At 38.5% G+C, this 123,322-nt stretch overlaps 4 protein-coding genes and 1 long non-coding RNA gene across 7 annotated transcripts; 4 read left to right on the plus strand and 1 right to left on the minus strand.

Annotated features, from left to right (window-relative positions):
- The first annotated feature begins 8,653 nt into the window (after positions 1 to 8,653).
- LOC307165372 (protein-glutamine gamma-glutamyltransferase 5-like) lies at positions 8,654 to 25,311 on the plus strand. Of its 2 annotated transcripts, XM_079882952.1 has the most exons (16): positions 8,654 to 8,879; positions 9,168 to 9,347; positions 10,804 to 11,034; positions 14,805 to 14,923; positions 15,006 to 15,134; positions 15,216 to 15,393; positions 16,192 to 16,327; positions 16,973 to 17,076; positions 17,200 to 17,442; positions 17,535 to 17,564; positions 18,066 to 18,098; positions 20,208 to 20,240; positions 20,335 to 20,541; positions 22,770 to 22,933; positions 24,013 to 24,149; positions 25,080 to 25,311. In XM_079882952.1, exons 1-16 carry the CDS (start codon positions 8,873 to 8,875, stop codon positions 25,228 to 25,230), a joined length of 2,082 nt encoding a protein of 693 aa, XP_079739078.1. In that variant the 5' UTR covers positions 8,654 to 8,872; the 3' UTR covers positions 25,231 to 25,311. The 2 variants fall into 2 exon arrangements, with proteins under 2 accessions (XP_079739078.1, XP_079739079.1); XM_079882953.1 differs by lacking the exons at positions 17,535 to 17,564; positions 18,066 to 18,098; positions 20,208 to 20,240 and having other exon boundaries at positions 25,080 to 25,290.
- Positions 25,312 to 37,093: 11,782 nt separating this feature from the next.
- LOC307166217 (uncharacterized protein) lies at positions 37,094 to 57,752 on the minus strand. Its single transcript, XM_079884432.1, has 15 exons — positions 57,709 to 57,752; positions 57,451 to 57,630; positions 56,711 to 56,986; positions 55,454 to 55,572; positions 53,050 to 53,178; positions 52,791 to 52,968; positions 51,827 to 51,962; positions 50,818 to 50,921; positions 50,459 to 50,675; positions 48,825 to 49,747; positions 44,545 to 44,577; positions 44,241 to 44,450; positions 42,944 to 43,107; positions 41,141 to 41,277; positions 37,094 to 37,250 (listed from the first exon to the last, which is right to left on the minus strand). Exons 1-15 carry the CDS (start codon positions 57,713 to 57,715, stop codon positions 37,100 to 37,102), a joined length of 2,964 nt encoding a protein of 987 aa, XP_079740558.1. The 5' UTR covers positions 57,716 to 57,752; the 3' UTR covers positions 37,094 to 37,099.
- Positions 57,753 to 59,174: 1,422 nt separating this feature from the next.
- On the plus strand, positions 59,175 to 59,565 carry LOC307165385. The gene is made up of 2 exons (XR_013822465.1): positions 59,175 to 59,231; positions 59,522 to 59,565. It is a non-coding gene; the product is annotated as an uncharacterized lncRNA (long non-coding RNA).
- Positions 59,566 to 72,016: 12,451 nt separating this feature from the next.
- On the plus strand, positions 72,017 to 74,862 carry pxmp4 (peroxisomal membrane protein 4). Its single transcript, XM_079882967.1, has 4 exons — positions 72,017 to 72,194; positions 72,477 to 72,539; positions 73,069 to 73,267; positions 74,250 to 74,862. Exons 1-4 carry the CDS (start codon positions 72,082 to 72,084, stop codon positions 74,508 to 74,510), a joined length of 636 nt encoding a protein of 211 aa, XP_079739093.1. The 5' UTR covers positions 72,017 to 72,081; the 3' UTR covers positions 74,511 to 74,862.
- A 7,454-nt stretch (positions 74,863 to 82,316) lies between these two features.
- Positions 82,317 to 98,877, plus strand: LOC307165371 (protein-glutamine gamma-glutamyltransferase 5-like). 2 transcript variants are annotated; one of them, XM_079882950.1, is made up of 16 exons: positions 82,317 to 82,411; positions 82,704 to 82,883; positions 84,804 to 85,046; positions 85,462 to 85,580; positions 85,671 to 85,799; positions 85,881 to 86,058; positions 90,679 to 90,814; positions 91,503 to 91,606; positions 91,730 to 91,972; positions 92,067 to 92,096; positions 92,531 to 92,563; positions 93,395 to 93,427; positions 93,522 to 93,728; positions 96,483 to 96,646; positions 97,381 to 97,517; positions 98,489 to 98,877. In XM_079882950.1, the coding sequence occupies exons 1-16, from the start codon at positions 82,405 to 82,407 to the stop codon at positions 98,637 to 98,639; spliced, it is 2,094 nt and encodes a 697-aa protein (XP_079739076.1). In that variant the 5' UTR covers positions 82,317 to 82,404; the 3' UTR covers positions 98,640 to 98,877. The 2 variants fall into 2 exon arrangements, with proteins under 2 accessions (XP_079739076.1, XP_079739077.1); XM_079882951.1 differs by lacking the exon at positions 92,531 to 92,563.
- The last annotated feature ends 24,445 nt before the right edge of the window (positions 98,878 to 123,322 follow it).

The following is a 123,322-nucleotide window of genomic DNA, read 5'->3' on the forward strand; positions in this document are numbered from 1 at the left end:
CTATAGAAACTTGGTTTCACTGAATAATTCATTGTTCACTTTATAATTTTAAGCCGTAGGCTGGAAAGGAGCATCCGTGGGATAAAGACTCAGTTGTTTCCTTTCAAAAGCATCAGACACTTTTGGTGTGATTTTAGTTGGACGGTCACATGTGTAAAGAGGAACAGTGCTGCTGTTCACTATAGGACTGGTGTTATACGTGCCAATGTGTTTAGCAAGGCCAATATAAACTGCTGGAGCTTCAATAACCTTGTTTGAAGTTTTTGTGAGTCATTTCAGAAACCTGCATTATGAGACAGAAAAACTGAAGTTGTATATAGGAACGGGCCTCAAACTTGCAACGGTGCCCGCATTAATAAACCTGGATTATTTCCATTTACAGCCTATAAACTGCTTGACACTTGACACTCGCATAAACTGCGAACACTGCTGTTGTTAAATCATAAAAACGTCAGGGGAATTTCGTTTTCATTTAGTTAAAGTTTTAGTAATTTTGTTTTGTTTTAGTTTTACAAATGTCTAAATAGCTTTTATAAAAAAAAAACCAGGCTTTGTTATTTTAGAACATCCAGTTAAACTAAATGAAAATGAAATATAATTTTATTTGTTAACATTTTCTTTTGTATGTTATAAAATATAATTGTGCTTTTTATCAGCACATTCTGCACTCTTCAGTTCTTCTTGCTATAAGTTAACTATAATAACCATGCGTTCAGACCACATTTAATTATAAGCGGATGCATTTATAATGAATTCTTGCAGACATCTACATACTAACTTCAAAAAACGTTTTCTCAAGTTGGCTTTTTATAGTTCAGTCTTTTTTTATTCATGTGAAATCCTCTTCACTGTAAATGTTTAATATGTCACATAGAGTATTTCCTAATCCAGATCTGGTATATGATAGATGCTTTTATTCACAGTGTGGGTGTCTGATCTCAAGCCCTTTCTGTGACTGTAGATCAGTGTCAGGCTTTGTAAATGCAGACCTTTCAGTCTTTATAGAATGCAGATTTATAATGCACTTATACAACAATGAAAATATCACACACAAAAAAAATCTATTATACCACTTAATGGCTCATTATTAGTCGTCAATGAGGTTACCACATGAAACCTGTTAAGAACAAAACATTTCACCTCATAATCAAAAGCAAATTGCATTAATTTTGCTTAAAGGGGTTGTATAATGCCCTTTTCACAAGATGTAAAATAAGTCTCTGATGTCCCCAGTGTCTACACTGTAAAAAATTATTCTGAGTTTTAGTCAGGTGGACAAGTAAAATCATGTCCTGTCAACTTGTAGTGTCTCACTATACAATAGGGCGAGTTAAAACAACCTCAACTTGAAGGGAAATGGAAAACTTTAAATAACGTGTTCATATAACAACAAAACATAGGTTCTATCAATTTTCTGTGCAATGCGCATGTGCCAGAAACTCAATGTCATGGTGACGTACTATTTTAACGAATTTGAGCCAGACCATCCACCATTTTCTGCACGAGAAGATGAAGGAGCCCGCGTTTGAACGATTACAGATGGACTTTATGGACTGCAAATAATTAAATGAGTAAGTATAACCTGATTTGTGCTTTGTTTAATGTTAATTTAGGCTTGTTTCGTTAGCGCTCACCATCCGCGTTTTGATTTCAGGTGTAAGCCCGTCTAAATCGGTCCAATGATGGTATCCGATAGAACGGGTGAAGGTCTCTGCATGTTACTGTCTTTTCCGCGTGGCGAAGTAATTTAATTACTTCCGCGAAGTAATTTAGTTTCAATTAAACTTATGACTCCATTTTATCACGACCTCGAATTTAGGTTAGAATGCCAATTGGTTAATGGTCATTTACAGTGCTATGCATAAGTTTAGACACCCATACTAAAGTTGACTAAAAAGAGGAATAAAAAATCATCTTTTGGAAACTGAACTTAATGCCTTAATTTAAAAAATTAGGAAAAATCCAACCTTTAACGACACCAATTTTCTTTGTGAATGAATAATGTATCGTAAATAAATAAATGTTCTTCCTTAAAATACAGGGTGCATAAGTTTGGACACCCCTATGTTAAATTCCCATAGAGGCAGGCAGATTTTTATTTTTAAGTATTAAAAAAAAAAAAAACAATTTAGGATACTATGCATCCTGATAAAGTTCCCTTGGCCTTTGGAATTAAAATAGCCCCACATCATCACATAGCCTTCACCATACCTAGAGATTGGCATGGTTTTATTTCAGTTAGCCTAATAGCTGGTTTGATTTGTATTGAGAGATGATCTTATGGAAAGTACCCCATGCCAATCTCTAGGCCAAAGGCCAAGGGAACTTTATCAGGATGCATAGTATCCTAAAAAAATAAATAAAAAAATACTTAAAAATAAAAATCTGCCTGCCTCTATGGGAATTTAACATAGGGGTGTCCAAACTTATGCACCCTGTATTTTAAGGAAGAACATTTATTTATTTACGATACATTATTCATTCACAAAGAAAATTGATGTCCTTAAAGGTTGGATTTTTCCTAATTTTTTAAATTAAGGCATTAAGTTCAATTTCCAAAAGATGATTTTTTATTCCTCTTTTTAGTCAACTTTAGCATGGGTGTCTAAACTTATGCATAGCACTGTATATAATAGTTTAGCAGCACATTTGATTATTCTTTTCAACTCTTTACTTAAATTTTACACATTCATATTAGGAAGCTATGTCGCTTTGAGGTCCTCACGCCTTCTGTTTAACACGGGTCTCACAATGTTTAACGTCAGCTTTTGTCACTAAACAGGTAATTGGCTATATACCTGAGATGGTCGCATTCACGCTTACACAATAAAAAAAACTGGCATACCCCCATAGTTTTGCATACACTTGAATTTAAAGTAAAGTTTACTTCAGGCAGAGGTACATAACAAAGTTGTTACATTTGATTTTATTCTGACTGACTCTGGAATTGTTTTCCCAAGTAGATTAAACAGATTCGTATGTTATCGCAAGTCTGCATCAGATTAGTGATGACTAATATTTGGCACTAATTCAAGTGTAAGTTACTTGGTTTGCAAAGACAAGAAGTGATTTTCCGTTTAGGACAGTAAAAATGCTGCTTGACCAACCTAAATTTTGGTGTGTCTTACCTCCGTTTTAATTTAATGTTACTTTAGTTAAGTTTACGTGGGAAACCACGGCATGGCCAATCCAAAGCTATTATAAGAGAAGTAATATTGGTCGACTTATATCTGTAGTAGTGGCCCTGAGCCTCTTGTTGCATTTCTTTACTGGAACTTCTTTCACAATTGCTAACAACAGGAATTTGCATTACCTTTACACCTTTTGGGCAGGATGCCTTTTGCCTGGAAGACACACCTGAGTGCAAGTTATCTCTAGCCTAAACTCTTAAGAACTCTCACTTAAGAACTTTTTTACCTTTCGGTTTACATCTTTGTGAATGAGACATTTGTACCAGTCACACTGAGACATTACAAATCATACCAAACATATATAATACTGTATGATAATTATTCACATTTAACCATATAGATTTTTGGGTGAATTTCAGGTGATCAGGTGGATCACCTGAGAGAAGGAACGGTGGAATGGGGGGGGAATTAATCTCTCTAATTTCACGAGAGAGTTCAAATGTTAATTTCCTTTATTTTCTCAGAGAGTTCCCTCTCTTCCAATTCTTCCAGATGACATGGTTAAATTGTAATTTTTGTAACTGATTGAAGCGCTTGCACTTCAGATCTATCCGTTTTTGATACATTTATGTTAGGATTGAAAATAATCCAAGATATTTGAAAATGAACAGACATTTGCTTTTACTGAAATGAACAAAGACATTTGCTTTTACTATTTCAACCCCCCTCTTTCTTATCCCAAGGACCATTTGGAATTCCTGAAGGCTGAGTTGCTGATAGTGCTCAAGGCCTGTAGTCCGAGATGTGTGTACATCAGGGGTCTATGAATTGTCACACCTTTAGTACGATGGGGGAAGTTGTAATTATCTGATTGGTCAGTTTGAACGTCTCACATTTGGGTTTTAGTCACATGGTCAGGGAAAGGATAGAAGAAGACTGTAACTGTTGCTCTGTCTCTTTTATGCTCTTGCTCTTTCTGATTCGCGGGGTCCCTTTGTTCGTTGGGGGCTCTCTCTCTCTTTGCCTCCTCTTTTCTTTCTCTCTTACTCTCTACTCTATCTCTCAGGTAACATTTTACATATATGCTGGGTACAATTAATGGTATAAGTTTTTATCATCTCATACATCTATTTTGTAACTATTTTAAGTGTTAACCATTACCATATTGTCATTAAACCTTTTCAGTTACAAATGATGTGCTAACTAGTTTTGATTTGGTATTGACTTTGAAGTGCTACCTATTGCAATACTATATTGTCACTCTATATAGCAACGTTCAACCCCTGCAGGAAATCCACCCTTACACAGGCAATCACATTTTGCAAACTAAAACAACTTTATTAATAATCAGGAGCCACATGCACTGCCAGGCAATTTTTTGCTCGCTAGACACCGAGCTGCTGTCGAGACGTGGGCAGAAAGAGAAGTCATCTTTGACTATAGTAAGTTAATATTGATAAATAGATGAAACAGTTTACATATAAGACTTTTTAGCATGTTTTTAATCGGATCTCATTATCGTTAGTTTTTATCATAGAAACACCAAATGACCAGTAATATCTGAAGCAGACAAATATGCATTTTTATGTATACATGGTTGCAACAACATTTAGTTCTAATTTGTTGTTATATTATAAAAATGCAGATTGACTTAAGTTTCTTATACGCTCAGTTGTTGTTCTTTCAAATTACATGTTTTGAGAATGTGCAAACGTAGTGAAATAGGTTGGAGCAAAAATAATGAGACAGGCATCATCTCAGCCTACGGGACACTTTACTGAACAAGATTATATGATAAACAAACGTTGCAAAGCATAACAAAACAGCATCTGTGCAGCGTGCTTAGTGGACTGACGCTCCCAGCTCCACTTACTTCCTCGTCACCAGCGCCCCTGCTCATGGGTAATGTAGTTCGTATTAATATATTGTAAAGGTTTAGAACAAAACGGTCAAACATTAAAGTAAACATAATTTATTATTTACCATTACTTAGTATAAATCAATATCAATTAAGACAAATAAATTGTAACACCCCCCAACCGTGATGCGTGTGGCCGTCTGCCCTAAGCTAGTTATTTTAGTCTATAAAGTTTTAAATATGGCTATTTTTCTTACACGAAAGCATCGCTTCACTTCAGAAGGCCTTTATTATCCCCCCCAGAACCGTGTCGAGTACTTTATATTATGAATAAAAGCACTTTAATGGACTTCCAAAGACAAACAGCCATTCACTCTCATTATCAAGCTTGGACAAGCCAGGCCATTTTTTAATATAACTCCGATTGTATTCGTCTGAAAGAAGAATGTCATATACACCTAGGATGGCTTCAGGGTGAGTAAATTATGGGCTAATTTTAAGCCCATGATTTTAAGCCCATGATTTATCCTCTCTTATGAGGACGACATCTCCCACCTTCAGTGCCTCTGCCGCGGTGTTTACACAATGGTGAGCGGATCTTAGATTCATCAAGTAGTCCCTGCGCCAACGGGTCTAAAATCCATTCAACAACCTCTGACTATATTTCCATCTTTTTGTCAGACTCTCGACTCTTAGCAGTTGGCTGTATGCTCGATGCAACGATCTTGGATGGCAGGGAAGTAAGTCGATTACTGACCAGAAAATGAGCAGGAGTTAATGGCCGAGGTTCATCCAACTCATGGTGAAAATAAGTAAAGGGTCTTGAATTTCTACTTCAGTCAAGATGGTGGTTAGCTCTTCAAAACCTAATGAGGCTTTACCCGAGATTCTTTTAAGGCATGACATTGTTGATCTCACAAGACGTTCCCAGAACCCACCCCACCAGGCTGCTCGCTCGACTATGTACTTCCAAGTCATTCCCTTTTCAGCGAAGAAAATTCTGAAATCAGGCTCTTTGATTGACTTCCATAGCTCCTTCAGATCTTGATCTGCTCGTTTGAAGGTCTTCGCATTATCTGAGTATATGACTTTATAAAGTCCCCTCCTGGCTATGAAAAGGAAGTTCTCCGTACTTTGACTTGAGACTAGTTCCAAATGTATGGCCCTAGTGACAGTACAAGTGAAAAGTGCTATGTACTCTTTACTCGTACCATTACTGGTCTTCACCATAAGTGGCCCAGCAAAATCCACCCCAGCGGTTTCAAATGGTGGAGATTCAATGACTCTATCCCTCGGTAAGGGGGCAGTGGCCTGCTGCGCTGGCTTAGCCTTAAACCTCTTGCAGACGGGACAACTATCTGCTTAACAAGCTGTCCACCCTTCAAAATCCATGTGGCGAGCAGGACGAGGCTGAGGGCCGTGAGAGAGCAGCACGAGGCCGGTGGCGTGATTAATCTGATGAGCGACACCTGCGAGACGCACCGGTCTCGTATCTCTCACGGAGGAGCGGAAGCATAAAGGAGGACAGGCCTGGACTTAAGTTGTGTTTTGTCTCTGTTTTATTGTGACAGCAGTCGTCCGTGAGGGGCTGCTGTCTTTTACTTTCATTTTGTATTTGTTTTATTTTTATCATTAAATGTTTGAATGTTAGCCGGTTCCCGCCTCCTTCTTCCCATAACATCTGAACCCCGTTACAATCCAAAATATGTCTCTGGCTTGCATAAGTGCATCTCTTTCACCTGCGTGCAAAGCCTTCTTGTGACAGTTTTGAAACAACAGTTCACGATACCTGTGTTTTGTGGGTAGTATCCATAAGTGCTGCTCTCTAAAGGTGAGATCTGATTGCTCCAACCTTCCTCCCACACTAATCAGGCCTTGATCATCAATGAACGGTTTAAGTTCTTTGATCTTTGATTCTTTGTGTACACACATTAACTCTTCAGTGGCAAGTTCTCCAAGCTTCTTAACACTTGAACGTGTGTTGGTAAGAAATCTCTGTACCCAAGCTGTTATTCTGAGAACAGTAGCTACAGAGTTTACTGTATTTGCATAGATCAAGCAGCGGCTCCCTTGGACATGAAGTACATCTGGGTTTAAGTTAGGCACAATAAGCAAACAGTCTTTGAGGGAGGAGGAACCCTCTTCATGTGAAGATGCATCAAACACGATTCTCAATTTGGTTGTTGCTTTATCTCAAATTACTGGATGGTGTTGCATGTAATACTTCACCGTGTTAGACCAATCAGCTGTGAGTAAAGTGACACATGTCTACAAATTAAAGGTCACTACACGGCAAATGATTTTTCAAACGAGTCATAAGCCGCTTCGTTGTGACGTCGAGACGAAACATAGCATATTGTCCGCCCACAAATTGCGCGCGCAGATACCAGGGAAAACTTGAGCCTCAAACACTCAAATCCACTGATTCCTGTGGATACTGGATAGCATCATGTCAAGAAGACTGGTTAAATTGAATTTTTACCACGATACCACAGCAGTATAATCCTAAACTTCTGCTGTTCCCTTTATTTTACTGACAACTGCTTCTCAAATCTCAGAGTTCAATGTAGGATTCGCAAACCGCTTGTTCTTGAAAGATGCTGTTCAAAATGCTTAGTTTTGAGTTTTATATTGTGTAGGTCTCCTGCTAACTGGTTTACTCACATTATCTTACTGAAATACTTACGCTAATCAGTTGTGGGCCACTATTACCTAAAACTGTGTCTATTAATGCAGATTGTGAGTTGTTCTCACTACTTTGAGAAAAGATTAAGCATGGAGCAAGATTTGTTTTAGTAACGTTTATGTTAGTCATTCACGCTGGAGCTCGGTTAATACATGCACTGTTATTGATACAGTTTCCACGTGTTCACCGCAATATATTAGAAAAATACCCGGTAAATAAATTAGTACAAGTAAAATAATCGGTTTATTGATGGACATGTACTTGTTAATGTTGATGGTGAGGAATTACAGTTGCAACATCTCATAATGTACATCAAACGGAGTAGCGTATCACTGAGAAACATCCTGCTCGAATCGCGATGGAGGTTCGGGTTGAAGAACTAGTTCTTGTGCTCGGATTGATATGGTAAAATCAACATCATTGTTCATTACTGTGTTTAGTTTACGGTTTAGGAAGCCTCAGGACAAGCAGAACTGGCGTTGTTATGGCAATGGGCGATTTTGTTTTCGATGCGCGCTGTACGCGGTAGACCAATCGCCAACAGACTGAGCTGTCTGGCCAATCAGAGCAGAGTAGCTCGTGGAAAGGAGGGATTTAGAGAGACTGATTCATCTGATGAGTTGTTTGAGAATCATTGAAAATGTGATGATGTGCAAATGTATATTATGAAACAGTTTTTTTACCTTTGATGCATGTCAACCTGTTGTAGGAGACTCCAAAACAACATTAGGAAACTTTAAAATAGCATAATAGGGGCACTTTAAAACCACTTCAGCTCTGTATTACTAATACCTATTCATTTGAGCCTTTGCAAAAGAAGACCATGATGCAAAGAATCAAATGCTTTGGATAAATCAATATAAAGTGCAACGCATGATTTTATTTTTATTTTTTATCATCCATAAGATGAAACAACTCACCTTTGTCTCAATAAATGCAGATGTCTGATGACATGCATGTGCATTACTCATTGTGTGACCTCACTTACAGTACTGCATCCACCCGCTGAAACGCACAGCGCTCTGGTATGAGTGATTGCGTTACTGTTTTAGGTGTTGTTCCGATTGCAACATTTTTCATGTTAACTTCACTTGAATTTGGTCTGACGTCTCAAGGAGGGGCTGAAGAACGTCATATATAAAGCACAATAAAGGTAGAATCTGAATCTAACAGCAAACAACAACACCGCAGTATATCATGCACGGTAAGCTTCAGTTATTTTACTATTCATGGTTGTGTTTTTAAAGAATATACTGCTTTAATATTTTCTATGCATGTCATTTAATTTTAGCAGATTATTGCTGCTATCATTTTTAGATATTTTTTTTATAATAGTTGTTTATAAATGATTAATTGCTATTAATTTGAAATTTCTATTATCTACATAAACATTTTATGGGCAGTAATTAGTGATTTTAAATTATTTCTATTTTTATATCAAAATTTTTCAGCGTCCTCACAAATAATTTGACATTTGCTCATTTTTCTACAGAGTTGAAGCTTCGAAATGTCCACCTGCAGCAGGTCCAGAACCAGATCCGGCACAAGACTGATGGTCTGAGCTCCAGCACTCTGGTGCTGCGCAGAGGACAGCCCTTCACCATCCTCATCAACTATGATGGACGGCCATTCGATCCACTGAAGGATAAACTGTTCTTCCGGATTGTTCTTGGTATGTTTGTGTGTTTGTGTTAAATAAACGTGCAGCCTCATCTCACTCTCTCTCCATTATGATTATCAGTAAATAATCATATTTTCCAAATTCAGTTATCCAAATCGCTTAGAATCAGCATAAATCTGTGCATTGTGAAAGGAATTCAATTCATTCATTTATAAATTTTTAATATCTATATCTAAATATCTAATATATTTATCTATATCTAATATCTAAATCTTTAATATATACATATAAACCTGGATGAACGCGTCCTCTGTTTGTAAGATGTACTCTCTCTCTCTCTCTCTCTCTCTCTCTCTCTCTCTCTCTCTCTCTCTCTCTCTCTCCTCTCTCTTCTCTCTCTCTCTCTCTCTCTCTCCTCTCTCTTCTCTCTCTCTCTCTCTCTCTCTCTCTCTCTCTCTCTCTCTATATATATATAGTACATCTTACGAACACTTTTATATATATATATATACAGGTGCTGGTCATAAAATTAGAATATCATCAAAAAGTTGATTTATTTCAGTAATTCCGTTAAAAAAGTGAAACTTGTATAACATGAGATATTTCAAGCCTTTATTTGTTATAATTTTGATGATTATGGCTTACAGCTTATGAAAACCACAAAATCAAAATCTCAGAAAATTAGAATATTACATGAAATCACACAGTAATTACACAGTGATACCATGGTCATTGAACCAGGTTTTGGTTCTTTTGGCAGTGTGGGCCGGTGCAAATCCTGCTGGAAAATGAAGTCTATATAATATACAAGTTTCACTTTTTTAAAGGAATTACTGAAATAAATCAACTTTTTGATGATATTCTAATTATATGACCAGCACCTGTATATATATATATATATATATATATATATATATATATATATATATATATAATATATTTTATGAGGTAATTTATTCATCCCATAATAAAGCATTGCAATTGATGAAATGTTTTTTTTTTAAATATATATTGTATATAAATATAAATATATATGTATAATTTTGGTTTATTCCAATACATGCAAATAAAAAAAGTATTGGTAGAACTTTATTTTACAGTCCTGTTCCCCATGTACATACTATGTACTTATTATAGTAAAACTGCAAAATGGGTAATAGGCTACTAATGTCACATTATATGTTTTGTCATCACCTGCCTACGTCACTCATTTGTTTTCACGGACACTAATCACGTTCAGCTGTGCACTCATCAGTCACCATCATTAACACCTGTATATATGTTCAGTTCTGTTTCAGTTCAGTGTCCGGTATTGTTTGTTAAGTGTGTGTTGCTATCCGTTTGCCTTTCTGTTGTATCTGTTGAATAAACCTTTTGAATTGAATCGTATATACATCTTCCTCATCTGTCTGCCAGCAACCACCCGTGACAGCAAACACTGAACCTACATATAAACCTAACCTGAACACATGTAGTTACCTTATATATCCATGTACTTTCACCGCAGGGCCGCTGTCTGTGGAGGTGCCGGTCTCTGTGTCTGGACAACCTTCTCCGTCTCAGTGGAGTGCCATTCTGGAGGGGAGCGTACCAGGCCGTACGCTGACCGTATCACTGTCCAGTCCTGCGTCTTCCTCAGTAGGAGTCTATACACTCCACCTGAGGGTCGAGACCCACGGGAGCATTAAATCCCATGTGCTCGGAGAGTTCACGCTCCTCTGCAACCCCTGGTGCCAAGGTGAGCAGGAGGAAGAACTGTAAATGAACAGTAATATGTACCTGTATGAGTTTCTGTGTTCTGTTAAACACAAAAGAAGATATTTTGCTGAACAGTTTCTGGTCCCCATTGACTTCTATAGAATTATTATTATTTTTTGTCATACTATGGAGGTCAATGGGGACCAGAAACTGTTTGGTTACTAACTTTCTTCAAATTATCTTCTTTTGTGTTCAACATAACTAAAAAACATACACATTCAAGTCACTATGATATTCTGGTCTCTAGATAGGCTAACATAAGTCTTAAGGCTTAGAAATGTATCTCCTCAACAACACACATAATTTGAGAAATCATTCATGTTTGTAAGATTTACATTGGACTTATTGTATATTTGAATATAAATTAATAATTTCTGCTTTAAAATCTGATTGGTTGAGCCTTGGTCAAAGTTAGTATACACACTGTCAGCTAATAAACTATATTACATGGTGGAAATATTATTTTTAAGAATATTACTTGATATACACTACAGTCTATAAGTTTGGTGTCTGTAAGATTTTATGTTTTTGTCTCTTATGTTAACTCTTATACATTATGCATTTATTTTATCAAAAGTACCGTAAAAACAGTAAAATATTATTACAATCTAAAATAGCTGTTTTTTATGTAAATGTAATTTATTCCTGTGATCAAAGCTGAATTTTCAGCTTCATTACTCCAGTCTTTAGTGTCACATGATCCTTCAGAAATCATTGAAATATGATGATTATCTGCTCAAGAAACTGTCAGTGACTGTAATGAAAAAGGCAAAAAGATCCAATTGCGAGTGAACAATAATGTTTATTGACAAAGCAGAAACAGATAGAGAAGCTGGTCAGAGTTGTCGTGGGCAGAGATGGAGATGAACTCTGTAACGCAGGGACGCAATGGGCAGATAGAAGTCCCGGCAGAAACAGCAGATCCTCCAGGAAGCACAGGAGACGAGAACACAGAAAGTCTCAGGAAAAAGCACTGAAGGCACGGAAAGCTTCCCAGGAGAGCCTCAACGATCTGACAAAAGACAGGACGAAACCACAGACAATAAATAGGACGCCGACATGAACCCATGAGTCAGTGAACCCATGAACCATGACAGTACCAGTCGTTTAGCAGACCTGATGTATTCGAGGTTCTTATGATCGGTACAGACGATAAAGGGTTCCCCCACTCGCTCTAACCAGTGGCTCCTCTCCTCCAATGCTAACTTGACTGCCAACAACTCTCGGTTACCAATATCGTAATTACGTTCGACAGTCGATAAGCGATGAGAAAAAGATCGTCCGCAAAAGATCGCTGTGAAAGTACTGCGCCTACCCCCACCTCTGACGCGTCGACCTCCACCACAAACTGACGTGAGGGAGAAGGGGCTACAGGAATGGGGGCTGAAATGAAGTGGCTCTTGAGGTTGGTAAATGCCGCTTCTGCAGCATTAGACCACCTGAACGCCGTTCCGGTGGAGGTCAAGGCGGTCAGAGGAGCGGCTAGTTGGCTGAAATTACGCATAAAACGTCAGTAAAAATTGGCGAATCCCAGGAACCTCTGCAGGGCCTTACGGAAATCTGGAATTGGCCAGTCTACCACAGCCTTAACCTTGTCAGGATCCATGCGTACTCCCTCGGACGAGACAATGTACCCCAAAAACGGGACTGACTGTGCATGAAGTGCGCACTTCTCCGCCTTGACAAAAAGCCCATTCTCGAGCAACCTCTGGAGCATTCGCCTGATGTGTTGAAAGTGTTCTTGGAGAGAAGAAGAAAATATTAATGTCATCCAGGTAGACATATATGAACTGGTCGACCATATCTCTCAACACATCATTGACGAGTGCTTGGAAAACGGCGGGGGATTTGGACAGGCCAAAAGGCATAACCAAATATTCAAAGTGTCCCCTGGGGGTATTAAACGCCGTTTTCCACTCATCCCCCCTTCTTATGCAGACCAAATGATAAACATTGCGTAAGTCCAGTTTCGTGAAAAGAGACGCTCCCTGCAACCGCTCGAAGGCTGAAGACATCAACGGCAAGGGATAAGTATTCTTTACTGTGATGTTGTTCAGCCCTCGGTAATCAATGCATGGTCGCAGAGAGCCATCCTTCTTCCCTACGAAAAAGAACTCTGCGCCCGCGGGAGACGAAGAAGGACGAATGATCCCGGCTGACAGAGAATCAGAAATATATTTCTCCATGACCTCTCTTTCTGGGACAGAAAGCAAATATAATTTGCCCTTAGGCGGAGACGTACCTGGCAGTAAATCTATGGCACAGTCATAGGGACGGTGTGGAGGGAGAGAAGCAGCCCGGGACTTACTGAACACTTCCATCAGGTCGAGATACTCCTGTGGCACGTTTGACAGGTTCACTGGTTCCTCCTGCTACACAGAACGAGAGACAGAGGAACAAGCAGACACAAGACACGAAGCATAACAATGATCACTCCATGCCCAGACAGAATTCTGATCCCATCCTATCTTGGGCTCTGGAATTCTATGGAATAGTTGGAGACGGTTATGTTGTCCTGGCGAAGGTCGGCGAGTTTGCGGGCCGCCTTGCGACCCACTACCGTGCGGTCAAACACTTGTCTCATCTCCTCCCTGAGTGCATGGAACGAGGAACAGCAGGGATGTTGGTTCTCCCACACCACAGTTCCCCACAGAGCCGCGCATCCAGAAAGCAGTGTCATCACCAACGCCACTTTAGACTGCTCAGAAGCGAAGGTCACAGGCTGGAAAGAAAAGAAAATGGAACACTTGGTCAAAAAGGTTCTGCAGAGGTTCGGCTCGCCGGAATACCTCTCTGGTGTCGGAATGCGTGGCTCCTGCTGGTTGAGGTTGGGTGGATCGTGGGGAACAGGTGGCTGGGGTAGCGCAGTGGGCAATCTCAATTGTTGTAGTTGAGAGGTGAGCTCGGACACCTGCGTTACCAGAGCCTATATAGCCCGACCAGAAGCGACTATCTGTTCATCCTGCCGGTCCATTCGAACACCGTTGTTATCGAGAAATTCCTGTAGATCAGGAGAACTCGCTGAATCCATCCTTGGTCAGATCGTTCTGTCAGTGACTGTAATGAAAAGGCAAAAAGATCCAATTGCGAGTGAACAATAATGTTTATTGACAAAGCAGAAACAGATAGAGAAGCTGGTCAGAGTCGTCGTGGGCAGAGATGGAGATTAACTCGTTAACGCAGGGACACAATGGGCAGATAGAAGTCCCGGCAGAAAACAGCAGATCCTCCAGGAAGCACAAGAGACGAGAACACACGAACCAGGAATGAAGTCTCAGGAAAAAGCACTGAAGGCACGGAAAGCTTCCCAGGAGAGCCTCAACGATCTGACAAAGAGCGAGGACTAGTCAGTGAACCCATGAACCGTGACAGAACCATTTCTGATCATTATCAATGTTGAAAACAGTTGAGCTGCTTCAGAGTTTTGTGGAAACTTGCATTTTCAGAATTCTTTGATGAATAGAAAGTTCAATGTAACAGCATTTATTTGAAATAGAAATCTTTTGCAACATTATTAATGTTTAATGTCACTTCTTATCAATTGAATGTGTCCTCGCTGAATAAAAGTATTCATTTATTGAACAGTAGTGTAATAATATGTTGAATAGTGAAGTCTTTCATTGCCAATTTATAGAACTTCACCTTAATACGTACAAAACCCGTAGCTGTGGTAAAATCACTGTAATGCACGGCTTATTGCTTTCATTTATTATCATTATACCAAGCTCACCCTCTTCTGTTATTCTGCAGCTGATTCTGTGTTCCTGCAGTCGGAGGATCTGAGGAATGAATACATCAGGAATGACATTGGCCTCCTGTTTAAAGGCAGCCCCGGGAACGTCGTCTCCAGACCCTGGTCTTTCGATCAGGTGAGACGTTTGATTGTTGAATCTGAAGGCACAACACTGAAAAACTGCTTCTCATTAACACCTGACACACATGTATTTTCAGTATGAAAAAGGAATACTGGACATCTGTATGAAGTTGCTGCAGTTGAGTCCTCAATCTCAAGCAGATACGAGGAAAGATCTTCTGAACCGCAACAATCCGGTGTACATCGGGCGTGTGATCTCAGCTATGGTGAGGAGGATCTCCTCTCATTCTCTGCTCTCCACTCACTCTCTCCATGTGCTCATGTAGTCTCTCTGTCTTTCTCATCAGGTGAACTGTCAGGATGATAAAGGGGTGTTAATGGGGAACTGGTCAGGAAAGTACAGCGATGGTGTAAACCCCTCCACGTGGTCCAGCAGCGCAGATATTCTCTGGAAGTGGTCAGAAACACAATTCAGCCCTGTGAGATACGGACAGTGCTGGGTGTTCGCTGCTGTCATGTGTACAGGTGCGACCAGTATGAGTTCTTACACTACCGTTAGAACGTTTGGGGTCAGATTATTATAATAAAATAAAAAAATATATATGCATTAAATTGATCAAAAGTGGCAGTATATTTATACTGTTTCAAATAAATGCTGTTCTATTCATATTCTATTCTATTCTATTAATATTCTATTCTATTCTATGTGAAGCAGCACGACTGTTTTCAACATTGATAATGATCAGAAATGTTTCTTGAGCAGCAAATCAGCATATAAGAATGATTTCTGAAGGATCATGTGACACTGAAGACTGGAGTAATGATGCTGAAAATTCAACTTTGATCACAGGAATAAATTACATTTTAACATATATTCACATATAAAACAGCTATTTTAAATTGCAATAATATATCACTGTTTTTACTGTATTTTTGATCAAATAAATGCTGCCTTGATGAACATTAGAGGCTTCTTACCGACCCCAAACTTTCGAATGGTGTATCTGTATGTCCTTTAAAGTTTTAATTTACCCAAAAATCTTGCAAACCGGTATGCTGTTATTTTCTGTGAAACACAAAAGGAGATGCTAGTAAGAAAGTTCAAGCTGCTCTTTTTCATACAGTGAAAATGGACGGTGGTTTATACAGCCAAGCTCCAAAAGAGCCAATGGCTTTGTGTTTCTCAGATTGTGTTGAGTAAAATAATCTGTGTTTGGGGTGTGTAATTATGTTTTTGGGTGAAGTATTCCTTTAATGGGTCATTGGTAATTGAATTAGTGCTGTTGATGATCGATATATAAAATGCATTTGTTTGTGTCACAGTAATGAGAGCCCTCGGCATTCCAACTCGAGTGGTCACCAACTTTAACTCCGCTCACGACACAAACGCGAACATGGTGATTGAGGAATATTTCTCGGAGAAGGGGGAAAAGCTGTCCATCGGCCAGGATAGCATCTGGTGAGTTACGCCTTGAAGCTAAAAAGTCTTCTTATTATACTGTAGTTATGTTGCTAAAACATTCACTACTTTTCAAAAGTTTGAGGTCGGAAAGATTTTTAAATGTTTTTGAAAGAAGTTTCTTCTGCTCACCAATGCTGCATTTATCTGATCAAAAATACAGTAAAAACAGTGAAATATTATTACAATTTAAAATTGCTGTTTTCTATTTGATTATGTTTTAAACTGTAATTTATTCCTGTGATCAAAGCTGAATTTTAAGCATCATTACTCCAGTCTTCAGTGTCACATGATCCTTCAGAAATCACTCTCATTTAATGATTTGCTGCTTCATATTTTTGTGAAAACCGTGATATTTTTTTTTATCGGCTGGAATAGAAATCTTTGAAACATGTCTTTACTGTCACTTTTGATCAATTTAATGCATCCTTGCTGATTAAAAGTATTAAGTTCCTCCTCCAAAAAAATCTAAACTATGTACTTATTTTTTTATGTGTGAAGTCTTTTATTGTGTTTCTTTAGGCTCTGCTCCTTATTAGGATGCAGTACCTTTACAAATAAACCTGAATTGATTGCAGTTGAAATGAATTGTTCAGTGTTTTTAATCTGACAAAATGTGAGTTAAAAGTGTTTGGGCTTTTTCAGGAACTTCCATGTGTGGGTGGAGAGTTGGATGAAGAGGCCTGATCTGGATGGAGATTATGACGGCTGGCAGGTTCTTGACCCCACGCCGCAAGAGACAAGCGCCGGTCAGTCAATGCTAATGCATTTAGAAAACTCAAATGCTGTTTATCCCTGCATGCGGATAAGACCAATCGCTACCAATTGATATGGTGCTGTTGATCCTAAAACATAAACTGAATCTGTCTCAGGAATGTACCGCTGTGGTCCTGCTGCTGTGAAAGCCGTTCATGAGCAGAAGGTGAACGCGCCATACGATGTGCCGTTCGTTTACGCAGAAGTCAATGCAGATGTGCGTAGAATAATCATCAGAGATGGGAAGATATTAGCAACCAGCGTTGACAAAGACTCAGTCGGAGCCCTGATCTGCACCAAACGTCCCGGTCCAGCCATGCTCATGCAGGACATCACGTCAGAATACAAAACTGAGATGGGTAAGAGGAACACTGAGAAAGAATAAGAAAAATACTGTTCAATAGATTTTTATATATATATATATAAAAAAACGGATTTCTTTCTCATTTAGAAGGAATGCCATTTCCTATATGCAGAAGTGGTAAGTCATTTTATCTTTCTATTTTTTAAGATGAAGTGTGTAATAAATCTACTATCAGCATCAGCAAAATATAACAAATAATGGTTGATGTTAAACAAGAATTTGAGGAAATATTTTTAAATAAACTCAACATCAACTAAAATCTAGTTTAATAATAGTTGTAGTGTTTTTTATGCTTTTTGACAAGAGAGATAAAAAAAAAGAAAATTACAATAAATAAATATTTTTTAACATATTACCAGATATCATGATGAGATCAAAAGTATTTCTTACTCTCTGAATACAATTGTGTATGCTCACACCATATATGTATATATATATATATATGTGTATATATATATATATATATATATATATATATATATATATATATATATATATATATATATATATATACGCATATTTTAATGTTTTATCTACGTATACAATTCTGATGATATTTTTATTTAGATATTTATTATTTATTATATTAAAATATTGTTTTGTAATATTCCTTTCCAGCTCGAGGTGGTGGAGGTACTGCTGAAAAATTCGGTAGGTTTTAGCATTTGGCTTTTCTTCCCACATTAATACTTGCTCTTTGATTGTTTAATATAACAAGTGATTTTTCATGTCTTTTCATGCAGTTCCTCAGGGCATTAATAGATATCAAGATGAGAAAAGTATTTCTTACTCTCTGAAAACAACTGTATATGCTCTCACCAAGATAAACAGAAATAATAATAAAAAAAGAAATAAACGCAAAAATATAAATTAAAATATATAAATAAAAATATGTACAAATGTAATCACAGTTATAATAATAATAATAAAAATGAAGAAAGATGTTGAGTCTATAGGAAAATTATCAGCCCTTTATTTAAATTGGAATACAAATTTGTTAAAGATTTTGTTAGCATATATTGCGTTGTTGTGCTTGGAGTTCATAGTTTTATTTGGGATAGTAACGCAATGAAACATGCCAAATTCTGCAGCAATAAGTTTTGGCCAGGATGTCAAAGAAAACAATTATAAACACATGCACAAAACAAGAGAGAACCGACAAAATATTAATAACTGGTTATGTTGTAGTCGATGCATGCTTTTTCCAGTCTCAGCCTTTTGTGTTCTATGCATTTTTCTGAATAGAAATCTAAAACCTAAAACTGTAGCTGTAATTCACAAATAATTTGGTAACACTTTATATTACGACCCGCAAACAACTGCGTAAGTAAACCGAAATTACGGTGTACGTTTCTGTAATTATAGTGTACTTCCGTGTAGGTATAAGGGAACAATAATTAAGTTTTGGGTAATAAAGGGGTACAACCAGATATACAAGCAAATAATTTATAATGTAATTATTTTTAAACTAACAGGTACCTATTCTGTTAATATATTCCAGGCAAAAATTGTACGTCTGTTGTATATAAAAGTTTTTATCACATTTCTGGCAAAATATGTTCTTGTGCAATGTAGTTACAGGGTAATTTTGACATCTGTGGGTTGTAAATTAAACTTATTAAAATTAAACTATATATATATATATATGGCTGTATGTAAGCACAGTATGATACAAATTTAATCTGAAACAATTTTATAAACAGCTGATTTCGAAAAACATTGGCAATGCTATTTATTGGCTTTTCTTACTAAACTACTTAACGTTAAGCCAAAAAAAATGAGTTTCTGCTATGATTTTAATTTAGAACATGCCATGTAGTACTTAGTACTTACATTATCACATTGCATTGCAATGACACTTAAATGTCAGGGCAAATATACTGTGTAATTAAAAGTTTTTTTTTGTTTTGTTTTTTTAATAAGAGTACCTTTCTCTGTAATTACTGTGCAAATAGTGTTGTTTCGTATTGTTACATAGTAAGTAGTGTTTGTTACCCGTTTCAACTGTGTAGTTACAGGGTAAGTGTAACTCCTGTGGGCTGTAAATTAAAGTGGCACTTGTTACCCCCTTGTTCTGTGTAGTTACAGGGTAAGTGCAGTAAATATACAATAAAGGATCCCATTTAATTTCTGACTTTTATTTTACAAAAAAATTTCAAAACACTTTTTCATCTTAAAGCATTGTCTTTTCTACAGTAGGCTATACTCAAACAACAAACTTTAATTTACAACCCACAGATGTCAAAATTACCCTGTAACTACATTGCACAAGAACATATTTAGCCAGAAATGTGATAAAAAACTTTTATATACAACAGACGTACAATTTTTGCCTGGAATATATTAACAGAATAGGTACCTGTACCTGTTATTTTTAAAATAATTACATTATAAATAATTTGCTTGTATATCTGGTTGTACCCCTTTATTACCCAAAACTTAATTATTTTTCCCTTATACCTACACGGAAGTACACTATAATTACAGAAACGTACACCGTAATTTCGGTTTACTTACGCAGTTGTTTGCGGGTCGTAATATAAAGTGTTACCAATAATTTTGTCAGATAAATACCATAACCAAGTTTTGTTCTTCCCTCATATTTAAAATGTATGAAATATTTTCCTCATATTTTGATGTTTTAATCAAGCTTGTAGGGTCGTTTTCGAAGTATGCAATTTTATCCCGATATATATATTATTTTTTTTATATTGAATTTTTTTTGTAATTCATCTTCATTTTGAAAATACTCTCTTCCAGCTCGAAGTGGTGAAGGTGCTAATGGAAGAGGCGGTACGTTTTAGCATTTGTTTTTTCTTCCCACATTAATAATGCTCTTTGATTGTTTGAGTGATATAACAGTGATTTTTCATGTCTTTGCATGCAGTTCTTCAGGGCATTGGAGTTTCTCTCCAGCTTGTGAAAGCACCTGTAGTCGGAGAAAACCTTTATTTCAACGTCATAATCACTAACAACATGGCAATTCCGAAACTGCTGAGAAAATACGTGAACGCTCAGAACAAAGAGTACAACCGTAATCCCACTGGAACCTTCTGGGAGGCTCATGATGATCTGACGATCGGCCCGAATGAAAGTAAGAATTCTGCAACCGATATTAAAATGCTTAAAATGAGTTCAAATGTACTTAGGACTAATTGTTTTCCACATTTACTCTGCTGTAGGGGTGGGCGATTTGGCAGAAATATAAAACCACGATTAAAGTAATCGCAATATTTTACAAAATTACATTTAAAATGGAAAAACCCAACCTTTCTTTTTTTTAAGTTATTAACTGGACAGCACTCATGGCATCATGTGACTAAAATGTAACATACTACTGTGTGACATGTTTTTCATGGAATGCACACTACATACTGTTAACTACATTTTTTTTTTTTAAAAGAGGATCTATGATGGTTTTTTACATGTTCATCTTTCTTTAGTGTGTAATGTTGCAAAGCACAAAGTCCCTCCAGCGTGAGTTCTTCTCTATATCAGTGTCAGTGTTTCTGAACTCCCTGAAACGACTCCATTGTAGTCTTGAGTTTCTTCCGGGAACTGATCCAGCCGACCAATCAGAGCACAGTGTGCTTTTCAGAAGGAGGGGCTTCATAGAGACAGGAACTAAACAGAGCGTTACTGACAGACTAGGAAGAGTTAAGTCAAGTCATGTGACCTTTATTTATATAGCGCTTTACATGATAAAGATTGCAAAAAAACTGAAACTACTTAATGATGTGAACAGAGTTAATTTCGGCTGTAAAGTGGCCTTAAAAAGAAAATAGTGTCATTGTTCAGCAGAAGTCGGTTAAGTGTTGATTCAGTTCCATTGTAAAGATCATCAATTATTAATTTAGTTCATTTAATCTATAAAGCAGTTCTGCAGAAAACAGCTGCTACAATGTCAAATATGTGAAAAATATTTATTTTTAACATTCAGGCATGAAAACCTATTCTAGTAGAGCCTTTGTAAAAGGGCATAATATGGCCTTTAAAAAACAAGCTTTCGCTGCTATTTTGAACCAATAATCGGAACAAAAGGCAGTTGAAGGATGACGTGTATAATTCAAATATTTATCTGACTCCAATATAATAAATCTGACTCCATTAAAGTTGTTGTTATTCTTTAACCTCTTATTCTTTAAAGGTAAAAGTCTTTCTTAGAACTAAATGTTTAGATAACAAAAGTTATAATCACTTTAGCTTTCAACATAATCAGTGATAAAAGGAAAGATTCTCAAAGCATTTAAAGCAGGCAAAGTTATTTATTAAGTTACATGTTTAAATATACAGACAGTAGAATGGAACAACATACTGTATAGAGAGCTTAGTTGTTACAAATAATGCACTGTTGTGCTAGGCTGGAAATCCAGACCTAAATCTGAAAGATTGGTCTGGCATCGACTAATGAAAATCGGCCAGCTCGAGGGGCGGCACCAAGCATGCATTTGAAAATCTCACTGCACGCAACTGGATAACACTACGACCAATCACAAAAAGTTATCGATTAGCTACCAGCGGAGCTAACTGGTAGATTAGACTCTTACCGTATCCAGCAAAAACGCCCTTCTTGCAAAGGGACGATTCGAGCGCTGTCTTCTGTTCCTCTTTTAGATAAAAAGCCAAGTCTAACTCGTTCATTGTAGCGGCCAAAGCCGTTTCAAACAACTGGTGTTCATCCATAGCCATCTTGCAATGTTTACTAATGACTTCGACGTCACAGCGCTGTCGTCACCTCGCCTCTGGCCCGCCTATATCAGATAACCAGATGTGATTGGTGCAGCTCGGATACAAGGGCATATTTAATGAGCATCATTACTCGACACCAGAGTAACTCGCTGAGCAAATTCAACTTGTGCTCTCGCGAGAACTCTGGATTACCAGGGTAACTTTAAACATCAGATTGAACAAAAACATCACTATAAGCACACTAACAATATTGAAATGGAGATATGAAATATATATTCAAATTTCGGCAAATCTAAATCTGAAAGATTGGTCTGGCATCGACTAATGAAAATCGGCCAGCTCGAGGGGCGGCACCAAGCATGCATTTGAAAATCTCACTGCACGCAACTGGATAACACTACGACCAATCACAAAAAGTTATCGATTAGCTACCAGCGGAGGATTCGAGCGCCATCTTCTGTTCCTCTTTTAGATAAAAAGACAAGTCTAACTCGTTCATTGTAGCGGCCAAAGCCGTTTCAAACAACTGGTGTTCATCCATAGCCATCTTGCAATGTTTGTAATGAGTTTTGCCCATATTTGCTCAGCCCTACACAATCAACTCCATGATTCATATCTGTTGTACTCCACCAGCTGTGACTGTAGAACACGAGATCTCCTTCAACAAGTACATGCTGAATGAGGCTATGGAGGATTGCCTGGTTAACCTGGCTGTGGTTATAGAGGATGTGAAGTCTCAGGAGAGAGTGCTGGCTTCAGAAGAGGTTAACATCAGCAGCCCTGCCCTCAATATACAGGTATTGGTGGCCCATCATAGACATTCCTTTATTTCAATATGAAGGAATTATTGGTATCGGCGAAAATGTTCATATCAGTGATTCCATATATATATATTATTATATTATATTATAGCTTATATATATATATATATATATATGTTCATATCAGTGATTCCATATATATATATATATATATATATATATATATATATATATATATATATATATATATATATATATATATATTATTATATTATTATATTATATTATAGCTTATATATATATATATATATATATATATATATATATATATATATATATATATATATATATATATATATATATATATTATGAATCACCGATATGAACATTTTGGCCGATACCGATAATTCTTTTAAGTTTCTAAGCCGATAACCGGTATATTGGCCAATAAATAAAACATTTTATATAATTTTTGAGAGCCTGATTACAAAAACAAAAAACAAGTCTCACCATTAAAAGCAACGTCCCAAGCACACAATTATAATTTTCTCATTATAATTTTATGTAGCCGATATGCCAGACTTGCGCTGCACATGTTGCACTTTACTTATTTTCCTTATTTGTAATGATTCTGTATTTTCCTTATTCTAGTCAATTCTAAACCATCATGTTGAACAGTGCGCATCTGAAGTGTCTCAGCTGTAGGAAATAATACATTATTTATCGGCTTTAATATATCGGCCATCTTTTCTTATCGGGACGAAAATAATAACCGAAATAAAATAATAAATAATAAAATAATAACCCTAAAAATTGACATATATCAGCCGATACCAGTATGGTGTATATCATGCATATATATAATTAGAGCTCCTTTCATGGGCAAAAAAGAGCCTCATTAAACAATGGGTTGCAAATGCAGTTTCATGTTGACTTTAAGAAACAACACAATATTTGGTTTGTGACTAAATTAAAGTGTTTTCAGATTTTTTTTGTAAACACGTGCATCACTCCAAGATCATAGGATATTATAAAAATAGATTTTTGGCATAATTGAATTCACAAGTAATAAAAGAAATAAAGCAATTTAATAAGAACCCTGTGTTTTCTTCCAGATTCAGAACGAGTCCTCGGTCATCATTAACACACAGCAAGTTGCCACGGTAACCTTTACCAACCCGTTCAACGTTGCAGTGAGCGGTGACCTCATCGTAATGGGTTCAGGACTCTTGGAGGAGAAGGTTCACATGAGGTACGTGAAGTGTTTCATTTCAGTTTTCAGAGCGATCGATCACCAAATAAATGCACAAAAATAACCAAGTAATTCAGTTAAATGACTGTTTTAATTTACAAACCCCTGTCTTCCATTGTTCAGACAAACAGATAGCTCCGTCCCAAACACACACCATTGGTTGATACAGTGTGTTGGGCTGATGCTCAAACATGTAAAACATGTAATTGTAAAAATTTACCTTGGTGACCATAATACCATAGTGACTTTACTTAGATAAATAATACAATAGTAATTATTTAAAAATAATTTTAATTTTATTTTGATTTAACAGTCACTGTGTATAGTAACTTTGGTATTTTAGCACACACAAGATTCCTATGGTAAATGTAGTTCACATACCTGACTCTGAAGGGCGTCCAACAGTCTAGATACAGTAATATCTGTAAAGTGGGTGGGGTTGTTCCTGACATTTGTGACATCTTTATCTTGTTTATCTGTGACATCAGTTTCACTGCAGCTGTGTCTATTAAAAGTGTCAGTACACACTTGTCGGCCTGCATTTCAGAAACACTAAAATCACTGGTTATTTCAGTTTCTCTGTGTGTATTGTGCAATCATATGCATAACACAGAAACTTTAGTGTACATTAATCTGTGTGTTAAACCTGCAGATTTGCCCGATTATATAATATAAACTCTCAGACTTAAAGTAGTGGACCAACAGAATTAAAGTTAATCTATCTTAAATGTAAATTAAAGCCAGGATCAAAATTATGCTTTAAATGCTAGTTTAAGTTTGCTGCAACAGAATTATTATATAAGCCTTGATTTAATCTAGATTTAAGATGAATCGTTATTGGTTTTTTTTTGTGTAAATCACTAACCCTAAACATGAGCAGTAGTAATAGTGATTTCCCTGTCTTGAAATGTCCTGTTCTTTATATCTCAGGCTTACGATCCAGCCTCGAGAAACCATGAGGAGGACCATCCATTTCATTCCCAGGATGACGGGAGCCAAGATGCTTCACGCTAGTTTAGTGTTGACCGCTCAGTCCACCATCCTCCGTGGATTCAAGACCGTCACTGTTCAAGCAGCTTAGAGGGAAACACCTTTACAATGATTGTGAACACTCAACATGAAATACTTAGCTAGTGGCTTGAAGCACCTTTACAATGATTGTGAACACTGGGAGATGATTGCCCAGGTGAAAAGGAAATATAATTAAATTGTGCTTTTTTTGGACATACTTATTCTGGGGTTCTTCATTTGGGAGCCACACTCAGGACCTTCGCGGTCAAAAGTGAAATTGATTTTCCCCAGTAAAATCAATGTAAAAGTTTTGTTCAATAATATTTTTTCTTTTTTGTATTTTGAGAGAATTTTATTGTAATAATTAATATTTATGCAATAATTATGATAAATTCTCAAAGATTCTCAAAGACTACTTTTGTCAAGTTTTTTGTTTGTTTGTTTGGTTTAAATAGTAATTTGAAGTGGCAGTTTTACTTCATAATACAGTCAAACCTGAACATTGCTTTGGAAAGAGAACAAATGAAAAGCATTTTGAAACCCATTGTTTTAATTAAAATTTAATAAAAATGCAATTCATTCAGTCATAAATTTTTTTTATAAACCTTTTCTAATAAACTTTTTCATTAAATCTATTTTTTGTACCATTCAATGAACAGTAACTCATCTTCAAAAGGCAACAGCAATTATGAACAAAAAACTAAAAAAACAGCAAAAGTATAATTATCAAACAGTCAATGGAAAATAAAGAAATAAAATAATTAAATAAGTGTTTTAAATATCATCCTAACTATATTTACATATTATGTGCATATTATTTACATACTAACTGTAATTAGTGTTTGTTGCACATGTCACAGATCACAACTGAGTGTCTCTTGCAAATTGGATAATTGCACTTTGTGCAAATGATGCTTGTTTTTACATCCCTTGGCAAGGGGGACATGAGCGCTCTTCCTAGCTCCTCCAGAAAATGCCTCCTCCTGTAGCTATCCCCCAGTCTCCAAGTGGGACTGATTTCCCTCCAGATCACAAAAGCATTGTAGGCCGAGACATCAATCATGTTGAAGAATACTGCCATGGGCCAGCCAGCGGTTTTTCTCCCACAGGTGTATGATGCAACAATCTGGAATATCACACACAAGCATACACACAGATTTAGTATTACTGCTGTCATCTAGTGACAGTTCAATTCACTTTACGTGCCATTTAGATTAGAAAAGCAGTTATTAACAATGTGTTTATTAAAGTAATTATTAAATATTATAATATACTATTTTATACACACACACACACATATACAATATATGGGTGTGTGTGTGTGTGTATAAAATAGTATATCATAATATTAAATAATATTAAATTCATAATAAATTATCCTTTGGCCCACCATCTAGTGGTAAAATGTTTTTGTGGCCCGATGCCAAACTTACTTGCTGACCCCTGACCTAGGGTATTTCCTATGAAGGTGTCTATTGTGGTCATGCTAATTAGAAGTTGTGCAAAATATTGTATGCCAGGACAACTAGGACAAGTGACTTGCAGCTTTACCAAAAAACAATGAAATAAACAGATTTTTACATGAATGACTCAAAGGAAGCACAATTATACACCTGAAATGGACGCATTGCTAAAATTTCCTACCAAGACTGACCGAATCACCTTTCAATAGGCCTGATTCAAAAATCTTATTACTCTCCTCTTATATATATGTAAGGCATACAAGGCTAATATATTATACATACTATATTATACAATCTTTTTAAGAATGACACTACGCTGAGTACAATGTACCTTGTGGGTAATATAATCAAAACCCTTCACAGCCTCAGCTGTTTCAGATGTATGCTCTCTTATAAGCATCCCTTTTAACAATTTAATCTTTGTATTTATCTGTAATTAGAAATGTATATTAGAAAGTAATCAAAAAGGCAATATGGTTGACAAACTTCAACAAATTTAAACACCAATCAACAAACATAATTGGCTGGTCAGCTCAAGACAAAGTAACTATGTTCAAAACATGTTTTTTTTTCAAACTTTTCAAAGATAATTTACATTATAACAATGAAGCCAAATTGTTCAGGAAATCATAAATAAATACACAGCTTCATTTAGCAAATAAAAAGTAATGTTGTACATGTTATAATGACTAAAAGTTGCTAGAAATCAGTGTCAGCATCATGTTACAGCGGTTAACATCAGTATTCCACGTGTAAGTCATATTAGTAAATGCATAGCAGAATTATCCACCTAAGGAAACAGTAAACAGTGAGCAATTTATTTAGGCAAACAGCAATTAAAACTTACCAGTAACTTCTGAGGGCAGTATCTTCAACTCTGCTTCGATTTAGACTTGAAAAGCTTGGCTCTGTTTGGTCAAATTGAATGTAGCCGACTGCACAGACAAGTAACGTTAATGTAATACAAATCTTACCTAGAATCACAAAATAACGAGGTTCCAAATGTCACACGCCATGCAAACTTGAAGAAGCTGTCTAAAAATCAAAAAAACAAATAATAAATAGTTCCCCCCTTAAAAAAAATCTAAATTCTGTCATGATCACTCACCCTTAAATAGTTCCAAACCATTTAAGACTTTCGTTCATCTTCGAAAGAAAAACTGAGATATTTTAATGAAACCTGAGAGATTTATATCCCTCTGATGAAGGATTCACCAAATCTCTTCACGTTTCAAAAAGTTAATCGCAATAAACATCACCTAATATATATGAATCTTGTGGTTTCCTCTATAGAGAGACAATCGCTCTGACAGTTTAAACAGTTTAAATTTATACTTCTAAATCAAATCACTTTCAAGTAACATACGCACGCACGATTACCAGTTCATATCTAATAAACAGAAGTTCTGAGGCGCGAGCTCATTATCATAAGAACCAATCAGAGAGCCGTTCAAGAGTACTTATTGCAATGCTTAAATGTTGTATCAGTGATTTCAGGCTCAAAAAAAAAAAAGATCACATTCATCTAATCTTTCCTAACGATCCGCTAGCTGCCTGCCCCATAAGCAAGCCATCAAAAAAACGCGTCTCTGTTGGCAGCCTAGGCTCTGAGAACTGCACACAAAAACAATTGGTTTCACCAACCACTCAAAACCAAAACAAATAGTGTTCCAACCAATCACGGACAGGGGGAGGGTGTTGTGAGGTTTTGTGCTCGTGCACAGCTGCACGCGAAGTCGGAGCTGAAGAAGAAGCTGGCTCAAAACCTCACAACACCCTCCCCCTGTCTGTGATTTTGCATATATTAAATTTTTCCCACCATTGTCCTAGACCTAGAAAGTGTTACAAATATCCAACAGAACTAAAAGCCATAAAACTCACACCCCCAGTTTCACAGACAAGGCTTAAGCTAGCCCCAGTTTAAAATCTGATTTGAGCTATTTTAATTAAAAACAACTTGCACTGAAAACATATCTTAAAATATGTCAGTGCCACTGTTTTGTCTGAAAATGCACACCAGTACTGTTTTTTTCTTCTTCAAAAGACAGATCAGATCTTCCCATCATTTTATTTTTATTGTTTAATAAAAACACATATAACTCATATAGAGATTGCACTGAGAGTTTGGGAATATTCACACATAATTTATACACATAAAACATAATATCAGAGTTTTATAATCAAACATTTTAAAAGAGAACAATACATCACAGTTGTTTAAACCAATGAACATTAAGCTGTGTTGTCAGTAAGTCGTTTCCCATCATGCTTTTGATCAGCGCAGTTGGTGGAAAGCAACTGCGCGCGACTGCAGAATCCGACAAGTGCGCCTGCGGTCGCGAGAGTTTTTTGACATGTCAGCATGACATCAGAGCAAGGCAGACCCAAGGGGGTAATCTTTCAGGAAAAACTGAAGCTTCCCCGGGGGCCGCCATTGATTAGCAGACCATCACCTGCTGTTAGCATTCTATTGACTCCCATTCATTTTGGCGTTACTTGGACAGCGAATAACTTTACATCTGAGGCGCTTAAAGACTCCATTTGTCCATTATTTATTTCTAAAGAAACACGAAAATGTATAAAAGGCTCCATTACCTTGTATCTTACGTTATGGCCCCGTAGAAGCAGTTTTTGTAAAAATAGGCTAACGATTGCGTCATAACCACGTGACTCTCTGTCGCACAGTAGAGAAATTACCGTATGGACAGGAGGAGAAGCTTGCGGGCAATCGGGGGGACGTGGAGGCAAAATGACAAAATAATTAATCAGAATACTTAGCAAATGTTTCTCCTGCACCTAGCTCATGGACAGCTCCTACTCACGCTCTCCGTCTCTGCAAGATTCGGAAGGGAATGATTCAGATTTCTCTTGGCACAGCTACTAGAAGACAGACGGGTTGCTCACGTCACATCTACGTCGTCAAGCTCAGTTTGAGTCTGCGCAGTACGCTCGACCATCAGGAAGTGAGAGCTTCTAATTGACTTCACTTTTCTCCGTTGAATCCAATGGGGTCGCTGTGTCCATTTCTTTTACTGTCTATGACTCGGTCACATTTCTAACGGCATGCATCTCGCGGTGATCACCGGTGATCGGTTCTGCGCAGAATTTCCTCATCTCAAACAAGCCTATTGAAAAAGCCACAGCGAATGACGTCAACTCAGGTGGACACCAACCGCAATCACATGACAAGGGATCGGATCTGCTTTTTTTCTGCGCCTTAAGAGACCATCGTTTTCCTAGGCTGCGTTCCAGTCCACTTTTAGACACACACTTGCAAGCTTCCCTAAGGACTTCCCCTCGAGGGAATCCCTGCCGCCATTTTGAAGAGCGTTCCACTTCGTGAAGTGGACGAGGGAAGTTTATATGGACAGACCCTCGCTCCCTCGATTTTGACCGAGGGAGCGAGTCTACTTCATATGTACACCTCAGGCAGCTCCATATACCACAATGCAACACGATTGTGACGTCAACGCATATTGCGTTTAATTTACCCCACCACAAACAACTCTATGATATATTAATTATAGTCGCATCCTCAGATAATTTGCTAAAAACTTACAATTCTGTCATCATCTTCACACCCTCAAAACTCCTGTGGCTGTGTGTGTGATACATTACCAATGCTGGCGTGATTTCATCATGACATAAAAAGTTATATGCAAATATATGAGTACACACTCACACACGCACAAACAATGCATATGCTGTGTAATGGTACTGTCATGATTTTGTGCTATATTTACCATCCTGTAACACAGAGGACGTATTGACAGAACACACTCCAGGTTCGGACTGCCACTGAGAGTCAACTCAGACAGAGGCACTCACTTTACAGCTGATATCATGCAGCAGACCTCGAAACTCCTGGGGGTATAAGTTCAACTGCACATCAGCCACCATCCCATCTTGTCTGGACAAGTGGAATGATCAAATCGAACTGTGGTCAGCATGCTGAGAAAGTATGTGTCTCCCAACCAGAAAGACTGGGATGTGAAACTCCCGCTGGTGCTAATGGCAATCAGAGCCACCCCGCAGGAATCAACACGCATGTCTCCCTTTGAACTAATGACTGGGCGGCAGATGACATTGACACTGCATCTGCTGTATCAACCAGGAGACTCCAGCCTCGTCACAGCCTACACCACTCACCAGTACCTCGACGAGCTCCACTGGCACATGAAAACAACGTTTGCTTTTGCCCAGCAACAGCTTCAAAAGAGTGCTGAAGGCCAGAAAGCATACTATGACCGGAAAGCGTCACACCAGGAACTGGATGTGGGTGACAAGGTCTGGTATTATAGCTTCGCCAAGTCATCCCAGACAGCCTCCCATTGACTGTCAAATAAATTTCTGCCCCACTGGACGGGACCTCATGAGATTGTGGACAAACTCTCCCCAGTTGCGTACCGAATCCAACTAACAGAACAGAAAGAACAGGGGACAGAAAGAACATTTTCAAATGGGTCCACCGTAATCAAATTAAAAGACATGTAGCTGCTGGCAGGGAAGGGCCAATGCAAACTAAACTCAGTTGCAGTCCTCAAGGCGAAAAGACTGTACTGTCCAACCAAGGACACCCCTCGCTGACCTACTACCTCTCTCTCTCTCTTTTCTGTACCAGGATGCTGCTGTGGCTCACCATTCTGTGCCTCCAGTCAGGAATACATACACAATCAGACATCACATCACAAGGTCCAGCATCAGCCATTGTACTGAGGGAACATCCGGAACTCCTGATCACCAACTGCAGGATCCACACCCAGAAAGTGTATGTACGAGTCGACCCTCGCAACGTCTACCAAGCACACTACCCCAGCGCAGTAGCACAATACAGCTGGGCAGGTGCCCGATGGACAGAGGACTCCCTCAGTCACGCTAAGGCCGATGTCAAGCACATGCTCACCCAACTGGAGAAGATGACCATCACACAAGCGGAGTAAGGCGGGCACAACCGCTGCACCAAACGGTTCCTGGGAGCTTTGCTTGGAGCCGCCACTAGCGTCGGACATGGCATTGGCATGTTTAGTGTCAATGCAGTGAACCTAGCCACAGTGAGGCGGCATGTGGCTAAAAATTCAGACCGAAATTCCACAGCTGAAAAAGCAACTCACAACACAGAGTGCGTCCCTGCAAACCATCGGCAAATCATTGAAGGGGACTGTGGTGGTTCTCAATACTCACAGTGTCCTGCTGAACCAAACAGTGAACTTCATGAAGCAGCTGTTATCAGTCTTCCAAAATGATTTTGCCCAAACTCAGCTGGTCACAGCCCTGATGACAGACATGCTGCGGGAGGTGAGCTCCTCCATTGACAGCTTGGCCATGGGTAGGATTCCACCGTACCTGGTACCCTTGAGCCTCATGCAAACTGTGCTGGCCTCCGCCACTACCACACCAACTGACCCTCTTCAAACCCACCTCGTCTACTCTCTGGGTAGCGCCATCCCACTACACTTCGACCCAGAGCAGAGTGTGGTGGCCTTCCTCCTGAACCTACCCATCATCGAATCAAACAACATCTACAGACTCAAGGACATTGTCAATGTCGGGTTTTGGAAAGGTAACAACCACTTCAAGATACGCACTCCAGACGTGGTGGCCTACCATGACAGCAACACACAGCTTTACCTGGCCCCAAACCTGCACATGTGTACTTTGACCAAAGACATTCACTATCTCTGCCCTAGCAAACCCTTCCTCAGAGACAACACTGAAGGAATCTGCGGGTTGCAGCCCATGATCAGTGACACACACTGCCCTGCAGAGGCCAAGCCTTGCATGCAAATCATCGAAACGCAAGCAGAGATTGTGTGTGATCGGTGGTTCATCAACACTCCTGTTCGTTCGGCCACCCTGACTTACAACCAGCATGACACTGCCACCCGTGTCAAGCTGCTCAACCAGAGTATGTAGATTCAATTATCAAAAGGTGCCATCCTCCACCTCGATTATCTGGCATTGTACCATCTTCCGAGTGAAGAGTATCGATCTGAGCTGGAAATTCTTCAAAAATCACAACTTCACCCTAGATCAGGGGTGCCCAATCCTGCTCCTGGCGATCGACTGTCCTGCACAGTTCATCTCCAACCCTAATCAAACACACCTGCCTTTAATTTTCAAGTGATCCTGACGTGCTCTGAAGACCTTAATTGGTTGCTTCAGGTGTGTTTGATTAGGGTTGGAGATGAACTGTGCAGGACAGTCGATCGCCAGGAGCAGGATTGGGCACCCCTGCCCTAGATCATACCTGTCAACACTCCCATTTTCCCCGGGAGTCTCCCGTATTTCACACCCATCTCCCGCCCCCCTCCTGTTTTGTTATTTCTCCCCTGAAACTCCCGTTATTTGTATGGCCCAAACGTCGTTATATGAATAATCACATCAATGTATTATTTCAAGGTTGTCCAGTTGCCAGATCTTGTATGAAACCCTTCCTACTAGCGCAATCAACACATCATACAAATTTCAACCCATTTGTGAGCTCAACCTGGCAACCTACAACCCAGTTGTGCCGTCGATATCTGCGCAGGTAGTAGACGCGGGAAGTTGAATAAGCGTTACTGGTAGAAATGGGAAAAGACAGTGGTAAGTAAATATTTAACGCAATTAACGCAGCATCCATTTTTCTGTCATCCTTTGGCTGCACGGCGTTACATTATATGATGCGCTTTTATTCTTGCTAATGCTTTTAAACCATTCAAGCCATATCTTAGGCTACTTATTTTATAAAACTGTAAAAGCGGAAAGCGCATCACTCATTCCTGGGAATACATTTGACATCGCAGCCTGACCTTGACGGAAATAAATATCCTATGCCAAAAGTAGGCTACCAGAGAAAAAGTCTCAGCTGTGCTCAGATTTGTAAACCATAGCCTACAGTTGCTTTGGTTTTTCAATCTATACCCGTTTCGCCCCGTGGCTCAAAAGGGACACAACAAAAATAAGTTTTTATTTTTACTCCTGTCGGAAGGAGACAAAGAAACTCTCTCCCGCTAAAAGTTCCCGCAAAATAGGTGTGGACTAAATCTCCCTTAAAGGACAAGGTTGATGGCTCATTGCTATCTCTTTTCATTTACATCTTAGTTCTTACTTCTTACATTTTACTTCTTGGTCTCGTCTTAGTTTTGTATTGTCTTACGTTTTAGTCTTTCTTCCGTGGTCATTCATTTCTATCTCCAGGTGAAATGGACTTGGCCTGAATTTCCGGCAACTTTACTTTCAAGTAAACCTTTTGAACTTTATGCTCTCCGGAAGAACAGAACGCTTCAAATTCAGGACCCATGCAGCGAGGATCATCTCACACACACACACAAACACACGCACGCACACACGCACGCACGCACGCACGCACGCACGCACGCACGCACGCACGCACGCATTCAGCACCAAAGATCCATGCAAGTATTATTTCTATTGAGATTTAGATGCGTTTAAAATTGTTTGCCCCTGCTTAAGGTGATTTGATTCTTTGCTGGCTCTCAAAGGTTAATTGTTTGTGATATTTGTCATTCTGTGATCTACTCTCTCTTTCTTTCTTTCTTTTTTGTTATTCTGTTTATATGTATTCTTTAAGTATAGTCGTAGGTATTTGTAGTTTCATTTATTAAAACCCATTATACGCTTGATTGCTTCTGTCTCCTGCTCACCTAACAAAGTCTCTTATATGTGAGATCTTAGCTACAAGCTTTTATATTGTTAAGTACTTTACAGTATAGTAATCTAATAGAAGTTATTCTTCATGACCAGAAAAATAACCCTTCTTGAGGGTTGATAAGAAGATCGCACTGTCGGTTCGGTGGATATAGATTATTCGATGTTAAATTAATTCTGTTAAAGGTTATTCTAAACATTGATCTAGCCTATCTATATATTCTTAATAGATTATAATTAATTGTAATTATACATACATATATATATATATATATATATATATATATATATATATATATATATATATATATATATATATATATATATATATATATATATATATATATTTATATATTTATATATATATATATGAAGAGTTCAGATGCAAAAGCCTCTAAGTGCCATCTGAAATTTTCTTCTAGAATGATCATTTTTATCAAGCTCGTATATTTAAGTTCCATAATTTCACTTAAATGACCATTAATAGGTAATCTTCATTGCCATTTAAGTGAAATTACTGAACTTAAATATACGAGCTTGATAAAAATGATCATTCTAGAAGAAAATTTCAAATGGCACTTAGAGGATTTTGCATCTGAACTCTTCATATATATATATATATATTATATATATATATATATATATATATATATATATATATATATATATATATATATATATATATACCCATGTTTTATGGCTTTTAGTTCTGTTATATTTTAACATCGTCCAGGACAATGCTGGGGAAAATTGAATATAAAAATAGAAGAAAAAAAAAAAAAAAAAAAGGATGAATGCACTGTCGAACGTTTCCAGGACATGCAACAAAAATAAGTCAAAATATGTTACTAAAAATCCAACCATGAAGGGACACAAAACTACCTCAAGTTAAAGAAGGACTTGTGTAGTCTGTTGTCTTTTTTTTTAAATGCTCATATTCTTCAATGATACATTGTCAGCCTTTTTCTAAAATAACTGTAATGTGTGCCAGTGTTTGAAATGTTTTCACTGCAGTAAGTGTGCACTCACTGAACCTGAGGGTCTCCGGTGTGAATGGCTTCACTATTCTGCCCTCTGGTGGCAAATACATGTGGACAGATTGCAAACAAGCATAATGCATGGACATATAATGAAAAAAACTTTATTTTCAGGCTTTTTCCAATATAAACTCGGCACACACAATTCAGAGTGATTCAATTACATTGAAAGAAATAGAAAGCAATCATTTCTTCTAGGTGCTTCAAGCCACTAGCTAAGTATTTCATGTTGAGTGTTCACTAGGGCTGAACTATTAATTGCATTTAGATATAAGATACGCACAAGATATGAGATACACAAGATATGAGATACACAAGATATGAGATGTGAGATAGGCCTACGCGCGGTTTGCTTGATGTTACTTTTGTAGTGCGCGCCTGCGTGGCTCGCCCGCCGGTAAATGCTCTACGAAGACATCATATGTCTTTTGGAATGCAGTTGGCTTATATATTAAAAATATGAAAATCACAGACAGAAGCTAGCCTGGTTAAAACCAGACCATTCTCAGTAGTAACTGAGTTATGGTCTGGCAAAGCTTCTTTAATAACTCATTTCCAAAGGGGCGTCACCAACGGACATCGCTCAAATGCCTCTGGGCGCAATTGGATAGACCTAAAACTCCTAAAACCAATCAGAGCGATGGTCATCGTGTAAAGCCATATGCTGTGTCCCAATTCGCCTAAGTTACTCTACGCCATAAAAGTATGTACTCTTTTTGTGAAGAAAATGTATTTACTTTTGAATGTGTAGCAAAAAAGTAGGCAAGCTTTGGGACATACTACTTCGTCATCTTTATCAGACGGATCTGCCGCGTGCATCCTGTCATGTAAACTGCCCTGTCAATCATCTTGTCACAGTTAAAATCCTCTATTAAATCTAATTTAATTTCCTACCGTTTCGGAGAGAAATGTAGTAGCACGTTCATCTGTCAGTGGGTCTTTCATGGAGACTGTCCTCATGTGTTTGCAATTTGAATATAATAATGCATTTAAAAGTTGGTGCGCTTCACCAACGGAACGGACGTCGCTCAAATGCCTCTGGGCGCAATTGGATAGACCAGAGATAGATCAGAGCGATCGTCATCGTGTAAAGCCCGCCTCAACGTTTCTGATTGGTGCAGATTTCGACGGCATGGAAATGGGCTTGAATGAGCTCTTTGCCAGACTACTAGGCTAGACAGAAGCTGCTTTCAATTTCAAATACTCAGGCGCGCTTTGCGAAGAGCGTTTGAGCATGCGGCTGTGAGCGACTCCGTCTACGCGGTTAAATGTACTTGCATCTCATAATGCTTTTATGACGCTAAATAAATGTAACACAGTCAGTTATATCATAATCTTATAATTTCAAAAGAGATTAAAACGTTCAGACAGCCTACTCTTAAATACTGAAAGCACTCTTTGTTTATTGCTTGTAATGTTTTTTCCCCTCTTTGTTATTTGTTTTGAAGCTATATTAGTTAAAATTATTAGGCTAACATGTAATTGTATTAATTTAGTTTTTTAATGTGTAATTATTTTTTAAAAGTAGGCCTACTTATAATTACATATGTAATTCAATATTTTAAGTTTTATTAATAAGATTAATTAATTAAGAAAAAAAAAAAAATGAGGTGCCATGAAGATTCCCATCCCTATTTTACAATGATTTATTGCTTGTTTTTGTTGAATAATAGAAAAGATAAAGAGCTTAAAAAATAATCGTATATTAAATCGCAATCGCAATATTGGTAAAACGAAACCGCAATTAGATTATTTTCCAAAATCGTTCAGCCCTAAAAGGTGTTTCCCTCTAAGCTGCTTGAACAGTGACGGTCTTGAATCCACGGAGGATGGTGGACTGAGCGGTCAACACTAAACTAGCGTGAAGCATCTTGGCTCCCGTCATCCTGGGAATGAAATGGATGGGCCTCCTCATGGTTTCTCGAGGCTGGATCGTAAGCCTGAGATATAAAGAACAGGACATTTCAAAACAGGGAAATCACTATTACTACTGCTCATGTTTAGGGTTAGTGATTTACACAAAAAAACAATAACGATTCATCTTAAATCTAGATTAAATCAAGGCTTATATAATAATTCTGTTGCAGCAAACTTAAACTAGCATTTAAAGCATAATTTTGATTTAACTTCCATTTAAGATAGATTAACTTTAATTCTGTTGGTCCACTACTTTAAGTCTGAGAGTTTATATTATATAATCGGGCAAATCTGCAGGTTTAACACACAGATTAAAGTTTCTGTGTTATGCATATGATTACACAATACACACAGAGAAAGTGAAAAATGCAGACCGACAAGTGTGTACTGACACTTTTAATAGACACAGCTGCAGTGAAACTGATGTCAAAGATAAACAAGATAAAGATGTCACAAATGTCAGGAACAACCCCACCCACTTTACAGATATTACTGTATCTAGACTGTTGGACGCCCTTCAGAGTCAGGTATTTCATCCTTATCTGAACCCATTGCATTCCCTGCCTCAACTCTGGTGTTGTGCCTGCGTCCCTCAAGACTGCTGCAGTCACACCCATTCTCAAAAAAACGGACTGCGACCCAACATCACTATTAAACTACCGCCCTATCTCCAACCTCCCCTTCCTGGCCAAGGTACTGGAAAGAGTGGTGGCCTCACAACTACACACCTTTCTTAATCACCATGACCTGTATGAGCCTTTTCAATCTGGCTTCCGTTCATGTCACAGTACAGAGACTGCCCTTCTACGCATAGTTAACAATCTCCTCCTGTCTGCTGACTCTGGTTCACTTAATTCTCATCTGCCTTGACCTTAGTGCTGCTTTCGATACCATCAAACACAATGTTCTAATTGCCCGTCTGTCAGCTATTGGTGTTTCTGGCACAGCCCTCAATTGGTTCCAGTCATACCTCTCCAACAGAAAGCAGTTTGTAACACTTGGTCCACATCAGTCTTCCAAGTCCCCTGTCACTCATGGTGTCCCCCAGGGTTCTGTACTTGGGCCCCTCCTCTTTCTCATATACTGTACATCCTCCCTATTGGCCAGATTATACGCAGCCACGGTCTTAACTTCCACTGCTATGCAGATGACATCCAACTCTATCTTACCACTCCCTCTCCTTCTGACCAGTGTTGTTACAGTAACGTAACTACTTTTTCGGGTAAAAAGTAGTGTAACGCGTTACTACTAAAAATTTGGTAACGAAACGTAGTTCCTTTTTCAATTCGGCGCAACGTTACTTTTCCCGTGGATATATTTGACAGCGACACTGCCTCAGTTGCGCGCTTGAGAGAAGAGAACTGTTGAGAACTGAAGAAAACGATTTAGTTTCATATTTATGTTTAAATTAAATAAAATAAAAATTTTGTGTGGAGACATGATTTTGACCACTTTATTAAGTTTGTTTTTGTAGAAAACCTGTATTTAAAGTGAATTTCGTTTTGTATTAATTGTATCTTAATTTTAATCAATGTTTCATATTTATGTTTAAATAAAATAAATAAATAAATAATTTAATCTATGTTGATTATATGAAAAGTGAAAAGCATGAGTAAGATCATAATTTTGTGCAATATATCGGGAGATAAATGGAGTGGGCAGACATGATTTAGACCACTTTATTAAGTTTGTTTTTGTAGAAAGACTTTCTTTAAAACGAATTTCGTTTTGTATTAATTTTATCTTAATTTTAATCAATGTTTTACCAACCAATTAATTGCCTGAATTTAATAAATAAGTAAATATAGCATGCAAAATAATCATGACGGCACCAGCGCGTGAACTGAGCTCGTCTCCATACTGTAAATGAACCGAAACTCAGATAAGCTATACTTGTCTCACAGACCTGAGAAATATATAGAAAGCTTGAATATGTGTACTTTTAAACAAAATATTTTTTTTTTCTCTCAAAATCTCTTTTTTTTTTTCTCCTACTCCCTTGATAGAGTGAGTCGTATGTCTGAAAACTAAGCTTATGTATTCTATATCATTTTGTCCTATGCTACCAAGACGCGATTCGCACCGGTGTTAGAGAGCAGGAGCGCTTTATTGGCTGTTGCCGAAATTTAAAGTTCGGTGGATAGGGGGAGCGGAGCGGAGAGAAGTGACGCGGGCGAGCTGCTCATCGCGGAGTGTCGCACTCTACCCCATGATGCAGAGCCGGCTGAGAATAAAAGTTGCCGCACACAGCAGCGCCAATGAGAAGGACTTTTTTTCTTTCGAAATTGGTACTATTTTTTATAATAAAGAGCACAAAATAATTACCTGTTATGTCCTCCATTGTATAACTTTATGTCTACATATTTAGGAACAGATATTGGGTTCTGCCCAAAGTCAAGCAACATAAAAGTAACGTAAAAGTAACGAGTAACGTAAAAAGTTACTTTCCAAACGGGGTAACTAACTAAAGTAACGGATTACTTTTTTAAAAAGTAACGAGTAACGAGCAAACACTACTTTTTAAAAGTAACTTCCCCAACACTGCTTCTGACCCACCACCATGCTCCCTCACTGACTGCCTCTCTGACTTAAAATTATGGATGCAAAACAATTTTCTCAAACTCAACACAGATAAAACCGAAATTCTGCCCTAAAAGGCCCTAAAAGCATCCTCTCCAAATCTCCCAGTCTCACTCTCAACATTGATGGTTCACCTGTCCACCCTACCCCTGTTGTTAAAAACCTTGGCATTCTGCTTGACTCCACCCTTAGCTTTGATCCTCATATCAAATCACTCACTAAGACTGCCTTCTTTCACCTCCATAACATTGCCCGCCTCCAACCCTTCCTCTCTGTTAGTGATGCACAGACTTTGGTTAACTCCTTCATTATGTCCCGTCTAGACTACTGCAACTCACTTTTCCTTGCTAAATCACTTCAAAGGCTACAATATATTCAAAACTCGCTCCTCACCCATACCAGACAATCAGCATACATCACCCCCATTCTCCACCAACTCCACTGGCTACCAGTTCCGTCCCGGATCAAATACAAAGTACACTACTCACCTTCAAAGCCCTCCACAACCTTGCTCCCCCCTACATCCGCGACCTCCTGACCCCTTACACTCCTTCCCGCTCACTCAGATCCTCTGACCAAAATCTCTTGGCTATCCCCCGCTCCAGACTCTCCACCCTGGGTGGCAGGTCCTTCAGTGCCTTGGCCCCCAAACTCTGGAACCACCTCCCACAACCTCTTCGTGACTGTCCTTCTCTTCCCTTTTTTAAAGCACATCTCAAGACCTTTTTGTTTAATGATCACTTCTCCACACCCAACTCATAGCTTCTTACAGATAACTTGTCTTTGTTGTATTGTTTTAGTTGTTTGTTGTTGTGTTTCCTTGCCTTCCTACTATGTAAAGCGACCTTGGGTTTGAGAAAGGCGCTATATAAAATAAACGTATTATTATTATTATTATTATTATTATTATTATTATTATAATATGAGCTACATTTACCATGGGAATCATGTGTGTGCTAAAATACCAAAGTTACTATACACAGTGACTGTTAAATCAAAATAGATGAATATGGGATCTTTTTTTAAACAGTGTAAGAATGTTTCTGTAATTTTAATTACTTTTTAAATGATTACTATTGTGTTATTTATCTAAGTAAAGTCACTATGGTATTATGGTCACCATGGTAAATTTTTACAATTTAGTTTGAGCATCAGCCCAACACACTGTATCAACCAATGGTGCGTGTTTGGGGCGGAGCAATCTGTCTGTCTGACCAATGGCAGACAGGGGTTTGTAAATTAAAACAGTAATTTAACTGAATTACTTGGTTATTTTTGTGCATTTATTTGGTGATCGATCGCTCTGAAAACTGAAATGAAACACTTCACGTACCTCATCTGAACCTTCTCCTCCAAGAGTCCTGAACCCATTACGATGAGGTCACCGCTCACTGCAACGTTGAACGGGTTGGTAAAGGTTACCGTGGCAACTTGCTGTGTGTTAATGATGACCGAGGACTCGTTCTGAATCTGGAAGAAAACACAGGGTTCTTATTAAATTGCTTTATTTCTTTTATTACTTGTGAATTCAATTATGCCAAAAATCTATTTTTATAATATCCTATGATCTTGGAGTGATGCACGTGTTTACAAAAAATAATCTGAAAACACTTTAATTTAGTCACAAACCAAATATTGTGCTGTCAACATGAAACTGCATTTGCAACCCATTGTTTAATGAGGCCATGAAAGAAGCTCAATATATACATATATATTAGGGGTGTAACGGGTGTAACAAAATTCACGGTTCGGTTCGATACGATACACTGGTGTCACGGTTCGGTACGTTTTCGATACAGCAAAAAGAAAGAAATGGCAGAGAAATTTCCTTGATTTTTAAATTTTTTTTATTAAAACTAACATCATAAAGTATGATCATTTTTACTTTGAGCAATGATGGAGCTATACTTGACTCTTCTTAGGAGCATATAAAACAAAAACAGCTCCTTATATATATATATATATATAAATGAATGTAGCCTAACATTGTAGTAGTTATAAACAAAGGTTTATTTTATTTCAGATTAACATTTGAGGGAAGCAATTTTATTCATAATGTCGAAATAAAACCGACGTACTTGAAAGCATTCAACTTAATTACTTGTGGACTTAATTAAAGCCTATAACTAGTTCATTCATGGCACAATGTTTCTCCTGGTTTCCACGTCAGCGCCGTTTGATCCGTTAATAACGGAGCGATGTTATTACTTCAGTGGCGAATTCAAATGCTTTCTTTACTGGATCTCTTAGCGCTGTGTATTACCAGAGAATGTCTAATAGGGGAGAACTTCCACTCTCAGTGAACTTCCGGCTTCTGAACTGGTTGCAGTTCCTCTCTGGTTCCATATGAGGGCGCTCACAGGACGAGTGCAGAATGAATGGAGGTCTATGGCGCTATACCCCTCAAAACCCACTTTTCTCAGGATATAATTTTTGGTCTAGTAATTTGAATGTTGTATTCAAAAGGAGATGCATAGAAATGACACATTGCTGGGTGTTAGATTTTTTAGAGTCACTTATTTGCTTTAAAAAGTCTTTTAAAATGTCAATGACGTCATACACATCGTACGACCAGAGATACTGCTTTACGGCAATCCTTCAGTCGCTTTGGTGCTTTCAGCTCTGCACTTTCTTTTCTCTCGAGGCATCGACAACACATCTGACACAGGGAAACACGTGCTAGAAGAGTTTTTTAGTTTTTGTTGTTTTAAAAGACCACGCCGAAAATACACACACGATGCCATCAAGCGGTATCTCTGGTCGTAATCAGTCCTTCACTGACCAATCAGCGTTCATTAGCAGAATGCTAGCGTGTTATGGGCAACAACAACTCAACCTGTAAGAAATCGAAAGGACATAAGTACTCGTTCATTCAACTTTCGACCTATAACCCATGTTGAACTTGCAAAACCTACAATCAAATCAAAGATTTCTCAACGGCAATTGGGTGAAAGAGACTAATTTAGCCGTCTAGCACCATAGACTCCCATTCATTTTGGGAGTACCAATATACCGGTTATCGGCTTAGAAATATAAAAAAAAAATAGCGGTTATCGGTCACGGATAAAAATGTTCATATCAGTGCATCCCGGTGCGCATATATATATATATAATGTCTATGATGGGCCACCAATACCTGTATATTGAGGGCAGGGCTGCTGATGTTAACCTCTTCTGAAACCAGCACTCTCTCCTGAGACTTCACATCCTCTATAACCACAGCCAGGTTAACCAGGCAATCCTCCATAGCCTCATTCAGCATGTACTTGTTGAAGGAGATCTCGTGTTTTACAGTCACAGCTGGTGGAGTACAACAGACAGGAATCATGGAGTTGATTGCGCAATTCCTAATGAATCATTTCAACACATACTTTACAGCCGAAATTACCTCTGTTCACATCATTAAATTATTTTCCTTTTATCACTGTAAAGCTGCTTTGAAAATATCTGTATCATATAAAGTGCTATATAAATAAAGGTGACTTTATGTCATTCTTTCCAGTCTGTCAGTAATGCTGTTAGCCCAGTCTGTTAGTTCCGGTCTCTATAAAGCCCCTCCTTCTGAAAAGCACACTGTGCTCTGATTGGTCTGCTGGATCAGTGTGTTGTGATTGGTCGAGCGCTTTAAGCGTGTTTGGAAAATGTCCCGCTCTTACCATAACCACCAGTTTCAACACACTACTAACTAACTCAGCCAGGCCCTGCCCCTTTATTCTGCGAATTAATTATTTAAATGAAGGAATATTGTGACGTGTTTGTTCCCAGAAGAAACTCAAGACTACAATGGAGGCGTTTCAGGGAGTTCAGAAACACTGACACTGATATAGAGAAGAACTCACGCTGGAGGGACTTTGTGCTTTGCAACATTACACACTAAAGAAAGATGAACATGTAAAAAAGCATCAAAGGTCCTCTTTTTGGGGATACTTAATTTAATTAATCAATCAACAATACTATTGATCAGCATTACCAAACGTGGACGTTTTACACTAGAAACAAACACTGATGTACTATTTCATTTAATACTGTGAAGCTGCTTTGATACAATCTGTATTGTGAAAAGCGCTATATAAATAAAGTTGACTTGACTTGACTTTTTTTTTTTTTTTTTTTTAAGTATGTAAACAGTATGTAGTGTGCATTCCATGAAAAACCGTGTCAGACAGAAGTACGTTACATTTTAGTCACATGATGCATGCGAGTGCTGTCCAGTTAACTTAAAAAAAGGAAGGTGTTTTTTTTTTCAATTTCAAATGTAATTTAATAATTGAATGTAATGTAATATAATGTTAATTATTACGATTATTTCAATCGGGATATTACATTTCTGCCAAATCGCCCACCCCTACAGCAAAGTAAATGTGGAAGACAACTAGTCCTAAGTGCATTTTAACTAATTTTAAGCACTTTAATATCGGTTGCAGAATTCTTACTTTCATTCGGGCCGATCGTCAGATCATCATAAGTCTCCCAGAAGGTTCCAGTGGGATCGCGGTTGTACTCTTTGTTCTGAGCGTTCACATATTTTCTCAGCAGTTTTGGAATTGCCATGTTGTTAGTGATTATGACGTTGAAATAAAGGTTTTCTCCGACTACTGCAGGTGTTTCCGGAAGCTGGAGACAAACTCCAATGCCCTGAAGAACTGCATAAAAAGACATGAAAAATCACTGTTATATCACACACACAATCAAATAGCATTATTAATGTGAGAAGAAAAAACAAATGCTAAAACGTACCGCCACTTCCATTAGCACCTTCACCACTTCGAGCTGGAAGAGAGTATTGTTAAAATGAAGATGAATTACAAAAAATATATAAATATAAAAAATAAAAAAAAATCTTAAAGGAGTCATGACCTGTAATTTTCACTTTTCCACGAGAATCAATGTATGTTATGATTGCCTAACGATTATACACTGGCCGGGAAGCCGATATTTAAAAGTGAAGCGTTTGTTTACCCCTGGGTTCGTAAACCAGCCCACGTGCACGCGCACTCAAATACGAGATTTTAATTTCTGCCCCGACTTGACGTCAAGACGGGGCAGGATATACCATATATGGACACAGCAGACCTATGCTGCAGGAAGCCCGCCCTGCCCCTCTCCCCCTCATATTCAGTCGCGAAAGATGCAGAAACGTAGTGCACACGTGAGTTGCTCTGTTGTTGACTGCCAGAATCAACATGTAAATGTGTTTTCTCTCCCAAGAAAGGACCAAACTATCAGGGACCAGTCGGTTCCTGCAACCCTTCCCACTGGCTTAACGTTAGGTGTCTGTGCTAATCATTTTACGCCGGAATCGTTCACAAATTTGGGGCAAATTTAAAAATGATAAACAGACAAGAAAATGATACAGCTATATTTTTGTAGAATTGTATATTATATAACTATGACAACATATAATTGTATTGATTTTTTTATAGAATAGATAAGGATAGATAAATAAAACAAACAGTCAAGTAATAATAAACATAAAGAAAAAGATCACGTTACATGTCTGTAGAAGAAAAATATTGAATGTCTAAAAAACCACAACGTGAAACAAGGCAAAAACACCACATGATAGCAAACGTTGATCTCAATAACCACTGTAAGCTGATAAAAAAAGTAGACTACATCTCCGTTAATGTAATCTACATTAAATAAAAGGTATAATGTATGTCTCAGTCAAAATGATTGTCTTTACCATTCAGAGACATCTTGATGTAGACGTCCTTCCATCGACTCTACATCTTCCCTTTCCAGCTCAGGTTCAGAGTCTGGCTCATACATATACGGTTGAATTCCGTAGGTCGCGGCCAGGTCGGGTTCATTCACAACTTGCGCCATGATATCATTTTGGAATGATATGCTGAAGTTACCTGCGATGTCAACCCCCCTCCTTCCTGCCACCAATCAACGCGCCCCTCATTTGCATTATTAAAATGACCGTCCACGACAGCCAAAATATCGCATCAGATCTCGCGAGACAATAATACCTTCAAAAATAAGGGTCAGAGGAGCTCTGTGTTTATTTTTTCCCACTTTTCTTTTTTAGAAGGGCCTGAAAGACTATAATAGAGCGTGGGTATCCAAGGTAATACTAGGTTATGACTCCTTTAAAAAAATAAAATTGCATACTTAGATAACGACCCTACAAGCTTGATTAAAACATCAAAATAGAAAAAAGTCAAACTACAGCTACAGTTTTAGTTTTCTATTCAGAAAAATGCATAGAAAACAAAAGGCTGAGACGGGATAAAGCATGCATCGACTACAACATAACCAGTTATTAATATTTTGTTGGTTCTCTCTTGTTTTGTGCATGTGTTTATAATTGTTTTCTTTGACAGCCTGGCCAAAACTTATGGCTGCAGAATTTGGCATGTTTCATTGCGTTACTGTCCCAAACTATAGACTCCAAGCACAACAATGCAATATATGCTAACAAAATCTTTAACAAATTTGTATTCCAATTTAAATAAAGGGCTGACAATTTTCCTATAGACTCAACATCACTTTTGGTTTATTATTATTATTATAATTGTGATTACTTTTGTATATATATTTTATTTATATGTATATGTTTTGCATTTATTTCTTTTTGTTATTATTTCTGTTTATCTTGGTGTGAGCATATACAATTGTGTTCAGAGAGTAAGAAATACTTTTCTCATCTTGATATCTACTAATGCCCTGAGGAACTGCATGAAAAGACATGAATAATCACTTGTTATATTAAACAATCAAAGAGCAGTATTAATGTGGGAAGAAAAGCCAAATGCTAAAACCTACCGGATCTTTCAATACCACATCCAAAACCTTCAGCTGGAAGAGAATATTACAAAAAAATTTTAATATAATAAATATGAAAATAAAAATATCACAATTGTATACGTAGATAAAACATCAAAATATGAGGATAAATATATATATATATATATATATTTTAATCTTGGTGTGAGCAGACACAATTGTATTCAGAGAGTAAAAAAAACGTAGACGACGTTGACTGAATGGGATCACGCTATCTTCTTCGAGCATGCTTGAATGAGCCAATGCGCGCAATGGCGACGTGAATTGCATCAGACGCTCCGCCCCGCGAGACGGGTATAAATACGGAAGCGGATGCAAGCACCATCTGTTTTTCGCTGAGGAGCCGAGCGTAACTCGGAGTCAGCGGTGGTCCAGCTATAGTGGCAAAGGGACTACGGTGGGTTGCATACGCAACCAGGACATTCCCTTTCAGTCGAGAACGTCAGATGTAGTCGACGTCGACTGAATGGGATCTTAACCCTGGAAAACGCCACTAGAGCTGCCACCTTCCAGTGCCTAGACAAGAGCCTGCTGAACCTCCCACATCTTGAGGCGGTGATAGGACAGGGCTTAGGCCAGGGAAGTCACGGCTGTTCCGCAAGACCTGCTCAGTAGACTTGGATAACACTGGGAAAGCGTGCCCTGTCGATGGAAGGAAGGGACGCTACGGAAGTCACATCCAGCCCGAAGGGGGGAATCGTGAGTGATACACATATGGACTGGGCGAAATGTCGGGCAGCACAACATATGGAAAAGACACGGGCTCACCGCAGGGAGCCGTACCGTGGAAAAATACACATATGGGATCGCCGTAAGGATCACAAAATATGGACCCAGCCTAACACAAGTTCCACCAACGCATACGAGGTGTAGGCCTAGCATCGGACGCTCCGCCACGTCCGAGCCACAGGGGGTATGGAGGAGCTCAACAGGGTTCTGCCAAAGGGGAACTCAACTAGAGCAAGATGGCGCACGTATCCAGTCCATAGGAGGGGAATGGCGCAGCAAGCCGACACATCGAGCAGGGCTTACGGTGTTAACTGGCTTCTATGTGAAGAGAGCATACGGGAAGCAACCAGCTCAACACGTAAGCTATAGAATCTAGCAAACGTGTTAGGTGTCGCCCAGCCCGCAGATCTACAAACATCTGTAAGCGAGGCACCTTGCGCCAACGCCCAGGAGGCGGCTACACTCCGAGTGGAGTGAGCTCGCAATCCCGGGGGATAAGGTACACCTTGGGTCTCATATGCCAAATTGATGGCATCCACTATCCAGTGGGCCAAACTCTGCTTTGAGACAGCCTTTCCCTTCTGCTGGCCTCCATAACAGATGAAGAGCTGATCTGAGGTCCTGAGGCTTTGTGTTCTGTCAACATATATCCGTAGGGAACGGACTGGACAGAGAAAAGCCAGGGCTTGGTCTGCCTCCTCCGGGGGCAGCGCTTGCAGGTTCACCACTTGGTCCCGAAAGGGAGTGTTAGGAACCTTGGGCATGTATCCAGGCCGGGGTCTCAGTGCAACATGAGAGTTAGCCTGCCCGAACTCCAGGCACGATTCGTCGACGGAAAATGCATGCAGGTCCCCTACCCTCTTGATGGAGGTCAAAGCGAGCAGGAGAACTGTTTTCAAAGACAGGACTTTTAACTCAGCTGCCTGCAGTGGCTCAAAGGGACGTCTCTGCAGTGCAGTTAACACCAGAGACAAGTCCCAAGAGGATATAGAGGGGGAATCTCCTTGCACCCCTCAGGAACCTGACGATCAGATCATGCTTTCCAACGGATCTCCCATCCACTGCATCGTGATGTGCGGCAATAGAGGCAACATACACTTTGAGGGTGGAGGGAGACAGCCCTCGCTCCAACCCCTCTTGCAGGAAAGAAAGCATGGCGTGGATCAAGCAACTTCGGGGGTCTTCTCGGTGAGAAGAACACAGTTAACGAATAGGTTCCACTTCAAGGCATAAGCGTGCCTCGTAGAGGGCGCTCTCACAGAAGTGATGGTGTCTACGACTGACTGTGGTAGATCACCTAGAACCTCCGCGTCCCGTTCAGGGAGCAGACATGGAGTTTCCAGAGGTCTGGACGCGGGTGCCATATGGTGCCCCGTCCCTGAGAGAGGAGGTCCTCCCTCAGAGGTATGGGCCAGGGAGGGGCTGTCGAGAGGAGTATTAGTTCGGGGAACCAGGACCGGTCGGGCCAATAAGGGGCGACTAGCAAGACTTACTCCTCTTCCTCCCTGACTTTGCACAACTATGGCGCTCCTGGACCACCAGGGTGGACATCGCTAGGCCCATCGCGCAAGCCGCAACGCTTGTGCTCTGGAGAGCCAAGTCAGTTGTGGTGCAGAGCTCATTGGTGAGCGCACGGCCTAGACTACCCTTGTGCATGTCCATGCGTGCTTTGGCCTGGTAGACCTGAAGCAACGCCAGGGCATGCAAAGAGGAAGTGGTTTGCCCACAGGCTCTGTAGGCTCTGTCCGTAAGAACAGACGAGCGACCACAGGCCTGAGGGGGGAAACGAAGATCTCCCGCCCAGGCCGCAGCGGCCGCCGGGTGCAGGTGCGCCGTGACAGACCACTCGACTGGGGGAATAGCCTTGTAACCCTTCACTGCTCCTCCGTCAAGGGTAGTGAGGGGGGTAAAACTCTCTAGGTCGCTTCCGGCAGTAAAAAGTGCCATCCACGATCTAGTAAGCTCTTCAGGCACTTCGGGAAAGAAGGGCACTGGGGCGGTGGGCTGAGAACCAGCACGGCCCGCCCTGAGATACCAATCATCCAACCGAGACTGAGCGGGACACGGTGGAGGGTTCCACTCGAGCCCGACCGCCTCAGCGGCCCGTTTCAGCATAGCTGACAACTGAGGATCTGGTTCAGGCAACGTTACACTGCCCGAAGGGCATAACGCAGCCAAGTCATCATCTCCAAAGATCAGCTCACCCTCCAATGCTGCGATCGGCATCCTGTCCTCTGGGGGAGCCACGAGTGAGAAATCTGGTCGGTTCATTACAGAGGGACCAGTTCTCTCAACAGGGGGCTCCACCGGTATCGGTGTGAAAGAGGAGTTAGGAGCCCACAGGGAATGGTTACCGGGCGGAAACTCCATCACTGATCGCGGATCACCCATCCCACACGGCACCCTGGGCCGACATCTTGAAAAAGACACAAACGCATCCGTGTTGCTCTTTCAGGAAGTGAGAAACCTCTCACCAGTGCCGGAGCACCCAGGGGAATGATCGCTGCAACTCTGACAGGGATGGTGCAGCCTGTACCAGTGAAGCAATCACTCTTCTCGCCCTCAACCGGCCGTCAGAAAAACAAACACAAATAGAAATGTGATGCTGTTAGAACAGCAGTTTAGTGCTCAAAGAGCTCGCGACCACCGCTGCTCGCGCTGTAGAAACACCAGCCAGGGAGAGACTTCCTGAAGAAGCACTGACACACTCGCTCGTTGTAGAAAACAACACTCTTCAGAGATTTTGTCATAGAGAACGATCGGCTCCGAAGCGAAAGACAGATGGTGTATGCATCCGCTTTCGTATTTATACCCGTCTCGCGGGGCAGAGCACGTGATGCAATTCACGTCGCCATTGCGCGCATTGGCTCGTTCAAGCATGCTCGAAGAAGATAGGCTCCCTAGCGTGATCCCTAGGGAGCCTATCAGTCGATGTCGACTACTTCTGACGTTCTCGACTGAAAGGGAACTCTCAAATAATCTCATCATGATATCTGGTGATATGTTTATTTTTTTATCTCTCGTTAAAAGCATAGAAAAAACTAAAAATATTACTAAACTAGATTATTAAACTTTTTCTTATTCTTTCTCAGTGTTTCTCTTACCCATCTCAGTTTTGTATTCTGACGTGATGTTTTGCATTTTCATGGCTCCGGGACGTTTGGTGCAGATCATGGTTCCGACTGTGTCTTTGTCAACGCTGGTTGATAATATCTTCCCATCTCTGATGATTATTCTACGCACATCTGCATTGACTTCTGCGTAAACGAACGGCACATCGTATGGCGCGTTCACCTTCTGCTCATGAACGGCTTTCACAGCAGCAGGACCACAGCGGTACATTCCTGAGACAGATTCAGTTTATGTTTTAGCATCAACAGCATCATATCCCTGCTGTAATAACAGCATGCTTTGAAGCGATTGGTCTTATTCACATGCAGGGATAAACAGCATTTGAGTTTTCTAAATGCATTAGCATTGACTGACCGGTGCTTTTCTCTTGTGGCGTGGGGTCAAGAACCTGCCAGCCGTCATAATCTCCATCCAGATCAGGCCTCTTCATCCAACTCTCCACCCACACATGGAAGTTCCTGAAAAAGTCCAAACACTTTTAACTCACATTTTGTCAGATTAAAAACACTGAACAATTCATTTCAACCGCAATCAATTCAGGTTTATTTGTAAAGGTACTGCATCCTAATAAGGAGCAGAGCCTAAAGAAACACAATAAAAAACTTCACACATAAAAATAAGTACATTTCAAAAGTTTAGGGTCAGAAAGTTTTGGTTTTTGGAGGGGAAGAAATTAATACTTTTATTCAGCAAGGATGCATTAAATTGATCAAAAGCGACAGTAAAGACATGTATAATCAGGGGTGCACATAACTGGTGCTCACGTGTGGTAAAAATAAACGACGCGCAGCAGAAAACATGGAAGGAAGCGCTTTTGAGTACCAACATTTTGGCCCAAAATGTTGGTACTCAAAAGCACTTCCTTCCATGTTTTCTGCTGCGCGTCGTTTATTTTTACCACACGTGAGCACCAGTTATGTGCACCCCTGTGTATAATGTTACAAAAGATTTCTATTCCAAATAAATGCTTTACTTTTGAACTTTCTATTCATCAAAGAATCCTGCAAAAAAATGATCACAGTTTTCACAAAAATATGAAGCAGCAAATCATTATATTAGAATGATTTCTGAAGGATCATGTGACACTGAAGACTGGAGTAATGATGCTGAAAATTCAGCTTTGATCACAGGAATAAATTACATTTAAAAACATAATCAAAAAGAAAACCGCTATTTTAAATTGTAATAATATTTCACTGTTTTTACTGTATTTTTGATCAGATAAATGCAGCATTGGTGAGCAGAAGAGACTTCTTTCAAAAACATTTAAAATATTTCCGACCCCAGACTTTTGAAAAGTAGTGTATGTTTTAGCAACATAACTATAATGAGAAGACTTTTTAGCTTTCAAGGCGTAACTCACCAGATGCTATCCCGACCGATAGACAGCTTTTCCCCCTTCTCCGAGAAATATTCCTCAATCACCATGTTCGCGTTTGTGTCGTGAGCGGAGTTAAAGTTGGTGATCACTCGAGTTGGAATGCCGAGGGCTCTCATTACTGTGACACAAACAAATGCATTTTATATATTGATCATCAACAGCACTAATTCAATTACCAGTGACCCATTAAAGGAATACTTCACCCAAAAACATAACAATTACACACCCCAAACACAGATTATTTTACTCAACACAATCTGAGAAACACAAAGCCATTGGCTCTTTTGGAGCTTGGCTGTATAAACCACCGTCCATTTTCACTGTATGAAAAAGAGCAGCTTGAACTTTCTTCCTAACATCTCCTTTTGTGTTTCACAGAAAATTACAGCATACCGGTTTGTGAGATTTTTGGGTAAATTTAAATTCGAAAGTTTGGGGTCGGTAAGATTTTTTAATGTTTTTAAAAGAAGCCTCTAATGTTCATAAAGGCTGCATTTATTTGATCAAAAATACAGTAAAAACAGTGATATATTATTGCAATTTAAAATACCTGTTCTATGTGAATATAGGTTAAAATGTAATTTATTCCTGTGATCAAAGCTGAATTTTCAGCATCATTACTCCAGTCTTCAGTGTAACATGACCCTTCAGAAATCATTATAATATGAGGATTTGCTGCTCAAGAAACATTTCTGATTATTATCAATGTTGAAAACAGTCGTGTTGCTTCAGATTTTTGTGGAAACTAATGCATTTAGTTCAAAAGAACTATTTATTTGAAACAAAAATATTTTATAACATTATAAATGTATTTACTGCCACTTTTAATTAATTTAATGCATCCTTGCTACATAAAAATATTCTCTTTTTTTTTAAATTTTTTTTTTTTATAATAATCTGACCCCAAACGTTCTAACGGTAGTGTAAGAACTCATATTGGTCGCACCTGTACACATGACAGCAGCGAACACCCAGCACTGTCCGTATCTCACAGGGCTGAATTGTGTTTCTGACCACTTCCAGAGAATATCTGCGCTGCCGGACCACGTGGAGGGGTGTACACCATCGCTGTAGTTTCCTGTCCAGTTCCCCATTAACACCCCTTTATCATCCTGACAGTTCACCTGATGAGAACGACAGAGAGACTACATGAGCACATGGAGAGAGTGAGTGGAGAGCAGAGAATGAGAGGAGATCCTCCTCACCATAGCTGAGATCACACGACTGATGTACACCGGACTGCTGCGGTTCAGAAGATCATTCCTCGCGTCCGCTTGAGATTGAGGACTCAACTGCAGCAACTTCATACAGATGTCCAGTATTCCTTTTTCATACTGAAAATACATGTGTGTCAGGTGTTAAAGGTGCACTGTGTAATCTTTAGCGGCATCTAGTGGTAAGGTTACGAATAGCAACCAACAGAAGTTACGGTGGCCGACAGGAAAATAGGTCGTTGTCTGAGACAGCAAAGAGTAGCCAGTTCAGCAATGAGGTTTCTTTACAAAGATAAATTAAGAAATTAGCTTTACTTAATTATTCAGTAAAATGACAGATATGTTATTGTGAATATTATTGTTACTTGTTCATCATTGTTTCAGTGTTTTATTCGCTGACTTTAGCAAGCTTCTTTGCACGATGAACAACATAGTGACGAAACGCGTTTGTCCGTTTAGGGCCACTGTAGAAACATGTCGGCGCATTTCAATGTAAGGGGACCCGCGGTGTATGTAGATAGAAATGGCTCATTCCAAGGTAATAAAAACATAACGGTTCATTAAAGGGATAATTCACCGCTGGAAAGATGAATGTGTATTTAAATTGGGTCATGTAGGAGAAATGTGAAATTATTTTAGAAGTTGGTGCCTTCTAGACTGAGAAAAGCCAGAAAATTTATTTTTGGCTCATGTGGATGAAAGACAACAACTCCCAGAATGCACTTGCTCCACTGCCACTACCAAGCCACGCCTACTGGTTACAGAGGGCATATCGGAAGAAATGATACAACTGGGCTACTAGCTGACCCGAAACTGAAAAGATGCCGTTTTATCGTGAGATCCCCCTATGGGCGGGTTGAAAACGTGGAACGAGCTCCTCCTACTGGCTGTAGTCTCTCGCCTCTGGACAAAAAAGCCTCCGATGACGCAAAATGACGATTACATATATATTATTGTAATCTAACAATACAGAATTCTCTCGTCTCAGGGGGACACGAGGGAGGGAAGCACGGTCATTCGAAAATACTACCGGGTTTCTACTGATACAAAGCTAAGTACCCCTTTAAGTAAGGTCTTTATACACCACTAGCCGCGTTTCCATTAGCCTACCCTTCAAATTGCGCAAATTGAAATTGCGAATTAAAAATACGCCCAATGGAAACACGTCAATTTGCAAAAACTCCCATTTATCGCAAAAAAGTTTTTACGCTCGCATGAGGTGGCTTTTCAGGCAATTCAAAAAGGAATATTTCGCAAAACTGTAATGGAAACAGTTTTTGCGCATTTGCAGGTCACCTGACCTAGAAGGCGCGGTGTGTTTGGACAGAATGCGAGACAGAGTTCTTTGTTGAATTCATAAAAGACAAAAGAATTACAGGAATACTGGATTCTAAACCTCAGAGAAATGCCACAATCAAGACCTCGAAGCAGATCTGAGGGAGAAACACCCAGAAACACCTCATATGTGCCGCTCACAGTATAAGGGTCTTTCCTTGCCATTAATGCTTGGATAACACACCTACGTTTCCTTCCATTAATAATAATAATAATGTCTAGAGCGGTACTGTAACGATAACCAGCTGGAGTGCCCTCGAGAGCCACCAGAGGGCACTCCACAATAGACTAGGATCACTTCCTCATAAACTACATTTCCCATAACTCACTGCCCGGACTCATCATCACTTATCACTGATCACATTCACCTGTACCTCATTTACTGATTTCATTCACCTGTGTCTCATCATCCTGTTAGTCTCAGTCTATTTATACCATGTTCATTCATTCACTCACCGCGAAGTCTTGTTGTACTGTTAGTCTGCATTTCCGAGCGGTTTCCCTGGTTTCTTGTCTTTAGGTTTATTTGGATTTCTTGCCCCGTTGCCTGGATTACTCTTTTGCCTCTGGTCCCTGCCTGTTTTGTTTGTTTGTTTGTTTGTTTTGTTTGTTTGGACTGCCTACCTGTGTTTTGACCTTTTGCCTGTACATTGGATTACGCCTCTGGATTGCCCCAGCCAATAAAGCTGCATTTGGATCCTCTACCTTTGAGTCTCGGAGCAGTTCGTAACAGGTACGTGGCTGTGATATATATAAACTTACCAACGTCCTTTGCCATGATTTTTGGAATAACTTATCGTGAGAGGAAAAAAATACGTTTTAGTCGCATAACATCGGTTAATGGAAACGCCGTCATTTCGGAATAGTTTTTTTATTGATATTTAGAAAAAATCGCTAAAGTTTTGCGCGAATCTTTAATGGAAACGCGCCTACAGAAAACATAGTTATGTATATGATATTGCATTTCTGTCAACAGATCCTCCTAAATATTACACAATGCACCTTTAATGAGAAGCAGTTTTTCAGTGTTGTGCCATCAGTCAACAGTCAAACGTCTCACCTGATCGAAAGACCAGGGTCTGGGTTCAATGTTACTCGGGCTGCCTTTAAACAGGAGGCCGATGTCATTCCTGATGTATTCATTCCTCAGATCCTCCGACTGCAGGAATACGGAATCAGCTGCAGAATAACAGAAGAGGGTGAGCTTGGTATAATGACAATAAATGAAAGCAATAAGCCGTGCATTACAGTGATTTTACCACAGCTACGGGTTTTGTACGTATGTAGGTGAAGTTCTGTAAAATGAAAGACTTCACTATTCAACATATTATTATACTATACCGTTCAAAAGTTTGGTGTCAGATTTAATTTTTTTAAATAAATGAATACTTTTATTCAACGAGGACACATTAAATTGATCAGAAGTGACATTAAACATTAATAATGTTGCAAAAAAATTCTATTTCAAATAAATGCTGTTACATTTCATTAAATGCTGTCTTTCTATTCATCAAAGAATTCTGAAAATGCAAGTTTCCACAAAAATCTGAAGCAGCTCAACTGTTTTCAACACTGATAATAATCAGAAATGGTTCTTGAGCAGCAAATCATCATATTATTCTGATTTCTGAAGGATCATGTGACACTGAAGACTGGAGTAATGGTGCTGAAAATTCAGCTTTGATCACAGGAATAAATTACGTTTGACAATATATTCATATAAAAAACAGCTATTCTAGATTGTAATAATATTTGACTGTTTTTACCGTATATTTATCAAATAAATACATAAGAGTTAGCATAAGATATAAACATTAATTAACTATTTTCACCATGTAATAATAGCTGACAGTGTGTTTATTAACTTTGACCAAGGCTCATGGTTAAGTTAATATTCAATTTATATTCATTTATATTCGAATATACAATAATTCCAATGTAAACCTTAGCGTAAGATTATGCCGAGTCCTACAAACATGAATGATTTCTCAAATGATGTGTGTTGTTGAGGAGATACATATCTAGGCTTTAAACTTATGATAGCCTATCTAGAGACCAGAATATCATAGTGACTTGAATATGTATGTTTTTTCGTTATGTTGAACACAAAAGACATTTTGAAGAATGTTAGTAACCAAACAGTTTCTGGTCCCCATTGACCTCCATAGTATGACAAAAAATTATAATAATTCTATAGAAGTCAATGGGGACCAGCAACTGTTCAGCAAAATATCTTCTTTTGTGTTTAACAGAACACAGAAACTCATACAGGTAGCCTACATATTACTGTTCATTTACAGTTCTTCCTCCTGCTCACCTTGGCACCAGGGGTTGCAGAGGAGCGTGAACTCTCCGAGCACATGTGTTTTAACGCTCCCGCGGGTCTCGACTCTCAGGTGGAGTGTATAGACTCCTACTGAGGAAGACGCAGGACTGGACAGTGATACGGTCTGCGTATGGCTTGGTACGCTTCCCTCCAGAATGGCACTCCACTGAGACGGAGAAGGTTGTCCAGACACAGAGACCGGCACCTCCTCAGACATCGGCCCTGCGGTGAACACAGTGGGGTTCAGACTTAAGCACAAAAATAGGGCTCTGGAAGTCAAATACTACTCATGTTCTCCATAAAGGAATTAGTTTTTATCAATAACCTTTCAAGACTGATTTACTATAAGCTCTGATCTGTTAAGCAATAGTGTATACGTGTGTAGAACCCATACGACAATCTGATCTAAACTCAAAATATTTTGGTTGCACTTTATTTTATAGTACGTTCACTTTTGTGTACTTATCTAAAGAAAAAAGTACAGGGTAATATAAGGTAACTACATTGTACTAATAACTGAATGTGTTTTAAATACACAAAATCCAGGTTTATATGTATATACATTAAATATTTATAAATTAATAAATTAAATTTCTTTCCTAATGCGCTGATTCTAAGCGATTTGAATAACTGCATTTGGAAAATATGATTATTTACTGATAATCGTAATGAAGAGAGAGTGAGATGAGGCTGCATGTTTATTTAGCACTCGCACAAACACTCAAACATACCTAGAACAATCCGGAAGAACAGTTTATCCTTCAGTGGATCGAATGGCCGTCCATCATAGTTGATGAGGATGGTGAAGGGCTGTCCTCTGCGCAGCACCAGAGTGCTGGAGCTCAGACCATCAGTATTGTGCCGGATCTGGTTCTGGACCTGCTGCAGGTGGACATTTCGAAGCTTCAACTCTGTAGAAAAATAGGCACATGTTAAAATTAAGAAAATGCCTTGCTAGTAAAACAGTATAAATTAAAATTGAAGCTTACCATCCATGATATACTGCGGTGTTGTCGTTTGCTGTTAGATTCAGGTTCTACGTTTGAGCTTTATATATGACTTTCTTCAGCCCCTCCCTGAGTCATCAGACCACATTCAAGTGAAGTCAGAATGCAAAATGTTACAATCAGAACCATCAAAAAAAACATTTATGCAAATCACTCATACCAGAGATTAGCGTTTCAGCGGGTGGATGCACATGCATGTAATCAGACATCTGCATTTATTGGGACAAAGGTGAGATCACAATCTAAAAAATGCTGAGTTGTTTCATCCTATGGATGATAAAAAATAAAATCATGTGTTGCACTTAATATTGATTTATCCAAAGCATTTGATTCTGTGGATCATAGTCTTCTTTTGCAAAGGCTAAAATGTATAGGTTTTAGTAATACAGAACTGAAGTGGTTTTAAAACTATTTGACTGGAAAAACACAGTATGTGTCAATAATTAAAATTCTACTCCTCTAATAATAAAGGCAGGTGTTCCTCAAGGATTTATTTTGGGACCAATTTTATTTTCTATTTATATAAATGGACTTAGTGTAGGATTAGGGCCAGCAAATGTGTACTTTTATGCATGTGTATACTATGGCTCCATGCAAGGTGTCTGTGCATATCATTTTTGCATTACATTATGATAAATAGATGAGGGGAGGCTCATTTAGAAAAATCGAAATACAAATTTGACAAAAAAATTAATAATTTAAGCAAAATGAATGCATTTAACGAAATGCAACCTTTCTTTTGATTATGGGGTGAAATGTTTTGTTCTTAACTGGTTTTGTGTGATTTAAATTCATATATGACGAATAATGTGGTATAATAGATTTTTTTGTGATATTTTCTTTGTTGTATAATTGCGTAATAAATCTGCATTTAATAAAGACTGAATGGTCTGCATTTACAAAGCCTGAGACTGCGATCTACAGTCATGGAAAGGGCTTGAGATCACACACCCACACTGTGAATATGGTGAATGTAAGTATCTAACATATAATTTATCATAAAAAGGCAAACGTTTCGGTCACATGTGAGTTTGACATTTAGAAAGGTCGCATGTGACCGAAATGTTTGCATTTTTTCTCAGTAAAAGCACTTGATTTTATCTCGCTTTTTGGCGTCCTTCGTCCTTTTGTGGAGTGTGCGGGCTCTCATTGGAATTTTTTTGTCTATGCACCTCATATGGACTAATTTTAAAGCTGGGGTAGGTAAGAATGGTCTAAAAAAACTTATTTTTCAAATTTGTTTAAACTTTATGTATATATCAATACATAATTAAAATGTAAGTATTCTGAAAAAGAAAGTATAAAAATCGAGTGTATGTAGACCTCTAAGGACTGTTTTAAAGACAGCTCATTATTTCCATTCAGTCCACCCTCTCCCTTCAAAGCCACGCCCCCAAAACACATGAACGCGCGACTCCGACAGCTGAGCTGGAAGACGCATTATTTACCTGAGACAAGCGGAGAGGAAGGAGCGCAGTGCATGTAGCATCATGTCAGAATCACATGTAATAAAAAAATCTAACTTTATCATTATGAATATAAACAAATAAGATGTATTTTAGTAGCCTACTCACTATCAAGCTATCATATCGATATTGGTAAAGTTTAAAATATATATTTTTTGATTCGCTAACGAGCTAGTTATAACTATAAGGCAGAGCTAAAAACAGGTTGCATTGATACACGTTTTTCCATTTCCATTAGTTGCACTGTGATGAAGATGAATTTCGTGTAAGATTCATAACATATAACGTTAGGCCTACTAGCTGTTAAACATGTATTTTGTTATGTAAAGTTCCCCCCACAGCGGAGCCTGCCGTGAACGCGCAGGCTAGTAAACATGCAGGGTCACCGATGACGACGGATAAACAGTTATGGCACATTCACTGGTAGGGACGAAATGCTTTACATTGACTGGCCTGCCCATACTTTGACTACAAACTTGGTCCTCAAATCATTACGTATTATGCAATACATGTAATGTAACTTTATAACGTTGCACTCTTTCTATGAGTTATAAATAGCTAGTAAGATAATATAACCAGTGGCGGTTCTAGGATTTTTCTATAACAGGGGCCATTAAGGGGCCACATGTTACATTCAGGGGCCAAATACAGGGTACATTCAAGCACACAAAATAATTTATTCAGTACGGTGCAAATACATTTCGGCAGTCATTCCTTTTTCAAACGCTCTAATAAAAAATGATGAGCCAGTAAAGTTCTTAATGATTTTTATTTTTTTTTTAATTTATACTGTGCATAAAGGACACAATGCACTTCTTTCTGAATTCCACCTTTTAAGTTTCATAATCATGTCGTCGCTTATAAACAGTAAATTATTGTTAATTGTGTGGGGGTGGAATTGCAGCTGTAATTGTTGTGAATAATTCTCCGGTTGCTCTTCTTGTCAACGATTGATGGGTGGGAATCTCTAGGCACCTCACGATTCGATTCGATTACGATTCAGAGGGTAACGATTATCGATTATTAACGTTTTTTTTTTTTTGTTGTTGTTGTTGTTGTTTTTTACTACTTGGTACTTTTAAAGCAAAGTATTTATGATGACCCATAACGAACTTACTTCCAATACTTCCTATATTAATTTTATTAATAAAACAAATGGAAGTGATTTGGCAGGTCAACTGTAAGGTTACATTTGCCAGCATATGTCCCAACATTGCCAAGAACCAACAGGAAAATAAATGTGTGCCTGTACTAGCAGCGTACTTGTTGTAAATTAATACAAACTTCAGCATATTCTGAATCTCTAGCATTTAATAATAAACTTCTAACCAACATCCTCCTGTTATTTCCAATGAGCAATATAATCCTTCAGACAAAAAACATTTTGCTGTAGCAAATTCACAAACAGTTTTCGTTCAAAAATATAGAATTATGTACCAGCAGCTCTCATACAAATATAATGCTTGTGGACTTACGCATATTCTGAATAATTAGTAACATACAAAGCCGCTCTTATTCACAACTAAATAATAAAGAGTTATGACTTGAAATGTTTGCTGTATACCACAATCAAAAACAGCTTATACAAAAAAGTGAATGAACATCTGCAGAGATCAGTCAAAATGTAACTTTTTGTGACTGGCATTGCACATATTGCAGGGCAGTATAACGTACGTATAACAGACCGGTTTACAGCATATTGATGTGAAAACTAAACAATACAGAAAGCAGCTCTCATACAAAAAATACTAAATAGGTCGCAATGAAATTGCCAATTTTCCATACGTTAGCTTTTAACGAAGAGGGTGCTGTTCGAATTTGGCGCTCAGCCATCATGCGTCTGTTATGTGCGCCGCGCGACTCTGTTATGTGCACGCCACAGACTGTCCGCGCACTGCACGTCCGCTTTAGAGTTCCGCCTTTTGCTTTCCGTCAATATTACGTTATTAGGGAAAAATATATATATATATATATATATTTTAGAAAATCGATTTTTGACATTTGTGAATCGATTCAGAATCGTCCTCGTCCGCATCGCAATGCATCTAAGAATCGATTTTCCCCCTACCCCTAGGAACGGGGGCCAATCAGGGGCCAATCAGATTTCAGCAGGGGCCAGGGCCCCTGTGGCCCCGCCTCTAGAACCGCCCCTGAATATAACGGTAACTAACGTTGCAGTAGGCTATGTAAATAATTATTCTAGCGATATGTAATGCTAAATAAGGTTTGCTAGTACATTATTTTAGCAACATGACAAGCCAGTGAATTAGCAGGTTTCAATTGTTGCTTTGCACAGTGCGTGACATTTTATCTGTATGTTATGCGGCTAGAGTTTTAACACTGAGTCAATGGGCTCTGACGGGCTTGTTTATCGTCATCGGTCTTTTCCCGTTTACCTGTGTTTGTTGTATGAGCAGGTTCCACACGAGAAATTGGTAGTTTTGGTTGTTTGTCCGCCATTAGCACAGCTGCTCGGCACACCGGCAATCTTGATTTTGAATGACGGTACGCGCTGTGCAAGAGAGGGGCGATCAGCGCGTACGCGAACTTGATTGACACTGCTAAGACACTCCTCCTGGCTCTGAAGGCATCTGATTGGTTCTTTACACTCGGACCGAGTGGCAGTGATTGGTCAGAGTTTTTACTGTCCTGCAGCTGCTACAGAGGTCTGATTGTTTTCATTCCTTTTTCTGAACACATAATGTATTGACTACTCTCAGGATGGAAGGACCATTTCACCCAGTATAAAAAAAAGTGTTTCTGAACAGGATTACCTACCCTAGCTTTAAGGCACGGTGAGTTCCTAGCTAGCCTACTCTTCATAACACATGCACAAGCATAATAAGCATAAGCATCTAATAAGCATAGGTGACAGTGAGAAAATAAACATTATTATTAGCCCAAAACATTTTTTGTTGCTTTAAATAAAAAAAAGTTAACAAATAAAATTATATTTATAAATCTAAGAAATATATGTAAACTCGCGCTCGAAGGTCTTAGCGTGTTACTGTCTTTTCTCGTAGCAAAGTATTTTTGATTAAATACAATACATTTTCTCATATGTATTTTCTCGTTATTTCATCTGACTCCATAAATGAAAAGGTTTTAATGATATCTGCATCATTAAATGTGAGCGAATGTTTGACTATTCCTTTTAACTCTTTAATGAAAATAATGTCAAAGTCAGTTAGAATAATCAAATGTAACAATTTATTATGTCAGGTAAATGTATCATGCCAATTTCAAAATCAATTCAAAGATAATCGATACAATTTTTGGAAATGAGACATTTGTACCAGTCGCACTGTGACATTTTAAATTATACCAAACATGTATAATACTCTGTGATAATTATTCACATTTAACCATTTCGATTCTTGGGTGAGTTTTTGGTGATCCTAAGGGATCACCAAAAACTCACCCTACTGATAGCAGGATAGCAAATATTTGCACATGATAGCAAATATAGCATGAGTGTGGGATGAGGGGAAGAAATTTTGAGTCTTGTTTTGAGTCTTTCGTCTTGAGTGCACAAGGGTGAGATCAAATGTTAATTTCCTTTGTTATCTCAGAGAGTAGCTCTCCCTTCCAGTTCTTCCAGTTTTTCCAGTCTTACATATACAGTACTGTGCAAAAGTCTTAAGCATGTTAAAAAGATACAGATTTTCCGCGGAAGGAATGTCTTATCTTTGCGAACTTCTTGAGCCGCACATAAAGAATTTAACACGTCGAATTCATGCCCTTACTGTAGCCTAACGCAAATGATCACAATTTTTTTTTGTTTTTTTCAAAAAGCAAATTTCACAAATGTACTATACAATATAATACATGTTAAGAATTATTTTAAATCTTTTTTATTATTATTCTGTTAATTTTATGATAGGATTCCCTAGAGTCATTGCAACATGTATGCAGTCTATTGCTCCAATCTCCACTGCTCTAGGGGAACATGAGGCAGATTATGTTAATAGGAAGTCCTATCACAGCCTTAATGTTCAGGTAGAGATGATGTGAATATGTGAGATGATTATTTTCTGTGAGATGAATCTTTAAATTAATAGTAACATTAACAGATATAACAATGATCTACTAAACATTTCATCTGCAGACGACTTGTGGTCATGAACATATGATCAAGTTTGTATGCCAAATGGCCTGGCTCCAGTGCTTGTCTCACAAGTTTTCCGTGAGTCTGTGTTGTGTCAGCGCTTTGAGGAAAGCAAGTTAAATTTGGTACAGTACAAAACACTGTTAATTTGAACTGAGATAGAAAAACCTACAATAACCCCCTATCATGACCCTCAGACAGGGCCACAGCACCGCTTCAGTGTGGCCCTCAGTAAAACCAGAGTGAAGATAGAGATGACCTTTGGCATCCTAAAGGCACGTTTCAACTGTGTTCGGCCCTTAAGAGTCACCAGAGCGGGCATCACAGATAGTGACTGCATGTGCCATTCTGCACAATATAGCCACCAGTAGAAAGGAGCGAGAAACACCACAAAACCAGCTTCTCCCCGATGAAACTGACCCGATCACACTTGACCACCCAGCTGGTGCAGACGTAGATGCAATCACCATACAATATTACACTTAATAAAAGCACATTGAAACTGCAGACAGGTCTCAAACTGTTTTATTGGTTTTGTGTGATGGGAGGGAGAAAGAGAGCAAGAGAAAGTTGCATTAATAAATATTCATACTAAAGTGTTACTTGGTTAAATAAGTTCACATACTGAGATCAGTTTTATCCAGCTGTTTGATCTCCAATTTTTGGAGCCTCCTCAGCTCACAGTCCTGCTCCTTTAGTGTGCAGTCTAGTTCAAGTCTCCTTTAGTGTGCAGTCTAGTTCAAGTCTCCTTTAGTGTGCAGTCTAGTTCAAGTCTCCTTTAGTGTGCAGTCTAGTTCAAGTCTCCTTTAGTGTGCAGTCTAGTTCGAGACTCCTTTAGTGTGCAGTCTAGTTCAAGTCTCCTTTAGTGTGCAGTCTAGTTCAAGACTCCTTTAGTGTGCAGTCTAGTTCAAGTCTCCTTTAGTGTGCAGTCTAGTTCAAGACTCCTTTAGTGTGCAGTCTAGTTCGAGTCTCCTTTAGTGTGCAGTCTAGTTCAAGACTCCTTTAGTGTGCAGTCTAGTTCAAGTCTCCTTTAGTGTGCAGTCTAGTTCGAGTCTCCTTTAGTGTGCAGTCTAGTTCGAGGCTCCTTTAGTGTGCAGTCTAGTTCGAGGCTCCTTTAGTGTGCAGTCTAGTTCGAGGCTCCTTTAGTGTGCAGTCTAGTTCGAGACTCCTTTAGTGTGCAGTCTAGTTCGAGGCTCCTTTAGTGTGCAGTCTAGTTCAAGTCTCCTTTAGTGTGCAGTCTAGTTCGAGACTCCTTTAGTGTGCAGTCTAGTTCAAGTCTCCTTTAGTGTGCAGTCTAGTTCAAGACTCCTTTAGTGTGCAGTCTAGTTCGAGGCTCCTTTAGTGTGCAGTCTAGTTCGAGGCTCCTTTAGTGTGCAGTCTAGTTCGAGACTCCTTTAGTGTGCAGTCTAGTTCGAGGCTCCTTTAGTGTGCAGTCTAGTTCAAGACTCCTTTAGTGTGCAGTCTAGTTCGAGACTCCTTTAGTGTGCAGTCTAGTTCGAGGCTCCTTTAGTGTGCAGTCTAGTTCGAGTCTCCTTTAGTGTGCAGTCTAGTTCGAGACTCCTTTAGTGTGCAGTCTAGTTCGAGTCTCCTTTAGTGTGCAGTCTAGTTCGAGTCTCCTTTAGTGTGCAGTCTAGTTCGAGTCTCCTTTAGTGTGCAGTCTAGTTCGAGGCTCCTTTAGTGTGCAGTCTAGTTCGAGGCTCCTTTAGTGTGCAGTCTAGTTCGAGGCTCCTTTAGTGTGCAGTCTAGTTCGAGACTCCTTTAGTGTGCAGTCTAGTTCGAGGCTCCTTTAGTGTGCAGTCTAGTTCGAGGCTCCTTTAGTGTGCAGTCTAGTTCAAGACTCCATTAGTGTGCAGTCTAGTTCGAGACTCCTTTAGTGTGCAGTCTAGTTCGAGGCTCCTTTAGTGTGCAGTCTAGTTCGAGGCTCCTTTAGTGTGCAGTCTAGTTCGAGGCTCCTTTAGTGTGCAGTCTAGTTCGAGACTCCTTTAGTGTGCAGTCTAGTTCGAGGCTCCTTTAGTGTGCAGTCTAGTTCGAGGCTCCTTTAGTGTGCAGTCTAGTTCGAGACTCCTTTAGTGTGCAGTCTAGTTCGAGGCTCCTTTAGTGTGCAGTCTAGTTCGAGTCTCCTTTAGTGTGCAGTCTAGTTCGAGGCTCCTTTAGTGTGCAGTCTAGTTCGAGTCTCCTTTAGTGTGCAGTCTAGTTCGAGTCTCCTTTAGTGTGCAGTCTAGTTCGAGGCTCCTTTAGTGTGCAGTCTAGTTCGAGGCTCCTTTAGTGTGCAGTCTAGTTCGAGTCTCCTTTAGTGTGCAGTCTAGTTCAAGACTCCTTTAGTATGCAGTCTAGTTCGAGGCTCCTTTTGTAAGGGCCCTGACTGAGTCTGTTTCCACCTGAAACATAATTCCACCACAAACATGATCATTACAAGTTTTCTGGAGGCTCATCAAATCACAAAAAGTTCATTGACTTCCTACAAACACAGGACTGACTGTAATTTATGTCAAGGGTTTTAAATCCTTACACATTTCTTCTGAAGCCCATTGAGGTAGAGGCCTCAGTTTCTGGGGCAGGTTGTAAAAAAAAAATCCTACAATAAAAGAGATGTGTAAGGGCCAGTCCCTTTTTTATGCCACACATTCAAATGTTTGCCATAATAAAAAGCCCAGTGCATTCACATCAGCAACTGTCTCAGAACACACAGACGGAGTGTCTCCATGTTGAAGCTGCCATCGTAACATAAAGGGTAGAAAGCCGGCTAAAACATGACGGAGGAATAAACTCACATAGCCATCGGGTTTCGTTTGACTGGCGTGCACACACACACAGGGGCATGCAGTCATTTATTAAGTTGCAACACCTGAACAGCCACAATGAATGAACCACACCCCTTAGGTTCACACCCCTTAGACAACAGTCATAATAAGAGCACACTCAAGGTAACCAATGTTCAACACCCCCACTTGCTCTTAGGCTGAATAACATACAGTTATCATGTACATTTACATCACACCAAAAATAAAACACACAAACTTATCAAGCATGACTTTGGTTACAGGTTTGGTCAAAATATCTGCAACCATGGATGCTGTAGGACAATACTCAATAGTTATCTTTCCATCTTCAAGTGCAGATCGAACAAAATGATACTTAATATCAACATGTTTACACCTTTGTCGGCATATAGGGTTTTTAGACAAAGCAATTGCCCCTTGATTGTCCTCATAAATTGTCACTGGTGTGTACATACATTCATTGTCCATTCTATTTAGTAACTGGACAAGATATAGGCTTTCCTGTACAGTAGCTGCCAAGGCCATATACAGTACTCAGCTTCACATGTAGAAAGAGCAACTGTGGATTGTTTCTTAGACCTCCAAGAAATAACAGGACCAGTGGTAGACAAACTAAAACAGTAACCAGTGGTACTTCTTCTGTCATTTTGGTCTGCTGCCCAATCAGCATCACTAAATGCAAAGAGATTAAGATTTACATCATTTCTCCTATAACACAATTCCTTATTCACAGTTCCCTTTAAATATCGCAATACATGCTTAGCAGCTACCCAGTGTTGGTTCTTTGGTTCAGAAAAGTGTTGTGACAGCTTACTGACAATGAAACCTAGATCCGGTCTAGTACAGGTCATTAAATAGATCAAGCTACCAACCACTTCTCGATACAACTTTGGATCAACACATTCTCCTTCATTATCAAATTGCATTTTGTTTTCACATGGAGTTGACCTTGGTTTACAATTAATCATATCAAACTTCTCCAAGATCTTAATAATGAACCTTTTCTGGTTCATTTTTATTTCACCATCTCCTTGTGCAAAATCAATACCCAGAAAATGTGTAAGTTTACCAAGATCTTTCATTTTAAATCTTTCCTCCAACATTCTTTTCACATTTTTGAGTATCTGACTATCGCTTGCTGCAATAAGAAGATCATCAACCCAAACTATCAATATGATTTTCTCACTTCCAGTTTGTTTACTGTAAACACAATGGTCAGCAGGATTTTGAACAAAATCATTTTGAATCAGAAAATCATCTAGCATTTTATTCCAATTCCGCCCTGATTGTTTCAAACCATATAACGATTTGTTAAGTCTACAGACAAGCCTCTCACTTGTTTCTGACTTAACCTCAAATCCTTCCGGCTGTTCCATATATAATTCAGTATCAATAGGGGCATGCAAATATGCGGTCTTTACATCCATTTGATGCAGTTCTAAACCATATTGAGCTGCAATTTGCATTAAACTACGTATTGATGTCATGTCAGCAGTTGGAGAAAAAGTTTCTTTATAATCAATGCCTGCAACTTGACTATACCCTTTCGCCACATACCGAGCTTTGTATGTTGTTCCAACTGGGTTTTCCTTCACTGTGTAGACCCACCTGCCTCCCACTATATTTTTACCTTCAGGTAGTGTTGTAAGGGTAAACGTATCATTCTCTTTAAGAGAGTTCATCTCCTCCTGCATAGCTTTACTCCACAATTCTGACTCTGGTGAACTTATAGCCTCCTTTAGAGTATGGGGTACACCACATGCAACTCTATAACAATAATCAATACTGGTTAGTGCATGGTCATCATCACATTTCACTCTACACTCATAATCTCTCAAATATTGTGGGGGTCTCTTCTCTCTCTGTGGATAACGTCTGCTCTCAACACTTTCTCTTTCACCTGTATTGGGGCTTGGGTCACACGTTCCAGACTTTATGTCCTGGGAATTTATTATTTCTATTATCTCAGGTTTTGATAGGTGAGTTTCAGCACTCTCCCTACGCACTTCATCTTCACACATTGACTGATCTGTCTGAGTGTGGCATTCTGTCCCACTCTTTGTGATAAACTCCACCAACCTACTTTTATTCACTTTTCCTGAGTCTGGATAAAAAACTAGATATGCAGGGCTATTCTTGTCATAACCGACGAAAATCCCTTTTTCACATCGAGAGTCTAACTTTTTCTTGTTCTGTTTGTATGCATAACACTTTGACCCAAATATTTTCATTCTTGAAAGATCAGGCTTCTTTCCAGTCAACATATAGTATGGGGTCTGTCCTATACGTCTGTTAAAACATCTGTTGCGAATAACAGCTGCAGTCTGGATTGCATACGTCCATAACATTTTTGGTAAGTTACTCTCGATTAACATACACCACGCCATATCAAGTAAAGTTCTCCAGCTCCTCTCAGCTGTCCCATTCTGATGGGGTGAATAGGGAGCTGAGGTTTCGTGTCTAATTGCATTTTTACTGAGCAGGGACTGAAATTCCCTGGATGTAAACTCGGTGCCATTATCAGATCTCATACATTTAATTTTACCATAAGGTGAAACATCAGCAATGAACTTCTCTGTTCCTTTGACTGTATCACTCTTTGCTCTCAAAAAATATGTAAATATTGCACCTGAATAGTCATCAGTAAATGCCAAGATATATCTGAAACCATCTTTTGCTATTGGCTCCATAGGTCCAGCTAAATCTGTGTGCACAAGTCCAAGAGGAACTTTTGCTTTTTCATCTGCCTCCCTGTTCCTGCTCTGAACAAATTTACCCTGTGTACACACTTCACATTTCAAATTAGACAGTTCAGTTCTACCTTTGATTTTCATCCCCTTTGTAACATTTTCCAGCTTCAACACATCCTCATAATTACAGTGACCAAGAATTTCATGCCATGTGTGTATATCATAACATCCATGACATTGATCAACATCGTCTGTAACAGTGCTTAAATAGAACAGTCTATCATACACCTGGATGTCAAATGTTACACCGTTCTTATGAACAAGTCTGTTCTGACCTTCTTTGAAAATGACCGTCGCTCCCTGTGACGTCACTGCCTTGACTGAGAAGATGTCCTGTGGAAAAGATGGGACGTACCAATACGTACGTTCCTCAAGGCGATACCGCTGGTCCTCTCTCCATCAGCCAGCTCTAGGATGAGCTTGTGTGGCTCAAAACTTTCGTCAAAGTCTTTGAACTGTGTGATGTCCCGAATGATATGCGACGTGGCTCCTGTATCAATCATGAGGCCTTTTTCCTTCACTCCGCTGACCAGGACGGCATCCACTTGGCCCACCTTAAAAGCAAAGGTGTGGTCCTCCTCGTCCATCACCCGCTTCGCGTTGTCCCGCTTTCTCCGTCTGCAATTCACATCCTTGTGCGTGGAACTCTTGCAAAGATGACACCACTGTCGCTGTTCTCTATGCTCGCTCGTAGCAGAAGTGCACTCCACAGCCTTATGTCCCTTCTGTCCGCAGTTAAAACAGGTCAGTTTCATGTTCCACCCGTCTCTTGCTTTCATCACGCTGTCGTCCTCTGAGCAAACAGCACTAAACTTTTCTGTGCTCTCATAGCTTCTCAGCTTTGTTTTAAACTCCGTGAAAGTTATCGTTTCATCACTTTGAGTTATATGAATGGAAAATGGCTTAAAAGAATCTGGTAGGCCCTTCAGAACCATTGCGATCAACAAGCCATCACTTAAAGTCTCTTCCGCATTTCTCAACGCTGTAATAGCGGTCTCTGCGCGAATGACATAATCTGTGACGCTCTCATTGACAGCTTTCTGGAGAGACGTAAGCTCTGTGTATAAGCTGATCACTCGTGGTTTCCCCTTACCAGCATAGTGTTCTCTCAGAATCTTCAGCGCCTTTCTTCCATCATCCGCTGCATCTCTCATCACGAGGGAAAGACTTTTATCATCCAACAGCTGAATCAGTTCTGCATACGCATCCTCATTTTTCTCTGCGTCTTCTTCTACACCGTCATCATCAGGTGGTTCGCTCAGTATGGTGCTCTTCAAACTGAGCAGACGCAGGTGCGCTAGAAACTTAGTTTCCCACAGTTCATAATTTTTCTCATCCCCGTCAAAGCATGAACGGTTCCACCGGCTTCCAAACTCCTTTCTGGGCCCATAACCTGTTGAAGCTGCCATCGTAACATAAAGGGTAGAAAGCCGGCTAAAACATGACGGAGGAATAAACTCACATAGCCATCGGGTTTCGTTTGACTGGCGTGCACACACACACAGGGGCATGCAGTCATTTATTAAGTTGCAACACCTGAACAGCCACAATGAATGAACCACACCCCTTAGGTTCACACCCCTTAGACAACAGTCATAATAAGAGCACACTCAAGGTAACCAATGTTCAACAATTTCCTCCACCCTAATAAATGAAGTTCCTAAACGCAAGTTAGGGAGGAGTGAGCCCATCTAATCTTTCAATCAACAGCCTGAGTATATAAGCAGCCGCTTACCTCTCTCTAGCATCAAGCTGTTCCAGTATCCCTCCACCTCCCCAAACTCCACCTTCATCTCCGGTACCTTGCCCTTCAATTATCATATCCTACATTTAGCCACTGGGGGTATATCAGAGCTCGAGTTGAAGCTGCTTCATCGAGCCCCTCTTCAGTGGACAGCAAGCCAAATAAGTTTAACCTAATATCTGAAAGATTTTATGGGCAAACAAACTCGTTAAATAAAAATAGGCCAATATAAAGCATAACTGTTGTAAAGCAGGTTATGTTACTGGTGTTCTGTCTGCTGCATACTGACCTCTGTGTGGGAGACTGTGTGTGTGTGTGCTGGCTTCAACAGGGACACTGTATTTCCCTGCAGAACATACAGTCAGCCATATTTAAAACTTAAAAAAAGTTGAAAACCACTTGGCTTAATAAAATGCATATTACAAATGGATATTATAATATTTACATTATTATATTTGCCTGCCATTGGCAGATGTGACAAAAGCTTATTCTGTAGCTTAACGTACATTTTGGAAATGTGCTCATTATTATTGATTTGTATTTTAAGCAGAGTAATCCCTCGCACGCTTCAGTTGTGTGTTCATAAGCGTTTCACTTCTCTCATTAAATATGATACACAATCTCTGTTTGCTCTGTTATGAGTTAAGATTAAAAAGCATTAGCTGCTGTCTGGGGATTACTAATGTTATCCATGTTTCTGCAAAACTGGGTGAGTAACAACATGCTTTTCATAAAGTCAGAGGGAAACATTGCAGTAGCCTCTCAACACACACACACTCACACACACACACACACACACACACACACACACACACACACACACACGCTCTCTACTGACTCTCAACACACACACACACACACACACACACACACACACACACACACACACACACACACACACACACTCTCTCTCTCTCTCTCTCTCTCTCTCTCTCTCTCTCTCTACAACGAGAACATTAACTGTACAGTAGCGCCTAGATAGATAGATAGATAGATAGATAGATAGATAGATAGATAGATAGATAGATAGATAGATAGATAGATAGATAGATAGATAGATAGATAGATAGAGGCCTAAAGTTGACTTTGATTTGATTGTTGACAAAAAGTTGATTTTACAGGTAAAAGTGAATTAATTATTATTATTATTACAAGTGAATTACATCTGAATGACAGGTGTGACTGACTTCTAGACCATAGACTAAAAAATATCTAGACAAACATAAACCGTACAGTAGCGCCCTCTCATGCTGACCGTAAGTAATGACATTTGCAGATCCTACTCGAATATAAAATCCTCATTAAACACTTCTAAATTAAGGTAGAACTTATTAAGACCGTAAAATTCTACCTGGATGATTTTTTTTTTTTAATGAAAATGTAGTATATTTGACATATCGCTGTTGTTCCGGGCACTGTAAGCGGAACCGTTAACAGCAGGACTGTTTCCGTGTGAAACGCTGCACGCGTGTGTTACAGCGCGAGGTGTCCGTGTTAAAGAAGAGTCATGGCAGCCTCAGATCTCTTTAAAACTTTATTATACACTGTCAACAATCTCCTGCAGCAGCACAAATATAAATCTGCTCTGGCTGTCCTCAAAGGCTTCAGGAATGGAGCTGTGTGAGTGTTTTCAACGGCATTTTTATGCATGTTTGTGAATAAAATGCATGCATATGTACATATTTGTGATTCTAACCTTGTTTACATTTTGGACATGCAGCACTTTTGATTATATTTCATCTTGCGTATGGAAAAAGATATAGATATGTTTCTTTTTCGCCTTATATTACATTTTATACTTAAAATTGCACTAATAGGTATTCATATTGCTGGGTTTAGACATAAGACAATGTAAACATGTATTTAAATACATGTTATTAATTATTTTCATTGTTTTTCCAGATATGGGGCTAAAATTCGTGCTCCTCATGCCCTAGTGATGACGTTTCTCTTCAGAAGTGGCAGGTGAGGTGAACTTTGACCTTTCAGATTACCAACTCCATGGTTGCTTCTCGATATCCCTCCTCGTCTCCTCGCTCCTCCGTCCTCCATCCTATGACCCGGAAACCGATCGAGCTCAGCCATCTTGAAGGACATCTCAATTTTCTAATTGCACCGTGAGAAGATGTGGATTGAGGAGTGAGGAGCTTCATGAGGAGTCATGAGCGAGGAAAACAGTGTTTTATCGACTAAACATGACGCATGTAAATTCTCCTCCCCCTTCACATCAGTCATAATTATTTTAATTTATACTTTACCTTTGCAGTTTATATAAACCACACATCTCACATATTTCAACAGGGTATCTGTCTTTATTATTATTCATAATGAATTTCTTAAATAACCAAAACTTCAACAACATGAGGCAGATCCTTTGAGCGCCCTAAAATCCTTTGATGACGCTGTGAAGTGACGAATAAACTGACAAGCATCCTGACTTACTACAAACAACATATAATAAATATGAAAGTATGATATCTCTGCTCATCAACAGTCTGAGAGAGAAGTTTCGGGCGATCGCTCAGGCCACGTTCACTCACTCCAGGAATCTAGCCTGCTTTGTGTTCACATATAAAGGCCTTCAGGCTCTTCAGCAGCACTTCCAGGGCAAACACCTGCAGTCTCACTCCTTTCTCGCCGCGTGTCTCGGAGGCTGGCTGGTGTTTGGAGAAAACAACAACATCAACAGCCAGGTCAGTGGAGCTCAGTTCATTATCTGAGCTATCATTGATACCTAACGACCTTATTTCAGTTGAAAAGTCAAATCATAAATGTTTCTTGAGCATCAAATCATCATATTAGAGTGATTTCTGAAGGATCATGTGACACTGAAGACTGGAGTAATGATGCTGAAAATTCAGATTTGATCACAGGAATAAATTACATTTTACAACATATTCACATAGAATACAGATATTTAAATTTTTTATAATATTTCACAATATTCCTGTATTTCTGATCTAATAAATGCAGTCTTGGTGAGCAGAAGAGACTTCTCATTCAAAAACATAAAAAAAAATAATGTTTCCAAACATTTGACAGGTACTGAATATCACAGTATATATATTCAAATGCTTGGTTTTATGATCAAAGCTCTGCCGTTTTAAAACATATAATGCAATGCAATACAATGATTGAGATTGATGATTGAGAGATGAACAAATAAACCTTCCTCAAAAGCCTGATGGATCACATTTGAGACTCACATTTGAACATGAATTTTCTAAATAAAATTGTTTGGATAATCAAGTAAACCTGAGTCCCTTCAGTCCAGTAAGTATTACTAACAATATCAAAGTTATTCTTGCATTTACTTTATAGAAATCACTAAAGCTTTCATAGCAAAAAGACACGAGAAACATAAGCTGGAAGTGAACGTTTGTACAATTACACTAAAAGGCTTTAAACTTGCTAAAAAAAGTCGAAACTATCAATCAGACGACAGAAGGATTGTACTTGATTGTGTATTTGATTGAAGTTTTGATCATGTTAATCATTTGGAGGCCTTAAATATATAGTGACAAATATGATACAGTAGGCTTTATAGGATTAGAAAATGACACTTGCTTTGATATTCTGTGTCTAAGACGTTCACACATTTTGGGTGTGACTTCACAAGCTGTGGGCACTCTATCTATATAACATCTCTTATTTGGTTTCTGTTGTTTTGCTCAGATAAACATGTACCTGCTGTCCCGGATTCTCTTCGCCTTGTCTCGTCTAGCAGTGGAAAAGGGCTTCATCCCGCAGCCGAAGAAAGACCCGTTCCCCCTGTTTGCCACGCTGGTGTGGGGCGTCGTGCTCTGGTTGTTTGAGTATCACCCACACACACTTCAGCCTTCCCTGCAGTCCTCCATGAACTACCTCTACCACGACAGCAACACATGGCACGACATCTCAGACTTTCTCATCTATAACAAACCCAAAACCAACTGAGGTACTGCAGGGACAGACCTAGGCTCCAGCGTTAGAACCTAGACAAAATAACAGACCACTTTAGAGTTTGTGTTTCGTTTGATTGAAGGGTTTAATTACTATACATTATTTGTGGCACATATTGCAGATGCTTGACTGTTCTACCTTACATGGTTAGATGTTGAACTAAATGACTACTTTGCACATCGTCTAGACTCTTAAGATTATATTCGCTCCACTTTTTACACTCAGATGTACTTGCACTTCATGATAACTGTGATAAACCCTCATGTAAAGACAGAAAAAGAACATGTTTATGAATTTCTCAAAAAAAAAAATGTTCAGGCCACATTTCACTCGAAAGAAGTTTTGTGTAAGAAAAATTAAATTTGTTTTTAGGACCATCCCCATTATGACAGTTTCCCCCCATATTCTCATTACTGTTATACGTTCACAGACTCCTCACATTTTACTTTTGAGCTTTTCCTATTATTCCCTTTATTCTCAATGCTAGATAGTTTCTCTGGTAACACTTTGCAATAAGGTTTCATCGGTTAACATTAGTTCACTGTATTAGTTGGCATGAACTTAACAGCGAACAATACATTTATTAAGCATTTATTAATCTTAATATTAACCTTAACATTTACTTTTAAGATTAAAAGTAGCATCTGTTAACATTAGTTAATGCACTGTGAGCTAACATGAGCATTTTTATTAACTAACATTAAGAAAGGTTCATAAATGCTGTAAAATATATTTCTCATTGTTAGTTTAATGTATTAATTATTGTAAATAAATGAGACCTTATTGTAAAGTGATACTGTTTCTGATAGTATAAATACTGCCATGATGAGTACATTTAACAACACAAAAGCCTTATAAATAAATCCTATTTTTGCATCATGGTTGAGGAGTGAGAATCATGAAACCTGTCAAAACTTAATTTTCTTTGTGCAATTTATATAGTTTGTTTTTTCACTTGTTATTGGGGGAAAATATGACCTGGGCATGTTTTGGTGCTGCACTTTTTGGTGTCATATTACATAAAACTTAACATCGCAGTCATTAAAACAAAATAATGACTATGTTCATAATTTTTAATTGTAAATAATTAGTCATGTGGGTCCATAGTTTATTCCTGATTCTCACCACAGCATTGATAAATTGGTTAAGCGCTTTATATATTTTATTCTTCTGCTGATTGCAAAACTTTTAATTATTGAAATGCAAGGACCAGTATAAGCAACAATTTACTAAGTTGAAATTCAAGAGTAATTTTCTTTTGCCATTATAGTCAAGAGTAATTTTCTTTTGCCATTATAGTCAAGAGTAATTTTTTCCATGCATTACGTTGGTGCAGATTTGATGGAAGAATTAATGTATTAATTGATTAAATACAGTACCAGAATATATATGCGTGAGTCATTAATAATGTTTGAAATATATTTATTATCCATAGTTTCCCATATGTATTAAAACTGTATAAATGAACATTACTGTGGGTGAAAACAGCATTTTTATTTTCAACAATCGCTGGGATCAGATCATATACACACTATGCTGAATATTATGTTCCAGAATCAAACACAAGTTCAAATGAAGATCTATGATCCACATGCTAGATATATCGCTTAAACATATCTTATTACATTTATTCTGGTTTAAGTCCTCTTAGGAAATGATATTACCCAGCAAACTTTTTTGTCAACCCTGAATCCATTTTAGTGTATTTATCTAAAGCAAACTTCAATAACCTTATATAGTTTTTTAAATGGCCATTTTATGGTATTTTAACATGTTACTCGCCATAAAGTCAAGGAAGCTGTAATGGTGTTTAAACACCAACCGTCCAATTGCATTTGTATTATCTTATCAACATATTATCCTGCTTCAGGTAACTGGGTTATGAAATTTAGTTATGTATATATATATATAGTGAAGTCAAGTCACCTTCATTTATATAGCGCTTTTAACAATATGAATTGTTTCAAAGCAGCTTAACAGTGATAATAGGAAATTAAAGCTGCAAGCAGCGATGAAAAGGGTCCTCGCACCCGTGCCACCGCCACTCGGCGGCTTTATGAAAACAGAGCACGGTGGGCAGTATGTAAATATAGGATTATGTCAAAGTCATTTGTATTTGCCACAATTCCTGCTACCAGCAGGTGGCGCTATTACTATAACTGAATATTGTCATGTAGATGTATTCAGGGTGGGACTTATCAAACATGTGAAGTTTGGGGCAGATTGGTCATCGCATGCCTGAATTAAAACCTTCCTGTAGATTAAACTCCTGAATTAAAACCTTCCAAGCCTTCCTGTAGCTCAAACAGTAGAGCATCGGCGCTTACAACGCCAAGGTCATGGGTTCGATTCCCAGGGAAAGCAAGAACTGATAAGAATGTAAAACGTATACCTTGAAATGCAGTGTGCTTTGGATAAAAGCATCTGCCAAATGCATAAAATGTAAAACAACTTCCTTTTTTGTGGTGTTAATCACATACATTAGCACTTAGCCAAGTCAAATGATCCATATCTCACTTCAGATTGGCCCTCTGAGACTTTTTTGTAGATATTGTCCTATTACATGTCTACCGAATTTCATACCTGTACGTGAAACATAGCGCCAGGGGATCTTCGTTGGCTCTATCAAGCCATTTTGCCACACCTACTTCTGAAACCCATATCACACGTACATTTTCCACAGATCAGCAACATTCACCATGGATTTACTATAGTAACACTAACTGAAACCATGGAAGTTTGGCAGGAATAGTACAATGCTTTCAAGTATGTCGGTTTTATTTCGACATTATGAATAAAAATTGCTGGCCTCAAATGTAAATCTGAAATAAAATAACCTTTGTTTATAACTACTACAATATTACATTTCATTTTATTCAAGGAGCAAGGAGCTGTTTTTGTTTTATATGCTCCTAAGAAGAGTCAAGTATAGCTCCATCATTGCTCAAAGTAAAAAATGATAATACTTTATGATGTTAGTTTTTATAAATAAAAAATTAAAATCAAGGAAATTTCTCTGGCATTTCTTTCTTTTTGCTGTATCAAAAACGTACCGAACCGTGACACCAGTGTATCGTGTCGAACCGAACCATGAATTTTGTGAACCGTTACACCCCTAGCAAACACAGACGTGTTGGAATATATATTTGCGCAGGTGTGGAGTCCTTCTTTACAAATCAACCCTCAACAAACTACTTGTCTGACCTTAAAAATTTATAATACAGAATTATTTATCGCATCCGCTAGTCTAGAAAAAAAGGTACGTAGAAAATATTAAGAAATTATGGAAAATTATTGAGCCAAAATTGTACCCTATTGAAAGTCAGCAATATGCTTAGTTTTGTAACATTTATTTATAATCACAAATGTATGTTAAATTACACTGTACACATTTGGCTGTTTTAAATAAACAAAATTGATTGGCTTATTAAGTCAATAAGACGATAATAGTCAAATAAAAGTCAATAATAAAAGCATTAAAGCAAAGCCTTCAGTCCTCAAGGCTGAAATACTTTGAAGGTTAAAATAAAATGTTTTTCCCTTGATGTGTTAATTAAATAATATTAAAAAGTTAAACATTTGGTTTCAGAAGTTCTTGAGAAAAGTACAGATTCTCAGACATAAAATAGGTCATGTCTATAGAAACTTGGTTTCGCTGAATAATTCATTGTTCACTTAATAATTTTAAGCCGTAGGCTGGAAAGGAGCATCCGTGGGATAAAGACTCAGTTGTTTCCTTTCAAAAGCATCAGACACTTTTGGTGTGATTTTAGTTGGACGGTCACATGTGTAAAGAGGAACAGTGCTGCTGTTCGCTATAGGACTGGTGTTATACGTGCCAATGTGTTTAGCAAGGCCAATATAAACCGCTGGAGCATCAATAACCTTGTTGAGTCATTTGCAGAAACCTGCATTATGAGACGGCAAAACTGAAGGTGTATGTTTATATAGGGACGGGCCTCAAACTAGCAACGGTGCCAAATTGCTTGACACTTCTGTAAATTCTTTAGAAAGTCAATTCCTGTTGTTAAATCATGAACACGAAATTCAACTGTCGTTTTTATTCAAAGTTTTAGTCATTTTGTTTGGTTTTTGTTTTATAAATGTCTATATAGCTTTTTATGCCAGTTTTCATTATTTTACAACATCAAGTTAAACTAAATGAAAATGAGAAATGTTGCTTTGGCAATAGCTAAAATAAAATAAAGTTTTTTAAAATATATATATATTATATATTTTATTATTATTATTATTATTTAAAGCAACAAAAAATGTGTTGGGCTAATAATAGTTTATTTTCTCACTGTCACCTATGCTTATTAGATGTTTTTGCTTATCATGCTTGTGTATGCGTTATTAAATATAATAAAATATATTTTTGCTGTTTATCAGCACATTCTGCATAATGTACACTCTTCAGTTCTTATTGCTATAAAAGATATTGAAACAAAAAAATATTTTTTTTATGGTTTTAGTTTAACTATAATAACCCTGCATTCAGACCACATTATAATTATAAACTGACACATTTATAATGAATTCTTGCTGACATCTTCATACTAACTTCAAAGACCGTTTTCTCAAGTTGGCTTTTTACAGTTCACAGTCTTTAATTCATGTGAAGTCCTCTTAAATGCTTAATGTGCTGGTGTTCTTTTGTCATATAGAGTATTTCATAATCCTCCTACCGAATGAGAGTGCCCATTTTCCAAAGAACTCATATAATGACAGAGTCGAGGAGTGATCTGGGTGTCACCAGGCCTGACAGCACCACGCCTTCTGCATGGCAGACCTGGTATATGATAGATGCTTATATTCACCATATTCACAGTGTGGGTGTGTGATCTCAAGCCCTTTCCGTGACTAGATCAGTGTCAGGCTTTGTAAATGTAGACCTTTCAGTCTTTATAGAATGCAGATTTATTATGCACTTATACAACAATGAAAATGTCACCCAAAAAAAAAAAAAATCTATTATACCACTTCATGGCTCATTATTAGTCATCTATGAGGGTAAATCACATGAAACCTTTTAAGAACAAAACATTTCACCTCATAATCAGAAGAAAGATTGCATTTCGTTAAATGCATTCATTTTGCTTAAATTAAAGGTGCTGTATGTAACTTTTTCACTCTACTGAAGCATAAAAATACCATAATATGTTTGCATATATTGAAGAAACATGCTAAGTTCACATACTTGTTTCTCTGAAAAACACTTCTACAGCCAGTTATTTTACTTTTAAATGTGCGTTTCCAGGCTGGAATGTTTGTTTTTGTTTTGATCTGTGATTGCCAATTTTCATTGTCCATTGTGCTCGTTCCTGTTGCGTGTGCTCAAACTGGCAACCCGTGTGAGCGTCGAGCCTGAGGAACAGGTAGCGGGACTAACGACGTTTTCCGATATTTTGAATTGGACTGCAGTACCTATTTCGACCACTAGTTGTCATTCTTACAGAATGCACCTTTAAGCATTTTTTGTAGAATTTGTATTCAGATTTGAATTTTTTCACCATGAGCCCTCTTCATCCATTTATCATAATGTAATGCAAAAACAAACAAACAAAAACTGTTATTTAAATTGTAATAATACATCCGTGCAATGTTTGTTATACTGCCTTTAGTTTATGCTGCTTTAAATACAAAACCATTTCACAGTTTTTTATATATACTGTATCTTAACGGGACCTTCCTGGTGTGTATATATATTTATATATATATATATATATAATATATATATATATATATATACATATACACTCACCTAAAGGATTATTAGGAACACCTGTTCAATTTCTCATTAATGCAATTATCTAATCAACCAATCACATGGCAGTTGCTTCAATGCATTTAGGGGTGTGGTCCTGGTCAAGACAATCTCCTGAACTCCAAACTGAATGTCAGAATGGAAAAGAAAGTTGATTTAAGCAATTTTGAGCATGGCATGGTTGCTGGTGCCAGACGGGCCGGTTTGAGTATTTCACAATCTGCTCAGTTACTGGGATTTTCACGCACAACCATTTCTAGGGTTTACAAAGAATGATGTGAAAAGGGAAGAACATCCAGTATGCGGCAGTCCTGTGGGCGAAAATGCCTTGTTGATGCTAGAGGTCAGAGGAGAATGGGCCGACTGATTCAAGCTGATAGAAGAGCAACTTTGACTGAAATAACCACTCGTTACAACCGAGGTATGCAGCAAAGCATTTGTGAAGCCACAACACGCACAACCTTGAGGCGGATGGGCTACAACAGCAGAAGACCCCACCAGGTACCACTCATCTCCACTACAAATAGGAAAAAGAGGCTACAATTTGCACAAGCTCACCAAAATTGGACAGTTGAAGACTGGAAAAATGTTGCCTGGTCTGATGAGTCTCGATTTCTGTTGAGACATTCAGATGGTAGAGTCAGAATTTGGCGTAAACAGAATGAGAACATGGATCCATCATGCCTTGTTACCACTGTGCAGGCTGGTGGTGGTGGTGTAATGGTGTGGGGGATGTTTTCTTGGCACACTTTAGGCCCCTTAGTGCCAATTGGGCATCGTTTAAATGCCACGGCCTACCTGAGCATTGTTTCTGACCATGTCCATCCCTTTATGACCACCATGTACCCATCCTCTGATGGCTACTTCCAGCAGGATAATGCACCGTCACAAAGCTCGAATCATTTCAAATTGGTTTCTTGAACATGACAATGAGTTCACTGTACTAAAATGGCCCCCACAGTCACCAGATCTCAACCCAATAGAGCATCTTTGGGATGTGGTGGAACGGGAGCTTCGAGCCCTGGATGTGCATCCCACAAATCTCCATCAACTGCAAGATGCTATCCTATCAATATGGGCCAACATTTCTAAAGAATGTTTTCAGCACCTTGTTGAATCAATGCCACGTAGAATTAAGGCAGTTCTGAAGGCGAAAGGAGGTCAAACACAGTATTAGTATGGTGTTCCTAATAATCCTTTAGGTGAGTGTGTGTGTGTATGTATGTATATATATATATATATATATATATATATATATATATATGTATATATATATATATATATATATATATATATATAGCTCTGTGTGGAATATTGGCATCCTAAGTAAACTTTTTTCCAGTAGATCTGGTATTGTATATGCTAGTACAATTTGCCGACAAACTTATCCAGTAAATCTTTTAAAATTAAAATTATATCCTTTTTCCTCCTTAAGCACAGTGAAGTGTGTCATTTTATATAAATTACAATGATGTGTACAGACACTTGCATGGAGCCATAGTATACACATGCATAAAAGTGTATATTTGCTGGCTCTATTCCTGCAAGAAGTTCATTTATATAAATAGAAAATAAAATTGGTCTCAAAATAGATCCTTGAGGAACACCTGCCTTTATTGTTAGAGGAGTAGAATTATAATGATTTAGACACACTGAGTTCTTCCAGTCAAATAGTTAAAAAAAACACTTAAGCACTGTATTACAAAAAACCTATACATTTTAGCCTTTGCAAAAGAAGGCCATGATCCACAGAATCAAAAGCAAATATTAAGTGCAACACATGATTTTTTTTTTTATCATCCATAAGATGAAACAACTCAGCATTTTTTAGATTGTGATCTCACCTTTATCCCAATAAATGCAGATGTCTGATGACATGCATGTGCATTACTCATTGTGTGACCTCACTTACAGTACTGCATCCACCCGCTGAAACGCACAGTGCTCTGGCATGAGTGATTGCATTACTGTTTTAGGTGTTGTTCCGATTGCAACATTTTTCATGTTGACTTCACTTGAATGTGGTCTGACGTCTCAGGGAGGGGCTGAAGAATGTCATATATAAAGCACAATAAAGGTAGAACCTGAATCTAACTGCAAACGACAACACAGCAGTATCTCATGGACGGTAAGCTTCAGTTACTTTACTATTCATGGTTGTGTTTTTAAAGAATTTACTGCTTTAATATTTTCTATGCATGTCATTTAATTTTAGCAGATTATTGCTGCTATCATTTTTAGATATATATATTTTTTATAATAGTTGTTTATAAACGATTAATTGCTATTAATTTGAAATTTCTATTATCTACATAAACATTTTATGGTCAGTAATTAGTTATTTTAAATTGTTTCTATTTTTATATCAAAAATTTTCAGCGTCCTCACAAATAATTTGACATTTGCTCATTTTTCTACAGAGTTGAAGCTTCGAAATGTCCACCTGCAGCAGGTCCAGAACCAGATCCGGCACAAGACTGATGGTCTGAGCTCCAGCACTCTGGTGCTGCGCAGAGGACAGCCCTTCACCATCCTCATCAATTATGATGGACGGCCATTCGATCCACTGAAGGATAAACTGTTCTTCCGGATTGTTCTAGGTATGTGATAAATAAACGTGCAGCCTTACCTCACTCTTTCTCCATTACGATTCATCAGTAAATAATCATATTTTCCAAATGCAGTTATTCAAATCGCTTAGAATCAGCATGAATCTGTGCATTAGGAAAGAAATTTAATTTATTCATTTATAAATATTTAATATATATACATATAAACCTGGATTTTGTGTATTTAAAACACATTCAGTTTATTAGTACCATTAAATAAATCTTACCTGTTTCAGTATGACTGACAAATATGCATCACATTAGGTTTATTAGTTTGTTAATTTTAAGAGTTTGTAATTCAAATAGATGGAAACCTTATATGAAAACCAAATGCATAAATCTTAAATTTAGGCCTAAATATTTTTTGAGTGAATCCTGCTCGATTGTGCTCATGAACTGAAAGCAAAAAAAGTGTTCGTAAGATGTACTATATATATTACCATTTTTTATTTTATGAGGTAATTTATTCATCCCATAATAAAGCATTGCAATTACATGGCAATGTTTTAGTTAAAAATGATAGAAATCATTTAAAAAATGTATCTATTGACTATAAGTCATTGATAAAAAAAAAATATATATATATATATATTTTGGTTTATTCTGTTAGAGGTTAACAGTTTAGGACCCAAGGACCAGATGTTTGAATGAAGACCCGGAGTCAGAATTATAAACAATTGAAGAAAAGTTTGACTGAAGATAGTTTGCAGTTTCATCAGCAGAAGTTCAGCTTCAAGACTCACACAGGAGTTCGTAGGCCGCCCCGCTTACAGTTACAAAGATCACAGCAGTTATACCATTTCCAAGGTCTAAGCTACGTCATTGCTTACAGAATGATTCTGATTGGCTAAGAAATTGATAAACATATTTTCACACATATACAGATAGACGGAAACATATCTCCATAGATTATGCAGCTGACACTCGGACCCTGAAGTTAGGCACGTCGTGACCTTCCATGTCACAGATTTGGGTTGCTGGGTGCCAGCATGTCCCGAACAACAACTTAGTCAATCTCCAATAATGCCAGTGGTTCCTTAACCTGTAACCAAGAAGACTAACACACACACCTACACACAGCTTTTCCAAGGTTAGATTTGGCCAGGCTCTAACTATAAACAGGAGTCTAGTCTCAAAACATCAAGATAATGCGTTCTTTCTCAAGGAGAGATACATTTTAGTCTAAGTAAGGCTTTAACATAGAAATGGTCCCTTAAATTATTGGCTTCAATGACCCCTATATGTTTTAACATATTGAAGACCTTTCTCAAACACAAATCATTTCCCTATTTAATTTCTGGAAGCCGGGATAAATGAGCAAGCTGCATTCAGATATCAAATACTGATGTTAAAGAATACACGAAAAGAACATTTCAGTAATCACAGTTGTAACCTCTATAACAAAGTAAAATCTCCAGAGAAGTCATTCAACTCATTTGATATTTAGTACAAATATTGATTAATACCTTGATCCAATCCACCCCCTTCAATTCCAATACATGCAAATAAAAAAGGGTATTGATAGCACTTTATTTTACAGTCTTGTTCCCCACGTACATACTATACTTATTATATTAAGTGCAATAACTAGGTACTAACCCAGAACCTACCCCTAAACCTAACCATAACCTATGTAGTTACCATATATTACCCTGTACTTTTTTTTTTAGATAATACAAAAGTGCACGTACTGTAAAATAAAGTGCAACCAAAGTATTTTGAGTGTAGGACAGATTTTCATATGGGTTCTACAGACGTATACACTATTGCTTAACAGCTCAGAGCTTATAGTAAGTCAGTCTTGAAAGGTTATTGATAAAAACTAATTCCTTAATGGTGAACATGAGTAGTATTTGACTTCCAGAGCCCTATATTTGTGTTTAAGTCTGAACCCCACTGTGTTCTTCGCAGGGCCGCTGTCTGTGGAGATGCCGGTCTCTGTGTCTGGACAACCTTCTCCGTCTCAATGGAGTGCTATTCTGGAGAGGAGGGTACCAGAACCGAACGCAGGCCGTACGCTGACCGTATCACTGTTCAGTCCTGCGTCTTCCTCAGTAGGAGTCTATACACTTCACCTGAGGGTCGAGACCCGCGGGAGCATTAAAACACATGTGCTCGGACAGTTCACGCTCCTCTGCAACCCCTGGTGCCAAGGTGAGCAGGAGGAAGAACTGTAAATGAACAATAGTATGTAGGCTACCTGTATGAGTTTCTGTGTTCTGTTAAACACAAAAGAAGATATTTTGCTAAACAGTTGCTTGTCCCCATTGACTTCTATAGAATTTTTTTTTTCCATAGCCTACTATGGAAGTCAATGGGAACCAGAAATGTTTGGTTACTAACATTCTTCAAAATATTTTCTTTTGTTCAACATAACGACAAAATGAACACATTCAACCTCTTCATGCGTTTTCTGTGATCGCATAGCTATCCGATCGTGAAAAGACCAGGTGTAAATCGAAACGCGAAACGGATTTCAATACGATCACTCAAAATCACTGTAATGCACGGCTTATTGCTTTCATTTATTGTCATTATACCAAGCTCACCCTCTTCTGTTATTCTGCAGCTGATTCCGTGTTCCTGCAGTCGGAGGATCTGAGGAATGAATACATCAGGAGTGACATTGGCCTGCTGTTTAAAGGCAGCCCCGGGAACGTCGTCTCCAGACCCTGGTCTTTCGATCAGGTGAGACGTTTTTTGTAACGAGACTGTTGAATCTGAAGGCACAACACTGAAAAAGCTTCTCATTAACACCTGACACACATGTATTTTCAGTATGAAAAAGGAATACTGGACATCTGTATGAAGTTGCTGCAGTTGAGTCCTCAATCTCAAGCAGATACGAGGAAAGATCTTCTGAACCGCAACAATCCGGTGTACATCGGGCGTGTGATCTCAGCTATGGTGAGGAGGATCTCCTCTCATTCTCTGCTCTCCACTCACTCTCTCCATGTGCTCATGTAGTCTCTCTGTCTTTCTCATCAGGTGAACTGTCAGGATGATAAAGGGGTGTTAATGGGGAACTGGTCAGGAAAGTACAGCGATGGTGTAAACCCCTCCACGTGGTCCGGCAGCGCAGATATTCTCTGGAAGTGGTCAGAAACACAATTCAGCCCTGTGAGATACGGACAGTGCTGGGTGTTCGCTGCTGTCATGTGTACAGGTGCGACCAGTATGAGTTCTTACACTACCGTTAGAACGTTTGGGGTCAGATTATTATAAAAAAAAAAAAAAAAAAAAAAAAAAAAAAATTATATATACAGTGCAATGCATAAGTGAATACACCCATGCTAAAGTTGACTAAAAAGAGGAATAAAAAATCATATTTTGGAAATTGAACTTAATGCCTTAATTTAAAAAATTAGGAAAAATCCAACCTTTAAGGACACCAATTTTCTTTGTGAATGAATAATGTATCGTAAATAAATAAATGTTCTTCCTTAAAATACATGGTGCATAAGTGAGTACACCCCTATGTTAAATTCCCATAGAGGCAGGCAGATTTTTATTTTTAAGTATTTAAAAAAAATTTTTTTTAGGATACTATGCATCCTGATAAAGTTCCCTTGGCCTTTGGAATTAAAATAGCCCCACATCATCACATAGCCTTCACCATACCTAGAGATTGGCATGGGGTACTTTCCATAAGATCATCTCTCAATGCAAATCAAACTAGCTTTTAGGCTAACTGAAATAAAACCATGCCAATCTCTAGGTATGGTGAAGGCTATGTGATGATGTGGGGATATTTTAATTCCAAAGGCCAAGGGAACTTTATCAGGATGCATAGTATCCTTAAATTTTTTTTTTTTTTAAATACTTAAAAATAAAAATCTGCCTGCCTCTATGGGAATTTAACATAGGGGTGTACTCACTTATGCACCATGTATTTTAAGGAAGAACATTTATTTATTTACGATACATTATTCATTCACAAAGAAAATTGGTGTCCTTAAAGGTTGGATTTTTCCTAATTTTTAAAATTAAGGCATTAAGTTCAATTTCCAAAATATGATTTTTTATTCCTCTTTTTAGTCAACTTTAGCATGGGTGTATTCACTTATGCATTGCACTGTATATGTATGTAGCAAGGATGCATTAAATTAATTAAAAGAGGCAGTAAAGACGTTTATAATGTTACAAAATGTTTCAAATAAATAATGTTCTTTTGAACTTTCTATTCATCAAAATCATCAGTTTCCACAAAAATCTGAAGCAGCACAACTGTTTTCAACATTGATAATAATCATAAATGTTTCTTGAGCAGCAAATCCTCATATTAGAATGATTTCTGAAGGACTGAAGACTGGAGTAATGATGCTGAAAATTCAGCTTTGATCACAGGAATATTTTACAATATATTCACATAGAAAACAGCTATTTTAAATTGCAATAATATATCACTGTTTTTACTGTATTTTTGATCAAATAAATGCAGCCTTGATGAACATTAGAGGCTTCTTTTAAAAAAACATTAAAAAAAACAAGTCCTTAAAGTTTTAATTTACATTACATTTACATTTACATTTATTCATTTAGCAGACGCTTTTATCCAAAGCGACTTACAAATGAGAACAATAGAAGCAGTTAAACTAACAGTAGGACAACAATATGCAAGTGCTATGACCCTTCTCAGTTTAATCTAACGCAGAATTTTTTTTTTTTTTTTTTAAATAGAACAGAATAGAATAGAGTAGTAGAGAAAGTGTTAGTATTACTGGATCAAGTGCTGTCTAAAAAGAAGCGTCTTCAGCCGTTTCTTGAAAGTGGCTATGGACTCAGCCGCTCTGGTTGAGATAGGCAGATCATTCCACCAGCAGGGAACAGACATGGTAAAGGTCCGAGAAAGAGATTTTGTGCCTCTTTGAGATGGCACGTAAGTCTGAAGTAAAGAGTTAAAGTAAAACGGAGCAGAACCAGTGGTTGTTCTGTAGGCAAACGTCAGTGACTTGAATTTGATGCGAGCTGCAACTGGCAACCAGTGCAATTTTGTGAGGAGAGGAGTGACGTGTGCCCTTTTCGGCTCGTTAAAGACCACTCTAGCTGCGGCGTTCTGGATCAGTTGCAGAGGTTTGACTGTGCAAGCTGGAAGACCAGCCAGGAGAGCAATAGTCAAGTCTGGATAAAACAAGTGCTTGGACAAGGAGTTCTGATGAAGTTCTGAGGAAGGGCCTGATCCTCCTAATGTTGTACAAGGCAAATCTACATGACCGGGCAGTTCTAGCAATGTGGTCTGTGAAGTTCAATTGATCATCAATTACCACACCAAGGTTCCTGGCTGACCTAGATGGAGTTATGGATGACGAGTCTAGCTGAATGGTGAAATTGTGGTGAAGTGTTGGGTTGGCCGGGACCACGAGGAGCTCTGTCTTCGCAAGGTTTAGTTGAAGGTGGTGGTCCTTCATCCAGCCAGAAATGTCTGTCAGGCAGGCTGAGATACGATCAGCTTCCGTCGGATCGTCAGGCTGGAATGAGAGGTAGAGTTGTGTGTCATCAGCGTAGCAGTGATAGGAGAAGCCATGTTTCTGAATCACAGATCCTAGTGATGTCATGTAGATGGAAAAGAGAAGCGGTCCAAGCACTGAGCCCTGAGGCACTCCAGTAGATAGATGTTGGGTTTAGACACCTCTCTCCTCCACGACACCCTAAAGGACCTACCTGAGAGGTAAGACTTGAACCATTGGAGTGCGGTTCCCGAGATGCCCTTCATCTTTAGGATTGACATGAGGATCTGATGGTTAACTGTGTCAAAGGCAGCAGACAGATCCAGCAGGATGAGAACTGAGGATTTGGAAGCTGCTCTTGCCAGTCTCAGAGCTTCAATTACTGAGAGCAGGGCAGTCTCAGTTGAGTGTCCACTTTTGAAACCAGACTGATTGTTGTCCAAGAGGTTGTTCTGTGTAAGGAAGGAAGAGATCTGGTTGAAAACAACTCGTTCAAGTGTTTTCGCAACGAATGGAAGGAGAGATACCGGTCGGTAATTCTCCAGATGTGCTGGATTTAGAGTGGGTTTCTTAAGCAGTGGGGTTACACGAGCCTGCTTAAATGCTGTGGGAAAGGTGCCAGTGTGAAGAGAGGTGTTTATGATGTGTGTGAGTGTGGGTACAACCGAGGATGAAATGGCTTGAAGTAGGTTAGTGGGAATAGGATCAAGCGGACAGGTGGTAGGGCGATTGGAAAGGAGGAGTTTGGAGACTTCTGCCTCTGAAAGTAGAGAGAAGGAGGGTAGAAAGTGTGTGTTAGCTGGTAAAGTACGTGTGTCAGTTTGTGGATTGGAAAATTGGCCGCTGATGGAGGTTGTTTTATTTATAAAGAATGTAGCAAAATCGTCAGCTGTTAGTGTTGATGAAGGAGGAGGAGGAGGAGGGTTGAGAAGAGAGGAGAATGTTTTGAAAAGCATGCGAGAATCTGAAGAATTGCTAATTTTGTTGTGATAGTAAGTCATTTTAGCAGTAGAGATATTAGCAGAGAAGGAAGAGAGGAGGGACTGATAAAGACCAAGGTCAGTAGGATCATTCGATTTGCGCCACTTCCTCTCTGCACCCCTGAGTTTCGAACGATGTTCACGGAGAACATCAGATAACCAGGGGGCAGAGGGTGTGGCACGGGCTGGCCTGGAGGACAGGGGGCAGAAGTTGTCCAAGCAGGATATTAAAGTGGAGAAAAGATTATCAGTTGCGCTGTTAGTATCTAGTGTTGAAAGCTGATCAGGTGGAGGAAGTGTGGATGAGACCAGAGAGGATAGGCGAGAGGGTGAGAGTGAGCGTAGGTTTCTCCGAAAGGTGACCTGTGGAGGAGTGTGTGTTGTGTTCTGTGGCAGGTTGAGGTTGAGAGTGAGGAGGAAGTGATCTGAGGTGTGCAGTGGAGTGACCAGTGTATGGTCAGTGGAGCAGTAGCGTGTGTAGATAAGGTCTAATTGGTTACCTGATTTGTGAGTAGCCGCAGTAGATACTCGTTTGAGGTCGAATGAGGCGAGCAGAGTGGGGAAATCAGCAGCCTGAGGTTTTTCTAGGTGGATGTTGAAGTCTCCAAGAACTATGAGAGGAGTACCGTCCTCAGGGAAGGATGAGAGAAGCATATCAAGCTCTTCCAAGAAACTGCCAAGCTGCCCTGGGGGACGATATACAACTACAAAATGGATTTTAATAGGGCTAGTGATAGTAATTGAATGTGATTCAAATGAGCTGTTGTCACACAGAGGTGGTAAATGATTAAATTTCCAATCGTTTGAGATGAGCAGACCAGTACCACCACCCCTACCAGTCAGGCGAGGGGTGTGTGAGAAAGTGAATTTAGTGGAGAGGGCAGCCAGTGTGGCAGTGTCCTCTGGTCTGATCCAGGTCTCAGTCAGGGCCAGTAGACTGAGACCCAAATGACTAGAAATAGATGTAATGAAATCAGCTTTGTTTACAGCGGACTGGCAATTCCAGAGACCAATAGGAAAAGAGAATATGGTACTAGAAGACACCGGAAAAGTACACAGGTTTACCCCAAAATCTTGCAAACCGGCATGCTGTAATTTTCTGTGAAACACAAAAGGAGATGTTTGCAAGAAAGTTCAAGCTGCTCTTTTTCATACAGTGAAAATGGACGGTGGTTTATACAGCCAAGCTCCAAAAGAGCCAATGGCTTTGTGTTTCTCAGATTGTGTTGAGTAAAATAATCTGTGTTTGGGGTGTGTAATTGTTATGTTTTTGGGTGAAGTATTCCTTTAATGGGTCACTGGTAATTGAATTAGTGCTGTTGATGATCGATATATAAAATGCATTTGTTTGTGTCACAGTAATGAGAGCCCTCGGCATTCCAACTCGAGTGGTCACCAACTTTAACTCCGCTCACGACACAAACGCGAACATGGTGATTGAGGAATATTACTCGGAGAAGGGGGAAAAGCTGTCCATCGGCCAGGATAGCGTCTGGTGAGTTACGCCTTGAAGCTAAAAAGTCTTCTCATTATAGTTATGTTGCTAAAACATTCACTACTTTTCAAAAGTTTGGGGTCGGAAAGATTTTTAAATGTTTTTGAAAGAAGTTTCTTCTGCTCACCAATGCTGCATTTATCTGATCAAAAATACAGTAAAAACAGTGAAATATTATTACAATTTAAAATGGCTGTTTTCTATTTGATTATGTTTTAAACTGTAATTTATTCCTGTGATCAAAGTTTTCAGCATCATTACTCCAGTCTTCAGTGTCACATGATCCTTCGAGAAATCATTATAATTTAATAATGATGATTTGCTGCTTTATATTTTTGTGAAAACCGTGATTTTTTTTTTTTGCAGGATTGTTGATGAATAAAAAAAGTTCAAAAGAACAACATTTATTTGGAATAGAAATCTTTCGTAATATTATAAATGTCTTTATTGTCCCTTTTGATCAATGTTATGCATCCTTGCTGTATAAAAGTATTAATTTCTTCCCAAAAAAAAAACGTTCCCAAACTTTCGAATGGTAATGTACTTATTTTTTTGTCTAAGTCTTTTACTGTGTTTCTTATTAGGATACAGTACCTTTACAAATAAACCTGAATTGATTGCGGTTGAAATTAATTGTTCAGTGTTTTTAATCTGTCAAAATGTGAGTTAAGTGTTTGGGCTTTTTCAGGAACTTCCATGTGTGGGTGGAGAGTTGGATGAAGAGGCCTGATCTGGATGGAGATTATGACGGCTGGCAGGTTCTTGACCCCACGCCGCAAGAGACAAGCATCGGTCAGTCAATGCTAATGCATATAGAAAACTCAAATGCTTTTTATCCCTGCATGCGGATAAAACCAATTGCTACCAATTGATATGATGCTGTTGATGCTAAAACATAAACTGAATCTGTCACAGGAATGTACCGCTGTGGTCCTGCTGCTGTGAAAGCCGTTCATGAGCAGAAGGTGAACGCGCCATACGATGTGCCGTTCGTTTACGCAGAAGTCAATGCAGATGTGCGTAGAATAATCATCAGAGATGGGAAGATATTAGCAACCAGCGTTGACAAAGACTCAGTCGGAGCCCTGATCTGCACCAAACGTCCCGGTCCAGCCATGCTCATGCAGGACATCACGTCAGAATACAAAACTGAGATTGGTAAGAGAAACACTGAGAAAGAATAAGAAAAATACTTACTGTTCAATAGATTTTTATAAAAAAAACAACAACAACTGATTTCTTTCACATTTAGATAAAATGCCATTTATGTTCAGAAGTGATGGTAAGTCATTTTATCTTTCCAATTTTAAAGAAGTGTGTAATTCATCTAGTATCAGCATTATCTGCAAAATATAACAAATAATGGTTGATGTTAAACAAGACTTTGAGGGAATATTTTAAAATGAACTCAACATCAACCAAAGTCTAGTTTAAACATATTTTTAGTGTTTTTTTTATGCTTTTTAACAAGAGAGATAAAAAAGAAGAAAATGACAATAAATAAATATTTTTTAACATATTAAATGATGAGATCAAAAGTATTTCTTACTCTCTGAATACAATTGTGTATGCTCACACCAAGATTTAAAAAAAAAATATATATATATATATATATATACTCATATTTTAATGTTTTATCTACTTATACAATTCTGATGATATTTTTATTTAGATATTTATTAAATTTAAATATTGTTTTGTAATATTCCTTTCCAGCTCGAGGTGGTGGAGGTACTGCTGAAAGATTTGGTAGGTTTTAGCATTTGGCTTTTCTTCACACATCAATACTTGCTCTTTGATTGTTTAATATAACAAGTGATTTTTCATGTCTTTTCATGCAGTTCCTCAGGGCATTAATAGATATCAAGATGAGAAAAGTATTTCTTACTCACTGAAAACAACTGTATATGCTCACATCAAGATAAACAGATATAAAAATAAAAAATAAATAAATGCAAAAAATATATATAAATAAAATTATATACAAAAGTAATTAACAATTATAATATTAATATTAAAAATAAGTAGCCAAAAGTGATGTTGAGTCTATTGGAAAATTGTCAGCCCTTTATTTAAATTGGAATACAAATTTGTTAAAGATTTTGTTAGCATATATTGCGTTGTTGTGCTTGGAGTCCATAGTTTTATTTGGGATAGTAACGCAATGAAACATGCCAAATTCTGCAGCCATAAGTTTTGGCCAGGCTGTCAAAGAAAACAATTATAAACACATGCACAAAACAAGAGAGAACCGACAAAATATTAATAACTGGTTATGTTGTAGTCAATGCATGCTTTTTCCCGTCTCAGCCTTTTGTTTTCTATGCATTTTTCTGAATAGAAATCTAAAACCTAAAACTGTAGCTGTAATTCGCAAATAATTTCGTCAGATAAATACCATAAGCAAGTTTTTTTCTTCCCTCATATTTAAAATGTATGAAATATTTTCCTCATATTTTGATGTTTTAATCAAGCTTGTAGGGTCGTTATCGAAGTATGCAATTTTATCCCGATTTTTTTTTATATATATATTTAAACAAATTTGTAATTCATCTTCATTTTAAAAATACTCTCTTCCAGCTCGAAGTGGTGAAGGTGCTAATGGAAGAGGCGGTACGTTTTAGCATCTGGTTTTTCTTCCCACATTAATAATGCTCTTTGATTGTTTGAGTGATATAACAGTGATTTTTCATGTCTTTGCATGCAGTTCTTCAGGGCATTGGAGTTTCTCTCCAGCTTGTGAAAGCACCTGTAGTCGGAGAAAACCTTTCTTTCAACGTCATAATCACTAACAACGTGGCAATTCCGAAACTGCTGAGAAAATACGTGAACGCTCAGAACAAAGAGTACAACCGTAATCCCACTGGAACCTTCTGGGAGGCTCATGATGATCTGACGATCGGCCCGAATGAAAGTAAGAATTCTGCAGCCGATATTAAAGTGCTTAAACTGAGTTAAAATGTATTTAGGACTAATTGTTTTCCACAGTTACTCTGCTGTAGGGGTGGGCGATTTGGCAAAAAAATTGAAATAATCGTAATAATTTACAAAATTACAATTGAAATTGAAAAAAAAAAAACAGTTTTTGGACAGTACTCATGGCATCATGTGACCAAAATGTAACATACTTCTGTCTGACACGTTTTTCATGGAATGATGGGGCATGGTTGACCTTGCTGCTGGTATGCCAAAGCAACAGCTGGTCTGAGGTCCTGAAACACTGCGTTCTGTCCACGTAAGCATGACGGGCGCGTACTGGACAGAGCAGTGCCAAGGCTGGGTCTTCATTGACAGGAACTTAATCTAAACTGTTTGTAAAGGCTCAAAGGAAGCACTCTGCAGGGCAGTTAGAACCACTGAGAGGTCCCAAGAGGGTACGATAGGAGGGCGAGGAGGATTCAGTCTCCTCGCTCCTCTCAGGAACCTGATGACCAGGTCGTGCTTCCCCACGCACTTACCTTCAACTGCGTCGTGATGTGCGGCGATAACGGCACCATACACTTTCAGGGTGGAGGGAGACAGCCTTCACTCCAACCCTTCTTGCAGGAAGAAAAGCACGACACTGATCTGGCATTTTCTGGGGTCTTCTCAGCGAGAAGAGCACCAGGTGATGAAGAGGTTCCACTTCAACACGTAGACATGTCTCGTGGACCATGCTCTAGCGGAAGTGAAGGTAGCCACCACCGCTGGTGGTAGGGTACTCAAACCTACCTCGTCCCTTCCAGGAGCCACACGTGGAGGTTCCACAGATCGGGACGAGGGTGCCAAACGGTGCCCCATCTCCGAGAAAGGAGGTCCTTCCTCAGAGGAATTGCCCAGGGTGGTGCTGTCACGAGGAGAACCAGGTCTGGGTGAGCCAATGAGGCGCAACCAGAATGACCTGCTCCTCGTCCTCCCTTATCTTGCACCGGGTCTGTGCAAGAAGGCTCACGGGGGAAATGCATACTTGCGGAGGCCTCGCGGCCAGCTGTGCGCCAGTGCGTCCGTGCCGAGCGTGCCATCAGTCAGGGAGTAAAACAGGCTGCAATGGGAAGAGTTGTTGGGTCAAACAGATCTATCTGTGTGTCCCCGAACTGTTCCCAAATCAGCTGAACCGACTGGGGATGGAGTCTCCATTCTCCAGGAAGAGGCTGAAACCGTGAGAGCTCGTCGGCTGCACGGTTCAGGTCTCCCGGCTCGAAGCGACATCAGATGCTTCTGACTCCATAGGAGGAGGTGTCGGGCGAGTTGCGACATACGGCGGGAGCGTAGACCACCTTGTCGGTTGATGTACGCTACTGTCGCGGTATTGTCTGATCGGACTAGTACGTGCTGGTTTTTGAGCAACGCACAGAAGCGGTGAAGAGCCAAACGTACCGCCAGCAACTTGAGGCAATTGACATGCCAAAGGCGCCGGGGTCCAGGAGCCCGCAGCAGCATGTCCATTGCACATGGCACCCCAGCCCGTGGTGGAGGCATCTGTTGAGACAACAACATGCCTGGAACCTCGTTCTAAGGGCACTCCGGCCCGTAGAAAGCTGAGGTTCGTCCACGGGGTGAAGGTCTGACGGCAAGTTGGAGTAACTGGTACTCGGAGCATGCCTTGTTGCCATGCCCACCTCGGGACTCGATCGCGAAGCCAGAGCTGAAGTGGTCTCATATGAAGCAACCCGAGCAGCGTAGCTGCGGCTGCAGATGCCATATGCCCAGGAGCCTCTGAAATAACTTCAGTGGAACCGCACTCTTGCCCTCGAACTGTCTCAGGCAAGTCAGCAGTGACTGTGCGTGCTCGCTCATTAGCTGCACACACATGACGACCGAGTCGATTTCCATACCGAGAAAAGAGATCATCTGCACAGGGGAGAGTTTGCTCTTTTCCCAGTTGACCTGAATGCCCAGGCGGGCTAGGTGCCGGAGCGCTAGGTCCCTGTGTTCGCAAACCTGGTCTCAAGAGTGAGCTAGGATCAGCCAGTCATCAAGATAGTTCAGGATGCGAACCCCGTCTTGCCGTAGTGGCACAAGGGCTGCCTCAACGACTTTCGTGAAGACGCGAGACAGGGCTAGCCCGAATGGGAGAACCGCGTACTGATATGCCTGCCCCTCGATAGCAAACCGTAGAAACGGTCTGTGTTGAGGAAGAATGGAGACATAAAAGTAGGTGTCCTTCAGGTCGATCGCTGCAAACCAATCCTGTGGCTTCACACATTTGAAATGCGTTTGGCCGTGAGCATCTTGAACGGAGGCCTGTGAAGGGATCGGTTCAAGATGCGCTGGTCCAGGATTGGCCGTAACCCTCCGGATTTTTTGGGTACAATGAAATAGGGGCTGTAGAAGCCGGACTTCATTTCGGCTGGAGGGACAGTTTCGATTGCACCCTTCGCTAGTAGGGTGGTGACCTCCGTACGCATGACAGGGACATTGCCACCGACCATGGTGTAGCGGACTCCCCTGGAAGCGGGGAGGAGACCGTGCGAACTGAATCGCATAGCCGAGCCTGATGGTTCTCGCGACCCAGCGGGATAGGTTGGGAAGCTCTAGCCAAGCTCCCAAGAACTGTACCAGCGGGGTCATGCGAACCATCTGGATAGTATTGGACTACATGATTTTGACTACCACAAAAATGTGTTGAAATGATTCATTAGGAATTGCGCAATCAACTCCATGATTCCTGTTTGTTGTACTCCACCAGCTGTGACTGTAAAACACGAGATCTCCTTCAACAAGTACATGCTGAATGAGGCTATGGAGGATTGCCTGGTTAACCTGGCTGTGGTTATAGAGGATGTGAAGTCTCAGGAGAGAGTGCTGGTTTCAGAAGAGTTTAACATCAGCAGCCCTGCCCTCAATATACAGGTATTGGTGGCCCATCATAGACACTATATATATATATATATATATATATATATATATATATATATATATATATATATATATATATACACACGCCTATATACTGTATATTGGCCGATGAATAAAAAAAAATATATAATTTTTGAGAGCCTGATTACAAAAACAAAAGTCTCACCATTAAAAGCCATGTCCCATGCACACAATTATGATGTTTTCATTATAATTGTATGTAGCCGATATTCCAGACTTGTGCTGCACATGTTTGTATTTTCCTTATATGTATCTGAAGCATCTCAGCTGAAGGAAATAATCCATTATTGATCGGCTTTAATATATCGGCCAACTTTTCTTATCGGGACGAAAATAATAACACTAAAAATTGACATATATCGTCCGATACCGATATGGTGTATCGTGCACCTTAAAAAAAAAAAAAAAAAAAAAAATTATATATATATATATATATATATATATATATATATATATAGAGCTAATTTCATGGGCAAAGAGCCTCATTAAACAATTAATGGGTTGCAAATGCAGTTTCATGTTGACTTTAAGAAACAACACAATGTTTGTTTTGTGACTATAAAAAACAACCGGATAACAGTTTAATTTAAACACGTGCATCACTCCAAGATCATAGGATATTATAAAAATAGATTTTTGGCATAATTGAATTCACAAGTAATAAAAGAAATAAAGCAATTTAATAAGAACCCTGTGTTTTCTTCCAGATTCAGAACGAGTCCTCGGTCATCATTAACACACAGCAAGTTGCCACGGTAACCTTTACCAACCCGTTCAACGTTGCAGTGAGCGGTGACCTCATCGTAATGGGTTCAGGACTCTTGGAGGAGAAGGTTCAGATGAGGTACGTGAAGTGTTTCATTTCAGTTTTTAGAGCGATCGATCACCAAATAAATGCACAAAAATAACCAAGTAATTCAGTTAAATTACTGTTTTAATTTACAAACCCCTGTCTGCCATTGGTCAGACAAACAGATAGCTCCGCCCCAAACACATTATTGGTTGATGCAGTGTGTTGGGCTGATGCTCAAACTAAATTGTAAAAATTTACCATGGTGACCATAATACCATAGTGACTTTACTTAGATAAATAATACAATAGTAATCATTTAAAAAGTAATTAAAATAACAGAAACATTCTTACACTGTTTAAAAAAGTTCACATATTCATCTATTTTGTACTGTTTAACAGTAATAACAGTCATAGTATAGTAACTTTGGTATTTTAGCACACACAAGATTCCCATGGTAAATTTAGCTCACATACCTGACTCTGAAGGGCGTCTAACAGTCGAGTACAAACAGTAATATCTGTAAAGTGGGTGGGGTTGTTCCTGACATTTTGACATCTTTATCTTGTTTATCTGTGACATCAGTTTCACTGCAGCTGTGTCTATTAAAAGTGTCAGTACAGTACACACTTGTCGGCCTGCATTTCAGAAGCACTAAAATCACTGGTTATTTCAGTTTCTCTGTGTGTATTGTGCAATCATATGCATAACAGAAACTTTAGTGTACATTAATCTGTGTGTTAAACCTGCAGATTTGCCCGATTATACAATATAAACTCTCAGACTTAAAGTAGTGGACCAACAGAATTAAAGTTAAACTATATTATATGTAAATTAAACCAGGATCAAAATTATGCTTTAAATGCTAGTTTAAGTTTGCTGCAACAGAATTATTATAAGCCTTGATTTAATCTAGATTTAAGATGAATCGTTATTGTTTTTTTGTGTAAATCACTAACCCTAAACATGAGCAGTAGTAATAGTGATTTCCCTGTCTTGAAATGTCCTGTTCTTTATATCTCAGGCTTACGATCCAGCCTCGAGAAACCATGAGGAGGCCCATCCGTTTCATTCCCAGGATGACGGGAGCCAAGATGCTTCACGCTAGTTTAGTGTTGACCGCTCAGTCCACCATCCTCCGTGGATTCAAGACTGTCACTGTTCAAGCAGCTTAGAGGGAAACACCTTTACAATGATTGTGAACACTCAACATGAAATACTTAGCTAGTGGCTTGAAGCACCTTTACAATGATTGTGAACACTCAACATGAAATACTTAGCTAGTGGCTTGAAGCACCTTTAGAAATGATTGCTTTCTATTTACATTTCTTTCACTGTAATTGAATCACTCTGAATTGTGTGTGCCGAGTTTATATTGGAAAAAGCCTGAAAATAAAGTTTATTTTCATTATATGTCCATGCATTATGCTTGTTTGCAATCTGTCCACATGTATTTGCCACCAGAGGGCAGAATAGTGAAGCCATTCACACCGGAGACCCTCAGGTTCAGTGAGTGCACACTTACTGCAGTGAAAACATTTCAAACACTGGCACACATTACAGTTATTTTAGAAAAAGGCTGACAATGTATCACTGAAGAATATGAGCATTAAATTAAAAAAAAGACCACAGAGTCAGACTACACAAGTCCTTCTTTAACTTAAGGTAGTTTTGTGTCCCATCATGGTTGGATTTTTAGTAAGATATTTTGACTTATTTTTGTTGCATGACCTGGAAACGTTCGACAGTGCAGTCATTTTTTTTATTATTATTATTTTTCTTTTACTACTTTTATGCATATATTTAATTTTTCCCACCATTATCCTAGACGATGTTAAAATATCTAACAGAACTAAAAGCCATAAAACTCACACACCCCGGTTTCACAGACGACTTTAAGGTAGTCCCAGACTAATGTAGCGAATTAGCTCAAAAAAGGGGAATATTTAATAATATATATATATATATATATATATATATATATACACTCACCTAAAGGATTATTAGGAACACCATACTAATACTGTGTTTGACCCCCTTTCGCCTTCAGAACTGCCTTAATTCTACGTGGCATTGATTCAACAAGGTGCTGAAAGCATTCTTTAGAAATGTTGGCCCATATTGATAGGATAGCATCTTGCAGTTGATGGAGATTTGTGAGATGCACAACCAGGGCACGAAGCTCCCGTTCCACCACATCCCAAAGATGCTCTATTGGGTTGAGATCTGGTGACTGTGGGGGCCATTTTAGTACAGTGAACTCATTGTCATGTTCAAGAAACCAATTTGAAATGATTCGAGCTTTGTGACATGGTGCATTATCCTGCTGGAAGTAGCCATCAGAGGATGGGTACATGGTGGTCATAAAGGGATGGACATGGTCAGAAACAATGCTCAGGTAGGCCGTGGCATTTAAACGATGCCCAATTGGCACTAAGGGGCCTAAAGTGTGCCAAGAAAACATCCCCCACACCATTACACCACCACCACCAGCCTGCACAGTGGTAATAAGGCATGATGGATCCATGTTCTCATTCTGTTTATGCCAAATTCTGACTCTACCATCTGAATGTCTCAACAGAAATCGAGAATCATCAGACCAGGCAACATTTTTCCAGTCTTCAACTGTCCAATTTTGGTGAGCTCGTGCAAATTGTAGCCTCTTTTTCCTATTTGTAGTGGAGATGAGTGGTACCCGGTGGGGTCTTCTGCTGTTGTAGCCCATCCGCCTCAAGGTTGTGCGTGTTGTGGCTTCACAAATGCTTTGCTGCATACCTCGGTTGTAACGAGTGGTTATTTCAGTCAAAGTTGCTCTTCTATCAGCTTGAATCAGTCGGCCCATTCTCCTCTGACCTCTAGCATCAACAAGGCATTTTCGCCCACAGGACTGCCGCATACTGGATGTTTTTCCCTTTTCACACCATTCTTTGTAAACCCTAGAAATGGTTGTGCGTGAAAATCCCAGTAACTGAGCAGATTGTGAAATACTCAGTCCGGCCCGTCTGGCACCAACAACCATGCCACGCTCAAAATTGCTTAAATCACCTTTCTTTCCCATTCTGACATTCAGTTTGGAGTTCAGGAGATTGTCTTGACCAGGACCACACCCCTAAATGCATTGAAGCAACTGCCATGTGATTGGTTGATTAGATAATTGCATTAATGAGAAATTGAACAGGTGTTCCTAATAATCCTTTAGGTGAGTGTGTATATATATATATATAATTACAACGAATTATAATCAATTATTAATATATAGATGGGCTAGATCAATTTTTAGAATAACCTTTTTAATTTAACATCAAATAATCTGTTCCGTCCACTGAACCGACAGTAGCCTACGATCTTCTTATCAACTCTAAAGGAAGATTATTCTTCTTATCAACTCTCAAGAAGGGTTATTTTTCTGTTCATGAAGAATAAATTACCTGTTCTATTAGATTACTATATTGTAAAGAACTCAACAATATAAAAGCTCGTAATGTAGCTTAAGATCTCACATATAAGAGACTTTGTTAGGTGAGCAGGAGACAGAAGCAATCAAGCGTATAATGGGTTTTAATAAATGAAACTACAAATACATACGACTAAAACAAAGAATACATATAAACAGAATAACGAAAAAGAAAGAAAGAAAGAGAGAGTAGATCACAGAATGACAAATATCAAAAACAATTGACCTTTGAGAGCCAGCAAAGAATCAAATCACCTTAAAGCAGGGGCAAACAATCTTAAACGCATCTAAATCTCAATAGAAATAATACTTGCATGGATCCTTGGTGCTGAATGTGTGTGTGTGTGTGTGTGTGTGTGTGTGTGTGTGTGTGTGTGTGTGTGTGTGTGTGTGTGTGTGTGTGTGTGTGTGTGTGTGTGTGTGTGTGTGTGTGTGTGTGTGTGTGTGTGTGTGTGATGATCCTCACTGCATGGGTCCTGAATTTGAAGCGTTCTGTTCTTCCGGAGAGCGTAAAGTTCAAAAGGTTTACTTGAAAGTAAAGTTGCCGGAAATTCAGGCTAAGTCCATTTCACTCGGAGATAGAAATGAATGAGCACGGAATTCAAGACTAAAACGTAAGACAATACAAAACTAAGACAAGAAGAAGTAAGATGTAAGAACTAAGATGTAAATAAAAAGAGATAGCAATGATCCATCATCTTGTCCTTTAAGGAAGACTTAGTCCACACCTATTTTGGGGGAACTTTTAGCAGGAAAGAGTTTCTTTGTCTCCTTCTGACTTTTTTTCATGTTTTATGATGGTGTCCAGAATTGGTCATTTCTACTCCAAAGGATGGTAAACATAGTAGGCTATAATACATTTTATCATAATATATATAGCTTAATTCGGTACCAAGAAAGATATGTCTGGAAGATACAAAATAGAGATAGGCTACATTCTTACACTTGAATATAAGCGTTTAGAGTTTAACTAACACAACTAGAAAGTCACTAAAAGTGACAATGGGCCAATCTGATCCAGACTCATTGGCGCTAGGCCAGTGATTTACATGAATGAGTCCAATAGGTTAAAAGCTTTCTGAAGAATAAGTCACCATGACTTCGTCCAGACGCTACACTAAAATGCATGTTTGAGCTGTTTTAACTGAAAGCAACTTGCACTGAAAACATATATCTTAAAGGGGGGGTGAAATGCTATTTCATGCATACTGAGTTTTTTACACTGGTAAAGAGTTGGATTCCCATGCTAAACATGGACAAAGTTTCAAAAACTAAGTTGTACGTTTGAAGGAGTATTTTTGTTCCAAAAATACTCCTTCCGGTTTGTCACAAGTTTCGGAAAGTTTTTTTCGAGTATGGCTCTGTCTTACGTAAGATAGGGCGGAATTTCCTTATATGGGTCCTAAGGGCACTTCTCCGGTAAGATCGCGGCCGCGCACGCACTCTTAGACCAGAGCAAGAGAGCAAAAGCAGTTCGCCATCAAAGCGCCCTGCCCGGCTTTTGGGAAGTCAATGTCACCAAAGAAGTGTGTTTTTGGTTGCCAGGGCAAGACAACCCTGCACAGATTCCCAAAGAACCCAGCGTTAAGGAACCCGTGGCAGTTTGTTTTCCTGAGCATAAACGGAGTTGTGTAAGACTGTTTGTTCCCTGCATTTCGACGATGATTGTTTTATAAACAAAGCCCATATCGACGGATTTGCAGATCGTCTAATGCTTAGGATCGAGCAGTCGCAATGATAAAGATTTGCGGTCTGGCGTTGGAACCGGACGGTGAGTAAAACTGTTGAACTGAACAAATGTCTCTGTGTGTTGTCACTAGCTCGGCGCGTTAGCACAGCTAAGCTTCACCCACAGGGCCCGCCTCCAGCCGCTCGTTTTTTCCCGGAAAGACTCAGTACAGTCTATCTTTCTGTTATTAATATAATAAAACAAAATACTTTTTGGAGATATGAAGGATGCAATATTACTCTATAGGTACTCAAGATTAACAGGAGATTGAGTGAAAATGAGCATTTCACCCCCCCTTTAAAATATATCAGTACCATTGTTTTGTCTCAAGATGCACACCAGTCATGTTTTTGTCCAAGGCACGTTTATAAAAGCTACTTAAATGTCCAAATTAAACTCAGGCTTAATCCTGGCTTAATCTAAGCCCTGTCTGTGAAACCAGGCCTACGTCTTAAATACTCTTAAATCCTTATGAGAGCGAGTTATGAGAAACAGTTACAATGATGCTAAGACTGCTAATTATTCCATGAAAGCATGATTTTTCCTCTGTAGCGAGACTGTTATCTTCTCTTTGTGTGTGTGTTTCTCTGGGGTTTGGTGTTGTTGTGTTCTCCTCTGACAGCAGATGCAGCATTTATTGATCCATCTAATGAAGGAGTAACAGAAAACTGCTCTATTGTGTTTCTGTTCCTGAAAGGCTGACAAACACTCCTCATGCCGAAAGCAGCAGTCACTAACAGTAACAAACTCCCAGTTTATCACAATAATGATCTGGCACAAAATGCGTGGGATTTTATACAAGGACAGATGAAGAAATGCTGTTATGAATCAAGTATGATGGGAGCATAAGAAATGCATGAGTGTTATGAATGTTTCCTAATACACAGAGACATATTGAAGCACATTTGAGCCATTTCATTAATTAATGTTACTACAACCATGATAACTATTGTATAGATATATCTCCATTATCCATTTGACTTACTACAAGAAGTCTAAGGCCACATTTACATTCCATGGTTCGAGTGACCCAATTACAATGTTTTCCTCTCATGTGGCATAGATCGTAAATAACCCATGAACGTATAAGCTGGAAAAAGCATATATTCTCAGATCAGTTTCAGGCCTCATTCATATGTGGAAACAGATGTGATATGAGTCGTATACGTGCATTTGAGTCTGCCATGCAAGCAGACAGATCAGATATTCCTGTCAATGTGGATCGCACATCATTGAAAAAACTACGGCGAATGACGTGAACTCAGGTGGACACTCAGGTGAAGGGAAGGGATCTCCTCTTTTTTCTCCGCCTTAAGAGACCAATGATTTCCTGATCTTTGAATATTGTCCAAGCTTGTTTTATCATTTCATCTGCGTGAAGTCCATTGCAAATCATGACATTTTTACTTCCTTTTTGGCCTAAGCTTTTCCGGCTCAGTACGTCTACCTTGGGATGTTTCACTAAGTCTATAGTGTAAATGCATATATCAGATATGGGTCACTTTTAAAAGAAGATATAAGCTGGTTGTCCAAAAAAATTGGCTATAGTCAACAAATCGGAATTTTGCGGTGGCCTAAGTCTCATGCACAATTGCTCAGTTTCTTCCCTCCAAAACATGTGTATGCATGTGTACTGTATGACATGAAGAGGTACTAAATGACACATTGTTTGCAGTTAAAACATGATTTCAAATGGTAAGCATTAATCATGATCCCATTCAAACTAAATGAGGCGAAACATTTATATTTCATGGTTGTATTTTGTATCTGGCATTAAATCACCTCTTCACGTCTTATCTTGGTCAGTCCAATCGAGTTGCACCCTCAGTACATCATTTGCTAAAAACTTACAATTCTGTCATCATCTTCACACCCTCAAAACTCCTGTGGCTGTGTGTGTGATGCATTGCCAATGCTGGTGGGATTTCATCATGACATGAAAAGTTATATGCAAATATATGAGTACACACTCACACACGCACAATACATCTGCTGTCTCTGTGTAATGGTGCTGTCATGATTTTGTGCTATATTTACCATCCCTGTAACCCACAGGACGTACTGACAGAACTCACTGCAGTCTACCCAACAAAACATCGGATCAGAACAAATTTCCCCCTTGGCTTTATTGAAACTCTTGCGTTGCTGATATGTAAATTCTTGAGAATTCAGTATTTTGTCATTTTCCTCTAGTAGGCCGCCCTTGGCTGTGGCCTGACAGTTGTCATACGTGCTTCAACACATTCAGAATATCATAAATAGCTTTTTCTTTTTTTACATATACATGTTTGGCAGACACTTTTATGCAAAGCAGCTTACAGTGTGTTACCTGGAAATTGAACTCATGACCTTGACGTTGGCAGTGAGTCAGTTACAAAACAGCCACTAACAAAAAGTAATAACATACTTCCTTTAAGCAGCATCACATTCCTCCTTTAAAGCAATCCCAGAATGCATTAGAGGTAAAATATCCATCTAAGATTGTGATCTTAGACATTGTGGTCATTTATTTATGAGCAATACTTCTGTGATCATTAAATGACGGGTGTTGCAGTCATCTTTTACCATTTCACAATTATGTCACGCTTAGGGATTTTTTTATCTCTCACTTTCAACTAATGTCATCATTTCTATACTTATTACTTAGTTTCTCGTATATTCAACTTTGTGCTGCAATTTGAATTGTATGTCATAAATATGACTTTTTTATGTTTCGACTGTCAATTTAAACTTTTTGTGTCTTAATTTTGACTTGCATATCTCGTATCTCATCATTTTGACTTTTTGGCATAATTTTGACTTTTATGGTCTTAATTTAAACTTTTTTTTCCGATTTTTTTCATAAGTATGAAACAATATTTGATAAACAATCAAATATGTGTGTGGGTGACCTAATTGAGCCAAACACTAGGCATTCTGTTTTAGCTTCATTAAGTTGTAAAAAAATTCATAATTTAATTTTTCTCAAGCAATTCATCAAAGAATCAAATGCAGTGCCATCATCTGCCTTCAATGGAAGATAAAGTTGAGTATCATCTGCATAACAATGAAACTCAACAATATACTTTTGACATATAAATCCGAGTGGTAACATGTACAAAGAAAACAATATAGGCCCCAGAATTGAACCCTGTGGAACCCCACACATACTGATTACAGAATTTGAGAAATAACCACACAGTTGTTCTATAGAGCTTCTGTCCTTTAAATTAGAAGAAAACCATTTGAGGGCAGTTCCCTGGATCCCTACCCACTGACACAAACGCTCTAGCAGAATTTCATGTTCGATAGTGTCAAACGCTGCTGTGAGATCGAGAAGAATGAGAACAGCACACTTTCCTGAGTTAACAGTAAGCAATAAATCATTGTTCACTTTTAAAAGTGCAGACTTCGTACTGTGTTTAGTCCTAAAACCTGACTGAAATTTATCAAAAATAGAAAATATTTGATAAAAAAAGGCATCTTTGCAATTGGGTGATAGTTAAAACTAAAGGATCAAGTTTAGGCTTTTTAAGGAGAGGATGTATCATAGCATGCTTTAGACTAGTTGGAAATATACCATTGGCTAAGCTACTATTTATGATACCCAAAATTCTTGGGCCCACAACATCCAGAACCTGGAGAAGAAGTCGAGAAGGAATGACATCTAATGAACAAGTATTAGGTCTCACGTGTTGAACTAAAAGATTGTAAAGGGAGAGACGTTTAAAATTAGAAAAATATGTAGAACAAGGAGAAAATTCTAGAGAGTAAAGATCAGAATCGATACCAGCTCTTATTGTCTTAATCTTGCCAGCAAAAATTTTTGTTAAATGGTCACAGGCTTTAGGAGTGGGGTCTGGGTAAATATGTGTCAACGGATTCAGTACAGAATTTATTGTACTAAATAAAGTTTTCGAATTATGAGAGTGTTTATTAATTAAATCAGAAAAGTATTGCACTTTTGCTGCCTTGACAGTTCGCTGATAACTGATCATACTATCTTTAACAATCTCATCATAGGACACTTGAAGTTTATCTTTTTTCCACTGCCTCTCTGCTCTCCTCCATTTTTGTCTTAAGGCCCGGGTGCTGTAATTAAGCCATGGCTGGCATTTAACTTTAGGTGTTACGATTTTAAAAGGTGCTCATACATCTAAGATTTCATTGCATGTTGTATTAAACCATGAAATAATTTCTTCAGTACCCATATCAACAAAACCTGTTACTGTGAAACTTGACAACTCTACAAGATTATATGCATCTGCAAACTGATTGGCCGTAAAAGGAGTAATAGCACTTAAACAGTTTCCCAATGGCCTATTACTCTGCAAAATTCTTAAAACAGAAATATTTTTAAAAAACAGGATTGTGGTCTGATAAAGGAATCTCAACAATGTCAACATTACAGACAGGAATACCAGAAGAAGTCCAGCGTGTGCCCTTGCCTATGAGTGGGCCCCAGTACAGATTATGTAAGATTATAAGAGTCCACAAGATCTTAAAACTCTTTGACCAATGGTTTGTCAGGACAAGACACATGAATATTAAAATCACCCTAAATTAATTGGCTGTCAGAAGTAGGAATCACAAAAATCATTATTGTATTTAGGAGATCTATAAATAAGTGCAGAAAGTACTGGACAATCCAAATCAATCTTATTTGAACTTCAAAACTCAGATAGGATTCAACTGAAAGCAATCGGCATTTAAAACAATTTCTAAAAATTGTAGCGACCCCACCACCCCTACCAGTGGCCCTGGGAGAACTCAGAAAGTTATCAAAAGAGAGTCTAATTCATCAACATTTAGCCATGCCTCAGTCACAAGTCCAACTCACGAGAAGAAATAAAATCATTAATTAAAAAAGTCTTGTTTGCAACAGACATAGCATTTATCAAGAAGACCATATTTAAAGTATAAGTCTGTTTTATGAAAGACATGTCTGTCTGCCATTTTAAAGGCGGAACAAAATCGAGAAGTCAGAGGTTGGCATGGTTTACTCCTTCCCAATGAGGACGATATTTCTTATGTCTAGGCACCAATCTCCGCGATATGGGAAAAACACAATCCAGGATAGATGAGCCAGATGACGTTGATGACGTCTGTCCAAAGAGACGATCCAAATCGCCACTCTCTGCCGCAGAAGAACCAAGATCCGCGAACAGGCATCTTGATTCAAGTAGATAGGCTGAAGAGGACCATCCTAAAGAGCTATCCAAATGACAGTTCAGGGTTGTCATACAACCAACATCCCTCGATGCAAAGAGCAGTCTTTTCAGTTGTAGGGGAGAGCCGGGACAGTTGAAACACTTTTCAGATTAACGTCGTTTTCTAAAATAAGGTTACAGATAGATTTTTTATTTTGTTGTGATCAACAACTCACATATGTGTTCTCTTAGTATCTTGTGTTATTCGGTACAAATATAGAATGATTTAAGTAAAATTTGACTTTGAACGGTAGGCGGGACGATTGCAACACAGGGGTGGGACGGATGAAACGTAACAGTTTAAACGGCAACTATTCATCTAATGCTTGTTTTTGTGAACAATACCTGACAAGTAACTTATGTACATATTGTTAAAAACATATTTTGTAATTTATTTTAATTTAAAGGTTCATATTAACCATTTAATCAATCAGTCGCCCAATAAACAATAGGCAATAAGATGCGCATTTTGTAATCTTTCTAATGGGCTATTTTGACAAAGACAGACAAATTCGTTTACAATTAATTTTCTTACATTTCTTCCTTGAGGCATATTGAGTGTTTGCTAGTTGAATAGCCTGTTATTATGAAGAAAACGAGGTCAACCAGAAGACGATCAATTAAATTTATTGAAGATTGAAGATTGGATAATTGATGATTATTAAAGAGATAGGCTAACATGTGTTGCGTAGGCCTAATTGAAAATTAATTTGCATTAAAAGAAACACAAGTCTAGAAACAGTATATGAATCTTTGAACAGTATATGACCAGGTTTAACGGGGACGGTTCCGACAGCGCCTTCTGTCAGTTAAACCTCTTTTGCCTTTAAACTAAAAAACTCTGATATTGCACACTTAAGGGTGTGTGTTGCAGTACTAACACACCTGCCGCATTATCATTACAATGGCACATGAAACAATAAATACAACTTGTCAGTCCAAAAAAAGTATCGCACGAAAGAATTCACTCACCTCACTCAAAAACAGATTTGCGGCTTTAACTCCAAAACGGCACGACGTAAAGAAGAAATGTTTTCGCGGGTATGGTAGCAGGCATTGCACGTGCTAACGAAATTTGACGTACATGACGTGAGTGGTTTTCAAGGAAATCTCAGTGTTTCATCCGTCCCGCGTTTCAATCGTCCCGGCTCTCCCCTACTCGAACACCGCCTGGCCTCGCCCGTTTTCTGCAGCGTCTTTTTCTTTTATGAAAATCCACAGTCTGTCTGGCACACAGGACAATTCCGGCGGTACCCGACGCAAAGGTAACGAATCAAAATATTTCTGTCCTCTGTCTTTCCCGATGCAAAGACGAGACCCCTAACAATTTCTCCAATGCCAATCAGAAAGTCACAATCATAGACATATGATAGAGCCGTTGTTGTAACAGGCGAACACATGAACTGGGCAAACTAACACAGGACGTACACAACAGCGACTAGGCGACGACTTGCTGAGCACACAGGGGCCTTTAACCCTTTAAGACATAAGCAACTGTCAAGACGTGAATTTTGACATAATATTGTCTGTATTTGCTCAAGAAAGAAAACTCAGTTCGGTACTCGCGTGCTGGTAGCTTTCTGTGTGCGCTCCCCAGGTGTGTTATTTGTGCATAGAAACGGTCTATCACAGCGCGCGAGTACCACATTAGTTCTCTTTCGCAGCTTTTGTGCTTGAATGGCTTAGAATCACTTGAATGTTTAAACTGACAAGACTTAAACGTGAAAATAATCAACTTTCTGGAGGACAGACAGACAGGCGTAACGTAACGCCTAGATCCGCCCCTCCATCTCCCCATCTCCACATCTCCACCTGCCTAGATCTGCTAGGGGATTTATGTATGTCTATTTATGCAGCAGCAGCAGCATATCTTACATGCTCAAAGTAGCATGTCTGTGTGTCTATAAGCAGTAGCAAGTCTATAATTGCTCTGTAGCAGCAGCACTACATTAGCAACTAACTTTGAGACAAATGAGCCTGCTAACAGATGTCTCTCTCCAGTCTCCAGGTATTACACAGACCTCTTGGCTCTCCAGGTGTTGCTCCCCCCTGTGGATGCTCTTTTGTAGTGCACTAGGATACAGACACACAGGGCTGAAGGACGTGGTGCCACAGATGGATGTCACGGCTAATTTTAAACACCATGAACTAAATCACCAGTTCCCATCTCTCACGCTGCTGGAAGTGGAGCACAGTTCGGCCATTTAGAGAGCACCTGGAGTGCACTACATTACCTTCTTTTCTTTTTTTTCTGCTAACTTTCTTATAGCATTACTCTTATGTAATACTCTGATATACAAACAATGCAACACAAATGAGTCTGTCACTTGGTAGAAGTTTAGATGTAAACATGAACAGGTTGTGCGACCAGCCCTCATCCTCAAAAACTAAATTATTCATGGTATGACCCATTTAAGAATAAGCTGTGGCACAATAATACTTGATTTGAACAAAGCTTCTTGATGGCAGAAGAGTAAAATCTTCCCATTTTACCCATTATATGTGAGATGTTAGCCATGTGTAATCAGTATGTCGGGCTATAACAGCCTGGAGCCATGGAGGTTTTTCCCTTAGTTAGTCCTCTGTGGTGCCTGACTGAAGTTCTCTCTGACAGTTTCACACGGGTGAGAATGAGCCTTTCTTTTGTGTGTGTGTGTGTGTGTGTGTGTGCGTGTGTCTGTGTGCGTGTGTCTGTGTGCGTGTGTCTGTGTGTGTGTGTGTGTGTGTGTGTGTGTCTGTGTGTGTGTGTGTGTGTGTGCGTGTGTCTGTCTGTGTCTGTGTGTGTGTGTGTGTGTGTGTGTGACCTGCCCAACATAAGGCCTGTACATATGGGAATAAAGAAGAAAAAGCAGGAGAACCTGTTAAAATTCCTGTGCTTTAGAGCAGCTCATTTGAGTATTTTCAGAAATGTATCATAAATAAAAACATATTGCCCTATAAAATGTTTAATCACCACGTAAAAGTGAATTTTGCATAATAGGTCCTCTTTAAAAAGTGCTCACATTGTATAAGTGGCAATTATCAAAGCAAGCTGAGGAGACTAAATGTGCTCATGTCATGTCTCCAGATACAACAGCACAATAAACACCACAAAAACACGATTGTTGGAAATGCTGAAATGTAATAATTATATTTACATTGCACTGGCTCTTAATCATATTCCTAAACATCCAATTAGCTAAAAAAAATGTAGCCATTTGCCTCTCTGCACTCGGTGCAACATGATGTGCAAAAAAAAAAAAAAAAATCTCTTGTTTTAGCCATTTTAAATAATTCAGTAAATCTCAGAAATACAAAGTTCTGTCATGAAACTCTAGATGGCGCAGGCTGATAAGTCCTTGTTCCATTGACACACAGAATAGTATCAGCATATTTTCAGCCACTACATCAACATCTCTCATCACGGGGACAGATTCTGACAGCTGGATTTTTTGCCGTCAGATTCTGTTCCCCCTTATACCCTGGAAATCCAGAGTTCTCGTGAGAGCGCAAGTAGAATTTGCTCAGCGAGTTACCCTGGCGTCGAGTAATGATGCTCATTAAATATGCCCTTGTATCCGAGCTGCACCAATCACATCGGGTTATCTGATATAGGCGGGCCAGAGGTGAGCTGACGACAGCGCTGTGACGTCGAAGTCATTATAAACATTGCAAGATGGCTATGGATGAACACCAGTTGTTTGAAACGGCTTTAGCCGCTACAATGAACGAGTTAGACTTGGCTTTTTATCTAAAAGAGGAACAGAAGACGCCGCTCGAATCCTTCCTTTGCAAGAAGGGCGTTTTTGCTGTTTTGCCGACCGGATACGGCAAGAGTCTCTACCAGTTAGCTCCACTGGTAGCTAAGCGTATTAGGGGTGGAACGGTACACAGAAGTCACGGTTCGGTTCATACCTCGGTTCAGACATCGCGGTTCGGTACGAGTTCGGTACAATGGAGGGAAAAGCAAAACAAAAATGTAGAAGGCAATTTTTTTTATTGCGCATGTCTCAGGCTGTACCACCAAAGGAAAATAAATGTCTTAAGCCTTGTATTTTTTAAATAAGTTTTATTAATAAAGTAAAGGCATAGAACCAGTTTATTTGTAGTGCATTGACAATATTTTTATATAATTAATTTATTAATTAAATTAATAAAAAGACAAAAAGACCTTGAGATATGTTTGGTAATTCTACCTGAATGAATTTAATATTAATTTGCTATATTTCAGATCATTTCATTAAAATTTTAATGAACACTAACTTTATTCTCATCTGAATTCTAAATAATTTATTTCTGTATAAAATAATACCACCTTTAAAAACCATTAAAAACCTCTGTTTGAGGACAAGAAATGAAATGCAATATGATGAATGTCCAAAAGTCAAAGAGATTTGTCATGATAGAACTACAAGTCACGTCTGGTCATGTGGTTTGGAGAGACTCCCCTTATGTACAATAAATATATATTAGCCAATTTCCCTCATCATGACACACTGCTAAATATTCAGACGTTCAATTCATCCACCTCACAAACATGCACACATCCACATGCAGAGTTGTGAACATATGATGTTCACTCATTTTCATTCTAGAGCATCTTCTGACATTTTAAAGTCTGCATCGATGTGCGGCAAAATGAGTGAACAACAAAACTGGGAAGAAGTCAAGAGGAAGGAGATAAATGAAGGCTTTCATTTCTTTTGAGAGATGGATGAGTTGGGTGGCATTTCCTCCGCTATCGAATCAAATGATGAAAGATTCTGGTGGCCTCGGGACAAAATGGTCTGGGTAATTGAGTTGGTTCTGGGGTCGCTGTGCCACACAGGCTAATTGGTTTCCTTTGCTCCATCTTGTTCTGTATTTTCTTTGATTTCTTTGATTTCTCTTCTAGGTTTTTATTTATTTATTTATTTACATTTTATGTGGCATATACAATATCTGCATTTTCTTTAAGGCAAGACACCTTTAACTAATAGAAATTGCCATATTCCCCAGTTGATTAATCACAGTATAATACCCAGTCAACATGCAATGATCACAGTTTGTAGCAAACCGTTAGTGATGTACAGTTGTCTTCTGGACTCAACGTGGAATTATTACACTGGAGAAATGGTGACAGGTCTCTTTAATTGCTATTCACATATGCTCATATGATATTATCTTGCTAATATGCATGTGGCTTGGCCCTGTGTTAACAGAGTAATGACACATGGCGAGGTTGGGGTGAGAGGGGCACAATCTAACGCTGGGCCAGTTATAACACACTTGTTTTAATTAAATACTACACATGCTAGCATGATGAAACTTAGTGTATTTACTAGTTGCCGTATCAACACTATATAGAGAAAAAAATTCCAAATCTTTGGAAGATATCACTGAACATTTAACCATAGCAAAAGTAAATTTCTTACTTATGTTAATTTTTCATCTCTGTTTTTTGTGTTTATTTAAATATTATTTTTTTATATAGATATTAAATATTGTTTTTATCTCCAATCTGTTATTTAACAGTTGCGATAGTTCATATGTAGCCTGACTACGTCAAACTTCGTACTTCCGCTCAATTTCAGTTCGCTTCTGTACCAGAGCCCGTCTACGGAGAGCCTTGGCACTTCCTATTCGCCCCATTGTATCGATCTTGGTTGCAGTTCCATTAGAATTCCACTGGGGGTGATCACGGGCGAGTGCAGAATGAATGGGAGTCTATGGGGCTAGACGTCTAAATTTGTCTCTTTCACCCGATTGCCGTTGAGAAATCTCAGATTTGATTGTAGGTTTTGCAAGTTCAACATGGGTTATAGGTCGAAAGTTGAATGAACGAGTACTTATGTCCTTTCGATTTCTTACAGGTTGAGTTGTTGTTGCCCATAACACGCTAGCATTCTGCTAATGAACGCTGATTGGTCAGTGAAGGACTGATTACGACCAGCTTGATGGCATCGTGGCATCCGAAGTGGGACCAGAAACAAACAGAACAAAAACTTTTTTTTGCCCCAAAAACGCCGTCGCCGTCTAAATGAAAGGCACATCTGATAAAATATTTTTACGTTTTCACCCGCGAGCATTCTCGTGTAAACGGGGCCTAAGATAGCGACCGTTTTCCCTGTTTTCCTCCGGCCTGAAAACAGCCGGCCAATCAACGAACAGAGGGCGGGCTGAGAGCCGTGACGTAGACGCTGATTGTACCGTGGATGCGTAGATTTACTTCACATAATCTGCAAAAGTCATTTACAGCCATGTTCACTCCGGTATTTCGCTCAATGGTTTTGTTTTCGCATCATACATGTGTTTACAGACCAAACGTCATGTGATTGGCTTACGGGTAAGCAATGATTTTAAACTTCGGACAAGCGCTGAATAATTCTAATAACTCATAAAGATGGTCACTTGTCGCCACCTACTGGTGCAACAATGAAACCCGCAGACAGAGTCACTGAAAAATCCAAAACACTATTTATCCTGACATTATGCATTTTTCCCAGTGAGGACAGGATTTGCAGTTTTTCTGGAAATGTTTGCAGAAATGATAATAAAACCTGCCCAAACACAGTCAAGGAAATTTTCCAAAACGTATTCATGTGATAAGGAACTCATTCTGTCCCTGAGTAATGAATCACGCCACAACTGCATTGTGTCTTATTTCCCAGGTGTATACAATTCTTGCTTGTATGGCAACGCGCTGAGAACATCGTGTTCGCTCTGGATGATTTGAATGCTGATGTCTTTCCATATTCAGAGGCATAACAGAGCTCTGTGACTGTTAGAGATGAGAGACAGGGAGAAGTGGCTCTTGGCGCCTACACTGAATAAAATTAGCATTTCTGCACATCATCATCTCTGGTGTGATGGTACACAGCACACGATGTGTCGGGTTCCTCAACGGATTTAGAGACTGTTATATCCGTGTGTTCGTGACTGAAATAGTTTTAAAGTGTTCCTGAGTTTCTCTAACACAAATAGTTTGGGGGAAAATGGCTTAGTGTTGATTAGTGTCTCTATTTGGATGGGAAGATTTGCAGGATTTGGCACTGGTTCATCTAGTGTTTGAAGGCAGATTTTTTTGAAGTTTTATTTTCTCTTTTGTTGATACTAAGCAACAACAAAAATACAGTATATATACAGGTATTTTAGTGCATAACTTTAAAGAGCTGTCAATGTGAATAGTTTCAATAAGTGTTGACAATGTACAATATATCAGTGGTCCTCAACTGGTTCTCAAGTGTGATTTGGTTGGAAAAAGCAGGGGGGAATTGCTGAATGCATATAAAAAAAATGCAGCTAAGCATATAATCTTGAAGGAAAAATAAATTCTGACCATTATGAGCGACTTTCATTCTTTGTATCACTTTGATTCTATGAAGGACATTCATTGATGCTGTTGCCATGGTGAATTAGAATAATTGAGTGGGTTTGACATGCACATTAAGAATAGATGATTCACAGGAGGGTTATGGAGTGGGTCGCACAGACTCAACCTGCGGTGTCAGGATCTTGTTCCTCTCTCTGCCTCTTTGTGCTGCATTTTTTATTTAAATCAGACTTTTGCAGCGCACAAGATCACAATGCACAAGTTAAAATGGTGCTGACATTTTACTCAGAAAGCAACTGATATAAAATAGACATGTTTACTTACAAAAGAGGACCAGGGTATTACCTGACATGTCACCATAGTAATACCACACTGCAAAAAAATGCTTTTCTTACTTAGTATTTTTCTCTTGTTTTCAGTCCAAATATCAAAAAAATTCTTAAATCAAGATGCATTTACTAAAGTAGTAAAATGCTATAAGATATTATGTCTTGTTTTCTGGGGAAATTAATCAAAATTAAGTGAGTTTTTGCTTAAAACAAGCAAAAGTATTTGTCCATGGGGTAAGAAAAATAATCTTGCTTCTGTTTGAATTAAGATGATTTTTCTTACCCCATGGACAGATAATTTTGCTTGTTTTAAGCAAAAACTCACTTAATTTTGATTTATTTCCCCAGAAAACAAGACATAATATCTTTTACTTATCTAGTAAATGCATCTTGATTTAAGAATTTTTAGATATTTGGACTGGAAACCAGACAAGAAGAAAAGCATTTTTTGCAGTGCATGACTTTATTTCTGGACATGCAGAATTGGAGCAACATCTGGAGACTCAAGGAACAAATTGCAAGTGATATTGGTCATTTTAGCTGTCTATCATAGTAAATAAAATTGGCATTCATTACAAAAACACAAACAATTGCTGGACAATAGAGGTGCTATTTCATAAAGTTGTAGGGAAAAATATTATCAATGTATGAATTAATTTTACGTACTGTAAGAAAACCTGGTTACACTTTATTTTAAGGTATCTTTGTTACAATGTAATTATACATTTAAGTATTGTGTAATATATGCACTTTTTGGTTACACTTTATTTTTAAGGTGTCATTGTTACAGTGTAATTATATATTTATGTAATATTAAGCAAGTACATGTACTTACTATAGGGTTAGGATTAGGATTTGGTTGAGGGTTAGTTGCATGTAATTATGCACAATTTGCTGTTATTACTATTGTAAGTACATGTAACATATGTAACAAGGACACTGTAAAATAAAGTGTTACTGAAAACCTTTCTCAAAACTTTGTGTTGTAAAGTGTCATGCACTTCTTCCACCGTTTGGTCAAAGAAGCATTTGATTTCAAAACCGTTATTACTATTTAATGATTGTTATTAAAGAAAAGTGGATCTTTATGCTGCAACACTGTGACGTCTTTACCTTGTCTGTTCGATCATGACCAGCCAAACATTCACACAACCAATGTGAGTTTGTTCTGTTTAAGAAACCTGTTTGATTGAGATGATGCCACACATGTCATATGTATCTCTCTCTCTCTCTCTCTCTCTCTCTCTCTCTCTCTCTCTCTCTCTCTCTCTCTCTCTCTCTCTCTCTCTCTATAGGGGAGGCAACATGCTATTGTTGTCAGCTAATCTGAGAACTGGGTTATTGTTCACTGCTTCTTCTTTATTGACCCAACAGTTGTCAAATAAGCCATCATTCTGTTTTCCATCTTCTTAAGCATTAAAGCAGTGTTTATTTCCCCACAGACACATCCAAGGCTGAAACACAATTTGGAGACAATAATATCATGACCCAAGTTATTACGACCTGCAGAGGTTCATAGCAAAGAAGAAAAATCCCGAAACTAGCAGAGATGCTCACAATAATTTCAAGTACTTGAAATGTCTCTGCATGTTCAGTACATTCATGTCAGAGGATATTGTTTATTAAGAATTTACAGAAACATCATGATCATTTTATTTCAGGAAATCTAAAAAATATATATATTGATTTGTGGGCTGATTTTCATAATAAGCAATTAAAACTTGAGGAGCCAAATGGATCAGTTTGAGTATGAGATGTATAAGACTTCCTTCAAAATCATTTTCATTGGTCAATCCCTTACAGCTATTTAATAATTGATGGCAGTTATTAAAAGAAATACCCATTGTAGAAACCTATAAATCACTGTGGTGCAGCTCCATTATTCAAGCTTTGAAACAAGCATATGGATTGTGGCTTTTTCCTCGTTTTAACAAACTGTGCATGAGACGTCACAGTGACACATTATCATTCACTGATAGTTGTCTGGGATGCTTGCAGACAGCTTGTGTTTTTTTACTGACTGGACTTGTTTTCCATGTGCATTAGAATGAAGCATTTCTCTGTTTCTATCGCCTCTTCTGGCAGCGTTTTCACATTTGTCTCCATTAGTGCTGCCGAACACACTGGCTAATGAAGCCACGGTTTGCTGTCATTGCCTCAGACCGTTTCTCTTTATTCTTTTATTCACTATTGGCACTGTAAAATAAAATCTGTTAAATTTACAGTAAAAAACTGGCAGCTGTGATTGCCAGAAATTTACCGTAAAAAATACGGTAGCAACATTTTAGATTTTACAGACTTTACTTAAATTTACAGTAATAAACCATATTTAATTATCTGATATAATGTTAATTTGCTGACCTATTGAAGTATTAATATCTGTTTTCTACCATAGTTATACACTGACAACCACCAATCACAGCAGTAATGAGAGTCACATGATCAATCAAAGCTCATCACAAGCAGTTCTTCCACAAAAAAGTTAATATAGAAGCTGCACAGTGTCATTCACACTAACACTAAACACCATCATGGTAACATGAAATTTAAAAAAATGCAATAAACTTAATTTAACAACATTAAATGTAACATAAAACCCTAATGTCATAACTGATTAGAAAAAAAAACTAAGAAAACTATGACGAAACAGTTATTTCAACAAAAATACATAAATTGTGAAGTGTCACGCAGGGAATTGTGGGAATGTCAATTTACGTTTTTTCACTGTAAATTATACGACTTGTTCGGTTTCACTTCCAAAAACTGTAAATTTAATGGTATTTTACAGTAAAATTACATTAAATGTACCATTAGATCTATCACAGTTATTTACCGTATATAGTAAGGAAACTTTCTGTTAACCAATTAACAGTTTTTCACTGTAGCATTTTTACAGTCTTTGACCGTTAAAATCACAATATTTTTTTACAATGTGTGCATGTGTGTGTTTCTCATTGATTAACAAATGCTTTATGTTTTGCTTCTAATTTCTGTGGGACTATGAAAGATGAAAAGACTGCGAAAAGATCAAATCCAAAAGAGATCTAAAAGTATGTGTTCATATGATCTATTTCTGTACTGTAATTTTTTGTTATAATGAGAGATACAGCCAGCAAACAAAGTCTTCTTGCAAGCATTTTCCATCCAGTTTTACTTGAGCTGCAAATAGCAGCACTAAAATGCTCTTTTATGTAACATGTGAAAGAGAAATCGAGATATACAGTATGTGTCATTCTCAGCCTCTCAAGGGCAATTACGGTGCCACTGAAATACCAGCTGTCATACTCCTGTTATGGAGGCATAAAAGCAGCACCATTAGGAGAAGACTAGAAAACTGACCTTATACCACACACATACTGTACTAAACAGCATCCATGCCAGGACTCATGTATTAGCAATAGATTTGATGAATTCTGTGATGTTTTGTAGTTGCTTTGTCTCACTCTCAGTGTTGGAAAGCTCAGGAGCAACAAAGCAAGATCCCTTTAGCCTCAAATTAGTTCTAGATTTAATTTGTATAGTAATTCTTATATTTTAACAGCAAAAAATGTGTTGTATGGTTTATGGTTGTGTTTTCGGCCTAATGTACTGTGTTAATATGAAATAATTTTTCACAGGTGTTTTCCCAGCATTTTGAATTAGTCATTGCATTGTGTTTTAAACCTGTTCTGTTTTTTAACAATTGTTTTTTTTTTGTTCTCATGCTAAAGCTCTCATGATATACAGTGCTATGCATAAGTTTATACACCCATGCTAAAGTTGACTAAAAAGAGGAATAAAAAATCATCTTTTGGAAAATGAACTTAATGCCTTAATTCAAAAAATTAGGAAAAATCCAACCTTTAAGGACACCAATTTTCTTTGTGAATGAATAATGTATCGTAAATAAATAAATGTTCTTCCTTAAAATACAGGGTGCATAACATGGACACCCCTATGTTAAATTCCCATAGAGGCAGGCAGATTTTTATTTTTAAAGGCCAGTCACTTCATGGATCCAGGATACTATGCATCCTGATAAAGTTCCCTTGGCCTTTGGAATTAAAATAGCCCCACATCATCACATAGCCTTCACCATACCTAGAGATTGGCATGGTTTTACTTCAGTTAGCCTAATAGCTAGTTTGATTTGCATTGAGAGATGATCTTATGGAAAGTACCCCATGCCAATCTCTAGGTATGGTGAAGGCTATGTGATGATGTGGGGCTATTTTAGTTCCAAAGGCCAAGGGAACTTTATCAGGATGCATAGTATCCTGGATCCATGAAGTAACTGGCCTTTAAAAATAAAAATCTGCCTGCCTCTATGGGAATTTAACATAGGGGTGTCCAGACTTATGCACCCTGTATTTTAAGGAAGAACATTTATTTATGTACGATACATTATTCATTCACAAAGAAAATTGGTGTCCTTAAAGGTTGGATTTTTCCTATTTTTTTTAATTAAGGCATTAAGTTCAATTTCCAAAAGATGATTTTTTATTCCTCCCTTTAGTCAACTTTAGCATGGGTGTCTAAACTTATGCATAGCACTAGTTATTTTTGTTGGAAATTCAACCCAAATATATACATTACATAAAATGCATATATAAAAAGGTAGTAATGCAGTCATTGCAATGAATGAAATGCTTTACAAATGAAAGGTCATTTATCTTGATGTTGGATTTTTTCTAACGCTGCAGGGTAAATTGTACAGCAGAATCTCAACATTACATGAGCTACAGAAAAACACTGTACTACTGCTCTAAAAATGACATCCTTCAAAATACAAAAACTGGTATGATAATGCCAACTTTTCAAAAGATGGTTGAAATGAGCAAAACAAACTTCATCTCAACTTCAGCTCTTCATAAACATAAAGAGCAATTTTCTGAAACTCCAATATAGTTTTTTATAATATTTCCTTAAATTACATCACAAGCATATGCATTCATTTTAATCAGAAGGATGTTCATATGGAACTGCAGAACAGGAACGACCGTTTCAGTTTTTCATTCCATGCCTCACTTCTCCTCACTCTCTCTTTCTGTCATTTTTGCATCTGTTGTTATTGGCCATTTCTAGGTCTTGGCATCTCACAGCTGGCACTTATGAAGAGACACACGTGGCTTTCAGGAGCAGAGAGAAGAAGACCGTGCGCCAGTAAAACACCACACCTGCCATCACTCAACCTGAAAACCCATCGACCGCCGCTCTGAAACACAGCCAGAGATGATGCATGTGTTTAGTGTGTGTTTGTGCACTCAAGATCAATGTTCAAGCAGAAAGCAAAGTTTTGTGCTTGTAATTGAGCTCTTGTGACTGTCTGGATACAAAGAACATATCTCAACATTGCATGGTGTGCAGCAGGGTCATTTTTGGTAACTAAAACTATTTCTGTTCATTTAAATAAAGCCAAAATATTATGAAAAGGAAATATTAGTTGAAAAACGTAAAAAATGTTGGCTAAAAAATGTTGCCTTGGTGCTAAAAGTATTAACTGAAAATAAATTCAAACTAAAACTGAAACAAAAATAAACTAAACCTAAATAGCAATATTTAAAGAAAACCCCAAAACCGAATAAAATGACAAAAGCACATAACGAAATTACTAAAAATGTAAATGTAAAACTGTAATATAATAAGATAATATATTTGAATATTTTGAATTTATGTATAAATTTATGAGCATGACATCAAATGCTGTTGTCCACATTCATGCAAGGTTTAAAGTAATTTCACATGCTAAAAGTCTTGTAACCTTCAGGAAAATGATTGCACACCCATAGTGGAGTTGTTTCTTTGTTCTATGCATTTTTAAAATGTAATGTTTGCTTCTGCCACATGCAAAAATTAGCAATGACTCCTTCAAACAAATTGTGCTAACTTCTGAAAATTTCTTTGTTCAATCAGGCATTTTAAAATGCTATTTTGTCAGTTGTTTCCTTCTTAAGCCTGTCAGCAAGAGCTCTTGCCAAAGCAGCAGTGGGTGCTTGAACCTTTTCATTACCATTTAATCACTAACTCATTAACACAGCCAGCCTGTCTTGCAGGCCAATCAATTATCATATTGATCAACTAAGTGCTGAGGCCAAAATAAAATCTCAAATCAGCCGACGCTGCAACCCGCTGCTCATGCAAGGTTCTCAGCTTGAAAGCCAACGGCATCAAGGGCCAATAAAGCAGTCAAAAGATTAGCTTTCAGAAAATCTATATTCTGTATTTGCGCTGCAAGCCATGTTTTCCACAGCTTATATGAAGACACTTGACCTCATTTAATGACACCTTCACGGTTAGCAGCTGCTAAAGTGCTGGCCCTGTCCCTCACAGCAGGAGAAACATTTACATCCACCAGACTGTATCTGCAATAAAACTTGATGTTAAAAGCAAACATCGCTGATTGAAAAGTTCTGAGAGACAACATGCAATTTTCTAGTGACCTTTAAAGCAACTAAAAACTTGTGAAAAACATTCAACAGACAACTACTGTGTGAATGATTGTATGTATTATTATTACAATTGAGAGTGCATCTGTGCATGGCTTAAATCATATACTTTGATACAGTACATAAAACAAGACTTTTCGCCTTTCTGTGGACTGTTCCTTTCATTTCTAGGGTTTTTGTTTAGAGTTTGGGGTCTGCCGTTACAATACACCATCAAGTAGTGATCTTGCCCTCTTCATTTACATGTTAAACTTCTTCTCCATGTTGGCAAAAGCAAACGTACTCAAGATCAGTCCGGGCTTTAAACTCCCTTGGGCTCAGCACCTGATCCTGATGTCTGTCAGTGGGTTTGAGAACCAGGCAGATTAACATTTGTGAGGCATATTCAGCTATTTTAGCACAGGTTATTCCATTTCCTCCATCCTCACAGCTATCTTTAATATTTATAAACCTGCTAGATATGGTTGGACAGTCTGTGAGATTATAAAACACTGCAGTCTAGCTCAAAGACCAGTATATCAATGTGAAGGCTGCTCAAAAACCATATATATATATATATATATATATATATATATATATATATATATGCATTTATATAGGGCATTATAGTGATGTCTGTCAGGAAGGAATATTTTATGCATTTGTTCTAATAGCAACAAAAAATTAAGACTTTCTTAGGGTACGTTTAACAATGTACTAAAAATGGCAATGTTTTTTCTTTGTGTTTTTTACAGATGATAACGTTGTCAAAATGATCCCCATTCGGATCTGCGAAAACGACTAAAAATGCTGTATTTTGCTGCCAGGCCAGTAGTTGGCGATGTGCTGTGCGCCAGTAGATGGTGAGGTGAAGAAATGCTACATGCCTATAGACTGGACACGTAATAGCCTACACATGTGCATGATGTCCCTGTTTTCATGAATTGCATTTTTGTAGTTTACATGGAGACGATGAGGTATTGTTCTCAAAAAACATTTCAATAGTTTGCGTATTCAGGCACCCAAAATGCCGTTATCGTGTAAATGAACTGCCAAAACAGAAAATATTTTAGTTGTCATGTAAACAACCCCTCAGATCTAATAAATCTAACTGGATCTAATCAAGTCCTCCAGGGAAGTTCATATTTACAAGTTGGGAAGTCATAATTACTACATCTGGTGCATGCGGTTCAAGTCAAAATCTTCAGCAAGGGTTTTTTAATCTACTTCTATAACATGATGAATAAAGAATGTGCAACAGGCGTGTTTTGTTTTTTTAAAGGTTTATTCAACTCATGATTGTGCTGTAAATTTAGCTGCTATGTATCGTAATTGCACAATCATACTGTGTACATGCAACACAGCTATGAAAAAAAAAAAATTTCAACTGTTGAAATTTGTTTATATATAGATGCTGAATCTATTGTGTCCGCCATATTGTCTCACTGACATGCCACCTAGG

Source organism: Squalius cephalus (assembly GCF_949319135.1).
Source record: "Squalius cephalus genome assembly, chromosome: 10".
NCBI lineage: Eukaryota > Metazoa > Chordata > Actinopteri > Cypriniformes > Leuciscidae > Squalius > Squalius cephalus.

Excerpts from the sequence above, each read along its gene's own strand:
- LOC307165372 (XM_079882952.1), top strand. Across the intron at positions 15,394-16,191 it reads CGCTGCTGTCATGTGTACAG|TAATGAGAGCCCTCGGCATT; the intron begins GTGCGACCAGTA and ends TTTGTGTCACAG. Across the intron at positions 24,150-25,079 it reads GAGGAGAAGGTTCACATGAG|GCTTACGATCCAGCCTCGAG; the intron begins GTACGTGAAGTG and ends TTTATATCTCAG.
- LOC307166217 (XM_079884432.1), bottom strand. Across the intron at positions 51,963-52,790 it reads CGCTGCTGTCATGTGTACAG|TAATGAGAGCCCTCGGCATT; the intron begins GTGCGACCAATA and ends TTTGTGTCACAG. Across the intron at positions 37,251-41,140 it reads GAGGAGAAGGTTCAGATGAG|GCTTACGATCCAGCCTCGAG; the intron begins GTACGTGAAGTG and ends TTTATATCTCAG.
- pxmp4 (XM_079882967.1), top strand. The coding sequence starts at position 72,082 with ATGGCAGCCTCAGATCTCTTTAAAACTTTATTATACACTGTCAACAAT. Across the intron at positions 72,195-72,476 it reads GGCTTCAGGAATGGAGCTGT|ATATGGGGCTAAAATTCGTG; the intron begins GTGAGTGTTTTC and ends TTGTTTTTCCAG. Across the intron at positions 73,268-74,249 it reads ACAACAACATCAACAGCCAG|ATAAACATGTACCTGCTGTC; the intron begins GTCAGTGGAGCT and ends TGTTTTGCTCAG.
- LOC307165371 (XM_079882950.1), top strand. Across the intron at positions 85,047-85,461 it reads CTGCAACCCCTGGTGCCAAG|CTGATTCCGTGTTCCTGCAG; the intron begins GTGAGCAGGAGG and ends GTTATTCTGCAG. Across the intron at positions 93,428-93,521 it reads AGGTGCTAATGGAAGAGGCG|TTCTTCAGGGCATTGGAGTT; the intron begins GTACGTTTTAGC and ends CTTTGCATGCAG.